Below are 140149 nucleotides of genomic sequence, written 5' to 3' on the forward strand. Positions count from 1 at the left end.
GAAACACTAGAGAAACTGAATAAGGTCAAGAATAAGGCGAGGATGAAGGATGCATAGTACTGCTGCTACTGTTCCAATTGCACTGGAAATATGAGCTAATGCAATTAGAGAAGGAAAAATAATTAAAAGAATAATAATTAGAAAGGGAGGTGAAAAATTATCTCTATATATAGATGATATGATGGAACATGGAAAATCCTGCAGAATTAATGGTAAGACTAATTTAAACAAAATGTAGCTTTCAGGCCGGGCGCAGTGGCTCATGCCTGTAATCCCAGCACTTTGGGAGGCTGAGGCAGGCGGATCACTTGAGGTCAGGAGTTCGACACCAGCCTGGTCAACATGGTGAAACCCCGTCTCTATCAAAAAGATAAAAAATTAGCTGGGCGTGGTGACATGTACCTGTAATCCCAGCTACTCGGGAGGCTGAGGCAGCAGAATCACTTGAACACCGGAGGCAGAGGTTGCAGTGAGCTGAGATCGCACCACTGCACTCCAGCCTGGGCGACAGAGCAAGACTCCATATCAAAAAAAAAAAAAAAAGTAGGCTTCATCTTATAAACATATAACCAGTCAGGATAGGATATAGTGGAAGAGAAAAAGAGAAAAACCTCTATTAACAATAACAATGAAATAGATACTTAGCAATAACGATTTAGGAAATGTTAGAAGTCTTTATGAGAAAAATTTTAAACTCAAAGTAGATGAGCAAATTTAATGACATTCCTTATATCTCTCAACAAAATAAACCTGCTATTTTCCCTTAATTTATAAATGTTATGTAACCTAATATAAATGCCCACAACCTTTTATTAAAACCTTTCATTGCAAAATAATGATAGATCCATAGGAAGTTGCGAAAATGGTAGACAGAGGTTGAGAGTACCCTTAACCCAGTTTTCTCTAATGACTACATTTTTACAGAATATCAAAACCAGGTAAGTAACATTGACACAAAGTGTGTGTGTACCTCTAGGAAGTTTTATGAAGTACAGAGAGGTCGAGAGTATCCTTAACCCAGTTTTAATGTTTGTATGGAATATCTTTTTTTCAGTTTTATTATCAACCTTTTTATATCATTATATTCAAAATTTCTTAGGAAATACTTTTCAAAGTATTTCTTAGGAAATTCTTTTTTTTTTTTTTTGTCACGGTCTCACTCTCTCGCCCAGCCTGGAGTGCAGTGGCACAATCAGATCACTGAAGCCTTGAGCTCCCGGCCTCAAGCAATCCTCCTGCCTCATTCTCCTAAGTAGCTGGGGCTACAGGTGTCTGCCACCACACCCGGCTAAATTTAAAAAAACATTGGCCGGGCGCGGTGGCTCACCCCTGTAATCCCAGCACTTTGGGAGGCTGAGGCGGGCAGATCATGAGGTCAGGAGATCGAGACCATCCTGGCTAACATGGTGAAACCCTGTCTTTACTAAAAAATACAAAAAATTAGCCGGGCGTGTTGGCGGGCTCCTGTAGTCTCAGCTACTTGGGAGGCTGAGGCGGAGCTTGCAGTGAGCCGAGATCGCGCCACTGCACTCCAGCCTGGGCGACAGAACGAGACTCGGTCTCAAAAAAAAAAAAAAAAAAAAAAAAAAAAAAATTTGTAGGGACGAAGTCTTGCTAAGGGAGGAGACCACCCCTCATATTGTCTTATGCCCAATTTCTGCCTCCAAAGAAAGAAAAAGTAAAAACTAAAAGGCAGAAATAAAACCCACAAGCAGACAGCCCGGCATCACACCCTGGGCCTGGTAGTTAAAGATCGACCCCTGACCTAATTGGTTATATTATCTATAGATTACAGACATTGTATAGAAAAGCAGTGTGGAAATCCCTATCCTGTTTTGTTCCCATCTCATTACCGGTGCATGCAGCCCCCAGTCACGTACCCGCTGCTTGCTCAATCAATCAAGACCGTCTCACGCGCACCCCCTTAGAGTTGTGAGCCCTTAAAAGGGACAGGAATTGCTCACTCGGAGAGCTCGGCTCTTGAGACAGGAGTCTTGCCAATGCCCCCCGCCGAATAAACCCCTTCCTTCTTTAACTCGGTGTCTGAGTTTTGTCTGCGGCTTTTCCTGCTACATTGCTATGGTTGCCCAGGTTGGTCTCCAGCTCCTGGGCTCCCTCCTGCCTCAGCGTCCAGTGTGAGCCACTATGCTTGGCTGTTGGTTCTTTTTTTAAAACAAACAAACAAACAAAAACAAACAAAAAAACACCTACTCTGCCAATCTGTCTTTTTATTATTTTATTTCTACTTGATTTCAAAATTTTCATGGATGTGGCAAATTTGTTTGCCTCAGTATCATGAAATTGTAAAGACTAGATTTACAAAAAGATACATATATTAAAAGCAACCAGCGTAGTGGTTATTCTAGACTGTGGAATTATAAGTAATTTCCCCCCTTACATGTTTTATATTTTTCAGTTTTTCTACAGTGAATATATACTGCTTTATATTAAGGAAATGTTTATGTTAAGAATACCCAGTAGGCTACAGTTTCAAGATGGATTTTGTGGCCTGAAAGCTGGGGCTGTTGCCAATATTGTAAGGCCTTTGGCTTCCATTTGCTGTGAGATGTGGTACCAATGGAAGGTTGTGAGCAGAGAAGTGACATTATCTGGCCTATGTTTATAAATACCTGCTTCTTTATTTATTTATTTAGAGATTGAGTCTCCCTCTGTCACCCAGGCTGGAGTGCAGTGGAGCAATCTCAGCTCACTGTAACCTTCACCTCCCAGGTTCAAGTGATTCTCCTGCCTCAGCCTCCCGAGTAGCTGGGATTACAGCCACCTGCCACCATGCCCAGCTAATTTTTGTATTTTTAGTAGAGATGCGGTTTCACCATGTTGGCCCACCTGGTCTTGAACTCTGGACCTCAAGTGATCTACACACCTCAGCCTCCCAAAGTGCTGGGATTACAGGCATGAGCCACTGAGCCCGGCCGTATGCAGTTTTGTTATATGCATAGATTACATAGTGGTCAAGTCAGGGCTTTTAGGGTATCCATTACCCAAATAATGTGCATTGTACCCAATTAGTAATTACCTATCATATGACCCCCTCATACTCCTTCACCCTTCCAAGTCTTCATTGTCTGTCACCCCACTCTCTGTCTTCATGTGTACACATATTTTAGCACCCACTTATGAGTGAGAACAGGTGATATTTGACTTTGTGTGCCTGGCTTGTTTCACTCACCAATCTATCTTTTTATTAGTGTATTTAGACTGTTTGTGTTTAATGTAATTACCTGTATATTAAGTCTTAGGTCTTCCGTAGAATTTTTTTGTTATCTTTGTTTCCTCTGTTCTTTGTTTCTCTGTTTTCTTTTTCCTACTTTCCTTTGGGTTACTAGCACCTTTTTAGAATTCCATTTTGATATGTCTATAGTGATTTAGTGTGTATCTCTTTGTGTAAATTATTTAATAGCTGCTCTACATATTACATTATATTGATATTTCAGTCTACTAGTGTTGACATTTTACCAGTTTGACTGAAGCGTAGAAACCTTACAATTCTTTTAAGTCGTTTTACCCTCTCTCACTTACAATTATCTTAATAATTCTTCTACATACTTCAATAACCATGTTAGACAATGTTAAAATTTTTGCTTGGACAAAGATACTCTCGAAAACTAAACAGAAGAACTGTCTAGTGTATTTATCTACTCTTTCTGTTGTTCTGTGTTCCTCCCTGATGTTCTAAGACTTATCATTTCCTTTCTATTTCAAGAATTTCCTTTAGCCAATTTTTTAATGGTAGGTCTGCTGGTGACAAATTCTTAGTAGTTCTTCATCTGAGATTGCCCTTCCATTTTTGAAGGCTGTTTTCACTGGATAATAGAATTCTCAATTGACAGTGCTATTCTTTCAGCACTTGGAAAATACTGTGTCACTTCCTTCTGGTGTCTGTGATTTCACAGGAGAAATATGCCATCATTTAAAAATTGCTTTTCCCGGCAGGGCGCGGTGGCTCACGCCTGTAATCCCAGCATTTTGGGAGGCCGAGGTGGGCGGATTGTGAGATCAAGAGATTGAGACCATCCTGGCCAACATGGTGAAACCCCGTCTCTACTAAAAATACAAAAATTAGCTGGGCGTGGTGGTGCGTGCCTGTAATCCCAGCTACTCAGGAGGTTGAGGCAGGAGAATGGTGCGAACCCAGGAGGCGGAGCTTGCAGTGAGCGGAGATCGCGCCACTGCAAAGGTCTGCGGCTTCACTCCTGCAGTTAGTGAGACCACGAACCCATCAGAAGGAAGAAACTCCAGGTATATCTGAACATCTGAAGGAACAAACTCCAGACACACCATCTTTAAGAACTGTAACACTCACTGCGAGGGTCCCGGCTTCATTCTTGAAGTCAGCAAGACCAAGAACCCACCAGAAGGAACCAATTCCAGACACGGTACAATCTCAGCTTACTGCAACCTCTGCCTCTTGGGTTCAAGCGATTCTCTTGCCTCAGCTTCCTGAGTAGCTAGGATTACAGGCATGCACCACTGTGCCCAGCTATTTTTTTTTTTTTTTTTTTTGTATTTTTAGTAGAGACGGGATTTCACCATGTTGGCCAGGTTGATCTTGAACTCCTGACCTCAGCTGATCCACCGCCTTGGCCTCCCAAAGTACTGGGATTACAGGCATGAGCCATTGTGCCTGCCCTGGAATCTGATTCTTGCAGAGCAGTTGTTGATTTCACTACACTTGTCAGAAATCTTCTAAGCTGGGAAGGGGGAGGGAAAAAAAAGAATCGTCTAAGCTTCTTTATAGCAAAGGAAATAACAGGGAAGGGACAACCTACAGAATGGGAAAATATTTGCAAACTATGCATCTGACAAAGGATTAGTTACCTATATATAAACTATATAAGAACCTCAAATAACTCAATAGCAAGGAAACAAAATCTGATTAAAAATGGGCAAATGGACTGGGTGCGGCGGCTCACGCCTGTAATCCCAGCACTCTGGGAGGCTGAGGCGGGCGGATCACGAGGTCAGGAGATCAAGACCATCCTGGCTAACACGGTGAAACCCCATCTCTACTAAAAATACAAAAAATTAGCCGGGTGTGGTGGTGGTCGCCTGTAGTTCCAGCTACTCGGGAGGCTGGCGTGAACCAGGAGGCAGAGGTTGCAGTGAGCCGAGATGTGCCACTGCACTCCAGCCTGGGTGACAGAGCGAGACTCCATCTCAAAAAAAAAAAAAAAAAAAAAAAAAAATAGGGCAAATGATCTGAAAAACATTTTCATTTTCTCAAAAGAAGACATACTAATGGCCATCAGGTATATAAGTAAATGCTCAACATCACTAAGCATCAGAGAAATGCAACTGAAACCACAATAAAATAGGTATCATCTCACCTCAGTTAAAATGGCTATTATCAAAAAGACAGAAAATAACAAATTTTGGGGAGGATGTGGAGAAAAGGGAACCCTCTGTACACTGTTGGTGGAAATGTAAATTCGTACAACCATTGTGGAAAACAGTATGGAGGTTCCTCAAAAAATTGAAACTAGAACTACCATATGATCTAGCAATCCCACTGCTGGGTATACACCCAAAAGAAAGCAAATCAATATATTGAAGAGATATCTGCACTCCCATGTTTACTGTAGGACTAGTCACAATAGCCAAGATATGGAATCAATCCAAGTGTCCATCAACAGATGAATGGATAAAAAACGTGCTAGATAAGGCTGGGCACGGTGGCTCACGCCTGTAATCCCACCACTTTGGGAGGCCGAGGAGGGCGGATCATGAGGTCAGGAGATCGAGATCATCCTGGCTAACATGGTGAAACCCTGTCTCTACTAAAAATACAAAAAATTAGCCGGGTGTGGTTGTGGGTGCCTGTAGTCCCAGCTACTCGGGAGGCTGAGGCAGGAGAATGGCATGAACCCGGGAGGCGGAGCTTGCGATGAGCCGAGATCGTGCCACTGCACTCCAGCCTGGGCCACAGAGCGAGACTCCGTCTCAAAAAAAAAAAAAAAATGTGCTAGATATACACAGTGGAATACTATTCAGTCATAAAAAGAATGAAATCCTGTCAGTTGTAGCAACATGGATGAAACCACGTTAAGTGAAATAAGCTAGGCACAGAAAGATACATATCCCACCTTCTCACTCCTATGTGGGAGCTAAAAACCTTGATTTCAGGGAGGTGGAGAGTAGAATGATGACTACCAGAGGCTGGCAAGCAATAGGAGGGAGGGAAGGATGAAAAGAGGTTGGTTATGGGTACAAAGATAGTTAGATAGAGGGAATGATAGCACTGTGCAGTGATAATAGTTAACAATAATTTATTGTATATTTCAAAATAGCTGGAAGATTTGGAATGTTCCCTGTACAAAGAAATAATAAATGTTTGAGGTGATGAATACCTTCATCACCCTGATTTGATCATTGCACATTGTATGCATATATCAAAGTACCACACGTAACACATAAATATGTACAATTAGTATGTATCTATAAAAAGAAACAAAGGAAAAAAGTTGCTGTAAAAACAATGTTGGGATAATTGTCAAAATTTAAATATTGAATATATTATATATGGGAAAGTCGTATGAATATGAAATTATCTGAATTTGGTAATAATTGCACTGGGCTTATGTATGAAAACATCTTTGATCCTATGAGGTTCATATTGAATTATTTAGAGCTGAAGAATGTCGATCTCTTCAATTTACTCTCAAGTAGTCCAGCAAAAGAAAAAAAGTGATTGTGTAAATATATACACATATATACTGTGTACACACACATACACATAGATGTGTGTGTATGAGACAGAAAATTAGTGAAGGAAGGCTCACAGGGTTGTTATAATATTTGTATAACTTTTCTTTATGTTTAACATTTCTTTTCTAAAGTAAAATATTTAATTTTGAATGGTTCTCCATTAAGGCAACAAATTGCCAGAGCCTGGGAAAGGTGACAGATGCCAAGTCATATTCTGTTTGAGTTGCACCCTGAAACCCACGCCAGGAAAATGAAATGTGTTCTGTGACTGCTTCCACTCAACAGCTCCCTCTCCTCCGGAGAATGCGCGTTCCCAAACCAATACTGAGAGGGAGGTTCAATGTTTAATTCATCTTAAAAATTATTTTTTTATACTTGGAAGCATGCAAAATACAGTAAAATTTAAAATAAACATCCTGACAAAACGCACAGACGAAAATAGGCAGGAGAAAGTTGTGGAGAGGGACTGAGCAGAGGTCACATGAAACCATGCGTTTGTAGAGAATGTGTTTTGTAAAGGAGTACTACTTTCTCAGACATTGCTTCTGTTTTCTTTTTTTAAAAAAAATCACTTGCTTGTTTTTTTTTTGAGACAGACTCTCGCTCTGTCGCCAGGCTGGAGAGCAGTGGAGCGATCTCGGTTCACTGCAACCCCCGCCTCCTGGGTTCAAGCGATTCCCTTGTCTCAGCCTCCCGAGTAGCTGGGACTACAGGTGCACACACCTCCATATCCAGCTAATTTTTGTATTTTTAGTAGAGACGAGGTTTCACCATGTTGGCCAGGATGGTCTCAATCTCTTGACCTCACGATCCACCTGCCTCAGCCTCCCAAAGTGCTGGGATTACAGGCGTGAGCCATCGTGCCTGGCCACATCACTTGCCCTTATCCCCTGCAACAAACCCTGTCCTTTCCCCAGGACAAAAATTCTTGTCAGTTTCTATAAATTGTTCCTCATGTTGGGCAAATAGCTTTTTTCTAAATAGCTTTCCATTTTGAGGGGAACTAGATTATCCCGTTAAAGTTAGCCAACATCTTCCTCTTTGACCAGGTTTTTAGACAGAATTTTAAAGTGAGGTAGGTAGGTGTGGCCTTTTGTCTCATACTTCTTTATTTTATTTTTTTTAAAGGGAAAAAGAGTAAGAAATTCAGATGATGAGAATTCCAGGGACACTGACAGTATCCCAAATTGGCAGAAATACTGTGTAAACTACAGAAATTGCTTCTCAGGGCCCACACTTTCTTTTGAAACAAATATTATACAGTTTCATTATAAACTCTTTCGTGTATGATTTTGAGAAGTCTTTCCACCAATGCTTTCAAAAAGCACAATCTGTCTTAATAAAAAACTACTACCTGGTAATATTATTTTACATTTTAAAATTGTGAAACAATATTCAGCCTACAGAAAAGTTGCAAGTATAGTCCAAGGAACTTCCTTCTTGAACTATTTGAGAGTCACTTTTCCACGTGACGTTGCATTTCTCCCAAATCCCCTCCTGTGAAGTTACTACCACCTAATCCTCAGACCCCATTCAAGCTTCACCAGTTGTGCCAATATTGTCCTTTACAGCCAAAGGATCCAGTTTGGGATCTCCTGTTCATCTATGACCTCTTTGGTCTCTGCCAGTCTGGAACCGTTCCTCAAAGCTCTCTTTGATTTTCATGAATCATTTGAAGATGACAGGCCAGCTGATCTGCAGAATGCCCCTCAATTTGGGTTGGTCAGGACCTGCGTCCTGGCGAAGGGGTTCCAGTTACTGACCTTCGACGGGAACAGCACGGAAGTGACGCCGCGCTGGCTCCACCCTGTCCTCTGGTGGCACACAATTCCAGTGTTCCCCGAACTGATGACTTTATTGTACTGAATAGTTACATTAATTACATTCTTTATAGTTATAATGTAATATTACATATGAGACCATGGGGTTCATCTGATTAGGTCCGCCCAATTTAGCCTGCCCTGCTTGCTTTGGGTCACTTGCTTTTGTTATTTTTTTTTTGTGAAGCTGAAGGCTGCACCACTGAGCGCTGTAACTTAACCTTCCCGGCTTCCTTACAGATAACATGTATGTCACTACTGTCGTGATTGTTCAAATTGTTTTTCAGGAACTTGGGGCAGCTCCTGCCTAGTTCAAACCAGTTGAGACCGTGAGCTTTTTTTTTTTCCCTTCTTTTTTCTTTTTTTTTTTTTTTTTTGAGACAGAGTCTCGCTGTCGCCCAGGCTGGAGTGCAGTGGCACAATCTCGGCTCACTGCAGGCTCCGTCCCCCGGGGTTCACGCCATTCTCCTGCCTCAGCCTCCCGAGTAGCTGGGACTACAGGCGCCTGCCATCTCGCCCGGCTAATTTTTTGTATTTTTAGTAAAGATGGGGTTTCACCATGTTAGCCAGGATGGTCTCAATCTCCTGACCTTGTGATCCACCCGCCTCGTACTTCTTTATCTATCTGTGTACACATACTGAAAATCATGGATCCACACTGCTAAGTTCAATTCCAGTTCAACACTAGTGGGCTCATTCTCCCTTTCCTTGTTTGTAACTCCTATCTCTGACAGTTTCAACTCTGGCTCCAATTATCCTTAATACATTCAGTTACCTGGTCATCCGCCTGTATGTAACTAATCTGTCATCTCCACCAGCACCCTGCCCTCCCTGGACACCACACACTGGGCCACTCCAATACCGAGATGTGCCACATCCTCAAATTGCTTGGGCTCTGACACCTGGGCCAGGCTGCACCAGCACCCATTTGTGTCTGACACTGTGCTGGGCAGCCCCACTGTGCTGCCATCCTCCGCAACCTGCTCCAGTCCAGCACCCTGCTTGGGCCACTGTGGAACATACTACACAAACGCCCACTTTGCTTGACACACCTGATGGCCTTAGCACGGAATTGTTCAGGAGGGTACCATGAAGGATGGAAGGAAGAGCCCCATAGAAGTGTAATGGATCCTCACATTATATAGTCCGGCCTCCACCCCAAGGTTCACCCTTGTCCATTCTGCACTGGGGCAGCAACACCAACTACTTTGCTCCACTGACCTACCAAGATTCAGATAGAATCATTGGATTGACTATTAATAGTTTTCTGCTGATAGTTGCTGCAAGCAACTACAGCTTGCTCCTTAGCCTTCTACCGACTTGCTATATTTAGCATATTTTATCAAATTTTGCAACCTCCTCTCCTCATTGCCCTCACTTGAGTTTTTGAGGTTCCTGTTTGTGGACAAGACTTACCAGATGTATGAAGCTGGTTATATAACTGGTCAGTAAATATAATGAGGACGGACCCTGCACTCAGCATCATGTACCTGTGTAAACACCATACTGTGCACAGTCCACCAGCCTTCCAGGGAGAACACGCTGCACTGTGCGCGACACTGCCTCCATTCCAGCAGCAATCTAAGCGGAGTCTGGGCTGACGATGGACGTGTGGATAGCCTGTATGTATGTGTCTGTGCTCATGCTTCTAACACACATCCACCCTATTATGGACACGTTTATACATTTTCATGCCATGGTATTTTGTACCTTACTGCAGACGCTACCAACGCTTCAGTGAGGTCCTGGCAGCTTTGGGTTTTTGGAGGCTCTCTATTTGTCCATTGCTGCGGGGACGGCTTTCAGAAAGAATGATCGCTTTGGGGCAATTGTACTCTGCTTTCCTGCGCAAATTCCAGCGGCTGGAGTTTGAGGCCCCTAGCAGATAACCCTTCTGCCCCTACCCCCATGAGTCTACATACAAGAAATACATCTCTAAAGAGGTAATAAGCCTTTCCGGTGTGCATGTTATAGATCTCTTAACCTTATATATACACAGATCGTCCATCACTTACCGTGATTTCACTTACGGTATTTCGACTTCATGATGAGTTCACTGGGACTTGACCCCATCTTTTTTTTTTTTTTTTTTTTTGAGACGGACTCTTGCTCTTGTCGATCTCTGCTCACTGCAACCTCCGCTTCCTAGGTTCAAGTTATTCTCCTGCCTCAGCCTCCTGAGTAGCTGGGATTAAGCGCCACCACGCCCAGCTAATTTTTGTACTTTTAGTAGAGATGGGGTTTCACTATGTTGGTCAGGCTGGTCTCGAACTCCTGACCTCAGGTGATCCGCCTGCTTCAGCATCCCAAAGTGCTGGGATTACAGGTGTGAGCCACCGCGCCCGGCCTGACCCCTTCTTAAGTGGAGAAATACGTATCTGGATGCCCACAGGGGAGCTCCTAATTACACCACGTGCCGCATCCAAGCCACAGGCCGGTGATGTGAAGACAGCCGATCCAAGAAATACAATAGCATTAAGAAAGAAAAAATGCTGCCATGGATACTACCAAACGCCAAATGACTCTAACACGTATGCTAATTGCAAGGACCTTAAAATCGCAAATAAAAAGGCGCCTGTAGGTCGCGCGCGGTGGCTCACACCTGTAATCCCAGCACTTTAGGCGACCGAGGCGGGCGGATCACCTGAGACCAGCCTGGACAACATGGCGGAACCCCATCGCTACTAAAATACAAAACTTAGCCAGGAGTGGTGGCGCATGCCTGTAATCCCAGCTACTCCGGAGGCTGAGGCAGGAGAATCTCTTGAACCCAGGAGGCGGAGTTTGCAGTGAACCGAGAGAGCGCAACCGCAACCGCACTCCAGCCTGGACGACAGAATGAGACTCCGTCGCCAAAAAAAAAAAAAAAAAAAAAAAAAAAAAAAAAAAAAAAAAAAAGCGAGCACTGGAAGTCTGGAGCAGGTGCGCGGCTGCAACGGCCGCCGCGGGAAGCTCGGGCCGGCAGGGTTTCCCCGCATGCTGGCGCCTGGCTCCCGGCGCGCGCGGAGGCTGCTCTAAGTTTCGCTTTCCATTCAGTGGAAAACGAAAGCTGGGCGGTGTGCCGCGAGCGCGGGGCCAGACGAAGGCGGTCCCGGAGCGGAACTTCAGCCTCAGCTCGGTCCCCGCCTCAGTCCCAGCGTGGAAGTCAGCAGCGGAGGCTGGACGCTTGTGTGGCGCTTGAGGCAAGTTTGGGGCTCATTTTGGAAGTTTTCTTTCTAGCACAGACATCCAACTCTGCTCCTATGCCAGTCAGATAATTAAGGAATTAAGTAATAATTGTGCTCTGCAAATTATGATAGTGATCTGTATTTACTACGTGCATATATTGGGCCAATGAATTTTTTTCTAAGCTAATAGAGTTATTTGGACTTTTGACATGACTTTGTGTTTAATTAAAACAAAAAAAGAAATTGCAGAAATGTTGTAAGCTTGTAAAAAAATTCAAACAATGCAGACAAATGTGTCTCTCAATCTTCCACTCAATATCATTTTTGTTTGTACCTTATCAGAAATATTTCCATGTACAAGTCTTTAAAATCGTTTCGAACTTGCTTTGTCCACTGAGTATATTTTGGACATCTTTTCATGGCAGGACATATAGATATGTTAATAGCATTAAAAATAAAACAAAAAACTGATTCGGCCTGGCATGGTGGCTCACGCCTGTAATCCCAGCACTTTGGGAGATCGAGGAGGGCGGATCATCTGAGGTCAGGAGTTCCAGACCGACATGGAGAAACCCTGTCTCTACTAAAAATACAAAATTAGCCGGGCGTGGTGGCACATGCCTGTAATCCCAGCTACTCGGGAGGCTGAGGCAGGAGAATCGCTTGAACCCGTGAGCGGAGATTGCGGTGAGCCGAGATCGCACCATTGCACTCCAGCCTGGGCGACAGAGCGAAACTGTCTCAAACAAACAAACAAAAAAACCTGATACATAGTAGGGGAAGTACATTGTTTAAACAACGCATGGAGATTTAGTTTGTTTCCAGTTTTTACTGGCACAGATACGGCAATGAATATCATTTTATGTACACATTCATACAAATATATCAGTGGAAAATTCCTAGAAGTGGAATGGCTGGGTCAGTGGGCATTCATATTGAGAAATTGGAAGGATGTTGTCAAACTCTGCAAATCAGAGTATTTTAGTCTTAACCTCTCTTCTTCCCCCCTTTTTCCTTGGAAGAAAGCTAAATTTAGACTTTTAAACACAAAACTCCATTTTGAGACCCCTGAAAATCTGGGTTCAAAGTGTTTGAAAATTAAAGCAGAAGCTTTAATTTGTACTTATTTAGGTATAATTTTTACTTTAAAGTTGTTCCAGACAACAAGGCAAATACTCAAAAGTATTTCATCTGAAGTTTCTTTCTGGTATTGTACAGAGTTGGATGGAGAGTGAATGCAGGTTACTGATGTGTTCGCAGGAACAAAACGGCAGGGAGAGTAACACAGGTGCACGGCTTCATCTTGATTTATCAAAGAACTTGCTTTTGGACTGTTAAAAAATGTGTTGCACAGTTCCGACACTTTTACACAATGATGAGCTTACAAAGGGGAAAATGCTTAACATAAACATGGTTTCAAAGAAGGTAAGTCCTAGGTTTTCCACATGAGCTGTTTTTTTCTGAGAGAGTAGTCCCAAAATTTCCCTATTATGTGGTTTTTCATCCAAAGTGTTGTAATCCGTGTGTTCTAACCCGCATATTACGATTACTCAAGAAATGCAAAATAGGCCGGGCGCGGTGGCTCACGCCTGTAATCCCAGCACTTTGGGAGGCCGAGGTGGGCGGATCACGAGGTCAGGAGATCAAGACCATCCTGGCTAACAGTGTGCAAACCCGTCTACTAAAAATAAAAAATATTAGCTGGGCTTGGTGGTGGGCGCCTGTAGTCCCAGCTACTTGGGAGGCTGAGGCAGGAGAATGGCGTGAACCTGGGAGGCGGAGCTTGCAGTGAGCCAAGATCGGGCCACTGCACTCCAGCCTGGGCGACAGAGGGAGACTCTGTCTCAAAAAAAAAAAAAAAAAAAAAAAAAAAAAGAAAAAAGAAATGCAAAATAATGTGAACACATGATCGAGACTGCGGTCTACAATTGTGATTGCCATGATGGGGTGGGTCGGAAGACACCTAGGCTGCTTGAATCATGTTCCTGGCAGGTTAATTTTGTTCCTTTAGGGCATCTAAATGTTGGAGTTGGCTTTCCTGGCACAGAGTCCAGTTGTGAGTGGAGTATTGGGTGGAGGCCCCACCCTCCCCAGGTTTTCTGCAGCACGTTCCTGGCTCTTCTGGGGCTTCTCTGAGGACCCCGATTGGTCCTGGGGCTACTTTAGTGGTGGGCCTGGGCCAGTTCCTTCCGTTGCTCACCTCTCCCCAAAGCTTAAGGATAACATTTTGGGAAGATCATGAGAGAACGTGAACCAGGAAAAAAAAAATTCAGGTAGGGTGTGAGCTAAGTTAGTTTAGTATTTGGGTTTTTTTGTTTTGTTTTGTTTGAGACGGAGTCTTGCTCTTATTGCCCAGGCTGGAGTGCAGTGGCACTATCTCTGCTCACTGCAACCTCTGCCTCCCGGGTTCAAGCAATTCTCCTGCCTCAGCCTCCCAAGTAGCTGGGATTACAGGCACCTGACACCATGCCCAGCTAATTTTTGTATTTTTAGTAGAGACGGGGTTTTTGCCATGTTGGCCAGGCTGCTCTCAAACTCCTGACCTCGTGATCTGCCCACCTTGGCCTCCCAAAGTGCTGGGATTACAGGAGTGAGCCACCGCGCCTGGCCTGGGGGTCTTTTTTTGAGTCGGGGGTTAAGTTTGAAAATCCCCTTCCTTGGAATCTGCCCACACTGTTTTCTCTGGTGGATGCTTATTGCCCCTGCTAACTTCAGCTGCGGTCTCTCTGCTCACCTTGCCCTCCCCATCCTCCTTAGATCTTTTAAGCTTCACTTTCATTTCCTTGCTGCCCCATCTCCCTGTCTCCCCAGTGTGATCTGCCCTGAAAGGCTGCTGTATTTTCTGTTTCCCTTTGGGACCGAGCCTGCCCAAATGATCTGCTCCATGAGGTTTTACTGCTATATCCTACTGAAGTATCCAGGAGCTCTTGGCGGAGTAGAGGACAACACCCTGGAAAATGCAGCCTGGAACCTCTCTGCTCTCTTTCATCAGCTTTCCCTCAATGAGCTCAAAATCCTCTTTCTTGCTGATGGAATTGTCTGCTGTCATCATTTCAGCTGAGGCCTCCTAGGCTGGGCCTTGTAAGAGGAACAACTGTTTATAACTACTGAAAGTCAATATTTACTACGAAAAAGAGGTTGTTGTTATCCTAGCCATTCAACATGAATTTAAGAATATATTCCAGGCTGGGCGCGGTGGCTCACGCCTGTAATCCCAGCACTTTGGGAGGCCGAGATGGGTGGATCACCTGAGGTCAGGAGTTCAAGACCAGCCTGGCCAACATGGTGAAACCCCGTCTCTACTAAAAATACAAAAATTAGCCATGGGTGGTGGCACACGCCTGTAGTTCCAGCTATTTGGGACACTAAGGCAGGGGAATTGCTTGAACCTGGGAGGCGGAGGTTGCAGTGAGCTGAGATTGTACCACTGCACTCCAGCCTGGGTAAAAAGAGTGAAATTCCGTCTCAAAAAAAAAAAAAAAGAAGGAGACAGGGTCTTGCCCTGTTGCCCAGGCTGGAGTGCCGTGGCACGATCATAACTCACTGTGGCCTCAAACTCCTGGGCTCAACTGATTCTCCTGCCTCAGTCTCCCAAGTAGCTGGGACTACAGGTACATGCCACCATGCATGCCAGCCTAATTTTATTTTTATTTTTAGAAACAGGGTCTTGCTATGTTGCCTAGACTGGTCTTGAACTCCTGGCTTCAAGCTATCCTCTTGCCTCAGCCAACCAAAATGCTGGGATTGCAGGTGTGAGCTGCCATGCCTGGCTTTCTATTCTCTATTTCTAGGAGATACGCTTTTTGAGTTTTCACATGTGAGTGTGAACATGTGGTATTTATCTTTCTGTGCCTAGGTTATTCCACTTAACGTAATGTACTCCAGGCTCATCCGTGTTGATGGGAATTACAGGATTTCATTCTCTTATAATGGCGGAATAACATCCCATTGTGTGTATATAGTCCATATGTTCTTTATCCATTCCTCTTTTGATAGACACTTAGGTTGATTCCGTATCTCGGGTATTATGAGTAGTGCTGCAATAAACATGAGAGTGCAGATATCTCTTCAACATACTGATTCCCTTTCCTTTGGATATATATTCAGCAGTGGCATTACTAGATCATGTGGTATATCTATTTTTGGTTTTTAAGGAATCTCCATACTGTTTTCCATAATGGCTCTACTAATTTACATTCCCACCAATGATTTGGTTCAGTTTATTCCTCACTCTGAGCAGCATGTTAGCTGGACTTAAACCCCGTCCAGCTTGTCTACATCTGGCCCATCACTTGCCAATGCGAAAGGCACTTACTTCTTTGTATCTCAGTTTTCTCATCTGTCAAATGGAAATAAAACAGTAATTAATTCACATGGCTGTGTAAGGATAAATAAGACAGTACATATAAGAGGCTTTCACCTTTTATAAGAAATAGTGCTTAGATGTTACCCATTATTATTATTTTATTTCATCTTATTTATTTATTTAGATACAAGGTCTCATTTGTTGCCCAGGCTGGAGTGCAGTGGCACAATCATAGTTCACAGCAGCCTCAAACTCCTGGCCTCAAGTGATCCTCCTCCTTCACCCTTCTCAGTATTTGGGGCCACAGGCATGCACCACTATGCCCATCTAAATTTTTTTGGTATTTTTTGTAGAGTTTTTTGGGTATTTTTTTGTATGTTACCCGGGCTGGTCTTGAACTCCTGGGCTCAAGTGATCCTCCCACCTCAGCCTCCCAAACTGCTGGGATTACAGGCCTAAGCCACCATGCCAGGCCTCATCTCTATATCTTTAGGGTTAGTCACTTAATTTGTTCATTTGGTGATGTCATGTTTCTCTGATTGATCTTGATCCTTATGGCTGTGTGTCAATGTCTGTGCATTGACATAGGTACCTAAGCCAGTCTTCATTGCCTGGCTCTGTTTGGGCTCGTCTTTCATCAGGAAACCCATACGAAATTAAGGAGAGGCTGATTGGTCAGGACCCTACGCCCATGACTGCTTCAGCTGTTGTAGTGCTAGGGGGTGCTCTGAGCCCAGGATCACTGCGGTTGGAATTCTTTGGCCACTGAGGCTGACACAGCCCTGGGTTATGCCTGAAGGCCATGGCTGCCGAGACTGGCACAGCACTGGGGCACGCCCAGGACCCACAGCCGTGATGGCGTGCCTGCTGCTGCTGAGGTTATTCAGGGCCCAGGGCCACTGTAGTTGTCAGGTGGTGATGTGGGCCAGATCCCCAGTCCCTGTTACTGGGGCTGTGGATTCTCATCTGGCACTAGGGTGGGGTGAGATCTGCCTGTGGGTACTGGTCTAGTATCAGGGTGATGAGGCTCTGCCCAGTACTGGGTTTTACTGTAGTGAGCCTAGTCCTGGTGACAGGTGACAGCCTGCTGGCAGCCCTCACAGCCCTCGCTCGCTCTCGGCGCCTCCTCGGCCTCGGCGCCCACTCTGGCTGCACTTGACGAGCCCTTCGGCCTGCCGCTGCACTGTGGGAGCCCCTTCCTGGGCTGGCCGAGGCTGGAGTCGGCTCCCTCAGCTTGCCGGGAGGTGTGGAGGGAGAGGCGGGGGCGGGAACCGGGGCTGCACGCAGCGCTTGTGGGCCAGCACGAGTTCCAGGTGGGCGTGGGCTCGGCGGGCCCGGCACTCGGAGCGGCTGGCTGGCCGGGCCTGCAAGCCCCGGGCAGTGAGGGGCTTAGCACCTGGGCCAGCAGCTGCTGTGCTCGATTTCTCACTGGGCCTTAGCTGCCTCCTCACAGGGCAGGGCTCCGGACCTGTAGCCCGCCATGCCTGAGCCTCCCACCCCCTCCGTGGGCTCCTGCGCAGCCCAAGCCTCCCCGACTAGCGCCTCCCCGACTAGCGCCGCCCCCTGCTCCATGGTGCCCAGTCCCATTAACCACCCAAGGAGTGCAGGTACACCGCGCGGGACTGGCAGGCAGCTCCACCTGCAGCCCTTGCGCGGGATCCACTGGGTGAAGCCAGCTGGGCTCTTGAGTCTGGTGGGGACTTGGAGAATCTTTATGTCTAGCTAAGGGATTGTAAATACACCAATCAGCACTCTGTATCTAGCTCGAGGTTTGTAAACACACCAATCAGCACCCTGTGTCTAGCTCAGGGTTTGTGAATGCACCAATCAACACTCTGTATCTAGCTACTCTGGTGGGGACTTCGAGAACCTTTGTGTTCACACTCTGTATCTAGCTAATCTAGTGGGGACGTGGAGAAGTTTTGTGTCTAGCTCAGGGATTGTAAACGCACCCATCAGCACCCTGTCAAAACGGACCAATTAGCTCTCTGTAAAACAGACCAATTGGCTCTCTGTAAAATGGACCAATCAGCAGGATGTGGGTGGGGCCAGATAAGAAAATAAAAGCAGGCTACCCGAGGCAGCCGTGGCAACCCGCTCAGGTCCCCTTCTATAGTGTGGTAGCTTTGTTCTTTCGTTCTTTGCAATAAATCTTGCTACTGCTCACTCTTTGGGTCCACCCTGTCTTTATGAGCTGTAACACTCACCGCAAAGGTTTGCAGCTTCACTCCTGAAGCCAGCGAGACCACGAACCCACCGGGCAGGAACGGACAACTCCAGATGCGCCGCCTTAAGAGCTGTAACACTCACCGCGAAGGTCCGCAGCTTCGCTGCTAAGCCAGCGAGACCACGAACCCACCAGAAGGAAGAAACTCCAAACACATCCGAACATCAGAAGGAACAAACTCCGAACACGCCGCCTTTAAGAACTGTAACACTCACCACGAGGGTCTGCGGCGTCATTCTTGAAGTCAGTGAGACCAAGAACCCACCAATTCCGGACACACTGGGTTCCAAGGCAAAGTCCTCCACTTACCTCTTTTTCCCCCAAGCAAACAGAGTCTCTCTTCACACGGCTGTGCTGGGTTGGGGGAGGGTACACGGGTACCCCTATGGCCACTGAGGCTGACACAATATTGGGTCACACCCAGAATCCATGCCAGGAGACCAGCCCAGCACCAGGATGTGCCTAAGGCCCGCGGGTGCTACAGCCTGCCTGTAGCTAAGGTTTATCTGACTGCTGCAGCCGGCCGGCAGTGATGCGGGCCAGAACACGAGGCTGTCCTGCCAGGGCCGCAGGTCCCCTTGGGTGTTGGGCGGGTTGAGAGGCTTCCCCTGTGTGCCAGCCTGGCATCAGGGGCTGAGGGTTCCTGCTTAGTGCTGGCTTTTACTGATGTGGGCCTGGTCCTGGGTTGTAAAGCAAAGTCCTATGCGCGCTTCCCTGTCTTTTCCCAAGAGGGCGCTCCCGGTTAGGATTTGGCAGTCCGCTCTGAGGATGAATGGAAACGCCTGGGACGCAGGGTAGGGGATGTGTAGCCTAGCTGTCATTTCCAGCCTAGAGCTCTATGAGTCAGTCTCCGCAAACATTTATCTCCCTCTGAGACCTGCTCTTTGGCATCAGAACGGATTACAATGAATACACATTCCTCCTTCTCTAATCCCTACCTACCCGTATTGTATTTTCACAGAGATTCCATCGTGCCTGGCCCACATAAGCTCTTCCTGGAAGTGAAGTCGTGCTGTCCTGAACACGGGCCAGGCAGCTGTGGCCTGGGGGTTCTGGAGTGATCACGAATGAGCAAGGTGTTTGGGCTCCTGAGACAAACCTGGCAGTCCATCCTGGCTGCGTCTCCGCAGTCCCCGGCAGATCTTGAAGAAAAGAAGGAAGAAGACAGCAACATGAAGACAGAGCAGCCCAGAGAGCGTCCCAGGGCCTGGGACTACCCTCATGGTCATTAGACACCTCCCATTTTCCTCTTCTTGACTGCATGTAAATGTTCGGCTCACCCCGTCTGCTCCGAAGCAGCAGGGCTTTGTGTTTGATGGCTCCTGGTTTCCTGTGCCTGAGTTTCCGCATCTTTTAGATGGGGATACGGCCTGGGCCATAGTGAAACCCTATCTGTAAAAAAACAAAAACAAGGTCGGGCACAGTGGCTCACGCCTGTAATCCCAGCAGTTTGGGAGGCCGAGGCAAGTGAATCATGAGGTCAGGAGTTTAAGACCACCCTGGCCAAAATGGTGAAACCCCGTCTCTACTAAAAATACAAAAATTAGCCGGGCGCAGTGGCAGGTGCCTGTAATCCCAGCTACTTAGGAGGCTGAGGCAGGACAATTGCTTGAACCTGGGCGGCAGAGGTTCCACTGCACTCCAGCCTGGGTGACAGAGTGAGACTCTGTCTCAAACAAAAAAACAAACAAAAAAATGGGGGTAATAATAGTACCAAGCACGTAGGGTTGTTGGGAGGATTAAATGGGGTCATCTGTGGAAACTGCTTTAAGCCAGTGCTGGGCGTCTAGAGGCACTTAGCATTAGTTCCCATCTTTACTGCTACCTTTTTACGGGTCTGTCTGGAAACAATGTGCTCCTGATAGTCTGGGAACAGAAATCTGTGCTCACCTGCGACCCCAGATTGTTACTTTCTTACTGTCCTATCTCATAAGCCAAAGCCCTTTCCCCAAGAATCCTGAGATTAGTGGTACTTCCTCCCTCTTAAATTGCTTACCTTGTGGGGTCTGCTGAGCCTGAGGTTGGGTTGGAAAAGAGGAGGTTGGTTGCTAGGGGTCAGACAAATGTTACCTTTTGTTTTTCTTGTATTCTTCTAAGTTCCTTCTGCCTTTCAGCCTCTCAGGGTGACACTGGATTAGGCGAGTCTTCCCCAAAGTAACCTTCTGATTTTTCCTGCCTCCCTGTAGTGGGGACTAGGCAGAGACCTCTCCACTGGAGTCTGACCTAGACAAACTGGGGAGTCCCTCTTATCCCTGAGCCCCACAGATGCACATTTGGACTTAGCTCCGTGGAGAACGATTTGAATGAGAGGAAGCCATATTCTCAGTTACGCTTTCTCTAATGTTTCTTTTTCTCTCCCAACAATTGCTCATACTACTCATTTGGCAGTGAGTAATAGATACTTTTGGTGACATCTCACTTTTCCTAATGGACTATATTAAAACTTTTCTTGTTATCAAACTCTTTTTTTTTTTTTTTTTGTGAGATGGAGTTTTGCTGTGTCGCCTAGGCTGGAGTGCAGTGGCACGATCTTGGCTCACTGCAACCTCTGCCTGCCAGGTTCAAGCAGTTCTCCTTCCTCAGCCTCCCGAGTAGCTGGGATTACAGGCATGCACCACCACACCTGGCTAATTTTCGTATTTTTAGTAAATATGAGGTTTCACCATGTAGGCCAGGCTGGTATCGAACTCCTGACCTCAGGTGGTCTTCCCACCTCGGCCTCTCAAAGTGCTGGGATTACAGGTGTGAGCCACTGTGCTTGGCCCTTCTTGTGACAGAGCTTTTTAAAGGTTCATGTTTGATATCTTCTCTCTGATTTGTTTGCAAGCTGAGTGAACACTTTGTACTTGAGAGACTTTACAGGACTTCATGTCCTTAGTAGCTTTAAGAAAAACATTAGATTTTTGTCGACTTCTTTTTTTTTTTTTTTTTGAGACAGAATTCCACTCTTGTTGCCCAGGCGCTGGAGTGCAGTGGCACGATCCTGGCTCACTGCAACCTCCATCTCCTGGGTTCAAGCAATTCTCCTGCCTCAGCCTCCCAAGGAGCTGGGATTACAGGCACCTGTCATGACACCCGGCTGATTTTTGGATTTTTTTTTTTTTTTTTTTTTTTTTTTTTGAGACAGAGGCTTGCTCTGTCGCCCAGGCTGGAGTGCAGTGGCGCGTTCTCAGTTCACTGCAAGCTCCGCCTCCCGGGCTCACATCATTCTCCTCCCTCAGCCTCCCGAGTAGCTGGGACTACAGGCACCCACCACCAGGCCTGGCTGATTTTTTTTGCATTTTTAGTAGAGACAGGGTTTCACCATGTTAGCCAGGATGGTCTCGATCTCCTGACCTCGTGATCTGCCTGCCTCGGCCTCCCAAAGTGCTGGGATTACAGGCGTGAGCCACCGCACCTGACTGATTTTTGGATTTTTTTTGTAGAGACACGGTTTTACCATGTTGGCCAGGCTGGTCTCGAACTGCCGACCTCAGGTGATCCGCCCACCTCGGCCTCCCAAAGCACTGGAATTACAGGCCTGAGCCACCATGCCCAGCCTTGTCAACTTCTTTACCTAGGCCTTGCCCTCAGCATTTTTTTCTCTTCCCCTTATAGGCCTGGTTGGTTTACACAACATTGGACAGACCTGCTGCCTTAATTCCTTGATTCAGGTGTTTGTAATGAATGTGGACTTCACCAGGATATTGAAGAGGTAAGACTGTTCTTCAGGCTGATAAATGCTTGTATTATTTCTTTTTCTTTTTTTTTGAGATGGAGTCTCGCCCTGTCGCCCAGGCTGGAGTGCAGTGGCGCAATCTTGGCTCACTGCAAGCTCTGCCTCCCGGGTTCAAGCGATTCTCCTGCTTCAGCCTCCTGAGTAGCTGGGACTAGCCCGCCACCTCGCCTGGCTAATTTTTTTTTGTATTTTTAATAGAGATGGGGTTTCGCCGTGTTCGCCAGGATGGTCTCGATCTCCTGACCTCGTGATCCGCCCACCTCAGCCTCCCAAAGTGCTGGGATTACAGGCATGAGCCACCGCACCCGGCCTGTATTATTTAATTTTTAATATATTCCGTTATTCACAGTGACTTGGACTTTTTGAGATCTTCTCTCAAAAGCTGGCAGAGGAAAGCTTGGCTTCTGCATATTCTGGCCTGCACATTATTTCTAAAACTTCTTAGGTTGGTCTGGGGTGCGGCTCAGGTATTGGTACTTTTTTTTTTTTTTTTTTTTTTTTGAGATGAAGCCTCGCTCTGTCCCCAGGCTGGAGTGTGATGGTGCAACCTCGGCTCACTGGAACTTCCGCCTCCTGGGTTCATGGGATTCTCCTGCCTCAGCCTCTCGAGTAGCTAGGATTACAGGTGCCCGCCACCACACCTGGCTAATTTTTGTATTTTTAGTAGATACGAGTTTTCACCATGTTGGCCAGGCTGGTCTCGATCTCCTGACCTCAGATGATCTGCCTGCCTCAGCTTCCCAAAGTTCTGGGATTACAGGCGTGAGCTACTGTGCCCGGCCAGGTATTGGTACTTTTTAAAAGCCCTCTTTGGGTGATTTTAAATGCAGCCAGGATTGACAGCAACTAACTTGGTTAAAAGACAGAGTTGGGACTAGACCAAAGTCGGAGGAATAAGTCAGTGGGAGTCCACACCCCTCCTTCCACCAACACTCACATAATGCACTCTCTCCCTCTGTCTCTCTCTCTCACTCCTTTCCTGCCCTGTGCTCTCTCCTTTTTCATTAAATGAATCATTGCCAGACCACACGGACAGCCTTTCATGTTGCCTTTCTTCCCAGGACCTAACCCAGCATGTGCCTCTGCAGTCTGGAGAGCTTTAGGCTGGACATTTTGCTGCTTGCCCGAAATGTGGAGCCAGGACCTCGTGCATCTGCCGTCTGCTCTAGCATTAGTGCTGGGCAGGGTGCAGAGGGGCCAAGGCAGCAGTCGTGCTGATCCCCCTCTCTAGAGGGTCCCCTGTAGAGCAGATTCACTCACATGGTGCTTCTCAACCTTGACCACACATTGAAATAATCTGAGCAACTGAAAAATTCTGATACCTCCCCACCCCCACCCCCACCCCCTGACCCAGAATTCTGGTTTAATTTGTATGGGAGTGGCCTGGATATGAGGATTTAAAATTTCTCCCAAGTGATTCCAGTGTGCACCTAGCTTTGAGAACTACATGTGAGGAGGTTTCTGGCTGTTCTTGTGTGGCAGGATCACGGTGCCCAGGGGAGCTAATGAGCAGAGGAGAAGCGTCCCTTTCCAGATGCTTCTGCTGCTGGAGAAGATGCAGGACAGCCGGCAGAAAGCAGTGCGGCCCCTGGAGCTGGCCTACTGCCTGCAGAAGTACAACGTGCCCTGTAAGATACCCTCCTACTGGGCTCCTGGCTGCTGATCCAAAGGGGGTGGGAAGCTTAGAGAGAGAGTGAAGAGAGGAACTAACGGGCAGTGAAGCAACAAGAAGCAAGTTAGGTAGCCTGGACCCCTCAGATTACAGAGACATTTGTGTAAGAGGCACACATCTTTGGAGGTGCAGAATTGATATTATTTATGGACATTTTACTTCCATATCTACCCTTTTTCTGCCTCTCAGTAGAGTAAGTGAAGGCATCTCCTCCAAGCTTATTCCACCACAGTTAGGGAACTGCAGGAAAACAGAATAAAGGAATAAAAAAGAGAAAACCCTCTACAAAATAATTCACAAATAGGTTAGGTGTTTTTTTTTTTATAGCTATATTGAGATGTGCATCACATGCTGTAAAATTCACCCGTTTAAAAACATACAATTCAAAGGTTTGTAGTGTATTCACAGAGTTGTGCCTCCATCATCACAATCTAATTTCATAACATTTTCATCACCCCCAAAAGAAATCCCACACTTACGGGTTTTCCCTTGTGTATAATACATTGCTTTTCTCTTGCTGCTTTCAGAATTCTTTGTCTTTAACTTTTGAAATTGATTACAATGTGTCTTGATGTGGGTTGCTTTAGATCAGTCTTATTGGTGTACTTTGGGCTTCCTGGATGTGGATTTCGATTTCCTTCCCTGGGTTGGGAAGTTTTCAGTCATTATAGGTATGTGTTGCTTACCAACAGAGATACGTTCTGAAAATGCATCAGAAGGTGAATTTGTCATTGTGTGGACATCATGGAGTGGACTTACACAAACTTAGATGGGACAGCCTACTACACAGCTAGGCTGCATGCTATGGCCACGGTGCTAATGTGGTCTGCCATTGACTGAAATGTTGATCTGCAACTCATGACTGTTATTTCTTTGGATCAGCTTTCTGTCTCTTCTCACTCTCCTTCTGGGACTCTGATAATGCCTATTTTGGTCTGCTTGGTGTCCCCTAACTCTCTTAAGATATCTTCACTCTTTTTCATTCTTTTTCCTTTTTGCTCCTCTGAATGATTTCCAGTGACCTATCTTCTAGTTTGCTAATCCTTTCTTCTGCTTGATTTAGTCTGTTGAGCTTCTCTTTTGAGCTCTTATTTCAGTTACTGTATTCTTCAGCTCTATTATTTCTTTTGAACTTTTTTCTGTCTCTTTGCTGAAATTCTTACTTTGTTCATGCATTGCTGTCCTAGACATGGTAAGCATCTTCATGATCATTATTTTGAATTGTCTGTAAGGTAAGTCACTTATCTTCATTTCACTGGGGGCATTTTCTGGAGATTTATCTTGTTCTTTTGCTTGAAACATATTTCTCTGTTTCTTCATTGTTCTTGATTCTCTGTTATTTTCTGTACTTCAGTTAAGAAAAATACCTCTCCCAGGCTGGGCGCGGTGGCTCATGCCTGTAATCCCAGCACTTTGGGAGGCCGAGGCGGGTGGATCATGAGGTCAGGAGATGGAGACCATCCTGGCTAACACGGTGAAACCCCATCTCTACTAAAAATACAAAAAATTAGCCGGGTGTGGTGGCGGGTGCCTGTAGTCCCAGCTACTCGGGAGGCTGAGGAAGGAGAATGGCATGAACCTGGGAGACGAAGCTTGCAGTGAGCCGAGATCGCACCACTGCACTCCAGCCTGGGCCATAGAGCGAGAATCCATCTCAAAAAAAAAAAAAAAAAAGAAAAAAGAAAAAAAAGAAAAATACCTCTCCCAGTCTTGTCCCACTGGCCTTGTATAAGAGACGAACTTACCAATTAGCCCTGCCAGACACTCGGAGCACCTCTTGACCCTTTGTGTTGTCCAAACTGTCATCTATGTTCTTAGCGGCCCTCAGGAGATTAGAATGTGTCAAGTCCTGTCAGTGCCCCAGACAGGGGAGATAGAAACCAGCCCCTTGAGGTGCAGCTGGAGACGTTGGGGCATTGAATGTGTGTTCTAGTTTATTCTATCCTCAGGGAAAAGCTGGGAGCATGAGTTTATCTGCCAGTTGCTCTGCAAAATGCTGGACAGAGGATCTGTGGCAAGTGCCTGCACTCATGTTTAAACTGCACACTCCTTCATGCATTGTTTTACTCTTTGTCACCCCCAGGGGCCTAGTGAATGCTGGCTCCTCTCTGCTTAGAGACGGACAGGTTAGTTGGAAGCTTGATGCTATCTGTCGAGCAAACCAGTGGGAGCAGCTGTGGAAGTGCTCACCTGCCTGTTCAGGGTCTCAGAGGAGCGCTGGTTCCTGCTCTGTCAGCTCCCAGATGCATGGAAACCCCAGGGCAGCAGCTGCACTGTGCAGACAAACTCCTTCTAGGGAGAAAGTGGGAGCCGGGCCTTTTTGCCTGTTCATGCTGCACTGGGCCTGGGAGGATGTTCTTTGGTCTCATGCCCCTGTGGGACTCACAAATACAGAGCCTTGTCAGCTCCCAAAGCTCGGTGATTGAGGAGCTAGACCTTCATTTGAGAGGGGTAAATGTTGTGTACTCAGTGTGTGAAGTTAGAGACCTGACTTCATCGTAGAGCAGGGGGTGGGAGAAGGCATGGGACTTGCCCACAGGCCTGTCCAGACTCCTGGAAATCTATTGTTTACCTGCCTCATTGGCTCCAGGTGCAGGCCAGTTATTAATAGAAGCCCATCCCTCGGGCAACAGCTAGGAAAGGCCACAGACATACCCTACCAGGGAGAAACTGGGAGCCTGGCATTTCTGCCTGTTTGCTCTGTGCTGAGCACAGGAGCACAGCTGCTGGAAGTGCTCACGTGCCCATTTAAAACTGCCTCTTTGCCCTCTGTGGTCGCAGAGGATTCATAACTGCTGACCCATGTCTGCTCCCAGAGCTAGGTGACCTAGCAGCCAAGCCCTTGAGTGGGAACTGCAAAAGCTGGGGCTGCCTGTGTGTGGTCCAAACCCTCCCCTCTCCAGGAGAAAGCTGGGAGTAGCGATTCCTTCCTCGCAGTAAGGTACTGTGTCTAGGGTGGGGCTTGTGGTGGAGTGTGTCTCAGCTTTTCCAACCCATTGTGATGTGGGTGTTCTCCCCATTGCCCTCTGTGCAGGCCTCTCTCAGCTAGTTTCTGGGTTTCTTTCAGAGGGAGTTGATCTGTGTGTAGATGAGAGTTTTACCATGCGTCCATGGGAGAAGGGAGCACCAGGAGCCTCCTCCTCTACCATCTCACTTATGTCACCCTCTGTGATTCTTTTTATACGTAGTTGAATTTGATTCACTAATATTTTGTTGAGGAATTTTGCATTTATGTTCACGGGAGATACTGGTTTTTAGTTTTTTTTCTTGTAATGTCTGTCTGGTTTTGGTGTTAGGATAATGCTGGCCTCAGGGAATGAGTTAGGAAGTGTTCTCCCTGCTTTTGTCTTCTGGAAGAGGTTGTAGGGAATTGGTATAATTTTTCCCATAAATGTTTGGTAGAACCCATCGTTCACGAGTGAACCCATCTGGGTGTAACTGAGTACTCCCATTTTCTAAGAGATAGTTTCATTAGTTTTCTTATTATTTTCTTTTCACTTCTCCTCTTCCCATCCCTCACCCCTCACTGAGGCCGTGTTTCCTGCTTCCTGTTAGCCCTTTAAAAATGCAAATATCACCTTTCGCCTACCCGTCTCCAGACATTCCCTGCTGGGCAAAAGGAAGAATCTGTAAGTGGAGGTAGGCTGATGGAGGTTTGATTGAGAACAGGGCAAGTTCTTCCAGCTGATCTTTCCTGAGACTTGGCAGTAGATTTGCAGCCCAAAGCATACCCACCAGGGAACTCTCCCTGCCAGGGGGTGGCTTCGAAACTTCCACCCTCTAGGGGTTTGTCTTTCACCCACTAGGAAAGCATGGAGAAAGCATGTCCACTCGGCCACTTTTATAATTTACTTCTGCCCGGAAAGGTGCCAACTCAGCTACTGGGAACTTGATAACTGCCCAGTAGAAAACCGCCATTGCTTACTTATGACAACACACCTTATGAAAATGCCCCTCTCTCCTCCAAAGGAGAAATGGCACATTAAAAGGCAGGATGTGTCTTGCTCCTTCCCCCAAGCTGGCTTCAGAATAAATTCACGTTTGTATATAAAACCTTTTGTATCACATTTTTTTTTGCATCAGAGTTAGTTGAACTCTACACGCGGTGAGCAGCTCATCAGCTTTTCGGCTGCATGGGTGCTGTGTTCAGCTTTCCTTCCATCCTCAGTCTGGAGAACCTCAATCATCCTAGCTCCAGGTTTATGGATGCTTTCTTTTGCCAGCTCTAATCTGCTATTGACCTCCTCTAGTACATTTTTCATTGCAGTTATTGTTCTCCTCAACTCAAGAATTTCTGCTTGGTTCTTTTTTTATAGTTTTTTTCTTTATTGATACTTTTTATTTGGTGAGGCAGCATTTTCATACTTTCTTTTACTTCTTTTGACATGGTTTTCTTTAGTTCTTTGAACATATTATAACAGCTAAAGTCTTTGTTTAGTAAGGCCAACATCTAGGGCTTCTCAGTGAAAGGTTCTACTGATTGCTGTTTTCCCGTGTGCGGCCATACTTTTCTGTTTCATTGTATGTCTTGTCTCTTTTGTTGGAAAATGAACATTTTAGATAACGTAAGGTGGCAACACTGGACATCAGAGATCCCCACAGCAGGGTTTGTTGTTGCTGCTGTTTTATTGTTACTGGGCAGTTCATGATTCTATATTCGCCTTCATCGCTTTCTTGCATGTGGCCTTGTGGTCAGCCAGAGGGGAGGGATCGGAGCCTTCTCAGGTCTTACTTGGGCATGCGCCTGGCCTTCTAGATCCTCAGGAATGTATCAGTGCTTTTCAAAGTCCCTATGGACATCTCATTCCCCAGGCTGAGTGCAGCGGTGACATCACAGCTCACTGTAGCTTCAGCATCCTGGGCTCAAGTGATCCTCCTGCTTCAGCCTCCCAAGTAGCTCTGACTACAGGCGTGCACCACTACTCTCAACTAATTTTTTAAATTTTTTATAGAGATGGAGTCTTGCTATGTTGCCCAGGCTGGTCTCAAACTCCTGAGTTCAAGCGATCCTCCCACCTTGGCCTCCCGAAGTGTTAAGATTATAGGCATGAGCCACTACACCTGGCACTGGAGCTTAAGTTTTAAGAGGCATTCTCAAAAATCAATACCAAACTTACTGTTCGTTTATTGATCACTTCTTCTGTAGAGCCAACTTAGCCTTGCAGTGGGGGGGAGGGCTAGGAAGAGACAAAGTGATGAGTGTTCATGTGTGTCTAAGTACCAGGGCATGAGAAGCGACTCTGAAGGCCTCACTAATTGGCTGTTCCTTTTCTCTGTGGCCAGTGTTTGTCCAACATGATGCTGCCCAACTGTACCTCAAACTCTGGAACCTGATTAAGGACCAGATCACTGATGTGCACTTGGTAAGAACCTAGAACCAGAGCACTCGGAAGCTTAAGATGCTGCTCATTTCACTCATTCAGCTGTTGTTCCTGTAGTGTATAGAGGAATAAAAGAGTTAATCCCCTGTAATCCCAGCACTGTGGGAGGCTGAGGCGGGTGGATCACGAGGTCAGGAGATCGAGACCATCCTGGCTAACACGGTGAAACCCCGTCTCTACTAAAAAATACAAAAAAATGAGCCGGGTGTGGTGGCGGGCGCCTGTAGTCCCAGCTACTCAGGAGGCTGAGGCGGGAGAATGGTGTGAACCCGGGAAGTGGAGCTTGCAGTGAGCCGAGATCGTGAGGATCGCACCGCTGCTCTCCAGCCTGGGTAACAGAGCGAGACTCCGTCTCAAAAAAAAAAAAAAAAAAAAAAGTTAATCCACATAAAACACTTATCACAGTTTCATAGTATTGTTACTGGTATTATTTTGCACCTTTGTGAAGGGCTTCTGTCTCTTGGCTCCACCTTCTGGCAGTTGGCCTGACCTGGCTTATGGTGGTGTTCCCATCTCACCCCTCCGCTCTCCCTCTTGCAGGTGGAGAGGCTGCAGGCCCTGTATATGATCCAGATGAAGGACTCCTTGATTTGCCTTGACTGTGCCATGGAGAGTAGCAGAAACAGCAGCATGCTCACCCTCCCACTTTCTCTTTTTGATGTGAACTCAAAGCCCCTGAAGACACTGGTAAGGGGATTCTCTTGGTATTTGCTGCCCCCATATGTGTTAGTCCATTTTCTGTTGTTATAACTCAATATCTGAGACTAGGTAATTTATTTCTTACAGTTCTGGAGGCTGGGAAGTCAAGGTTGAGGGGCTACACCTGGTGAGGGCCTGCTTGCTGGTGGGGACTCTCAAGAGTCCTGAGGCGAGGCAGTGCAGGGCATCACATGGCGAGGGGGCTGAGCGTGCTAATGTGCCAGCTCAAGTCTCTCTTCCTCTTCGTATGAAGCCACCACTCCCACTCCCAGGATAACACATTAACCCATTAATCCATGCGTGGATTAATTCATTTATGGGGGCTTTGCCCTCATGACGCAATAACCCCCACCCCCCGCCTTTTTTTTGGAGACAGAGTCTTCCTCTGTTGCCCAGGCTGAAGTGCAGTGGCACAATCTCAGCTCACTGCAACCTCCGCCTCTGGTGTTAAGCGATTCTCCTGCCTCAGCATCCCAAGTAGCTGGGATTACAGGTGCCCGCCACCATGCCTGGCTAATTTCTGTATTTTTAGTAGAGATGGGGTTTCACCATGTTGGCCAGGCTGGTCTGAAACTCCTGACTTCAAGTGATCCACCTGCCTCAGCCTCCCTGGGATTACAGGCATAAGCCACCTTGCCCTCCCCAATTATCTCTCGAAGTCCCCACCTTTCCATACAGCCACACTGGGGATTCAGTTTCAACCTGGGTTTTGGGGAGGACAAACCCTCAAACCATCACACCACACAGCACAGTGTGGCCAATTACCCCTTGCCTCTTTGATCACAATCTCTGGCTTCTGAAAAGTCACTCATTTCATTTTCATGGCTCTGGCCAATTTCTCCTTTGTTTTGGCAAAAATGTTTTTCCCTCCTACCTCCACTTCCCTCATATTGCTCCCTTAATAGGAGCCCCCTCCTGTTTTGTTCCTCCAGTCAGTAGGTGCCCTTTGAGATCCTGCCAAGTGGAGCACACCAGGCCAGGCATTAAGGGGGATATGAGGAGAACCAGAAGAAAAGCTGAAACCCTCAGCTGTGAAGTGTGGGGAGGCTGTACCTGATACAGTTTGGGTCTGTGTCCCTGCCCAAAAATCTCCTGTTCAATTGTAATCCCCAGTATTGCAGGTAAAGCCTGGTGGAAGGAGATTGGATCATGGGGGAGGGTTTCTCATGAATGGTTTGGCACCATACCCCATGGTACTGTCTTTGTGACAAGTGAGTTCTCATGAGATCTGGTTGTTTAAAAGTGTGGAGCCAGGCTGGGTGTGGTGACTCACACCCATAATCCCAGCACTTTGGGAGGCTGAGGTGGGTGGATCACCTGAGGTCAGGAGTTTGAGACCAGCCTGGCCAACATAGTGAAACCCTGTCTCTACTAAAAACATAAAAAATTAGCTGGGCGTCGTGGCGCAGCCTGTAGTCCCAGCTACTTAGGAGGCTGAGGCGGGAGAATCGTTTGAACCCGGGAGGCGGAGGTTGCAGTGAGCCGAGATCGCGCCCCTGCACTCCAGCTCCCCACTTGGTCTCTTGCACCTGCTCTTCCCAGGTAAGATGCCTGCTCCTGCTCCCAGAAGCAGATGCTGCCATGCTTCCGGTCAGCCTGCAGAACCATGAGCCAATCAAACTTCTTTTCTTATAAATTACCCAGTCTCAGCTATTGTCTCACAGCAGTGTGAGAACAGACGAATATGGTACTCTAGGTGGGAAGTACCAGCGCTGCTTTTTCCCTGTTCTCTTGGGTGGGACAGGAGGACGCCCTGCACTGCTTCTTCCAGCCCAGGGAGTTATCAAGCAAAAGCAAGTGCTTCTGTGAGAACTGTGGGAAGAAGACCCGTGGAAAACAGGTACTCATTCCCGAAATCAGACTCAGCTGTCCCTCGGTGCCTATGGGGGATTTGTTCCAGGACCCCTGCTTTTACCAAAATCCACACACACTCAAGTCACACCCAGTCGGCCCTGTGGAACCCACGTATAGGAAAGGTCAGTCCCTCATCTATGCGGTTGTGCATCTGGGATACCGTATTTTTGATGAGCATTTGGTTGCAGATGTGGAACTCGTACCTATGGGGGAGGGCAGACTGTATTTGTTTACAACAATTTGTGTATAAGTGGACCCACACAGTACAAACCCGTGCTGTTCAGGGGTCATCTGTCCTTCACTAGTCTGGGGTTGCCCCCCGTGGATTTCCTGATACAATCATCAGAGGCCCTGAGGACACCCCGTGGTGGGTGAGAAAGGGAATCTGGGTCTGGCTAGTATCTGGGACGCTGGGGTTCTGGTATCTAGAGCCCTGGATGTGGCTTCTCATGATCGCATCACTGAGAGGGACTGCAGGAGGGGGCCTTAGAGCAGCTGGCAGGGCGTTTACCTTGGGGCGAGACCAGCTCCCTGGAGCAGACGCGGTGGCTCCCTGGGTCCTGGTACCTGTGCAGAGCCCTGTGCCCTTGTGCCTCTTGTGGGGGGCCACATGGTGGTAGAAGAGCCAAGTTTTGCATTATTCTCAGAGGAGCTCAGCAGATTCAGTGAACAGGAGCCTTGAACTCCGTGATGTCACCCTGCTCCCCTCCTTTTGGGAAGAACGCGTTGCTAGCCCTGACATTTCTCTGACTCTCTCATTCCAAGTGGACTTTATCTCCAGAGCGATTTTGTTTTTTCAGGTCTTGAAGCTGACCCATTTGCCCCAGACCCTGACAATCCACCTCATGCGATTCGCCATCAGGAATTCACAGACGAGAAAGATCTGCCACTCCCTGTACTTCCCCCAGAGCTTGGATTTCAGTCAGGTCCTTCCAATGAAGCCAGAGTCTTGTGATGCCGAGGAGCAGGTGGGATGATCCTGACCTCCTTGCCATCCTGCCTCTCCCCAGATGCCACGTCCTTTCCGTTCTCCCTTCCTTCACCCCCAGTCTGCTAGGAGCCACCTGTTCCTCAGAGACTGTCCCCAGCCTCAAAAGACTTTCTTCTTTCTAAATATTGGATTTGTGTTCACATGCCTCACAGCACTGAGGGACGGAATCCAGAATTCAGTAGGCTCCTTTGGAAATAACGTGGAATACGTAGAAATGCATAGGCAAACATGTCATTGTGGGTTCTTAGTACCAACCAAACTCTCTTCCTCAGATGGCCTGTGCCCACTTTGAGGATAATCATGAAGTAGCCAGTTGACTGGACCACATTTAATCAGAGTAAAGTTTAATTCACTTGTCCTGAGATAATAACCTATTGAGAGATTCTGAGAAAAAAAAGAGACACAAGGCCAGGTGATGTGGCTCATGAGCCTGTGATCCCACACCTCGAAAGGCTGAGGCAGGAGGATTGCTTGAGCCCAGGAGTTTGAGACCAGCTTTGGCAACATAACGAGACCCCGTCTCTCAAAAAAAAAAAAAAAAAAAAAAAAATCAACTGGGTGTGGTAGCACAGACCTTTAGTCCCAGCTACTTGGGAGGCTGAGTGGGAGGATCACTTGAGCCCAGGAGTTTGAGGCTGCAGTGAGCTATGATCTATCATTGTACTCCAGCCTGGGCTACAGCGCAAGACCCTGTCTCTAAAAACAAAACAAGAAAAACTAAAAAAAAAAAAAGGCACAAATAACTTTTTTCGATAGATTTGAAATGCTACATAGCAAATTTTGTATTCCTGTATGTACAGGTCTATTTTTGGAGTGTCTCTTCTGTTTTATTGGTCTGTTTGGCTATTTATGCTTTAGAACCATGACATTTAGAAAATTAAGGCCTGGTAATACGTTACAATAGCTCCTATTATATCATGATTTCTTTACCTACTTAGGCCGTATACATTTCATAGGATTCTCTTTTTCTTTCCTTCTAGTTCTTTTTATTTCTACCTGCAGATTCTGCCTGATGAAGTATATTTAAAATTGTTTTTCACTTAAAAAAGACTTTTTTGGCTGGATGCAGTGGGTCACACCTGTAATCCCAGCTCTTTGGGAGGTCAAGAGGATTGCTGGAGTGAGGAGTGAAGCCCAGCTGGACAACAAAGCAGGACTCCATCTTTGCAGCAACAACAAAAAAGACTTTGTTATGGAACATTACAAATAGATACCAAAGTGTGTAGTGAAGGAAGAGTTAGACAGTGAATCCTCGGCTGTAACAGTTACCAAAACTCATGGCAGTCTTGCTTTTCCTATAACCCACCCTCTTGTTTCACGCAACCCTGTACTGGATTTTTTTGAAGCAAATCCCAGACATCATACTATTTCATTTATAAACACTTCATTATGTATCCCTAAAGAATAAGCACTCAAAAGATAGTCATCTCCATCTCGTAATTCCTTAATAGCATCAAATACCTGGTCAACCTTCAGACTTCCTGACTGTTGTATAATCTATGTGGTTTGTTTGACTCTAGATCCAAACAACGCCTACACTTGCATTTGGTTAAGTTTCTTTCTTTTCTTAAGTTCTAGATTTCCGCTCCTTTTCTTTTCCTTGCAGTTGATTTGGTTGAACATTTTTTTAATATGCCAGCACTGGCTGGTTGGTATCATTTAACGTGTTCCTGTAACCCTTTTATTTCTTGTAAACGAATATTTAGATACAGATATTGCCCTGCATTTTGTAAAGTTCTGCACAAAGTCTGCAAATGGAAATAGGGATAATTTCAGCCTCCACTGTGGGTGACTCAGCTTTGGGTGTGCTGCCCTTGCCCTCTGTCTCCCCTCCCCCTACAAAAGACTTTTTTGGCTGGGTACGGTGGCTCAGGATAGGGTCATTCCTGGGCTTGTGGAGAAGCAGAACTGTGTTCTGATGATCCCCACCCCTCCCAGGGGAAAGTTCTAATCTTGCCTTGGCTTTGGGGGCCTCTCTCGTGACCTCCTGCCTTCCATCTCTCGTGTGCTCTGCCCTGCCAAGCTGCTGAGCCTTCGCAGTTCAGGATCCACACTCAGGAAAGCCCCTCCTGGAGGGCGCCCACTGGCTGTGGGTCGGGACTGTTTTCTAATACTCTAAAGTCCCAGAGTCGGGCCTAGGGTGGGCAGGTATAAATGTGTGAGGCAGTCGTGTTTGTGGTGGTGGGTGAACTGTCTCGTGCCTGTCTCTTTACAGTCTGGAGGGCAGTATGAGCTTTTTGCTGTGATTGCGCATGTGGGAATGGCAGACTCCGGTCATTACTGTGTCTACATCCGGAATGCTGCAGATAGAAAATGGTTCTGCTTCAATGACTCCAATATTTGCTTGGTAAGAAACATCGTCCACAATTGCCTCCTGCCCTGGATTGGCCACGTCTAGCAAATGCTGGGCTCAGGGCTGCATGGGTCTCCGAGATCAAGACACACTGTGGTCCTGCTGTCTGGGTGTGGGGCCTTTGATGAGGGTTCAAGCCTTTTTCGGTCTGAAGTCCCCATGTGGTTTGCACCTCTGTAAAGATTCAATTCACTTCCCTCCACTTCTAAGTTTTTGGTGCTCTAGGCTCATGCTCTGCAGCTTCCTGCCTTGTGGGAAATGTCTAAAGAGCAAGGAGAGTTAGAAATATGTAAGGCCTCTGGGATAAGCATGACCAAGTTTAAACACAGGGACAAGGGTGCTAAAAATACTTCATTGCACAAGACATCCTGCTGCTGTTGCTCCAGGCTCTTGGGAGTTGCTAGGGGTGGGCTTGTCTGGAGGATGAGGGGCACATTATAGCGTCCTGTCCTCTGTGAGTGCTTGTGTCAGCTGGCTGCTTGACCCCATTTGTTTCTGGCTTCCAGGTGTCCTGGGAAGACATCCAGTGTACCTACGGAAATCCTAACTACCACTGGTAAGAAACGGATTTGGGTAGTGGGAGTCTGATGAGCTCACATAGGGTCCTTGGAGGTGCATGAAACGCCCGTGGATTCCCGTTACTAACATGCTAATGGCTCACTGTCCGCCTCATCTCCAACACTCACCCCACCACCCCATGCTTGCCTGACACGTCACACTCCAGGAATATTAAAGAACAGGTAGCTGCCAACCAGCCATGCCCTCCATCTCCCGTCTGCTGTGCACATGCATTTCCTGACCATATTGTCCTCTCCTCGTTTACCATCTAGGCCAACTCCCCACTCATGTGTTCATACTCATGGCTTTTTCCTATCCTGTGAAGCCTCTGCTGATTCAGCCAGATTCGTAGGGGCTTCTTGTATGGTTTTCTTTTTTTTTTTTTTTTTTTTGACAGAGTCTTGCTCTGTTGCCAGGCTGGAGTGCAGTGGCACAGTCTTGGCTCACTGCAACCTCCGCCTCCCAGGTTCAAGCGATTCTCCTGCCTCAGCCTCCTGAGTAGCTGGGACTACAGGTGTGTGCCACCAGGCCCAGCTAATTGTTTTTTGTATTTTTAGTAGAGACGGTGTTTCACCATGTTGGCCAGGATGGTCTCAATCTCTTGACCTCATGATCTGCCTGCCTCAGCCTCCCAAAGTGCTGGGATTACAGGCATGAGCCACCATAACCGGCCTTCTTATATGCTTTTATTGCATTTGAGCATACTTCTTTTACAGCGAAGATCTTTTTTTTTTTTTTTAATTTTATTTTTAGAGATGGAGTCTTGCTTTGTTGCCCAGGCTGGAGCACTGTGGTGTGATCATAGCTCACTGCAGCCTTGAACTCCTGGGCACAGGTGATCCTCCCACTTCAGCCTCCTGAATAGCGGGGACTACAAGCATGCACCACCATGCCTGGCATATTTTTAAAAAATGTTTGTAGAGATGAGGTCTCGCTATGTTGCCAGGCTTGTCTCAAACTACTGGGCTCAAGCCATCCATCCATTTCAGCCTCCCAAAGTGCTTGGATTATAGGCATGAGCACCGCGCCTGGCCATCGCACTGTTTTTTTGTTTGTTTGTTTGCTTGTTTTTTTGAGATGGAGTCTTGCTCTGTCGCCCAGGCTGGAGAGCAGTAGCGGGATCTCAGCTCATTGCAAGCTCCGCCTCGTGGGTTCACGCCATTCTCCTGCCTCAGCCTCCTGAGTAGCTAGGACTACAGGCACCCGCCACCACGCCTGGCTAATTTTTTGTATTTTTAGTAGAGACGGGGTTTCACCATGTTAGCCAGGATGGTCTCTATCTCCTGACCTAGTGATCTGGCTGCCTTAGCCTCCCAAAGTGCTGGGATTACAGGCGTGAGCCAATAAATATTTTTATAATCATTAACTACCAAGGAGAAGCTGGAGAGAAAAAAGGTGGATGAAGTTAAAGCAGAGACACTTTGTAAGTTTCTTGGCTGAGCTTTGAGACTGTGTATCAGAGATGCTATTTGAGGTGATTTTCAGCTACAGAGATAGGCCTGGTCATTTGGAAAATAACGGATTAGGTGAAGCTTGTGTTTGAAATCCTCCTTCTACTCTCTTGTTTATTCTGAGCATCCATCTTAGACACCCAATCTTTGTCACTTTGAGGTTGTCATTGATTTCCCTGTTATTGAGATTAGAGGTTGGCAGACTTTCTCTGTAAAGGGCTGGAGAGAAAGTACTTCAGACTCTGTGGTCTGTACAGTGTCTGTTGCAACCACTTAACTCTGCCCTATACAGCAAAAGCAACTGTAGACAGTACATGGGTGCATGAGCATGGCTGGGGTCCAGTTACACTTACTTGCAAAAAGGGGCTTGGAGACTGGGTGTGATCTCACACCTTTAATCCCAGCACTTTGGGAGGCCGAGGCAGGAGGATCCCTTTAAGCCAGGAGTTCAAGACCAGCCTGGGCAACAAAGCAAGACTCTATCTCTACAAAAAATTAAAAATTATTATAGCTAGGCATGGTGGTACACACCCGTAGTCTTAGCTACTCAGGAAGCTAAAACTGAGGCAGGAGGGTCAGTTGAGCCCAGGAGCACGAGGCGGTGGTGAGCTATTATTGTGCCACTGCGCTCCAGCCTGGTGACAGAGCAAGAACCGGTCTCATCAAAAAATAAACAAAAGGCTGGGCACGGTGGCTCACGCCTGTAATCCCTGCACTTTGGGAGACTGAGGCGGGCAGATCATGAGGTCAGGAGATTGAGACCATCTGGCTAACGTGGTGAAACCCTGTCTCTACTAAAAATACAAAAAGTTAGCTGGGCGTGGTGGCGAGCGCCTATAATCCCAGCTTCTCAGGAGGCTGAGGAGGGAGAATCGTTTGAACCTGAGAGGCAGAGGTTGCAGTGAGCCAAGATTGTGCCACTGCACTCTAGCCTGGGCTACAGGGCAAGACTCCATTAAAAAAAAAAAAAAAACCAACCAAACAAAACATAATGCATATTCTTTCTCATAAATGGGAGCTAAACATGGGGACCCATTGACTTAAAGATGGCAACAACTGGGAACTGCTGGATGGGGAGGGAGGCGAGGGGTGAAAGACTAACTGTTGGGGAGTATGCTCATATCCACGTGACAAACCTGCACATGTGCCCGCTGAATCTAAAATAAAAGTTGAAAGTAGATTTAAAAAAACCCAAGAGGACTGGATTTGGCTTGTGTGCCCATAGCTTGTTAACCTCCGCTTTAGATATTAACTAATAGAAACGTAGTGCTTATCTTCCCAGGCCACCTATTTTGTTCCTCTCCGAGGTGATGGATAGATGAAGGCTTAATCCAGCCGCCTGGAAGTTGGCTGACACTTGTCCTGTCATGGATTAATGAAGCATTGTTTTCTGATGAAGATTTCATGCCGCTGTGCTGATGTGTCTTCTCTTCTCTCTAGGCAGGAAACCGCATATCTTCTGGTTTACATGAAGATGGAGTGCTAACGGATATGCCCAAAACCTTCAGAGATTGACACGCTGTCATTTTCCATTTCCGTTCCTGGATCTACGGAGTCTTCTAAGAGATTTTGCAATGAGGAGAAGCATTGTTTTCAAACTATATAACTGAGCCTTATTTATAATTAGGGATATTATCAAAATATTTAACAACGAGGCCCCTCAGGTCCTGATCAGTCAGAATGGATGCTTTCACCAGCGGACCCGGCCACGTGGCTGCTCAGTCCTGGGTGCTCGCTGCTGTGCAAGACATTCGCCCTTTAGTTAGGAGCCTGTGGGAACTTCAGGGGCTCCCAGTGGGGAGAGCAGTGGCAGTGGGAGGCATCTGGGGGCCAAAGGCCAGTGGCAGGGGGTATTTCAGTATTATACAACTGCTGTGATCAGACTTGTATACTGGCTGAATATCAGTGCTGTTTGTAATTGTTCACTTTGAGAGCTGACATTAATTCCATATAAATCAAGTGTTTTGTAACTGCTATTCATTTATTCAGCAAATATTTATTGATCATCTCTTCTCCGTAAGATAGTGTGATAAACACAATCGTGGATAAAATTATTTTCCACAAAAGGACTTTGCAGTTTTAATGGGGGACAGTAGGGCTTGTGCTGTAGGAATTCAAAGGCAAGGGAAGTCACTTCTGTTGTGGGGCCCTAGGAGGAGCGTCTGGGCTGGAAAGGGTTAGGGTGGAGGTCCCCGACAGGGGCAGCGTACACAGTGGACTGGCTGCAAAAGGCCGTGCTCAGCATTCAGACAGCATCACACACTCAGCTTTTCTCTACCAGGGAGGCGGGCGGGGAAGGATAGCGATGGGAAGGCAGGTGGAGCTCAGAATGTGGAGGGGATCCAGCAAGGCTTGGAAGTTTGCACCTGATCCAGTGGGTGGTGAGGAGCCCCTGAAGGGGCGAGGAGGAGAGGAGCACTCAGCTGTGTTCTGCTTACACTGATCTGCCGCTGGGCTTAGAGACAAATGTGGTGGGAATGGAAAGCCATGCACAGTCACTAGCACCTCTGGGGGGAGAATGGATGTGGCTGGTGAGAGAACAGGGGCCCAGGGAGAGTCTGGCACCAACCTGGGAGGGGAGCCCGGTGGGTGTGAGCACCCCCACTTTACAGATGAAGTGATGGAGACATTCAGATGTTTAACCCCTTGTTCAAGATTCCATACTTGATAAATGGCAGATCAAACTCCCAACATAAAATGTGGGTCATTTCTTTATTATTTTATTTGTATTGGCTAACAATGATCAGCCATGCAAGAATAAATGATTGTTGTAAAATCTTCAAACAATGTAGATATGTAGAGAATCCCTTCCTTGGAGCGTGACCTTGTCAGACAGGTGTAGATGAGCATCCGGTGGCAGCCGTAAAAACTGCCAGAGACTGGGTTGCTTATAACAGAAACGCATGGTCTCCCAGAAGCCCACATTCAAGGCGTCCAAAGGCCTGGCTCCTGGAGGCTCTGGAGGAGAGCCTGTTCCCTGTCTCTCAGCTTCTGCCGGTTGCCAGCAATTGTTGCCGTTCATTCACTCCAGCCACTGCCTCCATCTGCACACAGCAAAACAGCATATCCTGATGTGCTCAGCCTTATAGCCAATATTTTAAAATATCCGGAACACACAGGACTGTGGGAGTGGCTGTTGGAGAAATTTTCATGAAGGAAGAAAGATTACAACTAAGTTATAAAATGCTAGTTTTGTTTGTTTGTTTTGTCTTGGAGGTAAAAGTGGGAGTAAAAATAGGGAGTTTGGTGTAAGGTGGGAAAAGCAAAGGAACCCCTCATGGATGGGCTGAAGGATGTGATGGGAGAACAGTGAGAAGTACGTTTGGGGAAGCAATTGGAAATAGTAGCTAAGCTTAGTCACAATCTATCAAAAGGGACTTGTGGAAGAATTAATGTGTGACTAGGAACAGGGAGGTTATGGGCTTGTCAGCTTGACAGTGGGCACTCAGTTCCACTAACGAATGATGCCCGTGTGGACAGACAGAATGATGGACAGACAGAATGATGGGCAGACAGAATGATGGGCAGGCAGATGAATGCGTGGGTTTTACGCGAAACAGGTCCGCTTGGTTGCTGACAAGATACTGTTTTAAAAGTTCCATTTTGCCATACTTCTAATAGCTTTTCATTAGCTAAATTTAGCCACATGTAAAATCACTAAGGCAGACTTCCAGAGTTCCCACATGAAAATCAAATGTAAACCAGGAATGACCTACTTCAACACCATCATCGGAAGTCAGAAGTTGAGCTCTTTTTTGGTGTTTAAAGCCTGCATAATATTCGCTGTATTATTATTCAGTGTATTACTATTTCCTTCGTGATGGAAATTTGGTTTATCCCAATTTTCTATTCTATCAAAACACCGCTACATAGAAAATCCCCATGCGCATATTTCTCCTAATTGTGGAAATATTTTACATAAAAGACTCTAGACATGGGATGAAATTCCCAGGTTATTGGAATTTTAAAGTAGATAGGTACTCCCACATTGCCCTCTTACAAATTATATGAATTCGTAAACTTCCAACTGTCACGGAGTTGCCCATTTTGAGAAATCTCTGCCAAAAGGACCCAAACAATGCTGATGACAATGATTAGGATAACAAGTACACTGGGAAGACAACAAAATGATTTAGATCTTAGACAAGTCATTCTAGGTGTCTCCACTGTTTCAGTTCTCACGTTCATTCTTGTGTTTTTTCGTTTTACCAAATAAAAAAGCTCTCTGACATCACATGAATCCACGCTATGCTTAATGAGTATTGGTTAGTAAAATGCCTATGGCTAGTCATCTTCATCTATGCAATTAAATATTAATTCATCAAACACTTCAAATGTAAACAATAATTAGTAAACAAAAAGTACATAATACCTCAATTAGAAAAAAATCACTCCATTAAAAAGACATTTGTGTGATAAAAGAGATTGCCATTTTTGTATTTTTCTACGAGGTTAAAGAAAACTAAGTCAGCTTATACAAGTGAATTTTAAAAGACTTTAGGGCAGGCGTGGTGGCTCACGCCTGTAATCCCAGCACTTTGGGAGGCCGAGGAGGGCAGATCACCTGAGGTCAGGAGTTCGAGACCAGCCTGACCAACATGGTGAAATCTCATTTCTACTAAAAATACAAAAAAATTAGCCCAGTGTGGTGGCACGTGCCTATAATCTCAGCTATTTGGGAGGCTGAGACAGGAGAATAGTTTGAACCTGGGAGGTGGAGGTTGCAGTGAACCAAGATCATGCCATTGCACTCCAGCTTGGGCAACAAAAGCAAAACTCCATCTCAAAAATAAATAAATAAATAAACAAATAAACAAATAAATAAAAGCCTTTAACCCAGAATGCTGAGTAAATTGGCCAAAAATGCTAACCTATGCATTTCAATACTATAGGATTCACATAGGTAGAAATAACCAGATGAAATACTTCCGGTATTTCACCTTCCCAACCCACACGAGCCAGTGTTTCTTCTGTGAATAACAAAAACAGCAGAATTTACTTGCCTGTCCATAAGAGGTTACCACTTCTGTGTGTTCCCCTGAAACAGGTGGTGGCTGGGTGAGAAGGGGGACAACACTAGGGCAGGAGATGGGGGCTCCAGTATCATGGGCGAGCTTCCTAAACCTCTGCAACTTTCAGCCCCTAAATGGGATGAGCCATGGGAAGTTTTAGCACAATGCCCAGAACAAAGTAAGGATTTGACACATGATGCCTCTCTCTGCATTGTTCTGTCATCAGCCACCGCATCCTGCACCTCCAAGTCCACTGGGCTCTGGCTGTTTCCATCACATGGAGAATGACCCAGAGCTTCGCCTCCAGCCACCCTCCTGGCCCTGCTGCTTCTCACTCTGCCACTGGCTCCTCAAGGACCAGCCTGGGTGTCCTCAGACATACCACACACTTCACTGTGGGAGTCACGCAGCCCTCACTGCTCCTTCCCCAGGGACTTTCCTCCTCAGGAGGGCTCTGCGAGCACCTGGATGAAGGGCCCTCTCATCCCTCATCCTCCCTTAATTTTTGTCGCAGTTCTCCTTCTTTCCACTCAGTGCAGCACACACTGATTGATCCTCCATCTTCCCCACAAAGACAAGAATAGCACGAGCAGTATAGAGTAGATTCCAATGATAGAAAAAATAGTCAATGATTTCTCATTTCCATTGATCATCAATGAAGAAAATGTATGCCAAAGGTCACGTACCTCCCATGGGACTGCTGCATCCTCAGCCTCCTGAATTTCAGCCCAGCACCTTCCTCCCCAGCACAGCAACAGGTCAGCCCTTACCAGCAACCCTCTCTTATTGCCTTTGTGCAGAGCCAGGACCAGGGCCAGGGGAGGCCTTGGGATTGTCCCTCCCCAACAATCTACGAAACAATCCTTTACGTCACCAACAAAGCACAGCCTTATAAATTGGTGGTCAGTCCCTCCCAACACCTCTATCACTATAAAGCTGGCAGGCAACCCTCCAAGGTTGGCCTTCCCAGGCCCTCCCAGGCACTGCACCTCTAGGTGACGGAGCGTGTCCTTACCTTGAGGCCTGGGTGCCCAGTCTATCCTGTCCAATGAGCGAGCTGTGGAGAAGGGGGGATTCCAGGTTAAGTGGAGACTAGCAGGGCTCTTGCTTTTATGTTGCCCTGTTGGGAAGGCTGTTAAAGAAACATAAAGTGCTAAGCAGTGAAGATAGACCATGTTTTAATTATTTAAACCAATACATTCCACAGATGGAATAATAAGAAATGCTACAACCAAGCTAACCGAATCCATCAGCATATCAAAAAGATCATCCACCATGATCAAGTGGGTTTCATACCAGGGATGCAGGGATAGTTTAACATATGCAAGTCAATAAATGTGATACATCACATAAATAAAACTGAAAACAAAAATCACATGATAATCTGAATGGATGCAGAAAAAGCATTTGACAAAATCCAGCACTTCTTTATGATTAAAACCATTCATCAAAATCAGCATAGAACGGACATACCTTAAGATAATAAAAGCTATCTATGACAAACCCACAGCCAACATTATTCTGAATGGGGGAAAAGTTGAAAGCATTCCCCCTGAGGACCGGAACAAGACAAAGATGCCCACATTCACCACTTCTACTCAACATAGTGCTGTTCACTACAGCATTGGTTATAAGAGCAAGACTGGAAACAGAACAAATGGATACCCATAGCGGGGTGCTTAAGTAATTTTGGGAATAGTCATAGGGTGCAGTACTTTATAGCTCTGAAACAATACAATGGATTTACATTTGAAATGTGGAATGATAACTAAGGTGCATTGCCCAGTGATATATGCAGAGGGGCAGAGGACTTTGTGTAAACACGATCACGCATCAGCATGCATTCCAGGTGCATGTTTCTATTTGCACATAGATTGCAGGGATGATATGCAAACAAAAGTGTTGACTTGGTGTTTGGAAGTTCAGAGTGGAAGGGAAACTTCCTTGCTAACCTTTTATGATATTTAGAGTTTCTAAACGTGAGTATGTAATACATTTAGAAATCTTAGTTAATAAGAAAAGCCTCTGTTCCTGGCCTCCTGCTGGCACATGTCAGGTGGACATGGGGCTGTCATGCTAATGTGTGCAAACTGAAGAAAAATCCATGAATAGGAGTCTGCTTTTTTCATCATACAAATAATTATTAATAGAAACAGTATGATAACCGCTCATTGATATATCATGCATATTCTATTAGATAATAATAAATTTCTGACATTTGAACTATATTTACACATAGAAATTGAAATATATGGATGAAATATTGTGGCTTATATAGGCAATTGTTTTATTGGCATTTTACAAACTGATCATCATTCCTCATGGCACGGGTCTGTGTGATATTAAGTAGCTTGTTATGCTTGGGAAAGGCAGTGATGACCACAAGAATAACTTCAACTACTAAAGTACAATGGAGATTTCAATAATGTTTTGTTTAATATTTAAATATTTCATTGTGCTCCCAGGTTTTTTCTCACCCTAATAGCTCTCACCCATATCATGTGGGTCCCATTAATACAGATACCTCCGAATGCACCACTCTTCCATTATATCCAGTCAATTGCTGGTTACCTTGGGCCTACAACTGGGGGAAGGCAGGGGCTGCTGGCCACCTCCTCATCTACAGTAAGAGTCAATGAGCAGTTAAGTGGATACCGAAACCATTTATCCTGCTGGGGTGAGAAACAAATGGTTTCTTTCAATAGGGTAGTAAAATCAAGGCCCATCTCAATTCCAGATGCAGATTCTCACAAAGGTGAGTAATTCCTGATTCTCACAAAGGTGTGTAATGTCATCCATGGCCCATTGCAGAGGAACACAGGTGTTGTCAGATTGCCAGGGTCCGATCCCGCCTCCTCACTCACCCCGGGAGCTCCCTTTAAGCCAGGAGTCAACAGTGAGGATGGAAACATAAGTGCTTTTTAAAGTCCTACAAGTTCAGAGGCCGACTGTCAATTTCTCCTGCACCCCTGGGCACACACCAGGAGAACTTTGTCTCCAGGTTGAAGTAAGTGCCTGTGAGAGAGTTGTGTCCCTCAGATTCTGTTTGCCACAGGTGACACTCGATGCGACCCCAAACCTCTCCTGCACAATCCCAAGGGGTGCTGACTAATCCAACCCAAAGGCTGTGATGTTTGGCAGAGGCAGAAAAGAAAAGGCCAGGTGTGGCCGGGTGCGGTGGCTCACGCTTGTAATCCCAGCACTTTGGGAGGCTGAGGCGGGCGGATCACGAGGTCAGGAGATCGAGACCATCCTGGCTAACACGGTGAAACCCTGTCTCTACTAAAAATACAAAAAATTAGCCGGGCGTGGTGGCGGGCGCCTGTAGACCCAGCTACTCGGAGAGGCTGAGGCACGAGAATGGCGTGAACCCGGGAGGCGGAGCTTGCAGTGAGCCGAGATTGTGCCACTGCACTCCAGCCTGGGCGACAGAGCGAGACTCTGTCTCAAAAAAAAAAAAAAAAAAAGAAAAGGCCAGGTGTTCTGGGAAAGATCACCTTCAAATAACAGCACTCTCATAGCCCAGAGAGACAGTTCTTACTATTATGCCAATAAACCCGGAAAAGACCAAATCCAATTTGATACATATTTCCTTTTTTCTTTTTGATTTCATGCCCCCTCCCTCAACCTCCCAAGCAGCATGGATACCCCGAAGGCCCCTGGGAACTCTCTCCCATTGAATCTTACGTGGAAAGTAGTTACCTACCTACAAATCCCCATCATCGGATATGCTCTCCAAAAACAGATCTTTAAAACACAAACATCAGGATAAGTCATTAGAGAGGCCCATCCACTCCTCCCACCCCAGCTGAAGCCATGGTGCTTCACACAGGATCCCCTGGTGTTTCCTCTGGTTCACAGACATCCCTACAGCCTCTCTGGACATTGTTTTATACTTGCAAAATCATTTGCTCTCACCAGACCCCAAATCCTCCTTCCCAAAAGGAGCCCAGAATCAGGTTTCTGTACCCTAGAGACAGCGTTTTTTCCTCAGGAAGTGGGTTATTTCGGGGTACGTACCACTCTCCAGTGTTGATGGCTCCTGCAATTATAGAAAAGAAAACATTAGGAGGGTGAAATGATGCCATGCACGTCACACAGATCTGATAGTCTTTCAACAACTTGAGAAAATAAGAAGGGGTATAGTGATTGAGTCAAAGGTCGAAGTCCCCCAAAACTAGCACAGAGGACACCTGTGGAAAAGACAAGACCTTTTCCCACAGAATTTATCTTTAAAGTGTACTTAGATTGGCAGTTTCATAACTCTTAATCCACGGGGGAAAACTGCTGTGGAGGGAAACACCTCTGCATTGCAGTGGATCGTGGATGCTGCCATCTACCACGCCCCAGTGTGCCCGGCATGGGTTGGTGAGAGGGTGCCAATCAATAGCACCACACCAAGGGAATTGCAGATGTCATAAATAATCCACACTGGCAGATGTTCATGTCTACATTTGATTAAATTGCAGATGACATCGATAATGCACATTGGCAGACGTTCATGTCTACATCTGATTGGAAAGAAGCCAGGAAAGTAACATTTCTGTTCAAGACAAAGAAAAGTGTCTTACGTTGGCAGCAGCATCTTTTTTACAGATGTCTTGTACAGTGTCCTCATTAGCGATGTCATATACAGCATCCTTATTAGTGATGTCGTATACAGCGTCCTCATTAGTGATGTCTTGTAGTTTCCTCATCAGCGAATTTGTATACAGCATCCTCATTAGCGATGTTGTATACAATGTCCTCATTAGCGATGTCATATACAGCATCCTTATTAGTGATGTCGTATACAGCGTCCTCATTAGTGATGTCTTGTAGTTTCCTCATCAGCGAATTTGTATACAGCATCCTCATTAGTGATGTTGTATATAGCGTCCTCATTAGCGATGTTGTATACAGTGACTTCATTAGTGATGTCGTATACAGCATCCTCATTATCAATGTCATGTACAGCGTCCTCATGGGGAGCTAGAAGAACACAGAGTAAAGGTCAGCGCCCTTGGTGGTGGAGACTGTGAATCATCCAGGGAGCTTGCTTGCTGTGGTGCATGGAAGTGGCTGATCACAGCATGGGCCAAGCTGATGCTGGGCCATCCTCCCAGGTGGACCTGCACTAGTGAAGCTAAGGGACAGGACTCAGAACACTTTCTGCAGTGGGAATCAGTTTCCAGGTTCAGGTATGCATTATCCGGGGAAGTGGGGAAATATAAAAAAAATAGAAATTGACAAATTCATGAAAAGCCTTCCATGAGTGCAAGTGTGATTTTTTTAACCACTTTACATTCAGTATGCATTCACACATACAAAATATTTTTACAAGAAATCAGAAATTTTAATTTTTGTCAGTTATATGTAACTTAACTGCCAACATAAAGATTCTATCTCATTTACTTTGTGGTCTCGAGAAAATCTAGCACGTAGTAAGTAGACCAAAATGTTTATTAAATGAAAACACAGAGCAGAGATGGGGGGCTGGTAGGCAGACTGGGTTGCACCTGATTACCTGGATGATAATAAACTGCACAAAACCTCGGTCAGATTAATATTGAAACTGCCTTTTGCTTGGGCTCGTTTCCCTTGTGGAAGAAGGATGACCAAGAAGATGAACAGGAAAGAAATGAGAAACAGAGGCCCTTGCTTAGTAGCTAAAGGCCACCTTCTGTAACATGCAATAGTCTACAAGTGGCCTTGAACTCTGCCGTGATTCAGTGACAGAGTTCCCTCATGTCTTCTACCCAGGTTGAAGTCCAGCAAAATTGCGACTGTCTTCTTTACAACTTGCAAGACCATGCTGCTTCTGCATTTGCCGGTTGTATGTAGGAGATTCACACTTGTTTTAAAGCAACATTTTGTTTCAGTTGGGCTGGTGGCCATACACTGCACTAGCCAGTCAATAGTGAGATGGCTCCTCATGGAGGAGGCTTGGCTTGAGGCTGAGGGTCTTTAACCCACATGCACAAGAGAGTTGCCACAAGGGGATGGAAGCCAGGCTAATAACCAAGTGCGCCACAGAGTTCCTATCTGTCCCTCCTCACCATTTTCAGCTGGCAGGATTTGAGCATTTTAGGGCTTGGGAAGATAGTATTACTAAATCTACTAAAATACATCACCCATCCTTATAGACTTCAGCCAGTTGCTGAGCAAATTAACTTCACAACTGAAGTGGGCCACACTGGCCTGCGTGGTCCCCCACTCCTCTTAGAATTTGTGAGTGTGGGGCCTACTGGAGGGTGGGAGGTGGGAGGAGGGGGAGGATCAGGAAAAATAACTGATATTAGGCTCAATATATGGGTGATGCAATAATCTGTACAACAAACTCTCATGACACACATTTACATATGTAGCAAACCTGCACATCCTGCACATGTACCCCTGAACTTAAAAGTTAAAAAAAAAAAAAAAGGATCTGTGAGCTGCCCCAAACACCTGGGGATCTCTGTGCTTTTGACACACTGATGACTATGCCGGTCCGTGGGGAGATGTGCCTATAACTGCCCTGGGTTGTGTGACCACGGAGGCCACTTTATGATGATGGGCAGTGTCCGGGACCTCTTAGGCTCGGTGCTTTAGGGCTTATACGTGAATGCTGGACTCCCTGTGTGGTGCTGAACACCCCATGACTAAGTGCATGTCAGCGTCAGCACTGGCCCACACTCCTGGGTTCGTTTTTTCACTTTTTCATTCAGGAACTCGGGAGCTGGGGCCACTCCCTTGGCCCTTCAGGTTCTCCACCTGAGCAGTGGGGATAATAAGCCAGAGCCAGGGATGGCTCTGGTGAGGGTGGAGGAGTCACTGTACAGAGAGAGTAGAGCGGGGGTGGATTTTATTGTTAGAAGTGGACAGTGGCGATTGGACTGTATAAATGGGAAATCTCTCCTGAGAAAACACACAGCCTCACCTGTACAGAAACACACACATTCACACCACACGATGCAGCCGCACACAAGACACCACCAATCCTCAAGCACCCAACTCAGCACCACCCAAAAGGGAGCGCAGCTGCTTCCTCAAAATTTGGCCATAATTTTTCCCCGGGGAATTCAGGTTTTAAAAAAACACTTCCACTATACTTACTCCTATCACAACCCCAGGATCAGGGTGGCTCTTCACATTGAAACCAGGCAAGGATGCCACACATTTCTTGGCATCCAGATTGCTTTCTTGGTGAGTAATTCCAGAATACTTACTACAGCCAAACCTCAGAGGGGCTGCCTGCACCACCTGCACTCATAAAACAAAGCTTTATGAGGGGTACGTCTTGTTGTGGATTGTTTGCACAAGGCTCTGTTTCTCTCAATGAATATTGAAAACTTGATCAGAAAGTGTAGTCAACTTCAAGGCCCCCCAAAAAAGGGTAGGATACACACTGGAAAAGACATCAGCTTCTGGATGGTGGATCTCTCAGGTCCACGTAGGTTGGCAAGTGCAAAATACTGAATCCAAGGAGAAGACATTGCTTCCAAGGACAAGGACCCCAAGGATACAGTCTACAACCTGAAGCCATCATAGCTAAATGCCATTTTGGATTACATATCAGTTGCTAAGAGTCACTTCTTCCACCCCCTCAGAAAACTGCATTTAATACCTGTAATGGACATTGTCATTTTTTCACATATAAATCAGTTGAAAAAGAAAGATGCCAAGAAAGGAACATTTCTATTTCAGAGAAAGCAAGGCAACCTTACCCTCGCGTTGACCGGCGTCTCTCCATCTCCTCTATCCTTGTGAACTAGAGACTCCTCAGAGGCTAGGAGGACACAGAGCAATGGTTAGGCATAGATGCTTTTGTTCATGAGTTATTCAGGGAGCTCTGCTTAATGTGGACAACAGGACAGTGTGTGCAGATGTGTTTCATTAAAAGCACAGCTTGAGCTCCTGCTAGAAAATCTTCCTTCATGGAAAGATAGGCAAGAATGAGGAGATAAGGAGCAAGAAATAGAGTCCCTGGCATTTTGCTGATGGCAACTTAAGGCAACGGGAATGAGTCAGTCTACAAATGGTACTGAAGCACATGTTGTAGTTTGATGAGAGTCCCACTGCTCACACTGTGAGGCTTGAAACCCAGCTAAATGGTTTTCTAAATCCTGTAAAAACAATATTAGCTTGTAGGATTTATGTCCCAAGACTACTTTTACCTCTGAGGATCCACAGTGCCTGTCACTGCAGTTACGTGTTTTAGCATTTTGCATTTGAATAAAAGCAAAGTTTAATAGACAGATTGGATTCAATTCTAGGCAAAACGGTGTATTGTATTTATTCACTAATCCTTTGTTATAATTGCTGATGGGAGAATTAGAAATACTGAAATTATATCCTTTAAAATTAATTAAAGCATAATTACTAATCACACAATATTTTTTCATCCAGACCTCCTTTTCTTTGTCATGCATGCATATTAATTGAGGATGGAGAATATCTACGCTTGTTCAGGCCAGCCAACATAGGACAGTTTACTTCAAGAGAGGAGACATGGGTTGAATGCTGGTATGTTTTAACTCTGCAGCACAAACAGTTGCAACAAGTGTGGTGAACTAATCACCAAATGGCCTTTTGCTGCCTTATTTGTCATTGTGCCTTACGTGTAGCTTGCAGGATTTGATTATGCCTATGTTTTGTGGTGATCATACTTTCAACTATTCCTAAAATACTGCTTCAGTCTTACCTGTTTGGGGTCAACTGCTGAGGATTTCATACAAATTAATGAAGTGTGTGAATCTAAAGTTCTACACAAAGGGGGAAATATTTGCAAATCATTTATCTTGTAAGAGACTAAAATTTAGAATATATTTTAAATATATTTAAGATATATTCAAAAATCTACAACAACAAACTAACTAAATAAAAGTCAGACAACTCTTTAAAAATGGGCAAAAGACTTGAACATATATTTCCCTAAAGAAGACACAGCCACAGATAGTAGCACAGGAAAAGCTGCTCAGTATCATTAGTCATTAGGGAAATGCAAATGAAAAACACAAGCAGACACCAATATACACCTACTAGGATGATTTAAAGGAAAATAAGTGTGAACAAGGATGTAAAGAAATTATAACCCTGATACATTGACAGTAGAAATGGATAAAGTTGCAGCCACTGTGCAAAACAGTCTGCAGTGACTCAGAAGGTTAAATATAGAACTTCCGTTGGACCCAGGAACTCTACTCTTAGGTACCCCAAAGAATAGAGAACAGAAATCAAAGAGATATTTGTATACTAATGTTCATAGCATCACTTTTCACAGGAGCCAAAAGGTGGAAATAATCCAGCCATCAATGAACAAATGAATGTAATAAAAGCAAGGTGATCTACATGCAATACTACATCATCCATCTGTAAAAAACGAACATAATTTTGATAGATGATACAACATGGGTGGACACTGAGAACATTAAGCTTAGTGAAATAAGCCAGACACAAAAGGAATATATTGTATAATTGTACTTATATGAAGTGCCTAGAATAGTCAAATTCATACAAGAGAAAGTGGGATAGGAATCACCATGGGCTGGAAATAGGGGCAAGACGCTATATTCCTTATTGTGGACAAGATTTTGTAAGAAATCATCAAAATTGTGGGTGTAGATAGTGGTGTTTTTTATGCAACACTGTGAATATATTGAATGCCACTGAGTGCACACTTTGGTTAAAAGGTTCAAATGATAAATATTGTGGTATATCTATTTCCCCACAATAGAAAACATGCACAGCCAAGCCCAGATGCCAGTCTTGTTAGCTGCCTTCCTTTACCTTCAAGAGTCGGCTGAAGCTTGTCCAATCTTTCAAGGTTGCTGAAGACTGTATGATGGAAGTCGTCTGCATTGGGAAAGAAATTAATGGAGAGAGGAGAAAACTTGAGAATCCACACTACTCACTCTGCAGGGCCAAGAACTCTGTCTCCCGTGCATTGCTGATCCATCTCAATATTTCCTGTGACCACCTCCCTTTTCAACTGAAGACTTTGCACCTGAGGTGTGCCACTGTGCCCGGCCCCTTTATTATTTCTTATTGGTCAGGTCTAGTGGTAATAAACTCCTTCAGCTTTTATTTATCTGGGAATGTCTTAATTTCTCCTTCACTTTTGAAGGACAGTTTTGTCAAATATAGTATTCTCAGTTGGCAGGCTTTACTCTTTCAGTGCTTTCAATGTATCATCCCACCACTTTCTGGCCTGCAGGGTTTCTGCTGAAATATCCACTGATAATCTTCTAGAGGCTCCCTTGCACATGAGAAGTCACTTTTCTCTTGCTGCTTTCAAGATTCTCTCTATATTTACTACCACTAAATTCTACACTTAAAAATGGTATAATCTGTTATGTATATTTTGCCACAATAAAAAAATTGGAAAGAGGTACCATAGAAGAGTATATTACATGCACCACAGGCTGGAAAACATTTTCAGAGATTAGGCTATTCTCCGGAACTCACATATCTAGTTCCAGTAAACACTGATTGATTTAAACAAATATCAATGAACAAAGTATTACATGCACCACATGCAGCTAAACAGTGTTTCACTGAGATAACACTAGTACCTAGACCTGATAAACTATCTAAACAGGCATCACTGAAAACTATACTACAGAAAACACAGAATGCTAACCACAGTATTTCCAAGAGTCTACGCTACACCTAGGCAATCTTGCACCTATCTCTGTTAAACACAGGGTTTGAACTTGGAACAACAAAGAATGTAGTACCTGCACCACATACTTCTTAAAACAGGGTTTTGGCTGGGTGTGGTGGCTCACGCCTATAATTCCAGCACTTTGGGAGGCTGAAGCAGGCAGATCACCTGAGGTCAGGAGCTCGAGACTAGCCTGGCCAACATGGTGAAACCCCGTCTCTACTAAAAATACAAAAATTAGCTGGGTGTGGTGGCAGACGCCTGTAATCCCAGCTACTCAGGAGGCTGAAGCAGGAGAATTGCTTGAACCTGGGAGGCAGAGGTTGCAGTGATCCGAGACCACACCACTGCACTCCAGCCTGGGTGACAAGAGCAAAACTCCATCTCAAAAACAAACAAACAAAAAAAAAAAAAAAAAAAAACCTTTCATAGGGAAAACACTATGCTAAGTCACTCACAAACCTATTTCTAATAAACACAGATAGTGAACATGCATTAAAGAAGGCTATCTTAGATGAACCACACCCTGCTAAACACATCGATTCTCAAAGATAATGCGAGGCTGGCTCACTCACTCATGGTAGACCTGTTAAACTTAACATTTAAATATGTATCACAGAAGATGGTAGTACCTGAACCTCATGCTTCTAATGCAATGCTTCACCGAGGTAGCATTATTCTCAATCACTCATGCATCTGCCTCACTTCAATACGGAGCAAATATGTATCAGTGAACAATGTGCCACATGCGCTATACATGGCCAAACACAGTGGCTCATGCAGTTAACACAAGGTGTGGTCATTCACTGACAGAACGGGAATGAGGAATGTGTCCCACTCTCTCAGCTGTTGTATTATATCATGCAAGGTGCAGTGACTAAGTTCATTCAAGAACCCAGCTCTCTTAAACACAGAAATTAAACACATAGATGGGACACAGCACACAGTGTGATTTGTGTCTGCATCTCCCTCATGCATGTTGTATATTTCATACAATGTAGGTACAAAATGTGACTTTGGTCTTCACCCCCATCGGCTATCATCTATCACAGGTTACATAGTGACATAATACAACTCAGTTCTGCATCCCCCTCTGCTATCATATGGTATCATGTGTGACAGTGTGACCCGAGGTAATGACTATCCCCTCTCCCCTGCTGTATGGTGTCATAAGTGACATTTGTGACTCACATACACTGTGAATCAGGCCTACAACCCTTCTGTCAGTTGTTGTATGATACTGTATGTGCCATAGTGACATAATGCAACTGAGGTCTGGGCTCCTTGATGTCATATAATATCATAAGTGACATGGTGTGAACAGGGCTGCCTCTCCCTCTTGGGTTATCACTGGCTATCATATAGGACATAGTGATACAAAGTGACAAGTGTGTGTCCCCCTCAAGTGTTATATATCACATGACATAGAGTAAGGTGAGCCTGAGTCCCTCTCTTGGCTGCCTTAGATTATTTTATTTTTTTGAGATAGTCTCACTCTGACCCCAAGGCTGGAGTGCAGTGGTGCAATCTCAGCTCACTGCAACCTCTGCCTCCTGGGTTCAAGCAATTCTCCTGCCTCAGGCTCCTGAGTAGCGGGGACCACAGGCATGCACCACCTCACCCAGTTAATTTTGTATTTTTAGTTACACAGTGACAAATGTGACTGAGGTCTGCCTGCGCTCTCAGCTGATGCTGGCACCTTTATTGCCTAGGCGTTAAATGCTTCTCAGGTCTGCATCCTATCTCCCGTCACACACTCTCATATACTACGTAGGATGAGGACACAGCTGACATACTTAGTCACTGCACCTTGTATGATATAATACAACAGCTGAGAGTGGGACACATTCCTCATTCCCATTCTGTCAGTGTAACATAGCATATAGCAGCTGAGAATGGGGTACATCCCTGACTCACATGATGTCACAATGTCACATACGATATCATAAGTCATCCAGTGGGCCAGGCACAGTGGCTCACACCTATAATCCCCACACTTTGGGAGTCAGAGGTGGGTAGATCGCTTGAGCTCAGGAGTTCAAGACCAGCCTGGGCAACATGGTGAAACCCTGTTTCCACTAAAAATACAAAAATTAGCCAGGGGTGGTGGTGTGTGTCTGCATTCCCAGCTACTCAGGAGGCTGAGGTGGGAGGATGGCTTGAGCTGAGGAAGCAGAGGCTGTAGTGAGCCGAGATTGTGCTACTGCACTCCAGCCTGGGCAACAAAGCTAGACCCTGCCTCAAAAATAAAAAATTAAAATAAGTCATCCAGTGATACAATGTGACTCACATCTGCAGGCCATCTCTTGGCTGCCATATGGTATTGTCAACCTGAAATAACAAGTTTCAGGAAATATGGTTAAATGTAGAGTTTATTTGAGCACAAACCTTGACGGCAGCCACCCAGGAACACAGATTCCAAAGAATGGAATTCAGTGCTCCAAAGTGGAGAAGTTTTGGGGCTCGTTTACATAAATAAGGTTTGGGAAGCTTAGCAGGGTTTCAACATATTCCCTCAAGGCTAGCATGCAGTTACAGTAATCCGATTAGTCAAGGCAGTATTCCTTCTGAGAAAGGCATATTTAACATTCCACAATGAAGATGTAAAAGGCATGGGGTCTTTGGTACCATCTCGTCTGAGTTAGGTACAGGACAATAAAGGACACAGTTAATCTATGACAAAGATCAGTGACTAGAAGGGGAGGCCTGGTTTCTGGTTTCTCCTGGTCATTTACAGAACATGAACAATGAGGAAGAGAGAATTTATGATCTAAGAAGCTGAAGTTGCAACTACCCGCTTACGTGGCTCAGATCAGTCACATCTCTCTCAAGGCTCAAAGTGTCTGGGGGGGTCCCAGCAGCTTTTACATTTTATCTACTTTCACAATAGCATATGTTATAAAGCAGCATAATGTGTCTCAGGTCTGTGTCCCTAGTTTTGGCTATCTGTGATGCCACATATCACATAGTGTCATAATTGAGTCCGGCTCCTGTGTGTGATTTGTTAGTCCTGACCACAGGCAATAACAAAGGCTTTACTCGGCAGGGCTGACGGGAGAAAACCCCCTCCCAGACCAGGCTTGGTGCACAGCCAGTGCACGGCAGGCCCAGGCCGAGCACAAAGGCCACACGCACGGCCTGTTGGATGGTTTCTAGGCTTGTTGGCTGAATTGCGACGCAAAAGTGGCTGCCTTTTAAAAGATCTTATGTAATGCGCTGAGCAAGGTCTCTGGGTGAGGCGTGAGCTGCCGCCAATACTTGAGCAAGCAAATCAGAATTGGAGTATCGGTGCCTCCTCTTCGTTCACTGGAGGTTTCTCTCTAGTGAGCTCAGAGATTGTTCATCAACCCCCATGGTCCTGTGATGGTTGATTTTGTGTTGACCATCGTGGCTGGGCCACAGCGTGCCCAGATTGCACACTGTTCCACATGTGTCCATGAGGGCATTTCCAGGTGCATTTAGCATGTGAGCCAGTGGGTAAAGCAGACCGCCCTCTCCAGTGTGACAGGCATCACCCAATCCACTGAGGGCCTGAGTGGAACAAAGGCTGGGGAAGGAGAATTCACTTCCCTTTTCCCTCCCTCACTACTGGAGCTGGACACCTCATCTCATCTCATTTTCTCCTGCCCTCAGACTGGCATTTCCACATCCACTCCCCTGGTTCTCAGGCCTGGGGAGCGAAGAGTGAAGGTGTTGGATGGACAGACACCAGTCAGAGCAGCACAGGCCTCAGGAGGGCTCTAGGGCCTCCAGGCCTCTGATCCTATCCGGCAAACACCAAGGGAGACGGGGATCTTTATTTTTATTTACTTTTTTTTTGATGGAGTTTCACTCTTGTCATCCAGGCTGGAGTTCAATGGCACGATCTCGGCTCACTGCAACCTCTGCCTCCTGGGTTCAAGCGATTCTCCTGCCTCAGTCTCCCAAGTAGCTGGGATTACAGGCACCCGCCACCACGCCTGGCTAATTTTTGTATTTTTAGTAGAGACAGGGCTTCACCATGTTGGCCAGGCTGGTCTCAAACTCCTAACCTCAGTGGATCCACCCGCCTTGGCCTCCCAAAGTGTTGGGATTACAGGCGTGAGCCACCGCGCCTGGCTGAGATGGGGATCTTTAAATGCGTGGTCCTTCTGTGACCTGGGAGGGAGAGAACCTCCATTGTGGGCAGATGACTGATCTCTTTGGGAATACCCTGGTGTCACAGCCAGGCCCACAGGGTCCTCCAGCCTAGTCTGGAGTTTCCACTGTGGTCCTTTTCTCTGCCTTACAAGAAGGGCATTTACCTTGGCCTGGGTCTACTCTTCCACACCAGGAGCTTGTTGCCAGGAACTGAAGAGTTTCCCAAAGGCTGACTGTGGGGCCAAGAGAAGATTGCGTGTTCCCCAACAGCCTGGAGGTGCTGATGGAACAAGCTCATCAATCTGACCCTCACGACTGTGATGGGTTCAATTTTGTCTTCCTTCCAATTCATATGTTGAAGTCCTGACCTCCAGTTATCTCAGGAGGTGACTGTATTTGGAGATAGGCCATTTACAGAAGTAATTAAGTTAAATGACCTCATGGTCATTGGGGCGAACCCTAATCCCACTCTATAACTGGTGTCTGTATCAGAAGAAATTTGGAAACAGACTGTTAAATCAAGTTTAGTCTAAAACTACCTCCTTACATATTTTAAGTTCAGCCTAAAGGTTTCTCTGCACATTGTAAACTATAACCTAAATGGAACCGTAAACAGACTCTAGCCTACCTTTGTGCCAATCACTGAGTTTTGGCCAATTAAATGTGGCCAACTGTTCAAACTGTTGAAATAAGGCAAACGCCGAGCCGTAACCAAGCCGGTTGTTTCTGTCCCTCGCTTCTGTTTTCTGTAGGTCACTCTCCTTTTTCTGTGCATAAATCTTTCACTACGTGCCTGCACTGGAGTCTCTGAGCCTACTCTGGCTTGGGAGGCTGCCAACTCACAAATTGTTCTTTGCTCAAACTCTTCTAAATGTAATTTGGCTGAAATTTTTCTTTTAACAAGACACACAGAGGGAAGACATTGTGAAGACACAGGGAGACGTCAGCCATCAACAAGCTAAGGAGAGTCCTAGAACAGATCCTTCCCTTACAGCCTTCAGAAGGCACTGTGAGCCCAGAAGTATGAGACAGATCTCAAACCAGTTAGAAAGTCCATTTTGCCAAGGTTAAGGATACACCTATGACACAGCCTCAGGAGGTCCTGATGACACATGGCCAACATGGTCAGGGTACAGCTTGCTTTTATACTTTTTAGGGGAGAAATGAGACATCAAGTAGTACAGATCAGATTTACAATCGGCTTGGTCTGGAAGGGCGGAGCAACTCAAAGCAGGGGACTTTGGGGTCATATGTAGATTTAAAGGTTTTCTGATTGGCAATTGGTTGAAAGAGTTAAGTTATTATCTAAAGACATGGAATCAATAGAAAGGAATGTCTGGGTTACGATGATAAAGGATTATGGAGAGCAAAGTTTTATGCAGATGAAGCCTCCAGGTAGCAGGCTTCAGAGAGAGTAGATTATAAATGTTTCTGATCAGACTTAAGGTCTATATTGATGTTAATGCTGGTCAGCTTTTCCTTAATTCCAAAAGGGAGGAGACATGTCCAACCTCTGCTTCTCGTCACTGCCTGAACTAGCTTTTCAGGCTAACTCTGGAATGCCCTTGGCCAAGAGAAGGGGTCTTAGAATTTTATTTTTGGTTTACAGAACCAACCCTACCAACAACTTGATCTCAGCCCTCTGGCCATGAGAACTGTAAGAAAACACATTCCTGTTGTTGGCCTCCGTCTGTGGTCCTTTGTTATGGCAGCCCACAGACACACACACACAGTGACATCTCATCATCTGGGCAGGCCTGTTTTCCATTCTAAACCCAGGCTGGGGTTACAGTGGCCTGGGAAGATACAGCTGTCCCTCATATTGTCCATGGCGCTAAGCAGATGAGGAAACAAATCTGGGCAGGCCAGGGTTCCCTTGTGGAGTGAAGACCCTTTGCACAAGTCCCGGTGGGTCTTTGCAAGTTTTTCCTCATGCTCACATCACTGGCACAGTGGTCATGGCCTGGCCGGCTTGGGACATGGGGGTGGCCATTGGGCACTTGAGTGACATTCACTCCTCATCCTGCATGTGCCAGAGGACCAGCCCCCTGGAGGCTCACTGGGCTTTTGCCCAAGCCCGTCAGCAACATTCCTTCTCTCATTGGCTCTAGGTGCAGACCGCAGAACGTGCATGTATTACTGACTGCCCATGGGGTCTAAGGAGAATTCTAGCCATGTTCACACCCCCCAGTCAGAAGGAAGCAATCTCACTTTCCCAGTGGCGCAGAGGACGAGCAGCAACTGTGGACTGCTTTCCTGAGCTTTTTGGGTCTTCTCTGCATTATCTCTAACTAGCCATCAGTGTGACTCATTGGGGGTGTCTGGCACAACAAAGATCCCTTGGCCCCTCATCACCAAACACTTCAGCAACCAGGCCATGCCACCACCAGGGCTCTGCTTCCGACCTAGCTGGTTGGCCTGCAGGGTCTCACCTGTCGTTTTTCCAAAGAGCACTATAACTGGGTCAATCTCCAGGAGAGGAGATGAAAGGTCCAACAGCATGGATCTCTCTGGAGCATGCAGGGCAAAGCCCCGTGGCACGTGGCCTCTTTTCTGCAAAACAAACACACCTGCTTTTGCAGGAGTTGCAGCTTTGGCATGAGGAACCTCAAGTTCTTTACTTTGTAATAGACAGAGAAGGCCGGGCATGGTGGTGTGCGCCTGTAATCCCAGCTACTCAGGAGGCTGAGGCAGGAGAATCACTTGAACCCGGAAGCAGAGGTTGCAGTGAAACGAGGTTGCGCCACCGCACTCCAGCCTGGGCAACAGAGAGAGCCTCCATCTCAAATCAAAAACAAACAAAAAAAAAGACAAGAAAAAAAAAAAGACAGAGGTTGCTCTCTGACTGCCTGAGGGATTCAGGGCTGAGTCCACCAACATTGTTTCATGAAACTCTACTCGGCTGGCCAGTGGAGGCGTCATGTATACAGTCAGCACTCCACACATCCTCACTTCCTGAGCATCTACAGTGCAAACCAACACACCCATCACACTCACACAACAGCACATGCCGCACGTCAACCCGAGCTTCTCTCACAGGTTGCTTTCATCTCTTTTTCTCTCTTCACTGCAAGTTTTTTGCCCAAATTCAATTAGACACTTTTTTTTACAGAAACAGAAAGCAGAGTTTTAACTAGGCACCACTATAGCAGTGGCTGTTGACCGTCGTCTCCTGGCTGGAACCAGGGAATCCTGTGGGTGAGGGAGAAGCAACGCAGCAGCAGGCATGCCTTCTCGAGCCCTGGCTGACTCACTCTGGGGTGGATGGATGGATGGATGAATGGATTTATTTACTTATTATTTGGTTCTCATTCTGTCGCCCAGGCTGGAGTGCAGTGGTGTGATCTCGGCTCACTGAAGCCTGGACCTCCTGGGCTCAAGTGATCCCACCTCAGCCTCCCAAGTAGCTGGGACTTCAGGCACATGCCATTACGCCAGCTAATTTTTTGAATTTTTTGTAGAGACAGGCTCTTGCCCTTTTGCCCAGGCTGGTCTTGAACTCCTGGCCTCAAGCCATCTGCCCACCTTGGCCTCCCAAAGTGCTGGGATTACAGGTGTGAGTCACCGCACTCAGCCCACTCGGTTGTGAGTGGCCATTTGCTTTGACTCAGCAAACACTTCTGATGGTAACAAAGCACCAACTGGGTGGCTGGTTTCAATCCTACTTTTGCCACCCAACACCGCAACATTTTATCAACCTGGAGCAAATGCTCTCGGGTCCTGAGGAGCTGGCCACACAGCCCATTTTGCTGGTGAGACAGTGGGAGGTCCCGCCCTCCTCCCATCCCACACCACTTAGGCAAGAGCTGTGCCCAGGAAATGTCATCCGTAACTGGTCCACACAGACCCTGTCTTCTTAAAGGGTGCTGTGCCTCCACCAGACCCCATGGGCAATACGTTGTCAAGCACACGCAAGACACGCCAAGGCCAAGGGCTGACTGATTTGACAGTAAAGACACAATGAGCCCCTCTCATTCAGAGCTTATTACTCAGAGTGAAAATAAGAGAAACCTGAGGTGGCAGCTCCCTGCCGTCCTGGTGCCACACGCTAAAAAGGACAGCACCGAAACAAAAGGGGTCAGAAAGCATGCGTTGCGGGACACCCACTGTGGAGGAGCCCCTTGAGACTGCAGCTGGGCGGCGTCCTCATCTGCAGCTCTGTTGTGAGGGCCGGGGGCAGGGAGCCTCACCCTCACCAGGGCCAGTGAGGCAGGCAGTGAGGAACAGTCTCGGGAGACAGAGGGAGTGAGGGGTGGCCTGGGTGCGGCCTGATGTTCTGGGAGGAGCAGGCTTAGGTCAGCTGCTGTGTGCACCTCTGCGTGGCCTATGGGGATCCTGCAATGGCTCAAGGCCCACGGCAGAGCTGTTTCTCCGCCCACACAATGGACACACAACCTGACACACGAAAATTCACAGAGAAACACAGAAAGGCACATGTGACACTCAAAGACACACACAAAAGCCACGCAGCAAAGCCTTTTGCCACACATGCACACACACACATACACACAGGCTCCCATCCCTTCAAACCACAGACTTGGTGTTTGCCCAGACACACCTGTGTCAGAAATAGGGGACCTGCAGCTCCCCAACACACACCAGTCACTCCACATTAACCCAAGGTGTCACCAGCCAGCCTGGAGGACTTGGGAGGCTAAGTGGAGGTGGACAGTGGCCACAGAGCAAAGGCCTTCGGTGGATACCACCTGATGTAAAGAGCCATGGGGCCCAATGCGTGCACACACACAGGACACGCATGTCTGCGCACCAGCTCCCCCATTCCTACACACACATCACCCATCCCTAGGGTTCTGGGGGATGAGACCCCTCCCTGAAGACCCACAGGAGTCCTCACGCCTGAGTGACCCACTGCTCATGTCCATGCAAAAGAAAAGGAACTTTTTATCTGAGGAATGCGAGCCCCCTTTAATTATCTGGTCCAGAGAGGCACTGGAATGAAACAGCAGTCACATGTCACTCCCACTTGAGCTAAAGACCTCTTGAAGCCAATTGCTCTGTGGGTTCCAGACTGACGCCAAGTAGACATAAAAACCAGCCGCTGGACACCATAACTCTTACCCTGTAGTCTAACACTGTATAGCCAGTCACGAAGGTTCTATCTGGAAAGCAGTCAGAATTCCTGCTGACTTCGTATCGGCCCACTCCTTGTCCCCTTCCATCTTTAAAAACTTGCTTGTAATAAGGCTGAATGAAGCACTCCCAGGGCAACTTGGTGTGTCCTGGGCAGCTCTCTCAGCCTTGGCCCAGACAAACTATATGAACTGTGGTTCAGTTTGTTTCTTTAGGTTGACATCCACATTAGCGGAGCAGTGTTGCTGGGCTGGGGAAGCTGGTTCAGCTCAGACGTTGCACCAAGGGTTGGAGAAGGGGCCTTCCTGCATCAGCACCGGGACAAGGCAGAGGAGCAGGTGTCCAAACCCAGGCCTGGCCTGCTCCTGCTGTGGCTCACAGCCCCCACCCCACCTGGCAGACCCCGGAGCTGGCGACAGTGTTGCCCAGCTGGCCACAGCACGTATCATTGTCACGTGGGGCTGCCCTATATCGCCCCCAGTCTTCACACAGACACCCTTCATGGACTAGGGGACTGAGGGCAGGGACACTGGTGAAACAGGCAGGCGTCTTCACCCAGCTGCTCATCCCACTCACGACCTCCGGGGGAGGTGACAGTGACCAAGCCCAGCCCCAGCTGGCTCCTGGTCACTCGCTGCAGGCTTAGCTCCCACAATCTTGAGTCCCACCTCCAGCTCCTGCCATTCCGAGGGAACTGGAGGCCAGGGTGCCCGGCGCATGACCAGCTCTGGGTTGTGGACAGCCCTCCACAGCAGTGGCCTGAGCCCTTGTTGTCATTACTCACTTTATTCGCTCCTGGTTTCTGTCTGGAAGGAATCACAAAGACATGGCGTGCAGGGGAGCCAATCCTGCCAGGCACTGAGGAAACAGATCCTGGAGAAAACCAGAGACTTTGCTGGCACTTCAGGGGGACCCCAGTTGGCTCAACGCCCCCTCTCCCCCGTAGCCAACTGCTAATCAATGTTCTCTCTGGAAACCAGTCATAATTCCTAACCTGGTCAAAGCAGGGTCATCTCACACAGCCCAGCCACCCCGCAGGCAGCTAGAGTGCCTGGTGAAATGCAAGTCTGATCGTGTCTGTGTCCCCAAGCCCTTCCGTGCCCCCTGCTGCTCTTTGGACAAGCCCCCAGCAGCCTCTGTAATGCACAGCCCCCGCCCTTGTCTCCTGTGCTGGCTTCCGCCGCCTGGCCACACCGGTCCTCTCGCCCATCCACCTGACCCAACTCTGGCAGGGCCTCTGCAGGAGCCATTCATTCCTCCACCCGAACCCCTCCTATTAAAGCCTGTTCTTAGCCCGTTCAGCCTCAGCCACCAGAAGCTCCCCAGCCCCGGCCCAGCAGCTGGCCTGGGGAGCGGGGAGAGCGCAGTCTGGGCTCGCGGTTCGGGCTGGGGGCCGGGCACCCCGGGGCGACCCCGGCAGGCCCAGATGGGGACTCCGGCGCCAACTGTCCTGGCCCAGAGGCTCTAGGGTGGTCTTGTCTGTCTCACCCCGGGGGCAGAGAGGACGCAGACAGACCCCAGCGCCACTGCTCGGCCGCGGATGGTGCCTTAGACCCAGGTCCTGTGGGCTCTGTCCCGAGATCCCTCCCTCTGGGAAGGCCGGTGACCGGGACAGTCCACCTCGCAGGCGCGCCAGCGCGGAGCCCGGACCTCAGCCCGCAATGACTCAACAAGGGCCGGTGGGATTCTCCATGGTCCTGCGATATCCAGGCGACGGAGTCTCGCCTCTAAGGTGGCCCGGGGAGCAGGAAGGTGCGAGCCTGGGCTGAGCGAAACCCTCCTTGCAGTCACCGCGGAAGGGCTGGGCGCGCCTCCTTCTGAATGACTCAAGGTGCGGGGCGCGTGGTGGGCCGGGGAAGGCGCTAGGCGCGCCGCGCTCGGGACTGTCGTAAGAGGGGCGGGGCGCGCTGCGCCCGGGACTGTCGTAAAAGGGGCAGGACGCGCCGCGCTCGGGATGACGTGAGCTGGTGGCGCTCGTCGCTGCAGCCGGCGGCTAGCGGGCATCCACGCCATGGAACGCTACGCGGGCGCCTTGGAGGAGGTGGCGGACGGTGCCCGGCAGCAGGAGCGACACTACCAGCTGCTGTCGGCGCTACAGAGCCTGGTGAAGGAGTTGCCCAGGTACGCGGGCGGGGCGGGCGGCGCCCTGCCGAGGCCGCGTCGTGTCCCGTCGGGGCTCACCGCGCCCCCCTACCCCGCAGCTCATTCCAGCAGCGCCTGTCCTACACCACGCTCAGCGACCTGGCCCTGGCGCTTCTAGACGGCACCGTGTTCGAAATCGTGCAGGGGCTACTGGAGATCCAGCATCTCACCGAAAAGAGCCTGTACAACCAGCGCCTGCGCCTACAGAACGAGCACCGAGGTGCGCGGGGGCAGCGGGAGGAGGTGCCGCCGCCTCGGGGTCGGCGCCTCCCGGCAGCTCTTGGTATCTGTGCAGCTCGGCTCCTATCTTGGGAGTGTTCGGAAGAGGTCCCTAAGATTAACAAAATCAAGGGCGCAGAGACTGAGACAGCGCCTTTTTGGTGACCAATGTGTCCAACGAGTTTTGTTTTCAGTTGCGCAGCCCACCCCCTTCTTAGCCGAAACTCGCTGTTCGGGCTTCCCTGTGCCCCACCCCCTTCCAGGCCTGATGGCCCTAGGCCTCCGTGCTTGGTTGGCCGTCAGGCTGACTCTGGTGGTAGATCTGACTGCGTTGCCCTCCGGTAATTGGAGTTCTGTTGACAGCTGTGCGGCGCCCTTCAGGGTCAGTTGCCTCTCAGGCCTCGCAGGGCCTCTCATTCCAGTTGCACATCAAATTCCTAAGCACACGTCCTGGCTAACACGGTGAAACCCCATCTCTACTAAAAATAGAAAAAAAATTAGCCGGGCGTGGTGGCGGGTGCCTGTAGTCCCAGCTACTTGGGAGGCTGAGGCAGGAGAATGGCATGAACCTGGGAGGCGAAGCTTGCAGTGAGCCGAGATCGCGCCATTGCACTCCAGCCTGGGTGACAGAGTGAGACTCCGTCCCCCGAAAAAAAAAAAAAAGAAAAACAAAAACAAATTCCTAAGCACTGTCTGTCTCCCGTGGCGCCCTCCCAAACCGGAAGAGCTTCCCACTTGAGCTGCATGCTTCCTGGGCTTGGGAGCCCTTTCCTGCAAATTACATAGGGCAGGTCCCCCTGCACCATCAGATTTCCACCTTTGCTGTTTTATTTTTCCCAAACTTCTTATTTTAAAAGTTCAAACATTTGGAAAAACTGAAAAGATAGTGTAGTGCATACTCTTGTGCTCTCCACCGAAAGTTCAGTAGTTAACATTTTGCTGTAGTTCTTGATACCCCAAAATACATACATGCGACAGCATAGCATTCACCAAGAGTCTTCAGCATTCCTGGAGACCAGGATTTTCAACCCAGCCATGTTGACATTTGTGGCTGGGTAGGTCTTTATGGTGAGATGCTGTCTTGCGCATTGCAGGATGGCAGGGGTACCCTCCCTAGTCCTGAAAACCAAGAATGCCTCCAGACAACCTGGGGGGTGGGATCAGCCTTGGCCTTGGATTGGGAGCAAGTTCTCTAGAACAAGAGCAGTCTCCTACACAGCTGCAGAAGGTAGCCCCCTGAGAAATTAACTGTTCCAGGTGTCTCCTGACTTTCAGTGCACGGCCACATCATGGTACCTAACTTGTGGCAAATTGTTGCTTTATAAGTAAGGATCCAGTCCAAGTTCATGTGCTACAATTGGTTACTTTGGTCTCTGCTTTTGAAACAGTCCCCAACATTTATTGTGGCATTGACTTTTTATAGAGTCTAATTCTATAATTAGAATGCCCTGCTCTGGATCTATCAGAGGAAATGCTTCCTCATGCATTTAATGTGCTTCTCCACTCTCTGGGTTTCCTGTACACTGGACTGCTGGTAGGAGCCTGATTAGAGGCAGGTTTAATGTGGCAAAAATTCCTCCTAGCGGTGCAAGGCCCCCTTCCCCAGAAGGCAGGCAGTGTCCATCTGCTCCAGGATTGGTGTGTGTCTATCAAGAATGGATGTTGGATTTTGACAGATCCCTTTTTGGCAGCTCTTGAGATGATCTCGTGGTGAATCATTTTCTATTACAGTGAATTACAATTACTTGAATTCCATCCTACTTGGTCGTGCTGTAGTATCCTTTTTATGTACGCTGGATTTGATTTGCTAAAATCTTGTCAAGAATTTTTTTGTCTATGTTCATGACAAAATGTGGTCTATAGTTTTCATGTAATATCTGGTTTGGGTATCAGCGTTTTTGCCAGCCTTATAGGATGAGTTTCGAAGTGTTCTCTTCAGTTTTCCAGAAGAGTTTGTGTAGAATTGGCATTACTTCTTCCCCTAAATGTCTGGGCGATTGTCTTTTTAAAAATTTTTATTGAGCTGTAAGATGCATGCAGTTTACTAATCCCAAGTGCATGGCTCATTATTCCTTAATGCTCACACTGTGCCATGTGTGGCCAGTGGGGGCGCTCCAGGCTCCTTTAGATGCCGCCCCATCATTCTGAGAGCACTTCCTTGCTTTCTGGTTCAGGTATGTGTTCAGGCTCATCTTTTTTTGTTTTCTCCCTGTCTCAGTCCTGGAATCGGCCATTTTTCCACAGAGCCATAGTTCCTTCTAGCAGGATGAGGAGTTTCAGTAACTGCCTGGGCCCAATGCTGTTTGTGCTTCAGAAGGTTTGGGCCAGGCTCTGGTTCCACCAGCAGCAGGCATGCCTGCATTGACTTTCTGCTTCTCCTGCTTATTTGGCAGGGGTGACTGGCTGCTCCTGCCTCCTTTGTGTTCCCTGGTCATGTCTAAGGCCAGGCCCCTTCTGCCCAGGCAGCCGGCGTGGCTTTCTTCTTGCCTTTTGGCTGCCTCCCTAGTGGAATCTGGTAGTGGACCTGACACTTGTAGCAATGTTTGATCAGTAGAGTAAAGGAGATGACATTTCTCTGCTTCCCTGTGTTATGGAGCTGTCTTGAGGGGAGCTTTTGGTAAATACCATCGTCGAGGTGTGTACAGAATGCCAAGAAACAGGAGATCGGGGAAGGCTGTAGGCACAGCCAGAGCCAGGCTACCTGCAGGGGAGCCTCAGGGGCCCTGGAGTTCCCTGGAGACTTGCCACCAGAGAAGAGCTGCAACATCAGGGCTCTTCTCAGTAACAGAGTGTTGGGTTTCACGTTTTGTTGTGGCCAGGGACCCCTCCTTCCTGGGGAACTGTAGCCATTTGGCACTTTAATGCACTGGCGCCAGCTGCAGGGTGCTGCATGTTCCATTTTGCCATGATGGTTTATATCCCATGATCGCTTCCTCTGTACACTCCCTTCAGACTAGACAGTTTGCACATCTGTGTTTGTGCACAGTTTAGCAGGGACCGTGGAGCTTTGCTTGGTGGCCAAGGGTGAGCCCCTCAAAGCCACACAGACTCCCTGGCCCAGAGCCTCACAGGCTTGTGGCACCCCAGGTTCATCCCAAACTTGGGCGTCCCAGGTCTGCCCACCCTTCTCCCTCTGGCGCTGTGCAGTGGGGCTGGGAGCTGCAAATGGGGGAGGGGGCTGCCCACCCTGAAGGGCGGCACCGAGGGTGGAGGGGCCAACCACACCCCTGGTAGGCAGAGGCCCCACGCTCAGGGTCGGTGACCCCGCTCCTCCTGCTTCTTTCCCATGCCTTTGCCTGAGGTGGTCTCTGACACTTGAATAGATGTTCCATGGCCTGTGGCCGTGGGGGCCCTGAAGCCCTCAGACCGCAGCCTCCCTCCCACCCGCCTCCTCCAGGTGTCCTGGGTCTGGGGCTGCAGCTTTGGCCCCACCTGGCCAGTCTTCCCCACCCCACCCTCTTCCAGTGCCCTGCACCTTCTGGAGTCCTCTGGAGACTTGCCACCGGATGAGGGCCCGGCCCTGGGTGACAGTGGGGTGGGAGGATGGAGGAGGCTGGCGTCCTCCCCAGTGCAGACACCCCTTTGGCCTGGCTGCTCTGCCGGGCTGGTAAGGCAGGTGTCCATGGGTGAGGGCTGCTGCCGAGTCCCACCGTCTGCTGACGGGCTCTCATCCCTCCCAGTGCTCAGGCAGGCGCTGCGGCAGAAGCACCAGGAAGCCCAGCAGGCCTGCCGGCCCCACAACCTGCCTGTGCTTCAGGCGGCTCAGCAGCGAGAACTAGAGGTACTGGGGGCGCAGGCAGGGTGGCCGGCCCAGCTCTCCTGTGGGCACCACCTGGCTCTGCTGACTGGGCTGAGCTGAAGGGGTGTGGGGGGCTCAGGTGTGGGTGGCTATCCTGGGCCTGAGTGGGACACTGGAGGCCTAGTGAGTCCCACCAGGTGGCTTCTCCCTGAAGGTGCCAGGTGTGCTGGGGCTGGGTGGAGGGTGAAGGCCCATTGGTGCTCCCCCGGAGTCCATTAGTGCTCCTCGTGGGTTGGGGTCTCCGCAGAGCAGGTGGCCTCAGGGGGTACAAAGGTAATGGTAGGGTGATGGGGCCAGCCAGGAGGGACCCATCCTTCTCCCAGGGAGCATAGGGACAAGCAGAGACTGGCATGTAACCAACAAGCCATGGGGCAGGGTGTGCCTGTGGAGATGTGTGTGTGGTCCCAAGGCAGCCCCAAGTCAGGGCATTCGTGGAAGCCCCTTGGGGCCCCCTTCAGGGGTTCACATGGCCGAGGAGAGGCCTGGGTGTGGTGAGGATGCATCGGTGGTGTCAGAGCTGGTGCTGTTGGGGATGGCAGCAGGAGCATGTGTTTGAGCTGCCCTCACCTCCCCCACCGCCCCTGGCCCCATGGCAGGCGGTGGAGCACCGGATCCATGAGGAGCAGCGGGCGATGGACCGGAAGATTGTCCTGGAGCTGGACCGGAAGGTGGCTGACCAGCAGAGCACACTGGAGAAGGCGGGGGTGGCTGGCTTCTATGTGACCACCAACCCACAGGTCAGCACCTGGGCCTGCTCTGCCCTAGCCCGAGTGCCCCTGGGCCCCATTCCATCTGGGGTTTTACTGCTGGTCCCTGGGGAGCCAGGCTCAGGGTATAGGGGGTGAAGTGGAAGGATTGAGGCTCTGGAAAGGATTTCTGTGCCATTCCCAGCACGGAGGCCAGGCCCATTCCCTACAGGAGGGTGAGCCAGCCAACCATGGGCACTGCCCACCCTCCCCAGGCCTGCTGTGCCCCACAGAGCCCTCTTCTGCTCCCCTCCTGCATGCCATTCCAAGTGGCCCTGCTCAGGGCAGAGGCTCAGATTCCGCCCTGTCCTGGCAGGCCATGACCAGGCTTCACAGGATGGTCGCCCCATGGGCTCACTGCCTGGCACCCTTGGGCCAGGGTGAAAAGGGCCCGGGGGTCACTCTGGCCTTTATGGGGCCCGTCTATATCCCAGGAGCTGATGCTGCAGATGAACCTGCTGGAACTCATCCGGAAGCTGCAGCAGAGGGGCTGCCGGGCAGGGAAGGCAGCCCTGGGACTGGGAGGTCCCTGGCAGCCGCCTGCTGCCCAGTGTGACCAGAAAGGCAGCCCTGTCCCACCATAGCCACAGGCAGCAGAAGTCTGGGCAGAGTTCATCTTCTTGACCTTTGGCCACTGCCTTCCCAGCTGCCCACAGGGGTCCCCCTGCTGAGGAGAGGCCGGGTGGACCCCGGCTGCCTGTCATCCTTCGTCTGGGACTTGCTGCCAAACGCTAGGATAGTCTCATAAAGGGGAGGCCGGCCCAGCCTCCCGCTGTCTGCTTCAGGGCCAGGCAGAGAGTGAGGCTGGGGGTTCTCACACCTTACTCCACGGGGCACATCCCAACCTGCACTGGGACCCACCCGAGAGCTTGTTTTGGTCTCAGCCGCTCCCTTGGCAGCTGCAGCCCCCATGCAGAAGAGGCTCCCAGGCCCAAGCTCTGTGTGACCCAGAGAAATAAAGATGCCTCAGTGTGGCCCACATGTGGCTTGTGTGATAGCTGCAGGTTCTGCCATAACCAGGGACCTGGTAGGGCCCCCACCTCTGTTGCAGCAGAGGCCTCTGCCTGGGGGCCCCTTCCTGGGCTGTGTGCCCAGCCTACCACCCTTCCCCCTGCATGGAGACTGGGACCCTCCAGCCTTTCCTGCCCCAGCCCTGGTCCCAGGATGCTGTCACTGCCATCTGCACGGGGCCCCCATCCAAGCCCCAGGGCATGAGGACCACATCCAGCCTGCTTGGTGGGGCTGGGGGCTGGAGAGTGTGGGAGAAGGCCCGGGGTGCAAGTATGCGCCTGCCGCAGCCTGGTCAGTGTCCCGTGGGAACCACTAGGAGGAGCCTGATGCAGGTTACTGGGGTAGAGGACTCAGGGTGGCAAGAATGGCCTGAGGAGGAGCCCCAGGGGGAGGCGTGCCAGGCCCGCCTGGGGAGCTTGGCCTCTGCATCTGCATGAGTCCCCTCCGTGCTGGGGTGGGCCCATGGGCCCTGCTGGGTCCTTGTGGAGTCGGTTGGGGGTGTCCAGCACCCTGGGTGCCCAGGTCTGCGCAGGGCCTGGCCTCCAGGAACAGATGATGCTGGAAGCCAGAGTCTGGGGTGAGACTTCTCTGACCCTGTCTGAGCCACTCCCTCTTTGTTGCCCAGAGCTGACCCTGTGTGAGGGCAAATGGCTCTCAGCTGCAGGAACAGTGGTTTATTGACCAGGCAGGCCTCCCCAGCCCGGCCACTGCTCCCCGAGGGGCTCGGGCTCTGTGGGCTGGCCCTGGCAGAAAGCGGACAATCCTCTAGGTCCAAGGACATGGGGGTCACAAAGGTGGGGGCCTTGGGCCCACACATCCGAGGAGAGTTCCCAACAGTTCCCAGCGGCTGTCCCAGGCAGATATCAGGTTCGGCCCACACCTGAGTGCCCCCACCATTGGCAGGGCTGGGAGGCACCTGACCCCACCTCCAGCAGCTCTGCAAGTGTGGGGTGAAAAAAGATGAATCTGTGTGAGGATGGGGTTGGCTGCAGCTGTGGTGATGGCCTGTGGGGGGGTGGGGCTGGGCTGGTGGGTGCTAGGTAGGGCGATGGAAGAGGCTGCAAGTTCGGAGCCGCCGCAGGAGCTCCAGCCACATCAGCTGCCGTTCCCGATGGGCGCCCTTCATGAGGCTGCTGTTCTCCAGGGCACGGCGGGACAAGTAGGGCAGTACCTCCATCACGGGGCCGTAGGGCACGTACTTATACACGGGGTAGCCGGCCTGGCCTGCATGGGGGCAGATAAGCCATGAGGCCCAGGCCCAGCACCGCACCCCATCGCACCAGGGAGGGCCCCACTTACCGAGCGGGAAGCTGATCTGGTCACACATGCCTAGCAGCTGTCCAAAGTACACCTGGTGGTCAGCAGGATGCAGGCCCAGCTCCTCCATCCTGTGCAGGTAAAGCCAGGAGCTGAGGGCCAATTCCAGGACACTGTCCCCAGTGCAGGGATACAGGGCTCCTGTCCCAGCTCTGAGCCTGTCCTGCCACCCCAGGTGCCCCATCTACACACTCTCCAGACTTCATCCCCTGCAAGGTGGGGCTGGGGTATGGGCTCTACCTGGCCCTGCCCCAGTGAGGCCTCTTCCCAGCAGGACTCTGCTGGGCTGCCCTACTCTTCTCCCTGGGGAGGCCTCAGCCCTTAGCCAACAAGGCCCCCCTCCCACTTTCCCTCCCCTCCCGCTTTCCCTCCCCTCTCCTCTCTCACCTCTCCTCTACCCCCCTTCTTAGAGGTACAGCCCTTCCTGGGGCCCTGACCCACCCAGCAGCCTGCCCCACAGGGCAGAGAAGCTCCTCGGCTCTCCTGCCATCCCTTCCTCAAGCCCCTCCAGGGTTCTGTGGTATGACTGGTCTCCGGCCCTTGCCCTCATCCTCTGTGGGCTGCTCCCCTGCCCCATCCTCACAGCTGCTGTGTCCCACACAGCTGCCACCAGCCCCCGTGTCCTCGGAAGGCGGCTGCTCTGAATTGAGATGTGTTGGCAAATGTCAAATACACACGGGATTTAGGAGACTTTCTAGAAAAATAATGCACAATGCTGCATTGCTTTTCTAAAAGCAACTTGAATACAATTTGAAGTAATATTTTGTATATTTTGGGTTAATTAAAATGTATTCTTGAAATCCATTTTATCTTTTAACGTAACTACCAAAAAAAATTTAATTACAGATGTGGCTTGCATTATATATCTATTAGCACTGCTCAGATATTGGGGTGGGGCCCTCAACTCTGTCCTGTCTTCACACCACCCCTTACAGGGTCTTACAAAGATTCTCAGGGTTTGAAATACCCATGCAGTGACAGTTCTCAAGTTTCATCTCCAGCTTACTATATCCAGGTATCCTGACTTAGCTGGTCTGCACAGCACTGGGGCCCCCACCCTGGGGCGAGTTCCGCCTGCTGCTCACGCATCACCCGGGTGACTGGCGGGGCCTGTACTGTGCTTCCCACTCCCTCCCCGAGGGCCTCACCTCCCCTGTTCTCCACCTGCCCCAGCCCTGGCTCCCAGAGTACCCATCAGCCAGAGGCCCTTTCCCTCCATCCCTGGGCTGGGCTCCAGTGTCGGGACCACCCAGTCTAAAGCAGGCACCCATCTCTGCCACATCACCCTGGCCTCCATCTTGTGTCTTCCTCAACCCCAGGACATGAACCCGAGAGCCGGGCTGCCACTGCTGGCTGCCCCCTCCCCTGCTGGTGTGCACAGCCTCTGCCACGTGACTGCGGCTCCTCCCAGCGCAGGACAGTGGCTCATTCCACCTGGCATCTGGGCATGGCCTCGTGAGGCACTTTGGCCAACAGGGAGGTACCAAAGGTGACACAAGCAGAGGCTTGCCCTCTCCAGGCCTTCTGGAAGCCTGAGCCCACCACGTGCCAAAGCCTGGCCTGTGGGACGCTGGACCCGGGATGCAGTCTCCTTTACTGCCCCAGCCGTGAATGAGCTCATTAGGCCCCAACGGCCACAGATCACAGACACAGGAGGGACACAGGCACAGCCAGTGGCAGAAGCATCAGCTGAGCCAGCCCCCCCGGCCTACACAACATGCCACTATTCCAGCCTCTAAGTTTGGGGCTGGTTTGTTCCTTGGCCAAAGCCAACTCGGGTTGTTTGAGGGTGGGTGGTGTGGCAGTCTGGGCCCAGCATAGGACAGAGCAGCTGCCATAGTCTAGAACCACTTCCCTGGGGAGGGGACCCCAGCTCCGCAGAGCTCCCCAGCCACCCACAGCAGGGGCACAGAGCTGAAGCCTGCAGGGGTCCAGCCTCTCAGGCAGGGATGTGAGCGTGGTATTGGGGGAGCCTGGCACAGAGCCCTTGGGGCCAAGAGGAGAGAGCCTGGCTGCCACTCAGGGGAGGAGGAAGCTGTGTCCAGTGGGGAAGCCACTGCCACAGCAAGATAGTAGGGACAGACAGGTGCCGGGGGGAAGCTGGAGAGAGGAAGCCCTGCTGAGGGCAGGCTGTCCTTTTGGAGTTGGATGGTGATGTGTCTAGTCAGGCTATGAGTCCACCAGCATTGAGAGTCCACCCAGAGGCTGGGAGTCCTGATTACAAGCTGAGAGGACCCCCCACCATCTCCCGAGTGCTGGGCACTGCTGGCCACAAGGCCCGTGTGTGTGGAGAAAGTGAGTCTGTCCCATCACCAACACATCTATGACAATTAGCAGAGGGTCAGGGCACAAAAATGGGTGTGCTGCAATTTCAGGCCATGAAAAGGCAGCAACATCGTGAACAAAGGCCGAATGTGGACATCACTGAATGATTTCAGAGCCGTGAGTCAGCTCCCTGAGCAGCACCAGGACGTGTCCTGTTGGCTGCAGCCCCGGCCCCAAGCCTGGCCCTGTGGCTTCACAGCTCCTTGGGGAGCCCCCTCGTGCCACCAGCCCTGGATCTGGGGCACCCTGCCCTGCTGAGGAGTGGAGCCCCTGCTCAGCTCCTAGGAAGGCGAGAGCCAGCAAGGCCACTGCCCAGGCCCCCCAGGGTTCTAGGGGGTCCCATCCCTGGGAAGGCGGAATCTGGGAGGGGAGGGCAAGCTAGGACCCCATTGTGTGCATAGCTTGGGCTAAGGCATGAGATAAGACCAGGGTGACAGTACAGGAGTATCCAAGAACTGACTTCACCTAACTTCTGCATTTGACTTGTTAGAATTCTACCGAAGTTGTGCTCCATGGGACAAATGTTTAAAGAGAAAACAAACCGTTACATTCCAGATGTAGTTAAAATGTGAAGGGAACTGTTTATAAATGAGGTGGTGCTGTGGAGGCCTCCTGAGGGACTGGGTTCCCACACTGCATTTGTACCTTTCAGGACCCATCCGAATCCCCTAATGAAATTTAGTTTTTTAATTGTGAAGTTTAATAAGTCAGATATTAATTTTTAAAAGTCTGGGTACAGTGGCTGATGCTTGTAATCCTAGCACTTTGGGAGGCCAAGAAGGGAGGATCACTTGAGGCCAGGAGTTTGAGACCAGCGTGGTCAACATGGTGAAACCCTGTCTCTGCTAAAAATACAAAACATTAGCCAAGCGTGGTGGCACATGCCTGTAATCCCAGCTACTTGGGAGGCTGAGGCATGAAGAATTGCTTGAACTTGGGAAGTGGAGGTTGCAGTGAGCTGAGACCATGCCACTGCACTCCAGCATAGGTGACAGAGTGAGATTCTATCTCAAAAAAAAAAAAAGTTAATTTTAAAAACCAACCTAACTGCAAAGAGCCGTTGTGCTCTCACAGTCCAACGTCCAGAACTCCAGCGCCTGGGCCTGCGGCACTGAAGCTGCCCTCCAGCTCATTTCACCAGCCTTTCCCCACAAATGCCCAACTGCACCCAGCAGGTCGCTCTGCCCACCCTGAGCTCTGCGCTGCTGCCACCTCTCCCCAACCAGAGGAGACAACGGCTTGGGTTGGGGTTTTGGTGCAGGGCGGGGCGCACCTACCTGCGTAGTGCGAAGCGCACTGTGTCCTCATTGTGGGAGGCCACCATCACCTTGGCCTTGGCGTTGTGCTTCATCTCCTCCAGCACGTAGTCCAGGCACCTGTGGAGAGCGCCATGTGAGCCCAGTTCCAGGCCTGTGGCCACCTGCACCTCTCATTACCAGCTGCACAGAGAGGAGGCCGAGGGCAGACCCAGAGCCATGCAGTGAACTGGCTCTTTCCAAGGGTATCCACAGGATCAGGAGGAACAGGAGCAGCATCTGCCCCTCCCAGCACCTCATGAAAAAGAAAGACTAGCAACCAAGAAAAAGCGATGTCTGGGACCAGACAATTCACACAGAACCAGCTGGGGCACAGCGTCCCTGCATCAGACATGCTGTGACTCTGGGGACCAGCCCAAACATGCTCATGAGCCTCATGATAGACACAGCTTTGCTTCTGGGGAGGGATCGTACAGTGCACTCCTGGCCCTGCAAGGAAATAAAAGGGAAGCAGGTCCCTGTAGGGCACCGTGGGGGTGGGCATCCCGGTGCACCAGGAAGCCCGAGTAGTACGGCTCCTGCAGCGAGGACACTCAGCAGGCTTGACCACACGCACATTCTCTCTGACCCAGCAATTCCATTTCCAGCAACCTAGGACAGCTGCATCCTCAGACACAAAACCCGATGGCCCGTGTGTACCACAGAGGGTGACGGTATGTCCAGTGAGTCTGTTATAATAACCAGACTGAAAACCCATAAGATCAAAGATGCTGGACACATAGCTCCGGACACCCCATGCTGGCTGTTAATAGTACCACTCTGCAAGCCCACACAAGGGGACCCAGATGGAATGCGAAATGAAAAACACATTGGGCAGAGGACACGCTACAACGCAAACAACAATGGCAGAGATGTGTGCGCTGTGGCACGACATGCACAGCGGCTGCAGGAGGGGAGCTGGAGCCAACCAGGAGACACTTGGGGTCTCTTTGAATTTGCAGCACACACACATGCCTCTAAGAGGAAAAGCCCATAGTTGGCCAGCCTGTGCTACATGAAAAGATCACGAAGAAACTAGAGCGGTGAAAGCAGGTGCAGAACAGCTGATGGGCAATCCCACTGTGTGAACTGAAAAGCAAACAGGCTGAGCCTGCGGCGGGGAGGACCGGGGGCTCGTGCACATCTCTGGATCTATGTGTCTCCAGGAGCCGGCTCAGGGAACTGTGGCCAATTTTGCTTTAATAGGCTTTTCTATATTTATAAAAGAATAACATTAATGTTTTTGAAAAAGTAACACATGACACAAAAGCAGAGGAAATATCAGTTTTGGCCTCAGGACACACGTGGCTGCCACTCAGGCTGGGGGCTTCTGGCCCCAGCAGGATGGGATGGGGTCAGCCCCAGCAGCCTCTCCAAGTCTCTCCCTCATGCCCAGTTTCTTGGCGCCCTGCCCTGGGAAGATGGAGGGGCGGGAGAGTGTGCACCTGTGGTACATGGCGTTGGTGGCCTCATACGTGGGGTTGAGGGGGTCCTCATAGCCGATCTCTGCCGCACGGGCTCGCTCCTGGGCCAGGTATGCGCCCCGCACCAGCTTGGCCCCAAAACACCAGCCCTCACGGCGAGCCAGCTCCACGTCCAGGGTCACATTGTCATAGGCATCCTGTGGGGCCAGGGCCAAAAGTCACAGGGAGCCTGGGCAAGCCCAAGTGACAGCAGGATGGGGCCTTCCTGGGCCCAGGTGCAGTCACCAGGGCTGGGCAGCAGCTGTCTGGGGAGGTGCAGCTCAGGGCACCTGGAGCAGCTGTGGGTGAGGATGGGCCTCCAACCTCTGTCCCCAAGGAGCAATGGCAGTGGGGACGTCTGCAGCTTCCTGTGTGGCCTGTGGATGGCCCTGTGGGTGCAGCCCAGGCGCCAGCAGCCATCATGTGCTCCAGACTCCCAGGCTGACTCCCAGACCGACAGGGAGGGGTGCGTACTGCATGCTCCTGCCTGGACCCCTCCCCATGGCACCCTGTGTCCTCTGGGCACTTGGCTCACCCCTGAGCGCTCTGGACCTGCTAACATCCCTGAGCAGTTTGGGGCCCACAGGCTAGGGTGGGCTCCCTGAATACATGTGACATCCCGGGTGAGTCTTTCTGGGGAGGGCCCAAAGCTTTCAGGAGGTTCTTAGGGGCGCTGAACTGAAAACACGCTGGAGGAAATGGTCGTGTGACGCCTTCCAAGTGGACCCTCATAAAGATCGTTGTCTTCCTCCTGCTCCTTAGACACTCTTGGCTGGTTCCGAGAACCAGAGGAGAGGCTGCGGGCAGCGGGCCTTTCTTGCTACTCCGAGGCAGTCACCCTGGCCTCGGCCTCCTCTGCAGGCCTGGCTGTGGCCACCACCTAAGGGGCTCTTTCCTGGACCCTGGGGCCCGCTGGGTGAGCTGTGCTGCAGAAGACCCCAACAACCCCTTGGGGGCACGGCCCACTCCCTTCTCCATCCCATGAGCTCCCTGGTGGGTGCTGAGTATGAAACCAGGCAAATGCCAGGGAGCTCAGATGAGAGGAGCCCCTCCTGTGGGGTCTCCAAGCCCCAAGGCAGGCGGGAGGGGCTGAGCGGGGGCTTGCCTTGAGGTAGCACTGGTATGTGTTGAAGATGAGCGGCTTCTCCACATTGAACTTGCGCTGCATCTCCAGCGTCAGGCGGCTGATGGCCGGCTGGAAGTAGGTCTGCTCGGCATCCACCATCAGCCGCACGCCCATCTCTGTGGCTTTCTGAGAGGTGCAGGGGGTAGGGGAGTGGGAGCAACTATTGCTGAAGTGAGGCAGGTGCCCTCTTCTGCACGAGTCCCAGGTCCCCAAGGCCCGAGCCCTCTGCCCGAGCGGGACAGCTCACCTTGGCCAGGACATCCATCCGCTGTAGCATCCTCGTCATCTGTAGCTCCTCCTCCTCAGTGAACCGGGACAGCAGGGGCTCCAGCTGTCCTGTCTGGGGGTGCAGCACGCGGTCAGGCCGCAGCGAGGGCTGGAAAGTGCCACCGTGAGGCCCAGGCTAAACCTCTCTCAGTGTTCCCAGCCCACAGGAACCCTCTCATGCAGGGCCGGGAGGGAGGGCCACCTGGACACAGCAGCACAGTGCCCCGGAACCTCCAACGCAGCCAGTGCACTGCCCTACGCGGGGCCTGGGGGTACCATGAGGGAGCTCAGTGCCCATGTCAGTGGGCCCCAGGCTCAGTCCTGGCCTGCACCCTGAAGTGTGTACTCTAACAGCCTCCCCAGTTCTCACAGAGGCCCCACCATTGTGGGGCCAGTTTAGGTTGTGGTTTCAAGCAGTCTGCCAGGTCCTGGGCCCCCCTCCCACAGGCACATGAGTCTCATTCCTCTCCCCGCTGTATACAGGCTGGCCTGGTGACATGCTTCTAACAAACAACTTGGCAGAAAAGACACCGTGTGACCTCTGAGGCGAGGCAGGAAAAGGTCACCCAGCTTCTGCCTGGCTCTCACGTCTCAGGGGACACTGGCCCTTAGAGCCCAGCTGCCATGTTGGGAAAAAGCCCAAGCCACAGCCAGCACCAACTCCCAGACATGTGAGTGGGCGCCTCGCCCAGGTCCCAGCGCCACCACTGTGTGAGTACAGCTACCCAGGAGACCCCAAGGGAGAACTGCCTAGCTGAGCCCTGTCAACCCCAGAACCATGAGGCAGAAGCAGAGTGGCTGCTGCCGTTTCAGGCCTCTGAAGTTTGGGGTGACCTGATGCACAAGACAGATGACTTGGGGAAGGCCCCCAGACCCCCTCTCCTTGTGGTGTCTTAAGGCTCCACGTGGGTCTCTGTCCCACCAAGCATTCTGTGGACACTAGTGGGTTTGTCTTCTTCTCCCTGGACCACAGGGGGTCTGTGGGGCCATAGTGTGCAGTGATCTTGGTCATGTTAAGTTCCCAGGGTGGGCAACAAGAGACACACATGGCAGGCTGAATTCCCTTCTTAGCCCAGTGCCCTGCTGAGCTGGGCCTCACTGAGGAGCGGAGGTGTTACCTGTGTGTTGGGGACCACCAGGTGCTTGGAGAGCTTGGTCCGGCTGTCGATGAGGCTGCTCCAGTCCAGCAGGTCCACGGTGCTGAGGGAGGAGGCGCATCAGCAGAGTGGGCAACCCCACCTGTGGGTGCTAGGGTCGGGTGGGGGATCCAGGCCCAAACCTGTCCGTTCACCAACCACCACAAGACCCACCTTGGTGTTCAGTTTTAAAAGACAGAGGAAATGTAAATATTGTTCTCTGTTTAAAAATTTAAAACCAGTGGCTCAAACTTGTAATCCCAGCACTTCGGGAGGCTACAGCGGGCAGGTCACTTGAGCCCAGGGGTTTGAAACCAGCCTGGGCAACATGGTGAGACCTGGTCTCTATAAAAAATAAATTAAAAAAATGTAAAACCAAAACGCAAACAGTCCTGTGTCTGGGCAGCTCTGAAAACACTGAGTACCCTAGGGCTGTCTTGGGCTTGTGGAGGGGCTGAGCACAGGCAGCCAGGCAGGAGGCAGACACAGCTCTGGGGGGCCAGGGAGGACACAGTGGGCAAGGCTGGCAGTGTGTGAGGGGATGGCTCACTACTGCACCACCCCAGTCACCTCCCCACTTCAACTGGAGGCTCCCCAAGGATGGGGCGTGGGGCTCTGATCCTTCACCTGCCAGCATGGACTCCAGGGAGGGCTGAGAGTGCCACCTTTGCTCTGGACCCAGATAATTCTATAAAGAGCCCTCTGTGGGGTCTGTGCTGGCCCTATGTCTACCCTGCCCAGCCCAGTCCCAGCCTCAGGGACTCCTGAGGCCATCAAGTCCTGCTGTGTGAAAAGCAGTTCCTTCAGCACTGTCATCCCAAGGCCCACCCTCTCAGGCAGGGCAGCCAGGACTGGGAGACACCGCTGGGGCTTGGCTGGAACCATGGCTGATGCTCATGTCCTCTCAGCCTGGGGGCTGCTCTCACCCAGACACTCCCAGGGTCTCCGCCGTGAACCAGTCCTCAATCTCAGCCCTGGATGCGATGCCCATCTTTGCAATACTTTCCTTGAGAAGTGAGAAGGCCTGGATCAGCCCCATTCACTCACATTTTTTCCTTCCCCCAACCCATTGGCCTCTGGTGCTGTTTCTGGTTTTATTACATCGTTAGGAAGAACAGGATCCATTTCTGGTTTGTTTCTACTGCATAGACAGGTCTATTCCCACCCCGCTGCTGATGCACGCCCACACCCTGCAGGGCTGGGACCCCAGCCTCCCGCCAGCATCTCCCCTCTTTGTTCAGAGTCCCTCCGACCTCCTCCTCCATGCCAGGCCAACCCCAGCAGCTGCGGGGTGAGCCACATGCCCTGGATGAGTTCCCAAAACCACCTCAGACCACTGCCCACCATGCCCCCCCTGCACCCCCACGGTGCCCGCCCCTGCACAAGCCACGGGAGTGGGGAAGGGGAGGGCTGCCCCACCTGCAGCACCGCCACCTCCAGCTTGGTGTCCATGGCAGCCAGGCCTGCCTGCCCTTGCTCCACAGCCATTTGGTGAAAGAAGCACCTCCACTTGGCCAGCACCTCTGACAACTGCAGCTGCAAACGCAGGCCTGAATGCCATCTGCACACGCCCCTGCCCGCCCCAGTCCCACACACAGCCCCTGTGGCCAGCTCAGGCCTCTAAGGCATGGGCACCTGTGCTTTCAGTGGATGCCCACAGCTGCCCTGAGGACTCGCACAGCACCAGACTCTGCAGGTGGAAGGTTCTAGCACTTACCAGAAACTGGGGTCTCCCCAGTGCCGTGAGCTTAATGGCTATGAAGCCGTCATCGCTGACTCTACCTGTCAGAAGCCACAGGAAAAGCTGTGATGGCCCTGAGAGGTGCGTGGAGGCAGTGCAGGGTGGGACAGGGAGGGCCGGGGCCTGGCCAGCCCACAGCAAGGCTCCTGACCCCACTCCACCCCGCCCATGAAGTCCTCGCACATGGCGCTCTGGAGGCCCTGTGGAGATGGGAGGGGGCTCCGTGGCGGGGTTTGTGTTTCCATGCAGGTGTGGGACAGCAGTGGGCACAGGAGCTGCCTGTCCCCTGCCGAGCAGCCCCCACAGGCTCCCTGCCTTGGTTTCCTCCCCTGTGCCACCAGCACCATAGGCTGCTCACACGTGGGTCACAGGACCCAGAAACACCGAGTGTGGCTAAGACAGAGACATTCCAGCGAGGCCCCCTTGCTCAGGCCTCTGCCCCAGAGCCAGGATTTCCCAGGAACCTCTGATGCAAGCGCAGGCTCCTGCCCCCGTGCAGCCAGCCCGCAGTCCCACCCTATCCTCCAGGCCAGCCCTCCTGCAGCATTCTTGCCCCTGACACTTCTTTCCAAGCAACAACCAGAAATGTTCCTTTAAAGTGAAAGCAGATCTTACCATCTCATCTTGTTTAACGTCACCCCAATGCAGGGCCTTCCCCTTCCATCTGCCCTGGGAGAACAGGCAATGGACGAGGAGAAGATGCCCCTCACCCTGATGGCCCAGCATTCAGCTGGCCACTCTGACTCCCAGCCCCCGTCAGGAGGTGGCTTCCAAGCACTGCTCAGAAGGGCCAGGTGCAGTGATATGTGCCTGTAATCCCAGCACTTTGGGAGGCCAGAGTGGAAGGTTCGCTTGCGCCCAGGAGTTTGAGACCAGCCTGGGCAACATGGTGAAACACCATCTCTACAAAAAATTTGAAAATTAGCTGGGTGTGGTAGTGTGCGCCTGTAATCCCAGCACTTTGGGAGGCCAAGGTAGGGGGATCACTTGAGCCCAGGAGGAGTTCCAGGGCAACATAGTGAGACCTCATTTTTTTTTTTTTTTTTTTTTTTTGAGATGGAGTCTCGCTCTGTCACCCAGGCTGGAGTGCAGTGGCGTGATCTTGGCTCACTGCAACTTCTGCCTCCCAGATTCAAGCGATTCTCCTATCTCAGCCTCCCAAGTAGCTGGGATTACAAGCGCCTGCTGCCACGCCCGGCTAATTTTTGTTTTAGTAGAGACGGGGTTTCACCATGTTGCCCAGGCTGGTCTTGAACTGAGCTCAGGCAATCCACCAGCCTTGGCCTCCGAAATTGCTGGGATTAGAGGTGTGAGCCACTGCGCCTGGCTGTAAGACCTCCTCTTTACAAAAATTAAAAAAAAAAAAACAAAAAAAAAACTTGGCCACGTGTGGCAGCGTGCACTTGTAGACCCAGCTACTCCAGAGGCTGAGGAGGGAGGATGGCTTGAGCCCAGGAAGTCTAGGCTGCAGTGAGCTATGATCACACCACTGCACTCCAGCCTGAGTGACAGGGCAAGACCTAGTCTCATTTGAAACAAACAAACAAAAACATAAACAGGCCTGGGACCCACTGCCCCTGACGGAGGGCTGCTGGGGCCAGCATGGGGCTGTGCAGGGTTGGGTGTTTCTGACACTGAAGGACACTGGGCCTTGGTGACCTCTGGCTTCTCTAGCCCTGGAAGCACCTGCTCCCCCGACCTCTGGCCCCCAGAGGCTGTGTCAGGGAGGGATTCCTGGACAGAAGATGCGGCACCAGCTCCCTGAATGGAACCTCCACCCTGGGCTAAGTGTGGCTCGGCAGCTGACATGGACCAACTTCCTGCAGCTCGTGGTCCTGGCCCCGAGCCAGGGAGAAGGGTGGGGGGCATGAGGCGGGATCAGGGAACAGGGAGCTGGGGCAGGAGAGGAGATGCCTTCTGGGAGGCAGTGGGTCCCCTCAGGAAGGGGCTGAACAGTGAGGGACCCAAGTGTGACCAGAACCCAGCCCTCTGGCTCCTGCCCCAGCTTGGCATTCACCCACCAGCACCTCCATGACCCCAGGGGTCCGCTCAGGCTGGGACATGGCAGGGGTATAGCCAGCAAAGAGGGGGCCGGCCCCACCTGAGGCTTCGATGCAGCGCAAGAATGTCTCCATGTGGCTGTCGCACTTGGCCTCATTGGCGTAGAAGTAGGTGCGGGCACTAATGACACCATTCCTTCGGTCCCCAAAGGCCCGGTGGGCCTGGTATTGCTTGTCCCGCTTATTCGTGCCTGGAATGGCGAACGCACGGCCTGAGCACAGCTCCAAACACCCACCCCCAGCACCCACACACCAATGCCCCAGGGCCCCTGCCCTCAGGAGGGCTCCAAGCGTAGTGGCCTTGCCAGCCTGGCCCTGGCACTGCGCTGCCCCATGGTTCCCATCCCCAAGCCCACCCTCCTGTCTACACCGCGTCTCTTCCACCTGGAGTGCTGCATCCCCCTGGCTAGGCCTCCTCATGAGGCCAGGACGGCAGTCTCCTTAACAAAGGCCTGGGTCCACGAGGAGGCCATGAAAAAGGAGCAGGGCGTCTCTTTCCCCAGACGCTTTCGAGTATGTCAGAGCCCAGAGCCACAGGGCAGGTGCCCTGGACATGGGGAGGAGCCCGGGCTCTGACATCACCCCAAGGCCCACTTGTGCCCCAGCCTAGGCTCTCCTGAGCCACCATGGGGTGTGCAGAGTGGGGAGGGCGTCTGTTCCCACGTGGCGGCCTCTCACTCACCACTGCCATCCCTCTCCACAGCTGAGGTGCAGGACCTGTGGGAAGGAGGGGGAGGGCAAAGGTCAGGGTCACACCACCTGAGCCTCAGGTGACAGGCAAGTTCCCAGTGAGGCTGCACGGAAGTCCCCACCACAACCCTGGTGGAGGGTAGATTCCAAGGTGCAGCCCCAGCCCCACCCCTAGCCTGGGATGGAACACTTGGGCCTGGGAGGGACAGCAGTTTATGGGGCTGCTGTGTCCCAAGGGCTCAGGAAGCCTGGGGCTCCTTGTGGGTGGAGAAATCAGAACCCTATAACCATATGCCTGAGCTCTCAGAACAGCCCAGGGCTTGCAGCAGGTTCTCAAATAAAGGTAGTTACCTGGTTCCAAAGACAGTCAGTCAGGGCTGAGAGGAATGGAGGCGGGAAGGCACCAGCACACAGAGGTCCCCAAATCCCCAGGGAGGCCCCCTTACTCAGGCCTCCTCCCCAGAGCCAGGGTCTCCCAGGCAGCTCTGATGCAAGCACAGGCTCCTGCCCCCGCGCAGCCAGCCCTGCAGTCCTGCCCTGTCCTCCAGGCCGGCCCTCCTGCAGCATTTTCTTGCCCCTGACACTTCTTTTCCAAGCAACAACCAGAAATAATTCCTTTAAAGTGAAAGCAGATCTTACCAACTCATCTTGTTTCACGCCACCCCACCCCAGGTTCCCATCATTTCCCAGTAATGCCCAAAGTCCTGGGCCCCTGGCTTGGGCACCTCCAGACCAGTGAGGCCAGGATGTAGTCTGTCCCCCGCTAGGCTGGCCACACTCTGCTCAGCCAAGCCCCTGTCCTTCCTACAGGTGCCTCTCCATCTCCACCTGGCCAGCACCCCCATTCCCCCTGGCCCCTCCCTTCTCTAGGGTACCCGGCTCCCCTCCCCCACCAGCCCTGCACCCCTGCCAGAGCCTCTTCTTCCTCCTCCCCACGGCCACAATCTGATTCTGGCACTTGGTTTCGGTGCTGTGTCATCCAGGCTAGCAAGAGCTGCTGCGGCTGTTAAGTCTACTGTGACAAAGCGATCATGGTCTCCCTGGCCCCTGGAGCAGCTCTGTGGGTCATCTGACTTTATATTCAAAGCCTGATTAAGTCAGTGACCATGGAGAGAGCTCTGCTGCATGACCAACAGCATCCAGAGCCTTCCTGAAGCTCCCCAGAGGCACTCGGACCCTCAGGGGCAGCTCTGCCCACACTCACAGGAAAGGAGAGAGTCCCCCTCAGGTGCTGGGAAGGGGAAAGGCAGAGCAGTGGTCAGTGATACGCATCCCAGAGGCCTCCGTGTCAAGGGGCCTCAGCTGCCCACTTTCCACCTGGCTGCTCAAGGAGCAAGCCCTGGGCCAGGAGCCCCTGCCAGGAAGCTTTCCCTTCCACCCACTCCCGGGAAGCCCCACGTGGGCCAGGGACTCCACAAATGCTGCCAGGGCCCCTGAGGCTGCAGCCCAGGGATGGGAGCTGGCAGGCAGATATGCTCTGGCCGCCTTATGCTGACACAGAGATGTGACAGAGGAGGGTGGAATGTCACCATGTGACTAGGGAACAGGCAGGCAGCACGTGACCCCCTGCCTGAAACAGGGAGCTCCTGGGACCCTGGCTTGGGCACCTCAAGACCAGTCATGAGGTCAGCCCCAGGACCTTCACGCCGAGGCTTGGGTACAGCCAGGAAAAGCCATGTCCAAGGGAGACTCACTGTCTATGTTAAGGCTGGGGCGGCAGCCAGGGCCCTGCCCAGGGCAGAAACCCTCATGGCAAGTAATAGCAGACAGTGGGGACGGGGCCTCAGGGGCCTCCATGATCCTGAAGAGAAGGTTCCATCCTGAAACCGCACAGCCCACAGTTTGGATAACACAGGACTTAACCACACAGGTGTCTGCCTGTGAGGCAGCCCACCTTCATGAAACAGGATCATTATCTGACAGGTCCCCAGGCAGATGAGTTCCCGCTCAGCATTCCCACAGCTGTTGTGTTCATCCTCCGAGGTGGGCCTGGCAGGAGAGGCTGGGGAAGCCAGGGCCGCTCCCTCTCCTGCTCTGACACACTCAGGGGCAGAACACCGTAGGCTACCGCTGTTTCTCTCCGTGAACCTCCAGAGCACAGACCAGGCTGACACAGCCAAGCAGAGTGGCCAAGATGACCACACAGCACGTGCAGTGGCAAGAGGGGCAGCCGGGTCTCAGAGTGGACAGCTATGCAGCAAGGACAGGGCCACACTCTCCAACAGGCATCATGGATAAGTCACAAGGGGACACAAATGGTGGTTCCCAGGCAGGTCAGGGGTCCTGTTTCCACTGGAGGGGAGGAAGAACGCACCCTGAGAGCAGCTGATTCAGAACTGCTGGTGCCACACAGGAAATCTGGCTTTCGCCACCTGGGACGTTGCCACGTCGTGGCTCAAGGCACCACAGGGAAGAGGGGGGCACGTGGCACTGGCAGCCGTGGGGTGTTAGAGGAGGAAGGGTGAACTGGTGGATGTGGGACCCTGATCAGGGTGGGGACCACATCCCAATGCCTCCTTAAAGCTGGACCCACCTCGTGCTCCCCCAGCCCCACCCCTCATCATGCCCAGGGCATAGTCTGTTGAAGGGCACATGATCGCACACATGGGCACGGCCCGGGACACAGAGGAGGGAAGAGCGACAAGGGGACATGGGGCAGAGGAGGACAAGCACAAGTCCCCAGGGGGTCTTCAGAGAAGGCAGGAAGACCCTGACCACCCACGCAGCCTCTACCGAGCTCAGCTCTGGGTGGCTGTCCCTGGGGACGTGATGCCTGTTTGAAACAAGCAGAGTATGGGGGTCCATGCCCCGCCCTTGTCCAACTCTCCCCTGGAGGGAAGCCTGGCAAGCCCCTTTCTACCTGTACTCCCCTCCCCAGCTCCCCAACCCCCTTCCTCCCCAGCCCCTTGCTCAGGACACACACTGCACACATATCCCAAGTGAGCTGCCCCAGCCTGGAGACCAAGGCCCAGACCCCGCCTCCAGCCAGCCCTGGGCCTGCACAGCCAGACCAATGCCCCTATCCACCCCCTAGGTGTTCCCTCACAGCCCAATCATCAGGAAGATGCCTTGGCCCCTTCCCCATCCCCAAGCCCTCAGCCTGCTTGGGGGATCCCTGGGACTCCTCTCCTGGGGTCGGGTGGGGCCCTAGCCTCTGGGAAACATGGTCTCACCCCTCCTCTGGGTGGACACTGCCCTCCTTTTCTCTTTCTTTCTTGGGAGCACTGCTGGGACTCACTTCGCCATGCACTCAGATGCCTCCATCCTCCCTGGACCTCTCACGGTTAGGCCAGCACCACTTGCCATGGCCTTAATTTGGGGCGGTGGCCTCAGCGTCTCTCCCCAGAGTAGAGCCCATGGCCCTTGTGACAGGAGGGTAGGTTAGGAAGGCAGATCTCTAAGCAGTTCCCTGCACTAGGGTCTGCATGACTGGTCACTCGTAGCCAGGCAGGCCATGCTGCAGCGTGGACATCAGACCAGTGCCTGCAGACCCAGCCCTACCCCCATGGCTCAGGCCCCTCTGAAAGCACAGAGCAGCTGAGCTGGGTAGGTGTCCTCACCATGCACCCCTGTGAGGACAGGAGGGAACCCCATTCACTTCCCAGAGCTGCAGCAGGGCCCCTGCAGACAGCAGCCACCAGCAGCAAGAGAGGTGCGGCCCTCGCAGGGCAAGGGACTCAGGCTCCTTAGGACACAGGTGCCCAGCCCCCTGGCAGAGTACAGGCCAGTCCACCTCCAGACACTCAGCCTGCAGGGCAGGGAGGAAGCCAGGCAGGACCACCCTGGGAAAGGAGTCTTTTCATACCAGAGGTGCCTGAGAGGAAAATCCCATTGTGAAACCAAGTCCCCACCCAGACTCCTTCTGAGAACACACAGGCCATTGGTTATTCAACAGGCAGCTCAGCAAAGGCTGCAGCCAAGAGCTCAGGCAGCTGCGAGGCCCACAGGGCCTGCTAGGAACACAGTGGGGTGTTGGGGCTAGAGTACCCCACCTTCAAAACAACCAATCGCAAGGCAGGGGCTGGGCTCCCCTGGCCAATCCTCTCCAGGCAGCTGGCAGCCAACATGCTGAGACAAGCCTCAGACATTCCGTTCCCAGGGCTGGAGGCCTCATGTGACTGCCTTTCCCTCCCCTTCCCAGGCCAGCCACCATGGGAGCGGCAGGAACAATCACCAAGGCCTGACAAGGTCCACAGAGGGACTGTCCCAAGCCTTATGTGGGTCAAGCCCGGCTGCTGTCAGGGTGCAGGGGACCCAAATACATAGGAAGACATAGGGAGATCCCATCTTTACAAAAAAAAAATTAAAACTTAGCCAGGTATGGTGGTGCATGCCTGTGGTCCCAGCTACTTAGGGGGCTCAGACGTGAGGATCACTTGAGCCCGGAAGGTTGGCTACAGTGAACCATGGCACCACTGCACTCCAGCCTGGGCGACAGAGCAAGACCCTACTTTAAAAAAACCGGTTGAAAGAAATCAAAACAAGAATAATATTTTGTGACACAAGAAAACTATATGAAATTCCAATTACTGTGGCCCTACCGAGGCAGAGTGAAGCCGTTGTGGCGGGGAGGTTCTGGTCCAAGACTGAGAGTCTGTGCTACCTGGCTGTTTACGCAAACATTTCCTAACCCGATGGAGGAGGCTCTGCTACAGCCTCTCTTCTGCAGGGATTCCTGACCCGCAGGCAGGTCCCATTGCCCGACCCTTGCCTGGCCTCAGCCTGCCCTGCAGGTGTGGAACCTCCCAGGCCTGGCCCCTGCCCCAGTGTCAGTGGAGAATCAAATTGAAGCCAGGAGCGGTGTGGCAGGCTGGCCTGGAGTCAGCTCCTGGAGGTCACTAACCTGATACAGAGCCCCTTCCCTGGGCAGTGAGTGTGCAGTTGGTACCACCCTGACGCGCCCTCCTGGGCATCAGGACAGAACAACAAGACCATGTTTCCCTCCACTTCCTGGAGCAGTCCCTGGCTCATGGGAGATCCAGGCAAGACCAACCATTCTTCGCAGAGTGCTTGGTTCATGTGCTGGTGCCTGTGCCCCTCCAGGCGGTGGGCTAGATAGGGCCAAGGGCCATTCTGTGCTCGGCCTCCTCAGGCCTCACGCACACCAGGCCTCCCATGAAAGCCCAGAGCTGTCATCCACATGAAGCAAAAATGCAAGAACTCCAGGCAGAACCCAGGAGGGTCATCGGTAGTTGGGCTGACCAAGCTCTCCTAGCCTTGGCCTCCGCCCAGCTGAGGCTGAAGCCCAGCAGCTGGACACGTCCCACCTGCTCCCACTGGGTGCTCCGGGGTCATGATCAGAACGCCCGCAGACACCGGGCAGCCTTACTCCATCTCCTTGTGCTCTGCCTCCTCAGGGCTCAGGTCCTCCTCCACTCCATAGTCCAGGATGGCGCCGACACCGAAGGCCCTGTTGCGCTGAAGCAGGGGCTGGATGGACTCCTGATCCTCGCCGGCTACAAAATGCCCATAGAAGGTCATCTTCATGAGCTTGTTGAATAGTCTCTGCCCTAGAAGTTTCCTGGAAACATACAGCAGCTGAAAGGCAAAGGGAAGCCGCTGTCCTGGGCTGCCCGAACTCTCCTTCCCCAGCAGGGCACCGCTGCTCATCCCCGACCACAACACTTCACCCCAGCCATGCGGCCTTGATATGGTCTCTTGGCGACCGGGCTTTCAGTGTCAATTTCACGGTGAAGACCAGCTAAAGCCGCTTGCTTCTCCACTCTGTCCATCACTCCAGTTCCCATCCAGGGCAGAGAGACCACAGGAGGTGCCACCTGCTTGGCCTCAGGACACTGTTCCCGCCTGGACTCTGCCCCGTCAGGGCCCCACCCATGAGTCACTCCAGAGGCACACAGTGGGTGCCTGACCACTGCTTGGTGGATAAAAAGGAGAGTGGCTGGCCTCCCTGGGGACAACAGTGGGCATTTCGAGACCATCCTCTGTATCCACACCTTGGCAGTTCTGCTGGGGAAGAGGAGGATCTAACTTGACTTTCTAGTACTTGAGTGTCCAGATTTTTCAATGTTTTGTTCCCTCTTATCCCAAGTCCCTTAAACAGTGTGACTGGCATGAGGCCAGCCCCGAATGGATGCTAAATAACAAACGTGTGAAACTCAGGCTGAGTCTGCGCCCAGCTGGAGGGAGGCATGCCCTGGCGACAAGGACAATGAGCTAGGTGACAGTCCACAGGGGCCTGTGAGATGACTCCCACCCCATGACCCATGGGCTCTGCAGGGTCATCTGGGGCTGACCAACCACTCTGATGGACGCTGCCCGGGAACTGTCCGTCTCCTCCAATCATATTTCACCACATCGCTCATTCAGATGTCCCAAGCTGCCATGCACCAAGCACCTTTTATAGACTGGAAACAACCAAAGGAAACTGACCAGGATCTCACATCCTGGTGGTAAAGGAACCCCAAAGGGGAAGGAGGGACTCTGCCTATGACTCAGGACAGGGGGATGGGGCAGTGCCTGCAGGGTGGGGCAGGAGTGTTTACTAACCCAGATCCAGGAGTGGGGCTTGCCAAGGCGGGGAGATGGCATGGAGAACTGTGGGAGCTCCAGCACAGGGGACAGCCAGGGCAGGAAGGACAGGGACAACGAGAGGCTACTGGGAGAGGAGGGCCGAGTGTGATGCTCAGAAGCACACCTCCGCGCCGTGTCTGCTGCCCCTGCCGACTCAGCCCCAACACAGGAAGAGCCTGGGATTTCTCAAACCCGGTGGATACTAGAACTCCTTTTTTGTGGGGAGCATCTCTTGAGGCCATAGTTTCAGGAACAACTTCTAGTCTAAGCAAAAGCATTAGTGAGTCAAACACTTATACCCAAGCCAGCCCTGAGCACCCACACGCCTGCCGACAGGCAGACACGGCCCCACAGCCTTACCCTCAACATTGGTGCCCCATGGAGATGCCTCCTGACCATCACCCCTGGGCACGCCATGGGGCAGCCCCAAGGACCAGGGTTTCCCAGGCACTCACCCCTGCCTTCCTGCAGCCTCCGAGCAGAATCTGACTTTACTGCATTTTGTTCTTTTATAAAGAGGATTAGAAACTGGAAAATGAACATGCTGACATGTTCTCCGTCTCCCACTGAGCCTGAGCCAGGCCTCATTCCTGCCGGCAGCACCCAGGGATAGTTGGGAGAACGGGATGGGTCTGAAACATATCAAAGATCACCCAAGTGGCAGGCGGGGCAGAACTGGGGACCTGAAAACAATCACTGGGCTCATCCACATCCGCTCTGAGAGAATCATCAGAAACACAACAGGAGGGAGGGTGGGCAACGTGTCGACTGCACGACTGCCGCACAGGGCCATGCAGTCTCTCTCTACCTAACTACTCGCCTCTGCACAGCCAGCACTAAATGAAGGGGTGGAAGCCCAGGCTGCACTGACTCCAGGGATGCTTATTCACAAAGATGGGGGGCTGACGGACTGGGCCCGGGCTGAGGCTGGAAGCTCCCTGCACAGGGCTGCAGAAGCCCACAGGCAGGGCTGGCAAGTTTTTTATTTATTTATTTTTAGAGGCAGGGTCTCACTCCTGGGCTTCAGCGACACTCCTATCTCAGCTTCCAGAGTAGTTGGGACTACAGGCATGCACCACCACACTCAGCTAACTTTTTTTTTTTTTTTTGAGGCAGAGTTTTGCTCTTGTTGCCCAGACTAGAGTGCAGTAGCACAATCTCGGCTCACTGCAACCTCCACCTCCCAGGTTCAAGCGATTCTCCCACCTCAGCCTCCCAAGTGGCAGAGATTACAGGTGCACACCACCATGCCTGGCTAATTTTTATATTTTTAGTAGAGATGGGGTTTCTCCGTGTTGGCCAGGCGGGTCTCGAACTCCTGACTTCAGGTGATCCACCCGCCTCGGCCACCCAAAGTGCTGGGATTACAGGCGTGAGCCAACGCCTGGCCCCAGCTAACTTTTAAAAATATTTTGTAGAGACAGGGGTTCACGATGTTGCCCAGGCTGGTCTTGAACTCCTGGCCTTAAGTGATCCTCCTGCCTTGACCTCCTGAAGTGCTAGAATGACAGGCATGAGCCACCATGCCCAGCCTAGGGCTGGTAATTTTGAAGCTGACTCCAGAGCAAAGCAACCACTTTAACACCATCCTGGTGGCACTGATGCCCCCGCATGGCACTACCTGAGACCAGGGCAGCCCCACATCTTCTTCAGGTGAGGAGATCCTTCAAGGATTTAGAAACCTGCACCAGTAACACATACACTTGTACCCCTGTGAAAGACTCAACTGGATGTGTGCAGAGTAACACTGGTAGAGCCGGTTCTCTCCCCACCTCCGACTCAGGGAACCACTGTCACCACGAGTCCTGTCCCTTCTGTGAGGGCACACACCCAACCTCAGTGCTGTTGTCATGGAAATCCTGGGACTTTCCTAAACCCTCCTCAAAAAGTCCAGCTTTCAGCAAGTGCGGGCCCCAATGCTGTCCCCATCCAAGGCAGCAGCTCAAAGATCAACTACTGCAACCTGACACACCTGTGGCAGATGTGATGGCCTCATTGCACGGGCGCCTCACAGACCTGTGCTGACTCAGCAGAAGGAATCTCCTCACAGCCCAGAGGGTGAGGGAAGGAACACCCTCTGGCGTGCTCACAGGACCAGGTTCTAGTGAGCAGCTCACAAGCCCAGGACCTGGCCTCTGCCTTCTTCCAGTGCTGAGGCTGCCGACACCCATGGGACCACTAGCAAGACAACAGTACAGACCCCACCGAGGGGCTTCCCAGGGCACAGGCAGGACCCTAGGGGAGCCTGGGACAGGTCGCCTCTGGATGCCCTGCCTTTTCCAGGTACCCACAGCACTATCCCTGAGCCCTGGCACTTGCCTCAAGAAGGCATCCAAGGGACAGCGGAGCTGACAGTTTCCTCCCACAATCACGGAACAGCACCTGGCATTCCCCGCAGCGGACTGGGCACCAAACCCCACACCCTGCTCTGCTGGATTCTCTGTGCAACAACTGATCTTGAATCTAGACAAGAAAGCTTAGGGCAGTGCCGACAGAAACCTGACTTGGTGCCTTTCTAGTCCCCTCCCCATCCTGGCCACTCTTAGGGCTGTACCTACAGAAACCTGACCTGGTGCGTTCCTAGCCCCCGCTCCATCCCGGCCACACTTAGGGCTGTGCCTAGAGAAAACTAACCTGGTGCCTTCCTAGCTCCCTCCCCACCCCGGCCACACTTAGGACTGTGCCTAGAGAAACTTGACCTGGTGCCTTCCTAGTCCCCGCTCCATCCTGGCCACAAGGTGGGCATGGCTTCTGCACGACTGGCCCCAGCTGCCACCTAGGATGCCCGTCCTTGCCCTGTGGCTGGCCACTCCCTCCCCTGGCATTCCTGCCTTGCTGCCTCCTCCTCCTATTGCAGCACCACCAGCACTGGCTGCTCTTTTGGGATGCCCCTTAGATGTCGGCACTGCCGAAAGCCTCCACATCACCGTCCCCCCCCTTGCCAGTTCCTCTACCTGGGATGTCCCTTTCTCACCTTCCTGTACCCTTTGTCTGGGCTCTCCATGGCAACAGCTTGACCTTAAGGCATCCTTGTGTGCACAAGCACAGCAATGGCCTCTCAGAGGCCACCATCTGTCCAGTTCAGCTCCTTCCTCCACCATCCTCCACACTCCCGCCACCACTGGTCCTAGGCTGACCGTGACGCTCCTCATGGGATTTGGGCCAACAGCACCTGACTCTGATTTCGTGGACCCCTGCCCTCACCTCGCACCCGCCGAGGCCTCACCTAAGCTCAAGTGTGGCTGGGTGCTTCTCATCTCACACCACCCCCCGCCTTCCCCAACCTCCTGGTGAGGCCAGGGGTGCAGCCCCCGACCTCTGTACAGTCTCACCTGAGAAATCGGCGCCAACAAACGGAACCTTGCAAACTCTTCCCAGGGCCACCTGGAGATAACCGTCATCTCTAGTACCCCTAGGCTGATGCAGCTAAAACAGTGTTCTGCTTGTTGACCCCCCCCCCACCAAAAGCCCTCACACTTTTTAAAGTTACCATGGGTGAGTTCAAAGCTGGGCGTTTGAGGGGCTTCCCATTTTCCCCCAACAGTGTGCTCAGAGTGGCCGTGTCTGGGAAGCAGCTGGGTCCTGGGGACTGAACTCTGGGGTCCCAGGCTATGAGCCCTACACCAGGCTTCTCTTGTGTTAACATGAAGAATACTCCATTTTAAATTCCAAGTGATAATTCTGTATTCCCACAAGTGGTATATATCGTAAATATTAAAACGACCATTGTTTTTAGTTGGTAGACATCGACAAATAGGAAAATTTGCGAGATCCGAGGGGGACTGCAGGAAACGCCTCCCTTCCTGGCTTCCCTTGCTCCAGGAGATGCTTGGGAGGCACCCGGTTCACGCCAGGAAGCTCCGTAAAGACTCCCGGGACCGGCAGAAGCCCCGCGCCCCCGCCTGCACCCCGCGCACCTGCTCGTGGCGCTCCAGCAGCGCGGGCCAGGCGCATAAGCGCAGCACCAGCAGGCTGCGCGCCAGCTCCCAGGTTCGCCGGCTCCGGTAAGCCTCCTGCGCGTTGCCGAAGTCTACGGCGGGCACCGGCGGCCGCACTGCCGTGGCCGACCCACCTCCCGGCACGGCCGCTGGGCCCGCGGCGGGCTGCTCGCGGGAGGCCGGCGCCGTGGACAGCGGGACGAAGCGGGGAATGTACGGGCGCAGGACGGGCAGGACGCGCTTCAGAGCCATGGCGGGACGCCGGTACCCGCCCGGGCCGCTTAAGTATTCGCTGTTGGTCCCGCCCCGCCCCGCCCCGCCCCGCCCGGTCCCGGAGGCCTCACCCGACATTCCTGACAAATGTCAGACAAGGGCTTGGACTTCGGGAGCACCCTGGCACTTCAGCTACATGTGGGGACCCTCTGCCGGCAGGGCTGAGGCCAAGGCCCACTGGCTTCCCAAAGCCTCTGCTTCTGCTCTCCGTGAAGACAGCAACAGAGTGAGACCCTGTCTCAAAACAAAACAAAACAAAAATTATGTATTTTCAGATAGCTTGAAGGAGAATATTGAGTGTTTGTAATGCAAAGAAATGATAAATGTTTGAGATGATAGGTATGCTAATTACCCTCATCTGATCACTATACATTACATGTACAGAAACATCACTACGTACCCCACAAATATGTATAATTATTATGTGTCAACTAAAAAATAAAAATAGCCGGGTGTGGTGGCTCACGCCTGTATCTCAGCACTTTGGGAAGCCGAGGCAGGAGGATCTTTTGAGCCCAGGAGTGCCAGAGCAGTCTGGGCAACATAGTAAGACCTCGTCTCTACAAAATAATACAAAATTAACCAGGCATGGTGTTGCGTGTCTGTAATCCCAGCTACTCAGGAGACTGAGGTGAGGGGATTGCTTGAGCCCAGGAGGTTGAAGCTGCAGTGAGCTATGATTGTGCCACTGAACTCCAGCCTGGGCAATGGAGGGAGACCCTGCCTCAAAAATAAAAGTGAATTTCTTTTTTTTGAGATGGAGTCTTGCTCTGTCACCCAGGCTGGGGTGCAGTGGCATGATCTCGGCTCACTGCAAGCTCTGCCTCCCGGGTTCATGCCATTCTCCCACCTCAGCCTCCCGAGTAGCTGGGACTACAGGCGCCTGCCACGCCTGGCTAATTTTTGATGTTTTTAGTAGAGATGGGGTTTCACCGTGTTAGCCAGGATGGTCTTGATCTCCCGACCTCGTGATCCCCCCGCCTCGGCCTCCCAGAGTGCTGGGATTACAGGCGTGAGCCACCGCACCCAGCGAATTTTTTTTTTTTAAAGAAAGATTCCAGACACAAACAGCCACAAGTTGTATTGTTCAGTTTATATGATGAGCTCAGAATAGACAAACCGACAGAGACAGAAGTCACACGAAGGCAAGCCCATAGTGTAGCTTGGTGAGTGTGGCACTGGTGAGGGCCTGGAGGTGGAGGACGGGAGGAGTGGGAGGGGCTGTTAGGGCCCACGGAGTTTCTTTGGGGTTTGGAAATACTCTGGGGCTAGAGAGTGGTGATGATTGCTCAACCTTGTGTATAGACTAAAAAACCATTCAATATCTCAATATCTCAATAAAGCTGTTATTTTTTTTTAAAAAAAGCAAAGTTCTAGCCTTTGCTTCAAGGAAGCCTGTGGCCCTGCATAGAGGCGAAGGTGGGCAGGGGCTGCCAGGGGCAGGGCTGCAGACAGGGCAGGGGGAGAGGCGAGGGGTGCAGGGATCACAGAGATCACCACTCACGTCCAGACCATAGCAGGGCAGGCCAAGTGCCGGGTGCCCAGGCCCATGGGAGAACCCACCTGTGAGGGCACTTGTGGGAACAAGGCTGGCCTGAAAGTCACTGGCTCCGTGTGATGATTAGTGAAACAACTGAGTTTCACAGGAGCTCTGTAAATCCTAGGAAGCAAGTCTTATGCTCAGCTGGGGACTCTTGGCAGGTGGCTACCCTGAGCCAGCTGATGGCTTTTTTTTTTTTTTTAAAGAGACATGGTCTCTCTCTGTTGCCCAAGCTGAAGTGCAGTGGTGTGATCACAGCTCACTGTGGCCTTGAACTCCTGGTGTCTCACATGTCCATGTGAAGAGACCACCAAACAGGCTTTGTGTGAGCAACAAAGCTGTTTATCTCACCTGGGTGCAGGTGGGCTGAGTCCAAAAAAGGAGTCAGCAAAGGGTGGTGGGATTATCATTAGTTCTTAAAGGTTTGGGGATAGGCAGTGGAGTTAAGAGCAATGTTCTGGGGGCAGGGAGTGGATCTCACAAAGTACCTTCTCAAGGGTGGGGAGAATTACAAAGAACCTTCTTAAGGGTGGGGGAGATTACAAAGTACATTGATCAGTTAGGGTGGGGCAGAAACAAATTACAATGGTGGAATGTCATCAGTTAAGGGTATTTTCACTTCTTCTGTGGATCTTCAGTTACTTAAGCCCATCTGGATGTATCCATGCAGGTCACAAGGGATATGATGGTTAGCTTGGGCTCAGAGGCCTGACACCTGGGCTCAAGTGATCCCCCTGCCTCAGCCTCCCAAGTAGCTGGGACTACAGGCTGGACTGCACCTAGCTAATTTTTAAAAAATATTTTTTTGTGGAGACGGTCTGGCTGTGTTACCCAGGCTGATCTGAAACTCCTGGGCTCAAGCAATCCTCCTACCTTGGCCTCTCAAAGTGCTGGGATTCAGGCATGAGCCACTGTGCCCAGTTGTGGATTATTTTGAAAGAATGATGCCCCACCAGGGCCAGGGGATCCAGGTGGGAGTTGGCGGTGGGGGGTCCTCAGGGAGATCGGCTGGATGGGAGGTGAGTGCCGGGGACAGAGGGGTGGGCTCTGTTCTCCAGCTCAGGAGACAGGCAGATCTGAGAGGGCCAGACTTAGGCATGTGGTGGGGGGCCCAGCTGCTGGGCGCCCCCGAGGTTGGGCCGGTCACCAGGGCCTGCCACTCCCAAGGAGGAAGCAGACAAGAAACAGAACTTCAAGGGTAGAGAGGCCGCTGTGTTGCCTGTCTGGGCCCCTGGGGACATGCAGTCAGCCGAGCTCAGTACTCCTTCCGTTCCCCGACTTGCACTCATTCCCAGCGAGATAATTGTTTCTCCTCAGCCATGAGCATGACACTGGAGCTCTGGCAAAGTCAGGTTTTTTGTTTTGTTTTGTTTTGTTTTGTTTTGTTTTGTTTTGTTTTGTCATGTGCCTCTCACCTGTATTCCTGAAATATTTTCTTCTGTGCTGGAACCATGGCTCCCTGCCTTCATTCTGATTTGTTGCATTTTTCTGCTTGCCCTGTAGCCACTTTTACTGATATATTTGCCCTGTCTGCAGGCAAAGGAATTCATTCACATTTGTTTAATTTGGGGCTTGTTCTTACTTTATCAGCCTACACCAAACCTGGGCTGCTGGGTATATGAATTCCCTCATCGGTATGTTATCCCCTTATGCACTCCATGCTGCCGTTCACAGATCCTACTTGAGTTCTATTTAGCTATGTCATTTTATTCATTTTTTTCAAAGCTAGTAAAATGTGATTGCATTTCCTGAAGTTAAGATTGTCTGCTAGATCCCAGAACACGCCACTCTTTATGTGAATGCAATCACACTTCGCCCCTTTATATAATCAATTTCAATGCATGTATGAGGAAAGGTAGTTAGATCCTCCCACCCCTGCTAGATTGTTTCCTGCTGAGACCAGCTCAGTCGGGGAGACCCTAACCCAGCGGCGCTAGAAGAATTAAAGACACACACAGAAATATAGAGTGTGGAGTAGGAAATCAGGGGTCTCACAGCCTTCAGAGCTGAGAGCCTCAAACAGAGATTTACCCACATATTTATTGACAGCAAGCCAGTGATAAACATTGTTTCTTTCTTTTTTTCTTTTCTTTTTTTTTTTTTTTTTTTGAGATGGAGTCGCGCTCTGTTGCCCAGGCTGGAGTGCAGTGGCACAATCTCCGCTTACTTCAAGCTCCGCCTCCCGGGTTCACACCATTCTCCTGCCTCAGCCTCCCAAGTGGCTGGGACTACAGGTGCCCACCACCGCACTCGGCTAATTTTTTGTATTTTTAGTAGAGACGGGGTTTCACCGTGTTAGCCAGGATGGTCTCGATCTCCTGACCTTGTGATCCGCCTGCCTCTGCCTCCCAAAGTGTTGGGATTACAGGTGTGAGCCACTGCACCTGGCGTGTTTTTATCCATTTTAATGGGTTACTAGCTGCTAATCTGTCTGCAGCTCCTTCAAGCACTCTAGTTCCTGGCATTAAGGTCAGATGTGCCTGGGATGCTTTAAATATTTGTTCTTTTAATTTTGCAAATACAAAGACAAGTTTGTAGAGTGCCCTTCTAGATGCTTTTTTATTCTTTCCCAAATTTCGATCTTATTAAGAACTGTTAATAGTTTCCACAAATCCTTATGTGAAGCTCCTAGAGCGGGTCATATCATTTGAGGTTGAGGTGCCACTATACCGCCATGGTTGCAGATAATGGGAACTTTTGCCGTACTTCTTATCATTTCTATCATCTGACCATTTGTTCAGACCAGCTGAACATAGTGTGGCCATGGCATGCAGACTGAGACGTGCAATTCAAGCTAAACATCCCCTTAGGGGACCAATCAATAATGATCCCATAGGAATCACTGCACAGCACCTCTGCCTGTTCTGCAATGCAATCTTCCTAAACAAGTACGTTCATTATTTCTGGCCAGGTTCTATTTTGTTTACAAATAGGTTTTTGAGGGCAGTATGCCTCAATTATAGGAGCAGATTTATTATCGTAAATACTGAGATCAGAAAGCATGTGTAATATGTCATAGAGTGATTACATTCAGGCATTATTGCCAGCCAAGATTGATAATATACCCCATAAGTGTAACTGTTCTCTGTGTCAGCCCTTGTTGAAGGAATACTCCTGGCAGTGGTGATAACCGCTATCGTAACTACCAGTAAATTACTCATTGTGACTGGTTGTCCCTCTTTCCTCAGGTTTTCTTCTGCCATCTGTGACAGCTTCTTGATCTGTCCCCAGGTGGGTGGCTGTGTTCGACGGGTGTTGCTTGTGACAGTTGGGGTCCTCCTCCGCGTCAGCCTCAACATGGCTGCAACCAGGGGGTCCTCGGGATCCTCCAGAATCTCTTTCTTGGCATCTGGCTCATGATAAGGGTTTCAGGTGTCTTGATGGCATCCAAATCGGCTGTTGATTCGGTCCTGGAGAAACACAAGCATAACCTCTACCCCAAGTTATTATTTTACCTATTTCCCAACTTTTTGTTATCAGATCTGTACACCAAACCAATTGTTCTGCTTCTGTCTTTGCATCTGGTTTCTGTAGATGCTGTTCAGCTGCTGATAACACCTGGCCTTTGGGCAGGCTCAAAAAATTTAAAGTTAATAATGCTAGATTCAGTTGTGTATGGGCTGTTCCGTAATCCCAATTTCTCCCCCTTTTTTGTTTTTGTCATCAGTTGTTTATCTTTGTGAAATAGTAACTGAGCATTTTTAATTAACTGTGTGGAATGAACCACATATGAAGGATCAGAAATCACATTAATAGGCATATCAAAAACAGTCAATACCTCAATTACAGCTACAAGCTGCGCTTTTTGAGCTGAAGCGTAAGGCATCTGGAAAACTTTACTTTTTGAGCCAGAATAAGAAGCTTTACCATTACTAGACCCATCTGTAAGACAATGAAAACGCTTAGCAGGCTGCAGGTTGTTTACCGCTGGCAACCTCCACTTCTCACTTCTTTGCCATGGACACCCCCATGCCCCTGTCTTCCTCCAGCAGCACAGGAATCCCCAAGGGCCCCATCAGTCCCAGCTCCTGAACCAGAGGTCTCAAACTGCAGGCTCTGCTGGAGGTCCAGGCATGGGGGGTATCAGGGGCTCCCACCAGCCCCCTCCCAGTTGTCAGAATGTCAGCAACCTGTGCCTTCCAGCAGGCACTCCAAGGTGAGTTCCCTTGGGTGGAGGACAGGGACAGACGGTGCTGTGCACATCACAGCTGAAGGCTCGGGCTCTCCTCCTGTCCCAGAGCCCTTCAGGGACTTCAGGCCTCACGCGGAGCCTGTTTCCTTGGCTGGTGTAGGAGGTGTTTCAGCCCCAGGTCTCAGCCAGCCGTCGCCCAGCGACACGGTCAGAGCTGGGCCTGCCTGGTTCCCTGGGCTGGCACTCTGAGTCCAAGGTGGCACGATTGGGCAGTGACCCCTCCCTGAGCCCCCAACCTCTGACATTCTAGATATTGGCCTGAGCCGTGGCTTCTGAAAAGGAAAACCTGGAAATTCCTTCAATGTCCACCATAGGTGATGATGGGCTCAGAGCACCATGGGATGTGCCCAAATGATGAGCCCCTCCCTGCATGTCAGTAACAGGGACACACATCTCTGATGTGAGGGGAGGGAAGAGTCTGAGTGTGTGAAGCTGTCTGTCCACACAGGCCACACGTGGATGGGGGGCAAGGACACAGAACAGAGGAAGACAGGAGGACTCTCATCTTACGTGGCAGTGTTTTTGCATCAACCGCTCTTGTATAAGAGAGGTCTTTACAAAGTAATAGTTTGTATTACTTTTGCAAAGTAATAACGCCTTGAGTTAACCCCACAGTTTATCTTGTAATGTGGAACAGTCAGGGCCAATTGAAGATAAGCAGCCCCCTGGGGCTGACCCATAGCAGGGGCTGCTGGAGCCAGGCCCTTAGGGGAATTTGAGATTTCTTTAGCCAGGCCTGGGGGGCACCGGCAGGAAGCGCCTCCAGAGCTGTTCACGGCCTTTGTCTCCCCTCTGGGAGGGTACTGAGTGGAGTCAGGTGAGGGGCCCGTGCTCGCCCACCAGGATTGTTCCAAACACAGGCAGCCGGGCTCCCTGGCAAGCTCCCTGGTGCCCTGTGAGCAGCTCTGACGTCGGTGGACAGTGTTCCCAGTGAGTCTACCGTCAGTCCTTGTGCTCAGCATTGATTTTCCTTCTGCGGTCAAGCTAGGCTGTGTTGTTGGTACTCACTGTACCTCCAGGTGCTGAGCAAGCTGACCTTGGCCTCCCTGGCCCCATGGCTGCATGAGGCTAATGTCCCCCTGTGCATCCCGCCCCAGTGCCCCCGCCAACAATAGGGCACAGAGGGGCTGGCCCGTGGCTTTCTTGAAACGGTGCATTTCATTTCTGATTACAAAACCAAGGCGTGCTTTGGTAGACAGTGTGGTGGATATGGGGAAGGATAAAAAGGACATCAACCTATTCTGACATTCCAGCACCCAGGGCAGGGACCCAGAGGGGAGATTTGGGCGTATTTCTCTCCATTGTCTTCTCTGCAGGCATGACACAGGTGTGCACACACACATCCAGTCCACTGACGTGTACACAGCATGAACACGTGTGGGACACTTGCCCTGCTCCGCAGTGTGTGTGAGGCATGTGCACATCCACTGCCCTCTGTGGAAGGCGTGTTCACACCTGTGCACATACCTGAGGCCACTCTATCACTGCAGGCCCCTGTGCATTTCCTGGGAGGCATGTTCCCATTTCATTAAGAATTCTCAGCTGGGCGCGGTGGCTCCCACCTGTAATCCCAGCACTTTGGGAGGCCGAGGCAGGTGGATCACGAGGTCAGGAGATCGAGACCATCCTGGCCAATATGGTGAAACCCCATCTCTACTAAAAATACAAAAATTAGCTGGGCGTGGGGGCATATGCCTTTAATCCCAGCTACTCAGGAGGCTGAGGCAGGAGAATTGCTTGAACCAGGGAGTTGGAGGTTGCAGTGAGCTGAGATCACACACTCCAGCCTGGTGACAGAGTGAGACTCCATCTCAAAAAAAAAAAAAAAATCTATTCGTGATGGATCTACTCCAGGCCCTGCCTTGCCATCACCAGCCACACAGCAACTCACAGCCAGTGCTCTCCTCACAGGGGTCTGAATGGCAAGGAGTGAGGCCTAGGATGACCCAGGACAAGCAGCAGCAACAGGGTGAGTTCCCAGGATACTGGACAGGCTGTGTGCAGCTGCCAGTTCTCAGCAGGTGCAGAGATCCCAGGGAAAGCCATGAGATGACTTCTGCACTTGTCCTGCCAGCAACCTGCAGGGGTGGGTGGGATCAAGAGTGACAGCAACCACAGGTACCCAGACATCCCCCCAAAAGAGCAAGGGGGGCTCTGGGTGATGTCCTGGAGGGGCAGGAGCGAGGAGGGAGGCCTGGGGCACCGAGGGTGTCTCATCACATAGGCTCTGTCCCAGCCACAGTGCTGTCTCTCCCTGAGCCCTGCATAGCCTCCTGCCCACAGGTGAAGACCCAGCCTCAGCTCCCTGCATGCAGCAGGCCCACCCATCCATCCATCTGTTCACACCAGGAAGCCCAGAGGCAGGTGGACGGCCTCTGTCCTGGCAGTGCAACGTTGCTGAAAGCATCCTCCAAGAGTCACCCAGCCCCACAGACACTGATGGAGGACAGCAATGGCGCTTCCTGACAGTGACCACCATTCACTGAGCACTCAGCAGGGGTGGGTGTCAGGGTCAGCCTCCACCATGTCACTGTGGGAACATCCCCCAGGACCTGCTAATCCATTTTATACATCAGGAGGAAAGCCAGGGAGCATGGCACACTCTCCAGCTACGGTGGGGCCAGCACACTGTCCAGCCACCTTGGGCCAGTGAAACGGAAAAAGTTCCCTTGTCGCCCTTGCAGGGTGTGTGAGAAGGGGAGTGGCGTGCTTCTTCAGTGCTCCGCTGCCCAAACCTCCAGGGGAGCTTACAGACGGGCAGGCTGTGGGGCTCCGACCCCGCAGCAGTGTCTAGGGGTGAATGTTGACAGCTGAAGCCCCAGTGGGCATGTGTTACGGGGGCTCTTTTAGTTTGTCGTCTGTAGGGTGGCTTGTGTTAGTCAGAGGGCTTTCTGGATCCTGGGGTTCTTGCCTTGTGTACCAGAAGAGTCAGATCACATGTGGACTTGGAGAATGAGTGCAAGGTTTTATTGAGGGGAGGGGGCTTCCAGCAGATAGGGGAAGCCAGAAAGGGGTGGAGTGGGAAGGTTTTCCCCTGGGGTGGGGCTGCTGTGCACCCAGACTCTCCTCCAACTGCCCCAGCCAAACTCCGTGTGGTTCTGCCAGTCGGTGGCCTGCCAGCATGCTGGTGCCTATCAGTGCGTTCATCTCGATGTCCAGCCGCCCATGTGTGTCTCCGCTGATGTGCTCCTCTCCACGTCCAGCTGCCTCTGTCTGCTAAGGTCTCGGGGGGGTTTCTAAGCACAGGATGGGGGCGTGGCAGGCCAGGGTGGTTGTGAGAAATGCAACATTTGGGTAGGAAGTGCCTGTTCTCACCTAGGTCCGTGGGGTTGGAGCCCCAGTCAGGGACCACGCCCTCCTCTACCCAGCACTTCCCTTCCCCGCTTCCATATCATTTAAATGGACCACATTTTCCCTTCCCAGCACTTGCTTTCCATATCAACAGCACATTCTCAGCCACTGTGGGGTCAGCACACTCTCCAGCTACGTGGGGCAGCAGCGGCTGGGCTCCATCTCAGGTCTGCACCAGACCCTCATTCTTAAACCCCTGCGTCTCGGCCTGCACATGTCCCAGCTTCCTCAAGTCTTGACTCCCAATGTCCCAGCCTCCTTGAGGTCTCAGTCTCCCTGTTCCAGGCCTCAGCCTCTCCTGAGTCCCTGCCTAGCTCAGTTCCTACCTCCCACATCCCCTCCCCAGGTCTCTGCTACCATGGCCCACCCAGCTGCACCCCCGCCCCATGCGTCTCCTGGGACCCAGGAGGCCACTCATGGGCTAAGCCTGGTGGCATCCGCGTGTAAACCTTGCTCTGAGCACACGCTCATCGCTGTGGCTGCTGACTTTCACTGTGCATATTAAATGCCATTAAGATGGATGGGATTGTTTTTCAGTGTCCAGAGGACTGCAGCACATGGAGAAACAGCCGCCCTGCAGGGCCTCTCCCCGAGCTCTGGCGGGTGAGCCCTTGGTGGGAGGGGCTGGGGAGCAGGGACCCATTTAGTGTGTGGTTGGGGGAGAAGGTAGGAGGCAGGTGGGACCCTCGCCGGAGCCTCTCCTGAGATGCCCTAAGGGCTGGGAATGGGAGCTACTTGGTGGGAGAACCCAGCGGGGATTTCCTATCCCTGGGCTGTGGCCATGCCGAGGACCCTCTTGCTGTTGCCTCTCACAAGGCCACTCGGCCCCTGCTCACTGTGCGACCTTACACAGCAGCTCAGCCTCTCTGAGCCCCTCTGTCATCTTTAGCCACTGCCCACCAGAGTCCCCTGGGAGCCGCTGGCCGAGGCAAGGCTGGGCAGGGGGCTGACATAGGCTCTCACGCCTTCAGATGCCCTCAAATGGGATTCAACCCCGTCTTGGCTCCTGAGACCTCCCAGCCTGGGCTCTGAGGGTCTGTCCAGACCTGCAGGTAGATGGCTGGGCCTGCAGGGACAGAGGCGGCCGGCGGAGGGCAGCAGAGGGCCGCAGAACTGAGTGGTCGGCACTCACCAGGCCGGGATGTGTCCACCCTGCAGGCAGACAGCCCTGCCTCTGCCCTGGGCCTTGTCTCACCCCAGGACACCCCAGGCCCCGGCTCAGCTGCAGCAGGGAGGCCAGGCCTCACCCCTCTCCCTCCTGACGCCTGCCCAGCCACTGGCTTGGGCCACTGCCCTCTGGGCCTCTCCTGCCACCCACCCCAGCACTGGGCCCCCAGATGCCCCTGCTTCCCTCCCAAAGGTCCCTCCTGGACACCATCCTGGCCCAGTCAGGATGCCAGCACAGGATCTCCCCAAAACACTCCGGGCCCTGGAGGACAGGGTGAGGCTCCAGCACCTTCCAGGTGGCACTCATGATGAACAATCCCAGGGGTCACGCACCCTGGACCCATCTCCCCCAACACAGAGACCCCAACACAGGCCCTCAGCCATGAGTATGGACACACAAGGCTCCCGGGGTATGGGCAGAGGGTTGACACTGGCTCAGAGCGTGGGCACCATGGCACAGGGCGAGACAGAGACTCAGCCCCCAGGGTAGCGGCCAGTGCTGACCTCGGGCTGGGCCAGGGCCTGGCCACGCTGAACCAGGTCTGAGCATCCTCAGGGGCCAGCCTATCCCTGTGGGGTCCCCACAAAGGAGGCCATGGGCTGGGCCCACCTCGAGCTCAGCATCTTGAGGGCCACAGAGCCTCGTGGCCCAGGCCACTAGTGGTCCCTTTGTGTTCTCTGGTGACAGGAAGCCCTCGTTCCCATCAGCCCAGTCTGTCAGCTCCCTCTGCCCCAGGGTGAGGCCTCTATGGTGAGGCCCATGGTCCTGGCTCCAACCTAGCACTCCTCGGGACCCGCTCCCATGCCCGGCTCCCTGCCAGACCCACACACCCAACCCGGCTAACACCAGCCCCACCCCGTCCTCCACTCTCCTTCACTGGTCCCCTCTCCGTCCTCCTCCCACCCACTCTTGAGAAACCTCCTGCACATGAGCACCTGTCCATCCCCACACCTGCTCACCAGGCCTGGCTGGGCCTGACCCTCTCCCGAACTGAGGGCTGCAGCCTGGTCAGCTCGGCTCATCAGCACAGACTTGTTTCTGTCACAACAGCTGGTGAGGACTGAGCAGACAATGGGCTAGCCAGGTCTCCACGGCCTGCCCCGGGCACCGTGATGTTCCAGGGTGGTGCAATGAGGGAGGAGGTCCAGGTGGCTGACAGCTGGCTGAGGCAGAATGCGGTGATTGGCGCTGCCCAGAGGGGAGGTGGGCCCCTGGGCTGAGGGAGCCCCAAGGAACAGAGCTGAACCCACCACTAACAAAAGATGGGCCAGGGCCAGAGCCAACACCATATGCCACAGCACGCAGAACAAAGGCCACATGCCCTGTCCTCAGCTGGCCATGTGTCCCCTCCAGGCCTGTCCTGGCTTCCTGACCGCCTCATCTCCACTGTCCCTGGTAGCCGCCCTCACTGTACCCTTCTCCATGCTGCCCTCTGAATGAAGTCACCATGTCCGAGGGGACATGGATGACTCCAGTTGGCATGGCCTTGCCCATCCCTTGGGGCTGCAGCACAGTGGCCACCCTCTCCTCACTGCTGGGAATGTTCTGGAGCTGAGTTGGTGCAGGGAGGGTGAAGAGGCCCCGAGCCCTCCACACACCCACCCCTGGCAGCAGTTAGCAGAGGCTGGGGAGAGAAGGGTGTGAGCTCTTGCAGACATGGCACCCCAGGGTATCCTGTGCCAGGGGACACTTTGGCCATGAAGGGACTGTCTGGGCATGGCAAGCTCTGGGGGGCATCAAGGGTGCCCTGACAGCACTTGTAGGGGAGCAGGGTCCCAGTCTCAGCACAGTCCAGTCAGACGGGCCTGGCCTGAGTTCCAACTGCCTCTCCCAGCTGTTTGACCCCAAACATCATGGTTTTCTGGCCTCTGGAATGGAGCTGGGGAGGGATGAAAGCATTACCGAGGGTGGAAGAGGAACCACAAAGTCCTGTGGAAGGGCATGGCAGCTGTGAGCCTTTCATTCTGAGTATCTGAGACCCCAGGAGGGGCTGGGCGCTCGTCTGGGCTGAAGTCTCACAGTGAGGGGCGGCGGTCACAGCCAGGATGCGCCATTCATTGCCATTGAGGAGGTCTGGGAAGAGAGGTGGTTTGGGGGACACCATCTGGGGTCCCTGGGCCGGAGGGTCCCGTCTTTGGAATGGAGGGGCCGGGGACCATTCCAGAACAGTGTCCAGGAAAGAAGGGGCTCTAAGCGGGCCGTCCAGCCCCCTCCTGCTGTGTGGGGCTCTGTGCTGAGTGCATGACCCCCCAGCCCCCGGCCTGTTTGATGGCTTCTCCCCTCCCCTCTCTGCTGCCTGGTCCCCTGGAGCTCTCCCTTCCCCACCATGGGGCTGAGTTAAAGAAAAAACTGATTCCAGCAGATGAGGGGAGGAACAGCCCTGCTGGAGGCAAGGTGGGCGTGGGGGGAGTTTGTCTCCCCCGATGCGCAGGCAGTGGCTGGAGGAGCGTCTTCAGAGGTGGAGGATGAAAACTCAGACTCTGGAGATGGCCGTGCCCTGTTTTTCGGTGTGAGGCAGCGACGGCGAGACTGAGATCCTGGTGTCGTGGGCACCTGAGCTCTAGCTCCCCTCGGCGAGCGCTCGTCCCTTCGTGCCTAGGCGAGAGCCGGCTCTTCCCCGGGAGATGCGTTTGTCCCAGGCTCGGGGGCTCAGTGGGAGTTCATGCTGCGCTGGAGGCTCTTGGCCACCGCTCTAATCGCCTTGTGCTGCCGCAGCGCCAGCTCCGTCGCCAGCGGTGAGCCTCCCGATTCCCCCCCTTGCCCCTGGCGGCGGCGATGACCGGGGAGAAGATCCGCTCACTGCGGAGGGACCACAAGCCCAGCAAAGAAGAAGGGGACCTGCTGGAGCCCGGGGATGAGGAAGCGGCGGCTGCCCTCGGCGGCACCTTTACCAGAAGCAGGATTGGCAAGGGCGGCAAAGCTTGTCATAAGATCTTCAGTAACCATCACCACCGGCTCCAGCTGAAGGCAGCTCCGGCCTCCTCCAATCCCCCCGGCGCCCCGGCTCTGCCGCTGCACAATTCCTCCGTGACTGCCACCTCCCAGTCCCCGGCCCTTCTGGCCGGCACCAACCCCGTTGCTGTCGTCGCGGATGGAGGCAGTTGCCCCGCACACTACCCGGTGCACGAGTGCGTCTTCAAGGGGGATGTGAGGAGACTCTCCTCTCTCATCCGCACGCACAATATCGGACAGAAAGATAATCACGGAAATACTCCTTTACACCTTGCTGTGATGTTAGGAAATAAAGAATGTGCCCATTTACTTTTGGCTCACAATGCTCCAGTCAAGGTGAAAAATGCTCAGGGATGGAGCCCTCTGGCGGAAGCCATCAGCTATGGAGATAGACAGATGATTACAGCTCTTTTGAGGAAGCTTAAGCAGCAATCCAGGGAAAGTGTTGAAGAAAAACGACCTCGATTATTAAAAGCCCTGAAAGAGCTAGGTGACTTTTATCTAGAACTTCACTGGGATTTTCAAAGCTGGGTGCCTTTACTTTCCCGAATTCTGCCTTCCGATGCATGTAAAATATACAAACAAGGTATCAATATCAGGCTTGACACAACTCTCATAGACTTTACTGACATGAAGTGCCAACGAGGGGATCTAAGCTTCATTTTCAATGGGGATGCGGCGCCCTCTGAATCTTTTGTAGTATTAGACAATGAACAAAAAGTTTATCAGCGAATACATCATGAGGAATCAGAGATGGAAACAGAAGAAGAGGTTGATATTTTAATGAGCAGTGATATTTACTCTGCAACTTTATCAACAAAATCAATTTCTTTCACGCGTGCCCAGACAGGATGGCTTTTTCGGGAAGATAAAACAGAAAGAGTAGGAAACTTTTTGGCAGACTTTTATCTGGTGAATGGACTTGTTTTAGAATCAAGGAAAAGAAGAGAACATCTCAGTGAAGAGGATATTCTTTGAAATAAGGCCATCATGGAGAGTTTGAGTAAAGGTGGAAACATAATGGAACAGAATTTTGAGCCGATTCGAAGACAGTCTCTTACACCTCCTCCTCAGAACACTATTACATGGGAAGAATATATATCTGCTGAAAATGGAAAAGCTCCTCATCTGGGTAGAGAATTGGTGTGCAAAGAGAGTAAGAAAACGTTTAAAGCTACGATAGCCATGAGCCAGGAATTTCCCTTAGGGATAGAGTTGTTATTGAATGTTTTAGAAGTAATAGCTCCCTTCAAGCACTTTAACAAGCTTAGAGAATTTGTTCAGATGAAGCTTCCTCCAGGCTTTCCTGTAAAATTAGATATACCTGTGTTTCCCACAATCACAGCCACTGTGACTTTTCAGGAGTTTCGATACGATGAATTTGATGGCTCCATCTTTACTACACCTGATGACTACAAGGAAGACCCAAGCCGTTTTCCTGATCTTTAACTGACGTGGAAAAGGATGCCGTCTAACCAAGGAAAGAAAATTCAGAGACCCTAGAAGTGGATCCAAATAGAAGGGACAAATGCTCTCAGTGAAGAAAAGGGAATTGCACATTGAATCGACACATCAGTAATATGATACAGTGAAATGGGCCTCTACTAAGAATTTCAGCGAGTTTTCTGATGTGCCATTTTTGGTCTTTTTAAAAATATACATATTATAATTGTAATAGTTTGACACATTAATGACCCTAAGACCTTCGTATGTAAAGCAGCTCTGAGTGCTGTGATTTGTTTTTAAAAATTTTTACACTTCTTGTTGAAATATATATGCATATAAATATATCTATATCTATATCTAAAACACTCCTGGACCATTAACGTAAATTAAATGTCTTAAGAGATATGGAGCCCCTTTAAACTTGTCATCTTTATGCAAGGTGACATTTATAAATATTCCTTCGAGCTTTGTTTTCATAAAATGTAAACTATGTAACATTATGTATAGTTCAGTAATTTGAATGTTTGTTCAATATAATGAACTAGAAGGAATGCAATTTTCTGTAGATGAATGAACCAAATGGTAACCATTAAACAATTGCATTTATATGTTGCAATACATTTCAGAAGGAGCGTTCACTCTGCAGGGAATAAGGTACCTCCTTTAGCACCTTAGTGCAATTCATTGTGGTGCTATTTGTTTTTACCTGAATGTTTGTTACTAATCTTCCTTTCATAGAACCTCTATTTTTTTTTTCTAAACTCGAGTTTGAGTCCTTGTTACGTTCATCATAAGGTAATGGTTAGCATGTTTAAAGTATTCCTCTTCCAAATCTCAGCACTTTAAAAAAATTCCAAATTTTTAAACTTGCTTCCTAATAAGTGCACATCAGTCTGATTATTTTGTTTTTAGTAGAATATGGATGCATTGGTGTCAGTTTTAAAAAACAATACACATATTTTAGACAACCCTACATATTTAATCACTTCAAAATAAGATAAAAACATTTTATATGCTAACAGAATATATTTGTTACAAGTTAAGGTCCAGAAGTATACACAAGATTGATTACTCCTATTTTTTTTTTAAATCAAGGAAAATATTGATTTCATTGTCTCCAAAGTGATAAAAACATGTATTACTCATTTTTGCACTTAAAATTTTTCTTATTTATTCCAAGATGGTTTGAAGGTCCAAGTATGAAAATAAATTAGGGGGATTAATGTATAACAGTTATAAAGTATCATGTATTAAAGAGCTTTCTTAGATCGATGTTTTTAAAATGTATCCTGATAAATGTCTTAAGAATGCATCTGTCAAGTTTTTTAGACTGACCAGTAGCTTAAAACTTTTTCCAGGATTTTAGGTACTTTGAAAGGAGTTTAGAGACCCTTACTGAAAATATGACTTAAGAATCCAAAGCATAAACCGTAAGAAAAATTTTAAATAAACATCTTCAAAGCCGCATCTTCCATACTGATACATGCATTGCATATGTTGACATTAAATACATTTTATAATGAAGAAAAATAATCATAGTTAAAAACTGAAAGACCTAATTACTACCTTACATGGACCTATTGAATTTTGGGGGAACGTGTTAGTAAACCCGGACTAGCTTTGTTGAATAGAAGTTGATCCCTGTTATTTAGGAAATGGGTAGATCAAATGACTTAGAGACTGAGTTATCCTATCAGTGGTTACGTGGGGTTGGAGACACTGAAAGGCAGTGATCACTGTTGCTTCTAGGCTCCCTTACTTTGTAGGAATATGGTATACTTTCAGGAATATGCTATATATGTTTTCATAAGTACAGACACCTTAGGGAGGAAAAAAACGTGGGTAATTGAAGCTTGTGGTTGATTAATTTCCTAACAGCACAGCTATGAATATTTTGCTGGGGTACACTGGAGGTAGGAAGACTACTGGAAATTTTTGCACTTGAATTTTGTCTTTAAAGCTTTTTTCTTTAAAGAATGGTAGAAACAGATTATCCATTCCAAAATGTCTTTTCTCTGATCACAAAGAGCAAACAAATGTCAATCTCTCTTATGATGGTGAAAAAAAGGAATTAATCGATGCAAATAAACTTTTCACAGTAAAAAAAAAAAAAAAAAAAAAGAAAAGAAAACTCAGACTCTGGCCTGTGGGTCCCAGCTCTAGGCTTCCCAACCCCCAGGCTCCCCAAAAGGTCTGTAGTGTCCTGGGCACCCAGGCCCCGATCTTGGGGGAAGGGGGCACAGTGCCTCCCACAAGCGGCTCGGCCCAGCCTCAGGGCTCCTCACGCACACCCAGGGCCTCTGGAGTGGGCATCTCCTGCACCCTCCGCTTCCCTCAGCTCAAAACAAGGGCAGGTTCGAAAGGTGCGTGCAGCTCATCGTACACACGGGTTTGGAATTTCCAACGCGGTGCCTCCAATTTCATAAAATATTGCCCCACTTTAGACATTCTCAAGGAAAGGAAATGGGGGCTGCGAGGGACCAGGGCCTGTGGAGGGTGGGGCTGGGGGAAGCAGCCATGGGACCCTTTCCCCGCTCCTTTCATTCTGGCTCAGATATTTTTAGATGAAATAAAATCTCTGATTCAGTGGTAGTTTCTGCACTGCCCCCAGGGTCTGGGGTCAGAATTCCCCCGCTGGGGCACAATAGGTGCCATTTCCCATATTTGGGGGTTCAGGGAACAGGGTGTGAGCCATGAGGGGAGGGGCTTGGGAAGGTGGGGATGGGCCACTGGAGGCTGTAGGCCGGCATCCTGGTGTGGCAGCCTCCACCACGGCAGGCAGGTCATTTGATGCCCAAGGCCCAGGGTCCCCTGTCCAAGGTGAGGAGCCGTGGCTGGGTCTCTGGGGAGGCCAGGCTGCCTGCAGTGGACTGGCTGTACCCTGGAGCCCCGCGCTAATGCCCATCCTCAGATGCTCCCAGCTCCGGCTTGCCTCAGGGCCTTGGCACTGGTGGCCCCTCCCGGTCTCCTGTCCTGTCTTCAGAGCCTATGGCAGCAGCCCCACGTGATTTCCAGCTCTGCAGTCTGCTTTGGGCTGCGTTTCCTCACTGCAGGCCCAGCTGGCTCTCAGCATGGTATCTGCCTGGGTGCCCACATCACAGAGACTGGGGTATGGAGGATGGCAGGCTCCCAGGGGACCCTCTGGGCCGCTCTCCAGGTTGGGTGCATGCTGGACGCTCACTCCATTCTGCCCTCCATTTGCCCATGCTCCGTCCACCCAGCCGGGCCCGGAGGGTCAGGGATGTGTGGGTGGGTGCTGCACAGAGGCCCTGGCTATGGGTCAGAGGGCCCAGCCTCAAGACTGCGGCCTGGCCTGAGCGTGGGCGCAGCCTGGCTCCCCGACTCTCCCTCCCCATAAATAAAAGATTCCCTTCCTCCTTCCAGCTTGCGCAGCCGCCGCCTGCTCGCCGGCCCGGCCCTTTGTGCCCACGCGTTGCCATGGAGGTGGGCGATTCAAAGGCCTGGCACTTCAAGGCTTCCCTCCTCTCCTGGCGGGCCGGGGCGGGGGTAGCCGGGATGGCTGCCCGAGCCCCAGTGGGTGCCGCCTCCTCTCTCCGACCAACAAAATGCCAGATCCTGCCAGGGCTAGGGCACCCACCAACTCTCACTCTGGTGTGAGCCGAGGCGGGCTGATCACGAGCCCAGGAGATCGAGACCATCCTGGCTAAGACAGTGAAACCCCGTCTCTACTAAAAATACAAAAAATTAGCCGGGTGTGGTGACGGGCGCCTGTAGTCCCAGCTACTGCAGAGGCTGAGGCAGGAGAATGGCGTGAACCTGGTAGGCGGAGCTTGCGGTGAGCCGAGATCAGGCCACTGGAATCCAGCCTGGGCGACAGAGGGAGACTCCGTCTCAAAAAAAAAAAAAAAAAAGAGTCTGGCTGTGTTGCCCAGGCTGGAGTGCAGTGGCGTGATTTCGACGCATCACAATCCCTGCCCCGCCCCCGGGTTCAAGTGATTCTCCTGTCTCAGCCGCCCGAGTAGCTGGTACTACAGGCGGGTGCCACCATGTCTGACTAAATTTGTATTTTTACTAGAGACGAGGTTTCACTATGTTGGCCAGGCTGGTCTCCAACTACTGATCTCCTGATCGCCCGCCCCGACCTCCCAAAATGCTGGGATGCGTGAGCCGCCACGCCTAGCCACTATTTTTTCTTTCTTTCGTGTGTGTGTGTGTGTGTGTGTGTGTGTGAGATGAAGTTTCGCTCTTGTTGCCGAGGTTGGAGTGCAATGGTGCGATCTCAGCTCACTGTAATCCCCGCCTCAGCAGGAGAGCAGGCATCTTCAGTGATCCACTGGCGGATCTGCAGCCATTGTGCGCGCCAGGTCTTCCCATGCCTTTTGTGCGCGCGCCTCTCCTTCCAGTACCTACCCCGCGAGCGTCCCCCAGCCTCCCGCCATTGCCAGCAGGTGCTGAGATCGCGCCATTGCACCCCAGCCTGGGGGACAAGAGCGAAACTCCATCTCAAAAAAAAAAAGATGAAAATTTTGGAAAAATATGGAAGAAACCAAATGGATTTCTAGCTCAACTAAATCGTAATTATTGAGTTTCTGTTTTTTGCAAGGAACCATATATTTCATGTCCACAATCAGGGCCACAGTCCCAGCTCTCAAGTGTGGGTGTTTCCTAAGCAAACTGAAGAACACAGGCATAAAAGTGCATTAAATTAATAAATCTTTTTCTCTCTGTCTCTTATTTATTTATTTATTTTGAGACGGAGGTTCGCACTGTCACCCAGGCTGGAGTGCAGTAGCGAGATCTCAGGTCACTGCAAGCTCTGCCTCCGGAGTTCACGCCATTCTCCTGCCTCAGCCCCTGGAGTAGCTGGGGCTACAGGCGCCCGCCACCACGCCCGGCTCATTTTTTGTAGTTTTAGTAGAGACGGGGTTTCGCTATGTTGGCCAGGCAGGTCTCCAACTCCTGACCTCGTGATCGGCCCGCCTCTGCCTTCCAAAGTGCCACCGCGCCCGGCCTTTTTTTTTAAGACAGAGACTCGGCCGGGCGCGGTGGTTCACGCCTTTAATCCCAGCACTTTGGTAGGCCGAGGCGGGCTGATCACGAGGTCAGGAGATCTAGACCATCCTGGCTAACACGGTGAAACCCCGTCTCTACTAAAAATACAAAAAATTAGCTGGGTGTGGTGGCGGGTGCCTGTAGTCCCAGCTACTCCCCAGGCTGAGGCAGGAGAATGGCGTGAACCTGGTAGGCGGAGTTTGCGGTGAGCCCAGATCAGGCCACTGGAATCCAGCCTGGGCGACAGAGGGAGACTCCGTCTCAAAAAAAAAAAAAAAAAGACAGAGTCTAGCTCTGTTGTCCAGGCTGGAGTGCAGTGGCACGATCTCGACGCATCACAATCCCTGCCCCGCCCCCAGGTTCAAGTGATTCTCCTGTCTCAGCCGCCCGAGTAGCTGGTACTACAGGAGCGTGCCACCATGTCTGACTAAATTTGTATTTTTACTAGAGACGGGGTTTCACTATGTTGGCCAGGCTGGTCTCCAACTACTGATCTCCTGATCCGCCCGCCCCGACCTCCCAAAGTGCTGGGATGCGTGAGCCCCCACGCCTAGCCACTACTTTTTCTTTCTTTCGTGTGTGTGTGTGTGTGTGTGTGTGACGAAGTTTTGCTCTTGTTGCCGAGGTTGGAGTGCAATGGTGCGATCTCAGCTCACTGTATCCCCGCCTCAGCGGGAGAGCAGGCATCTTCAGTGATCCACTGGCGAATCTGCAGCCATTGTGCGCGCCAGGTCTTCCCATGCCTTTTGTGCGCGCGCCTCTCCTTCCAGTACCTATCCCGCGAGCGTCCCCCAGCCTCCCGCCATTGCCAGCAGGGGCTGAGATCGCGCCATTGCACTCCAGCCTGGGGAACAAGAGCGAAACTCCATCTCAAAAAAAAAAAGATGAAAATTTTGGAAAAATATGGAAGAAACCAAATGGATTTCTAGCTCAACTAAATCGTAATTATTGAGTTTCTGTTTTTTGCAAGGAACCATATATTTCATGTCCACAATCAGGGCCACAGTCCCAGCTCTCAAGTGTGGGTGTTTCCTAAGCAAATTGAAGAACACAGGCATAAAAGTGAATTAAATTAATAAACCATTTTCTCTCTGTCTCTCTCTCTGTCTTTTTTATTTTATTTATTTATTTATTAATTTATTTATTTATTTATTTATTTTTTGAGACGGAGGTTCGCACTGTCACCCAGGCTGGAGTGCAGTGGCGAGATCTCGGGTCACTGCAAGTTCCGCCTCCCGAGCTCACGCCATTCTCCTGCCTCAGCCTCCGGAGTAGCTGGGAGTACAGGCCAGGCTGGTCTCCAACTCCTGATCTCGTGATCCGTCCGCCCCGACCTTCCAAAGTGCTAGGATTATAGGTATAGGACACCACGCCGGGTACTCTTTTTTTTCTTTTTCTTTTTTTTCTTTTGAGACGGAGTTTTGCTCTTGTTGCCCAGGCTGGAGTGCAATGGTGCGATCTCAGCTCACTGCAATCTCCACCTCAGCAGGACAGCAGGAATCTTCAGTGATCCACGGACAGATCTGCAGCCATTGTGGGCACCTGTTCTTCCCGCGACCTTTGTGCCCGGGTCTCTCCTTCCACTACCTCTTCCATGCGCCCCCGCCCCCACGCCCGCGGCCGTCGTTTCCGGCAGGTATCTTGCACGGGTACCTTGCAGCGCTAATTAATCCGTTAAGGTCGCTCTGTCACTCGCGCCATTCTGTGCACGCGCACCCACTGCCTCAGCTTTAAAAGATGCATTGCCCGGCAAACTTGCCGCGCTAATCCGTTAAGGTCGCTCCGCCACTCGCGCCGGTTCTTTGCACGCGCAGCCACTCCCTCGGGTTTAAAAGGCGCGTTGCCCGGCAACAGAAGAAACTGCTGGCTTAGCGGTTGGCCGAATTGGCAGCTCGACGTGGACGCTCAGCGCCCAGCTCTCGAGAGTTCAAAAACGACGGTTCCCCACTGCTCCCAGGAGCGGTTACCTGGGCACTCTGTGCCCCTCATTCCTGTCCGGGCCCAGGCCGAGGACCTGCCAGTAGGGCTCAGTTGCCTGGAGCCCGTTCAGCCCATCCCCCAGTTCACTTTGCTTGTGGGATCTCCCCGTTGCTCCTGCCCCTCGACTGAGTGGCAGGCCATCCTACAAGCACCCAGACACTTGGCATCAGTGCTATCCAGACAACTGTAAGAAGGTTTTCCGTGATCCTGCGAGCTCTGTGTTCATTCCTGGTGATCCTGCCTTCGGTTTCATGGCACAGGTACCACAGCAAGCCAGTACTGTGTGCTCCAAGTTCCAGGGCATCCTCCAGCTCAGCCACTGCACTGAGCACAAGGACTCTCTGTGGGGCCCAGGAGCAGGAAGTCACCCCTTTGGGGCCCGCAACACCTGGCTGTCCCCACACTTGTGTCCAGGGAAGGTAGTGTTGAGGGCCCTCAAGGAGAGCGGGGCAGGGATGCCTGAGCAGGACAAGGACCCTAGAGTCCAAGAGAGTCCTGATTATCAGAGAAGAGTCCCCGAGGTCACCGGGGATGCACGCTCTGAATTTAGGCCCCTGCGGGACAATGGAGGCCTCTCTCCCTTTGTGCCCAGGCCCGGGCCTCTGCAGAGAGACCTCCATGCCCAGAGGTCAGAAGTCACATATCACGAGAGATCCCAGACCTCCTGGACGAGCTCGGGCACCAAACGCAATGCCATCTCGAGCTCCTACAGCTCCATGGGAGGCTTCCCGTGGCTAAAGCGGAGGAGGGGGTCAGCCTCATCCCACTGCCAGCTGACCATCAGGTCCTCAAAGACAGCGAGTGAGGACAGGCCTCAGGCTGTCTCTTCGGGTCACACCCGGTATGAAAAGGCAGCAGATATAGCACCAGGGCAGACACTCGCCACCAGGAATGGCTCCCCCAGATCCCAGGCGTCTAGGCCCCGTAGACGCAAGTTTCCCCTGCGGCCACGCAGGCGAGGGGAGCCCCTGATGCTGCCGCCTCCCTTAGAGCTGGGGTTCCGGGTCACTGCTGAAGACCTGGACCGGGAGAAGGAGGCTGCGTTCGAGCGCATCAACAGTGTACTGCGGGGCGAGCCCAAGGCCATCTGGGACTGCAGACCCTCATGGCCTGCCCACACTTTGTCCTCACTTGCAACAGGGGCTTCTGGTCTGCCTGCTGTCTCTAAAGCACCCAGTATGGATGCACAGCAGGAGAGACACAAGTCCCAAGACTGCCTGGGCCCAGTGGCCCCCCTAACATCTGCTGCAGAGGTCCCCTCCACAGCTCCTGTGTCTGGGAGGAAGCGCAGACCATCAGCCTCCCTGTTCTCCTCCTCACATCCCCTTCTTGCCACCTCTTCCCACTCCCGGGACTCAGCCCAGGTCACCTCGCTGATTCCTGTCCCCTTCCTAGCTGCAAGCATGGATGTGGGCATGAGAAGCCCAAGGCCTGGCACTTCTGGAGCCAGTTCTAGCCCTCCAGCCACACCCATGGAAATTGACAGTACAGAGGTGGGCCCAGGTCTGCATTCTGGAGCCAGTTCTAGCCCTCCAGCCACACCCATGGAAATTGACAGTACAGAGGTGGGCCCAGGTCTGCATTCTGTCAGAAGAAACCCTTTAAAGAGAAAGGCCCGATGGTAATAGGGCACGGGGGGGTGGGGCCTGAACACCAGGGGGCCCCCAAGGCAGCACACTTCCATGGTGACCACAGGACCTGGCACGGGGAGCAACTCTGTTGGGTGGCACTTTTGTCTTTACTTTCCATCACATCCCTGGGGGACCATTTAAGCCGACGCCCGCAATTGCAAGTCCGGGATCCAGTGCCACTGCAAACAAGGCAGGCTTCACGTGCAAGTCTGGACCGGCTTCTGACCCTAGCAACCCCACTTCCCGCGTGGGCACAGCAAGGAGGAACCTGGCCTCTAAGGCTCCCTCATGTGCTGTCAGGAGTTCTGCTGGACACAGGTCCAGTGGGCCATCCTCCAGCTCATCCTTCTCCATGTGGGGCTTTTGAGCCCGTCAGAAATTCCTTGCTTACAGTGAGATCCAGAAGAGTTTTCTCTAGGTTTCCTTCCAAGATTTTTGTACTTTCGTATCTTAACATTCACATTTAAGTCTTGAATCTATCTTGAAGTGATTTGTCTATATGCTGAGAGATAAGGGTCCAGTTTCATTCTTCTGCATGTGGCCATCCAGCCCTCCTAGTACCATTCATTGAAGAGGGTGTCCTTTCCCCAGTGTGTGTTTCTGTCGGCTCTGTCAAAGATCAATTGGCTGTGAATATGTGTCTGTCTTTCTGGGTTCTCTCATCTGTCCCACTGATCTAAGTGTCTAGTTTTATGCTAGGATTATACTATTTTGGATACTATGCACTTGTCAAAAATTTTGTAGTTCTAATTTGCAGTGAAATGGGATGCCTCTAGTTTTGTTGTTTTTGCTGAGCATGACTTTGGGTCTTTGAGCTCTTTTTTGGTTCCTTTTTATGAATTGTAGGACTTTCCAATTCTGTGAGTGATGACATTGGTATTTTGGTAGGGGTTGTATTGAATCTCTAGACTGCTTCGGGCAGTATGGTCAATTTAATGCTGTGAATTCCTTCCATGAGCATGAAATGATTGTCCATTTCTTTCTGTCCTCTTAAATATATTCATCAGTGTTTTGTAGTTTTCCTTGTAGAAATCTTTCACCTCCTTGGGAAATTTCTTCTGTGGCATACATTTTTCCATGTTGTTGCTATTGTAAATGGGATTGCCTTCTTAATTTCTTTCCCAACCAGACCATTATTGGTGTATAGAAATGCTGCTGATTTTGTTGTTGTTGTTGTTGATTCTGTATTCTGCAAATGACTGTATTAATTTATTTATCAGGTCTAGGGGTTTTCTGGTGGAGCCTTTACATGTTTCTAGATCCAAGATCACATCTTCATCAGATAAGAAGAATTCGATGTCCTCTTTTCCAGTGTGGATGCCTTTTATTGTCTTCTCTTCCCTGATTGTGTGATATCAAATAGGAGTGGTGAGAATGGGCATCCTCCTCTTGTTCCTGTTTACAGAGGAAATGCTTTCAACTTTTCCCCATTCTGTAGTAGGTTAGCTATGGCTTTGTCGTATCAGCTTTTATTTTATTTTCAGGTATGTTGTTTTGTTTGTTTGTGTTTTTTGAGACAGAGTCTTGCTCTTGCCGCCCAGGCTGGAGTGCAATGATGTGATCTTGGCTCACTGCTACCTCCGCCTCCTGGGTTCAAGCGATTCTCCTGCCTCAGCCTCCTGAGTAGCTGGGATACCTGGCGCATGCCACCACGCCTGGCTAGTTTTCATACTTTTAAGTAGAGATGGGGTTTCACCACGTTGGCCAGGCTGGTCTCCAACTCCTGACATCCGGTGATCCACCCACCTCAGCTTCCCAAAGGCTGGGATTACACTCGTGAGCCACTGCACCCAGGCCTGACATTTTCAGGTATGTTTCTTCTATACCTACTTTATTTGTTCCTTGTTTCAAGACATGGTCTCGCTGTGTCTTTCATGTTGGAATACAGTGGCACGATCATAGCTGCAGCTTTGAACTCCTGAGCTGAAGCCACTTCAGCCTTCTGAGCAGCTGAGACTAGCAGTGCATGTCACCAGAGCTGGCTAGTTTTTGTTTGTAGAGATCTATGTTCCTCAGGTTGGCCTTGAACTGTTGATCTCAATTGATCCTCCCAGCTCAGCCTCCCAAAAGCACTGGGTCGACAAGCATGAGCCACTGCCTGGCCCAGAGTCACATTTTAACATCACATCCTCATTGCTGGGCTCAAGTTTTGGCAGTGACTGAAAACTCTAAGGGAGAGTTTCTGGTCAGGCCCGGCCCATTCTGTGCATAGGAGGGGAATGGAAAAATGGCCAGTGGATGGTTCTTTTGGAGAACTGGCCAGACAAGCACTGAGATGCCGTTTCCTGGAATACAGGGCCGTGCCACGTCCAGCCCAACTGCCAGGTCCAGGGCCCTCGGCACCATCTAGTTTGGGAGCTCATTCAGAAGTGGCCTCATTTGCCCAAAGCAGCTGGTCTCCCTTCCAATCTGGTCCCATTTGAGAGATGCAACTGGGCCCTGTCTTCCAGGAAACCATTTCAGTGCGTGTGTGTCTTTGTCCCCGCGCTGGCTGGCCTCTCTGTACCGTGAGAACTTGGGTTATGCAAGGCTCAGCCTGTCAGCTGAGCATCATGAAGCAGCTCTCTTCTGTTCCATTGAGGCCAACCAGGCTCCAACACCCCTGCCCCGGGTCTGACCATTCTCCCCCTCACCCAGAAGTGACCTTCAACCCGATCCTGCTCCCTGTCTTCTGGCAGCTGCTCTGGGGAAGGGCATTTTGGCCTCAAGGGCTTAGCGTTTCATTTTCTGTTTTCTGTTTATCTTTCCAGAGCTGTCTGGGATAGCCCATGTGTTAGTCCCTGTACTGCTTCTTCAGAAGGCAATCAGGGCTTTCTTTCAGGGGTGGGTATAAAAGTTCTTGTGGCCAGGCGCGGTGGCTCACGCCTGTAATCCCAGCACTTTGGGAGGCTGAGGCGGGTGGATCACGAGGTCAGGAGATCGAGACTATCCTGGATAACATGGTGAAACCCCATCTCTACTAAAAATACAAAAAAATTAGCTGGGTGTGGTGGCGGGCGCCTGTAGTCCCAGCTATTCGGGAGGCTGAGGCAGGAGAATGGCATAAACCCGGGAGGCAGAGCTTGCAGTGAGCCGAGATCGCACCACTGCACTCCAGCCTGGGTGACAGAGCAAGACTCCATCTCAAAAAAAAAAAAGAAAACAAAACAAAAAAAAGTTCTTGTGACATTTGTGTGTGAAATCAGCCTTCACTCCATGGATAGGACCAGCACGCTTCCGCAGCACGACTCTGCAATCTTACTACATTTATTTTTTTATTTTGTATTTTATTTATTTATTCCTTTTGAGACAGAGTCTCACTCTGTCACCCAGGCTGAAGTGCAGTGGCGAGATCTCGGCTGACTGCAACCTCCACCTCCTGGGTTCAAGTAATTCTCCTGCCTCAGCCTCCTGAGTAGCTGGGACTACAGGCACATGTCACAACTCCCAGCTAATTTTTGTATTTTTAGTATTTTAGATGGGGTTTCGCTATATGGGTCAGGCTGGTCTTGAACTCCTGACCTCAGGTGATAGACCTGTCTTAGCCTCCCAAAGTGCTAGGATTACAGGTGTACATTTATTTATTTCTTTGAGACAGAATCTTGCTCTGTATTTATTAATTTATTTATTTCAGATGGAGTCTTGCTCCATTGCCCAGGCTAGAGTGCAGTGGTGCAATCTCAGCTCACTGCAACCTCTGCCTTCCAGGTTGAAGTGGTTGTCCTGCCTCAGTGTCCGAAGTAGCTGGGATTACAGGTGCCTGCCACCACGCCTGGCTAATTTTCGTATTTTTAGTAGAGACAGTGTTTCACCGTCTTGGCCAGGTTGGTCTCGGACTCCTGACCTCAAGGACCACCTGCCTTGGCCCCCAAAGTGTTGGGATTACAGGCCTAAGGCACTGTGCTTGGCCATATTTATTTATTTAATTATTTAGAGACAAGGTTTTGCTCTGTCACCCAGGCTGGAGTGCAGTGGCGCCATCTCAGCTCACTGCAGCCTCCGCCTCGGAGGTTTAAGCGATTCTAATGCCTCAGCCTCCTGAGTAACTGGGACTACAGGTACGCACCACCACACAGGGATAATTTTTTCTATTTTTTTGTAGAGACACAGTTTCACCACGTTGGCCAGGCTGGTCTTGAACTCCTGACCTTAGGTGATCTGACAGCCTCGTCCTCTCAAACTACTGGGGTTACAGGCATGAGCCACCACACCCAGCCTCTCACTACATTTAAATGATGCAGTGGCTCACAACTGTAATCCTAGCACTTTGGGAGGCCAAGGCAGGTGGTTCACCTGAGGTCAGGAGTTCGACACGAGCCTGGCCAACATGGGGAAACCCCGTCTCTAGTAAAAATACAAAAATTAGTCAGGCGTGGTTGTACAAGCCTGTAGTCCCAGCTATTTGGAAGGCTGAGGCAGAAGAATCACTTTAACCAGGAGGCAGAGGTTGCAGTGAGCCAATTTCATGCCACTGCTCTCCAGCTTGAGCAACAGAGTGAGACACTGTCTCAAAAAAAGAAAAAAATATGATGCCGGGGCGTCTCGGCCTGAATACCTGCACGAGCACAGTCATGTCCAGGCCAGGGCTGCCGGTCGAGGTCCAGCCCCATCTCTTCCAGCAGAAAGGGAGCAAGCTTACGGGGCGGCTGGGAGACAAGATCCCAGGATCTCAGCCTCTGCTCATGGGTCAGCTCTGAGATCCCGAGTGCGCTGGGGGTGCTCTGTGCGCATTGGTTTCCCCAGCTTTCAAGTAAAGGGATTGGATGAGGGAGTCTTGTCGAGGTGGAATGATCTCAGATTTGGGACAGCAGTGAATGATCCCGCTCCCTGGGCCATGCCAGTGGCCCGGCCTCGGCTGAACACAGCCCCAACACTCTGGAATGGGGATGAGGGGGCAGTCAGCTCTTGCTCCTAGTAAGAGAGATGCAATAGGGCTCTGTGGCTGAGCTGGGTGCCTTGCCTCACACCTGTAATCCCAACCTTTGAGAGGCCGAGGCGGGATTGCTTGAGGCCAGGAATTTTGAGAATAGCCTGGACAACATAGCCAGACCCCATGTCTACAAAATAAGAATAAAACAGGTGCAATGGCACCCAGCTATAGTCCAAGCTACTTGGCAGGCTGAGGCAGCAGAGTCCCTTGAGTCCGGGGATTGGAGGCTGCATTGAGCTATAATCGCACCACTGCACTCCAGCTTGGGTGACAACGTGGGACCCTGTCTCTGAAAGAAAAAACAAATCGGCCTGTGAGCATGGGTTTGATTTTCAAACAGGACCTGGAGGGTAGGGACAGACAGTGCTGTCACCCTTAGGTGCTGAACACTCAGAAATGGGCCAGCAGCAGCCCTTTCCTCCCCTGCAGACACCAGATTGTGCAGAACAGCACGTGGCACTGGTAGCTCTTGCAGTGAGGGCAGAACCCAGTGTGAACCCTTCTTGTGTGGGAGGGGCTGCGGAGGCCTGCGGAGAGGCCAGGGTGGAGGCTCGTCCCCTTGTCCAGCCCTTGGTGTGGTCTCCACCAGGTCCCCAGCCCACCAGTGCAGGGCACCCGTGAGCCTGCTGCTGCCACGGGCCCTGTCTCTCTCTACCCAGGACGTCCCCACACCCTCGCAGTGTCAGGGAAATGATCATGGTGGTGGTGACACTCCGCAGGCAGGGCTGCTGAGAGAAGCTGAGAAGGGTCACACCGCAGGCAGGGGCCCGTGTGACAAGCCCCTCTCACCCCGAGAGGGCTGACCAGGCCGCTCACGAGCAGAGCCACATCCCGGGAGTCCGAGAAAGGTCCTGGCTAGGCTCAGCCACCTCACTGGCCACGGGCAGCCCTTGTCATGTGAGCCTTGATCTCCTGGGGAGGCTCAGGCTGACGGCTGATGTGGGCATTGCCGAGGGCAACCTGTGGCCCAGTGGATGTGGCCGGGTCTCCTCAAGTTGCATTCATTGAAGCAGGACCCAGGGTCCATGCCCATCTCCAGCCCAGGGCAGCGCCCCTGTAAGCTGGGTGAGCTACTGAAGCCAAGGCGGGAGGCAGCTGACAACACCCAAGGCCCATGCGGGGTGGTGGAAAGGCTGGACTCAGCAGCAACACCAAATCCCGGGCCAGGCAGAAACCACCCAAGACTGAGGGGCTCGTGCCAGAGCGGTGGCCACAGGTAAGAACCCGGGACCAGGCTGTGTGTGGCGGGAATCCTCCATGTCCCAGGGCTCAGCACAGCAAAGGAAGACCAGCCGGGTCACCCTGGTAGCCATCTGTCCCTGTCCCACCTGCAGAGTCAGAACAGCCTCTCCCCAGTGGGGATCATCTCTCTCTGCCAAAGCAACAGCGGTCCCTGCCCCAACCAGACTACCCGACTCAGTGGAGTTACGGATGCTGCTCCAGCATCCTAACACTGCCCAGCTGGCGCCTGCCTGTGCTCACCCACACCCCCCAGGCCGGCCTTCCCTGCAGCCTGGGCTTGGCCACCGTGGCCTGATTGAGCACTGAGGCCTCCTGGGCACCCAGCCCCATCACTGCACCTGCCACTTCCAGCCCCACCCCACTGGCTCAGGGCTTCTTCCCAGCGGCGCTCATGAAATCAACATGCACGCAAGTCGTCTCAGGAAACTTTTTAATGAAAGTGTCGGCAGTTCTTTCCCCCACGGTGGTGTGTAGGTGGCTGAGCTCAGATTGCAGCTGCTAAGACACCAGCCACTTACCGAGAGAAAGCCAGGCTGCTTCAAACCCAGGGCCCGAGGCAAAAAAGCATCACTTCTGTTCGGGGAGTCTGGAAGCCATGCCTTGTGGGAGGTCACACTGGCATCTAGGCCTTTGCCTGCATTGCAGAAGGAGAGCCGGGTCCCCCTCCTGGAGAACGCCGTGTTCCCCAGCCCCGCACCGGCTTTGCCACCACACAGGCTTTCGAGCCAGGAGGCGGGTAAGACGTAGCTGTAGACCCAAAGCAACCATCAGCCCTGGGGCCCTGCGGGAGAGGAGCACTTTTAGAACATGGAAAAGTGTGGTCATCCCATCATTAGACAGCACACATCCTACATAAATAAAAAGTCGTAAGAGGAAGGAGGTTGGAGAGGGAACAAAAATTGGCCAGAGATTGATAGACTGGTTTCCAATTTCAAGGTAACAGATGCACATCATGAGACCAGAGGAGACCGAGACAAGGCTGGATTTGGCTTTTCTAAGCAACATGTGTTCCTGCGCAGGGCTGGATGGTCGCTGAGACAGAGATGGAAGCCAGGACAGGGGAGGCCACCGGGCCCAGATAGGTACAGAGAGCAGAGGCTCCTGTTCTGTCCTCGCCACCCACGAGGGTGACACTGCTTGTAAATGGTGGCTGTGCTCTCCCAGCACAAAAAAAGCACAACTAAATCCACACTGCACACAGAGGCAGACAGAAAGCCTTCAAGTGGCTCTGTTTTCTGCTCCCTGAATCACCAGGTCCACAAGCAGAGGGGAGTGTCAGGCACATGGCCCCACTGTCAGGCTCCCCAGTCCTCAGGGCTCCACACACACCCCCCCGAGCCTCTCCCGAGGTGGCCTCAGGGGGGGGGGGGGGGGGGGGGGGGGGGGGGGGGGGGGGGGGGGGGGTCACAACGAGCCAGAGACCTCTCCCGAGGTGGTCACATGGAGCACCTGGGGCTTGTGTCCCTGCACAGCCCAGGCTCGTCATCATCCTCAGTCTCACAGTTCTGGCCCCCAGTGAGGACCCTGTGAGGGGCGCTGGTGTGGGGTATGAGCCACCTGAACGCCTTTTCTCTACCTCACACGGGTCAGCAGCACGCGCAAACAGCAGCAGGAGGAGCCGCGGAGCAGCCGCTCATGGGCAGAGCTGCCCTTGGACAACTCCTGCCACCACCCCCTCCCCAGAGGAGCCCAAGGCAGGGGAGGCTCGGCGTGGAATGAAACAGGGGAGTGACGGACACAAAGAGGTGGGAAGTGGGAGGCCCCAGCCCCACCAAGTACGCAGAGACCCGCTCGTCGTCCTGGACACCACAGGGGCACCTGCAGGCTGGGAGAGCAGGGCCTCTGTGCATGGGCCTGGGAGGCAGACCTGCCCTAAGGGTGATGCGGAGGCTACAGGTGCTGCACGTGCCAGCGCCCACTCTAGACATCAGCCTCCAGGTTGACTAAGGGTCAGGCTATGTTCGAACCCATGTTCGACTGGGCCAGGACCCGTGGCTAGAGCACCTGGGCACCCTCCTTCAGCCCTGGTCGGCAGGAAGGACAGCAGACTTTAGGACCCCACAGCATGGCAGTGCTGACTATTTCAGCCTCTTGGTCTCCTTGAGGAATAAGGACGGGAGCCCTCTGGGGATGGGCGAGGGCTTCCAGGACAGGCTCGGTTCTGGTCCCCTGCTTTCTGAGGTTGGGTTAAAATGCCGACCATGGCAGAGGGGGCACAGCTCGGGTTCCCACACCTCACTTTTCACAGCCTCCAAGGGCAGCAGTGCACGTGGAGGAGACGTCTCCATGAGGCCAAGGCCTCCAGTGCTCACCGATGCCCTCTGTGAAGTTGGGGTAGAACTCGTCAGTGAAGAGGGGCTCCAGCAGCTCACGGAAGTACAGCTTCAGCGTGCCCGCGATGGCGTTCACGTCCATCTCGCTCCTCATCACCGACACGTCCTTGTTATCTGGAAAGAGCACGGAAATGCTGCGGCCTCCTTGAGGATCCCGAGTGAGTCACCCGCATCCCTGCCTTGGCTAAAGCACCGTCCCTGCCACACTGACCATAGTGCAGTTCCTTCCCGGGCTTTGAGCAGCTCATCTGACTCCTCCCAAGAGCTGTGCATGGTTCTGTGTCTGCAGAGTTGATGGGGGTGCGTGGGCATTCCCATTCCTCTCCCCTGCTTGGCCCCATGTGATGGCCAGGAGGAGGCCAGTGTGGCAGGACACAGTGCCTGCGTGGGGAATGGGTGGCTCTGCCCTGTATATAGCAACCACCCCTGCACCAGTGCCTTCTGATAGCAGGAAGGCCATGGGAGAATCTGATTGGTTTCAGTGTTTGGACCCAATTGGCCATTGGTGCTTACATCCTCACCACAGGCCAGGTCCATTCTGGGCCCCCAGAGGGAGCTGAAACTACCACAGGGCCCTCCCAGGGATGCTGGGCATTCTAGGGATCCTGGTCAGGGTGGGTGGTGTGTGCCCCAAAGAAGGGTCTGCAGGCACACAATCCTGTTGCTTTGAAGATGCTGGGAAGGACCTCTGGGGTCTCAGTGCCCTCCCCTGGCATTTGGGCAGCTCCAGTCTTTCACAGCCTCTGAGGGTTGGTGAGATGGAGGCAGAGATGTTAAAGCCCCGGTCTGAGCTGGGTCCCATCAGTGCCTTCTGCCCTCGCATCCTCAACAGGGCAGTGGACAGACTGCACTGAGTCCTGGGCTTCCACCTCCTGTCCACCCCCAAGGCAGGAAGGCCAAGGCCCTGAGGAAGCCCCTGGTGCACCCCAGCAAGCAGCATCTGTAGCTAGGATGGTTTAAAAACTGGCCTCTACAGAAGCTCCTTCTACAACTCTTGTCTTCTCTTTCTTAAAAATAATATAACAGTAAATGAAGAAAAGACACAGAGAAGGATGTGACATGCCCTGGCCATGGAGCGCTCTGAGATCTCATCGTGGACACGGCCGCCCACACCTCCATCCCATCCTGCGCAGGCCGACACTCACTGACGCCGAAAGCTGCCTTCAGTGCCTGGATGTCCGTGGCAACTCTGGATACGCGATAGATGCCCACCTCCTCCATGCCGCAGCGCTCAATCTCCTCCACACACTGGCACACGATGTAGGGCACCTTGGACGTCTCTCTCCTGCAGGAGGAGGGAATGTTCTCAGTGTCCTGACAGCCCTGCTTGGGCCACAGCACAGGAGACCTGCCCCCTATCTGCACACCCGGAGGTGGGGTGAGGACGGTGACGAAGGTGCCCAGGTCTGGGGCTGCACACAGAGCCTTGTGCATGCCTGTCCTCCCTCTGCAAGCTCGGTCCTCATTGCAAGTACTTTCTCAGGACTTTTCTAAGAGGCTGAAGCAGCCAGACCCTCTGCAAGTCACATATGATCTTTGTGGGATGGTCAGGAGGCCTAAGTCAAGTCAGCACAGCAAGGGCATCTGAAAGATTCCAGATCTGGGGTTAGCAACCTGTGCTCCCAGCTGGGAGATCAGGCCCGGTGTTGGTGCTGCCATCCACGTGGTGTGTGAGAGGAGAATCCCCTGACCCCTGCCCCGCGCCCAGGCCTAAATAAACATCCCACGAATAAAGGGTGGCCTCAGCACCAGTGCCCCAAGTCCTGCGATGCTAAGTGCGTTTCTCCTCTGAGTCTTAGCAATGAACAATTCCAATACCTCCACACAGGACACTAGAGTAAGAATACTTCAAAGTCAGAACACAGTGCTGTGCAGAGGCCTTTAGTTCTGTTTTGCAACTGGATTTAGCAGCACATCAAAGCAGCTTCTCAAGCCACCCTCATTAGCCGTGGTTATTTGGAGGGGCTGCTGATGGAGTCCTCGATGCTCATGCCCAGAGCCCTCCAGAGTGCTACCAAGTGGCTGCCATGCAGTTGGGGGTGGGGAGTGGTGTTTAGACACAGAAGGAGTCCAGGGTATGACTGATGGAGGCCCTGGCCCACGTGACCAGCAAGGTCCGGGGCCCAGCCAGATTCCATCCTGGGGAAGCAAATGAATTCTCTAAGAAGTGATGTGTGCCTGCAAGAACTGCTCTCAAAGCAACAACAGGCTTCTCTTGGCAACTGACTCATGACAAAAGGGCGGGGGTTAGTTACAACCATTCAACAGGAACCTGGGACCGTGACAAATTCCAAGCAAGGCCAGAAAACCCTGCATTTGGGCAGTTCCTGGAGCCAGCCTACTGCTTCCAAGCAAGGCAGCAAAGACATTCCTGAGCTGGTTTGGAGGAAACACAGGAGGTAGCTGAACACACCAAGTGTTCCCTGGGGCCTGACCTCACCGTGCAGCGGCCACGCACAGAGAGGAGAGACCCACACATGCTCTTTTCTGCAGAAACAGCTGAAGGGACAGGCGCCCTCAGTGCGTGAGCCCAAGCCCCTCTGCACTCACTTGGTGACCACAGCAATCTTGACTCCGAAGACCCGTCTGTTTTCGGGACGGCATCCTCTTCAAGCTGACTCCCTACTGGTGAACTTGACCAAGGGCTTTACTTCAATCTATAGTGGGGAGAAGGGGCACAGTCCTCTAATGCTCCTGGTCCTCATAGCCCAAGGTCCCAAGGGCCCCTAGAGGACTCACCAAATATTTCTACCCACAAGGCACGCAAAGGTCTCAGGATGAGGTGAGACTGCCCCTCGGGGAAGCCCCTAGTCTACTTCAGAAAGAGCAAGGATTTTGAATGCCCACCTCGGCCTCCCAAAGTGCTGGGATTACAGGTGTGAGCCATAGTGCCTGGCCTTTCTTGGAGTCTTATACCATTAGGAGGCATCCAAGGATTGGAAAGAAATTTTTATGCAAAATCTGAGGCTTACCCCGATTTGCCTGTCTCTGTTCCTGGATTTTCCCTTTCAACTTAGAAACACTCTGGAGGCCCCAAACTCTAACCTCTGTGTCATCAGCCCATGAAGACTACTGCTTTCTTCCTGAGATCTATTTCTCTGTGCAAGTTTTGAATTTTTATTGGCAAGAGAGTTTGTCTGATACAAACTACTTTGTGATTACTGAAACAGGTTTTTGTTTGTTTGTTTGAGACAGGGTCTTGCTCTGTTCCCCAGGCTGGAGTGCAGTGGCACAATCATGGCTCACCACAGCCTCGACTCCCGGGTTCAAGCCATCCTCCCGCCTCAGTCCCTCAGTAGCTGAGATTACAGGCACACAACACCATGCCTGGTTAATTTTGTATTTTTAGTACAGACGGGGTTTCTCCATGTTGCCCAGGCTGGTCTCAAGCTCCTGAGCTCAGGCAATCCATCCACCTCATTCTCCCAAAGTGTTGGGATTAGAGGCGTGAGCCACCACGCCAGGGCTGGAACAGTTATTTAAAATATTTTTCAGGCAGGATGCTGTGGCTCACGCCTGTAATCCCAGTACTTTGGGAAGCCAAGGCGGACAGATCCCTTGAACTCATCAGGAGTTTGACACCAGCCTGGCTAACATGGCGAAACCCCGTCTCTACAAAAAATAACAAAAGTAGCTGGGCATGGTGGCACGCCCCTATGGTCCCAGCTACTCTGGAGGCTGGGGTGGGAAGATCACTTGAGCCAAGGAGGGCAAGGTTGCAGTGAGCTAAGGTCGCACCACTGCACTCAAGCGTGAGTGACAGAGTGAGACTCCATCTCAAAAAACCCCACACGCCTGGCGTGGTGGCTCATGCCTGTAATCCCAGCACTTTGGGAGGCCAGGTGGGCGGATCACGAGGTCAGGAGTTCGAGACCGCCTGGCCAACATGGTGAAACCCCATCGCTACTAAAAACACAAAAATTAGCTGAGTGTGGTGGCGCGTGCCTGTAATCTCAGCTACTCAGGAGGCTGAGGCAGGAGAACTGCTTGAACCAGGACCCGGGAGGCGAGGTTGCGGTGAGCCGAGATCACGCCTTTGCAGTCCAGCCTGGGCAGCAAGAGTGAAACTCTGTCTAAAAAAAAACCCACACAAAAATAAAATCTTCCACTTTAAAAATGCTTTTTGTTGATTAAAGTAGGCTGGGCATGGTGGCTTAAGCCTGTAATCCTAATTACTCAGGAGGCTGAGGTGGGAGGATCATTTGAACCCAGGAGGTTGAGGCTGCAGTGATCTGCGATGGCGCCACTGTACTCTAGCCTGGGTGACATAGTGAGACCCTGTTTCAAAAAAAAAGAAAGAAAAAGGTTAAAACGGTAAATTTTGTTATGTATTTACCACAATAAATAGAATGGGAGTAGAGGCTGAGAGGCTGTTGAATTAGGTACTGTGAAACACTGCAAGGAAGCAAAAATAGCAAAATATTGGCCGGCAAAAGACTGAATGGGCTCCATCCTTTCAGCCTGCAGGGGCTGAGGCCCCCCATGGCCCCCTGGGTTAAGGTTTCAGCATCGACCATGAGATGCCATTTGTTCTTTTCCATTTGAAGAACACGTCAAATCGGGCTGTTAAATGGAGAAACAGAGGGGATAGTCACCCCTTCGCTCAATCCTTGAAGTCCCTGTTTTGATTTATTTTGGGTCATATTAATGATTTTAATGGCTTGGGCAGGTCCTCAGGGTCTCGTCTGCCGAGACCAACAGTAAGGGACAAAGTGTGGGTTTTATTCCAATTGGAGCATCCGTCCCAGTGATGGAAATTCAAGAGCAGAAACACCTGAGACCACTGGAATATTCTGCAAAGCTATTGCACCAGTGATCAGGCTAAGGCGGACTTGTTTGCCTTCTATCTTATGCCCCAGGGAACAGAGAGAGTTCCTCCTTTACATTTAGTGGGGTCTCTGGGGAAACAGTGTCAATTAAGGCCATAAAAGTTTGCTTAGTGCATGGGAACCAATGGACTCCCAAGTTTGTGAGAGCAATGTCCTCTGTAGTGGCGAGGGTCAAGGAGTATGCTGTGTCCCTAGCAAGGCTGGAGTGGTCATGGGTGCTCTATTTTGGAGGATGTGATGTGGGCTCACATCTTGAGGATTTGGGTTTGGATTCTCTGTATAAGTTGTTTTAGAAGCGCCTGGACCTCTTTGGGGTCTTACTGTAAATCTGATTATCGGGGAAGCCCAGGTTGCAAAGTTGCCAATCCCAGGGTTGGGGGGTGGCCATGGAAGTTCTGAAATGGGGGTCTTTTCCTTGCCAGTAGGATTTGGTGCTTTGGGATGAGCAGACGGGGTCCTGGAATCAATCATTCCAGGCCATCAGGGCCTCTGTAGGACTAGTCACATGAGGCCGGGCATGGTTGTTCATACCTATAATCCCAGAACTTTGGGAGGCCAAGGTGGGAGATTGCTTGAGGCGAGGAGTTCAAGTCCATTCTGGGCAACACAAGGAGACCTCATTTCTACAAAACTAAAAACAAATACCCAGACATGGTGGAGTGTGTCTGTAGTCCCAGCTACTCAGAAGGCTGAGGCAGGATCACTTGAGCCCACAAGTTCGAGGCTGCAGTGAGCTGTGACTGCGGCACCACACTCCAGCCTGGGTGACAGACGGAGATCCTGTCTCTAAAAAAAACAATAAAACAAAAGTGTAATCACTTGACTAGTTAGGGGAGCGCCACCATGCCTAATTTTTTTTTTATTTTATTTTCAGTAGAGACAAGGTCTCACTATGTTGCCCGAGATGGTCTTGAACTCCGGGACTCAAGCAATCCTCCCTCCTTGGCCTCCCAAAGTTCTGGGATTACAGGTGTGAGCCAGTGCGCCCAGCCTGGAAACAAAAAAATGAATCTCTGTAACTGAAGTCCCAAATAGGAAACGCTGAGCTTTTGGGGATACTTAATTTTTTCATCTCCTAAAATTTAAAGTGGCAAATGAGGATGGTCATGGTGGCTCTGGCCTGTAATCTCAGCAATTTGGGAGGCCAAAGTCAGGAGTTCGAAACCAGCCTGGTCAACATGGTGAAACCCCCGTCTCTACTAAAAGTATAAAAATTAGCTGGGTGTGGTGGCGCTTGCCTGTGATCCTAGCTACTCAGGAGGCTGAGGCAGGTGAATCACTTGAACCTAGGAGGCGGAGCCTGCAGTGAGCTGAGATCGTGTCACTGCACTCCAGCTTGGGCAACAGAGTGAGACTCCATCTCGAAACATAAATAAATAAAGTGGCAAATGAGAGAGGAAGCAGGTTTTGGAAGTGCGTAGATGCCTCAAAGGTCAGCATTTGATCTTACTGCCTACGAGTTCCCAGTAAAAGCAGAACATGTGAAAGGACTCTGAGGCACAAAAATACAGTTGGATAGTCCTGGGCAGGCAAGAGGAAAGTTGAGTAAATGTGTGTCTAAAATGTGCATTTCTAGGCTGGGCACAGTGGCTTACACATATAATCCTAGCACTTTAGGAGACTGAGGCAGGAGAATCACTCGAGCCCAGGAGTATCACTCGAGCCCAGGAGTGCGAGATCAGTTTGGGCAACATAGTGAGACCCTGTCTCTACAGAAATAAAAATTAGCTGTGGTGATGAGTACCTGTAGTCCTAACTACTCAGGATGCTGAGGCAGGAAAATCACTTGAGCCCAGGAGGTGGAGGCTGCAGTGAGCTGTGATTGCACCATTGTTGCCCTCCAACCTGGGCAACAGAGCAAGACCTGTTTCTAAAATAATAAAAAAAAATAATAAAATGTACATTTCTAACTTCATTTCAAAGTTAAGGCCAGGTGCAGTGGCTCATGCCTGTAATCCCAGCATTTGGGAGGCTGAGGCAAGGGGATCACTTGAGCCCAGGAATTCGAGACCAGCCTGTACAAAATAGTGAAACCTTGTCTCTAAATTAAAATAAAAGTAAACAAAGTCAAACATTTTTTAAAAAATCAGAACAGAAACGTTTAACTGCGTACTTCTAGGCCCAACAGAGTAGGGGTTAGCACAGGCACAACCAGGTTGCATATCCATATACAATCTGCCCTGGCAGGAAGGACAACCTTTTCTTCCAGGCTTAACCACTCTAGGAGACCCAGATTATTTTAAATTATAGCGTCAACAATTTAAAGCAGGTTTTACTGTAAGGCACAATCTCAATAATTAATAGGGCAATATAATAAATACATAAAAGCTCAGACTTTTATGTCTCAGAAAACAAGACTCTTGAATGGGCCTGGAAGTTTTTCCATGTCCCCCAAAGTACTCTCAGTTGCATCCTTCGGAACCTTACAACACATACACATATACCTCCCTCATCCTTTTGTGAAGAGTGTATTCATCACTAGATTAAGAGGATTTGGATAAAATTTATAAATGTACAAACTTTGCTACCAACGACTCACATATTTACTTTCCTAGCTCATCAGTTTACGTCCTAGAAAAACTCCAGATCCACATTAACCAGCTGTTTCCTATTTTTCATTTTATGATGCTGTTTCCACTTTCACCTGCAAAGTGAGTAATAGTAATACCTATTACAGTAATTTAAGTAACACCATTTAGAGTAATTTCGTCTTTAGTACTGTATTTATACTACTAAGAAAGCCGCCGACGATTCAAGCTGCACTCACTGGTGAAACCCTATGCTATATATGTAATTAATTTATTTCCTAAATTCTTACCTCCCTCCACCCCCTCCATTGGAAAATAAACTCTAAAGAATGCAAAAGTTGTTGTGTGTTTTTGTTCAATACTTAAGAGCAGTGCCTGGCACCTAACAGTCAATATCTGCGAACTTTGACGAATGAATGGTATATTTATATTATGCAATATTACTATGAAGCCATGAAACACAGTGAGTTAGAGTGGTACCAGCTAATTTAATGGAATTTCCAGAAGTATGAAGTTAAGAAAACAAGAAGAAAAGTGTCAAAAATATGATCCCACCTTCTTTTTCTTCCCTGAAACAGAGGCTTGCTCTGATGCCCAGGCTACAGTATAGTGCTGCCATCATGGCTCACTGCAACCTCAAACTGCTGGGCTCAGGGAATCCTTCCACCTCAGCCTCCCATGTAGCTGGGACTATAGGTGTGTGCCACAAAATGCCCAGCTAATTTATTTTAAATTATTTTTTGTAGAGACAGGGTCTCCCTATGTTGCCCAGGCTGGTCTCAAACTACTGGGCTCAAGTGATCCTCCCACCTCAGCTTCCCAAAGTGTTGGGATTACAGGTGTGACCCACTGTTCCCAGCCTAATCCCATTTTTTAAAAAGTACACCCCAAAATCCATACACTGGTGAGGAAGTGGAGAACATGGAATCCTCATACACAGAATGTAAAATGGTAGAGCTCTGGAAAACATTTTAGCAGTTTCTCAAAATGTTTAACATAGCTACTACACGACCCAGCGATTCAACTCCTACATATATACCTAAGGTAACTGAAAGGGTTATGTCCACACAAAAATTTGCAGAGGAACTTGTATACACTTGTTCACAGTAGCATTATTCACGATAGCCCAAAGTGGCAAAAACGCAAATGTTCATCAACTGATGAACAAATAAGGTATGAACTATCATTCAGACATATAAGAAATGAAGTACTAATACATGCTACAACAGGGATAGACCTTGATAACATTTTGCTAAATGAAAAAAGCCAAACAAAAGGTCACATGTTGTATGATTCCATTTACATAAAATACCTAGAATAGGCAAATCCATAGAGACACAAAGATCAGTGACTGCCCAGAGCCAGAGGGAGTGGTGAATGTGAAATGACTACTAATGAGTACAGACTTCTTTTTGAGGTATTGAACATATTATGGAATCAGATAGTGGTGATCAATGCATAACTTTGTGAATATACCAAAAACCACTTGAAAGGTACATTTTAAAAGCCTGAACTTTAAGGTATGTAAATTTTATCTCCATAAACCTGTTATTTTGTTAACATATGCTTATTTGCAAATGAATACATGGATAATGAGGAATAATATGAAAGGTTAATGACAACCTTGGTGATAGGGTACAGACTGGGAGAGGAAGGTAAGTGTTGAGGTAGAAGAAGACAAAAACTAAAAGACGGAAACAATAATCCAGGGCCAGAGGCCATGAGTTAGGAGATGGAGCAAGACTAAGTGTACAAAGAAATGAGCATAAATCACAAAAATGAGGGAACTAGGGTTGAAAAATCCAGCAAGTAGTTTGTAATGGGGGAGACGAAGCAAACCTAAGTAACTGCAAGGATTCAACGGAGTCTGCAGAAAATGCAGAAGGGAGAGAAAAACAATGAAAAAATGGATCAGAAGATTTAAAATTGGCTCTACCCCACCAAAGTTTTAAAAAGCACGCAAGAAGAAAATTCAATTGCTCCTGGGCAAGAATTCTTGGGCCCAGTGGGGTAGAACCAAATCATGATAAGGAGACACCAGTGTTTTGTAAGCAAGAGAATATATTAAGCAGAGAAAAGCAGCATTTATCGGGAGAAAAGGTCTCACTGTGATTGTTCTGGAATAAAGTAGCCCCATCAGACTGCCTCAGGAACTCATGGTGGAAGAGGTGCCACTGGAAAATGGCTTAGTCGGGATCTTCCCCAAGAACACTAGAAGAGACAGAGAAAGAATAAGAATAGCTTTAAATTTTAGCAGATACTTCTTTTTCTTGCTTAATTAAAATAAATCTTATTGACCTAATATTTTTGAGACTGGGCTCTTGCAATGCTGCCCAAGCTGAACTCAAACTCCTAGGCTCAAGAGATTCTCCCACTTCAGCCTCCTGAAAAGCTGGCACTACAGGTGCGCACCACTGGGCCCAGTATAATGGCTATTTCTTGACAAATCTTGACAATGCCACCAGTATGTTTTTCTTTAGAGACAGAGTCTCGCTTTGTAGCCCAGGCTGGAGAACAGTGGTGTGATCCTAGCTCACTGCAGCCTCAAACACCTGGACTCAGGAGATCCCCCTGCCTCAGCCTCTCAAGTAGCTGAGACTACAGGTGCGCACTACCACACCTGGCTGATTTTATTTTATTTTTTTATTATACTTTAAGTTCTAGGGCACATACACCTGGCTAATTATAAAATGTTTATTTGTACAGACAGGGTCTCGTTATGTTGCCCAGGCTGGTCTCGAACTCTCGGCCTCAAGCAATCCTCTCCTCTTCACCTCCCAAAGCCCTGAAATATGCCCACATCCAGCCTGCCACCAGTTTCTTTGCATACTTCTTTCCTAGGCTTGACCAAGACCTTTACTTTCTTTTGTGTACAGCTCAGCATTAAAAAAAAAAGTTTAGGCTGGGCACAATGGGGCACGCCTGTAATCCCAACACTTAGGGTGGCCAAGGCGGGAGGTTTGCTTGAACCCAGGAGTTCCACACCAGCCTAGGCAAGATGGCAAGACCACGTCTCTCCAAAACAATTTTTGTAAAATTAGCCAGGTGTGCTGGCGCGGGCCTGCAGTCTCAGCTAGTGAGAAGACTAAGGCAAGAGGAACTCTTAAACCCAGGAGTTCAAGGCTACGGTGAGCTGTGATCACCACTCCAGCCTGGGTGATAGGGTGAGACCCAGTCTCTGAAAACAATTAAAAATAAAAAAAGTTGAATAATGAGTCTTCTTTTTAGAGACAATGTATTTTTCCTCTTTAACTTTTTGTTTTCCTTAGGCTATATGCACAACAGACAAAGTTGAAATTTAATCTTAATCTCTTAAACCCTTACTGTCCAAACACATCAAACTCAAAAAAAAAAAAAAAAAAAAAGGTGAAAGGTGTACAAGAGAAAAAAGGGAAGTAATCTGTGCCAAATGTACATTCCTTCCACAATTTGGGACAAAAATGATGCCTACCTGGTCTCTGGGTGCCAAAATAAGACATTAGAGACACTCCCCTCCTTCAAGAAATAAAACTGGAATCAGACACTAAGATACAATTAAACAGACTTTGAAAGTCGGTATGCTCTACTGGGAGGTGTCTCACAGCTGGCAGGGTCAAGTGCAACTAGAATAAAAGCTCCTAAGGGCAGAAACTAAGTGGCTCACTTCCTCTGTAACACTACCGTGCCCAGCACTGTACCAGCACCCCAGCAGAGTCAACAACTTTCAGTCAAGCCACACACTTACGGTCTCATCATCCAGTGGAGGCCGCAGACGAGACACAGTGTGCCAAATCCCAAATGCACAGGGTGCCAGATAAGTCTGCAGGAGGCAGGAGGACTAGGGAAGCCTTCCAGGCAAGGTGATCCCTGAGCTGAGTTGTTTTTCTTTTGAGTTTGGAACATTAATTTAATCGGAGCAAAACAAGGGACATGAAAAGGGCAAGGAAATAAGAAAATGAGCTGAGTTTTGAAGGCAATGATCAGATGAAGTGAGAGAAGAATATTCCAGCAGAGGGAGACAAGGAGACTGCAGAGGTTTCAAGGGGCCGAGAGCTGTTCGGTGCAGCTCAGTGAAGCACCTAAACAGAGGTGGGGTAGGAGAACAGGGGTCAAAGCCCAGTATTGAAGTGTTGTGGATACCAAGCTAAGGAGACCTTATTACGAAGGTAGTGGGGCCGTTGAAGGGTTTAAATGGGAGAGTGATTGTGAACAGATTAATAGTTTGGAAAGATACAGGCAGAAGTAAACCTCTGGATTTAACCAAAAAATAAAGGACAGAACCACAATGAAGATGTTGGAAAAGATCAGGAAAAACACGGTTAAAAGATATTCACTCTTTTCTCTTATTTACAGATTTCCTTTACGGAATTACCAAATTATTCTTTGAAAATAGAAAACTCAGAAGTGGCTGAGAGCAGTCAGTCAGTCTTCAGAATGTAAAAACTACTATTCTGAAGAAGTAGATATTACATTATTAATTTCATTTCAAGATGCTTTAAAAACGAGCCTTTTGATACACACTGCATGTTTTAAGAGTATGTCACAGTAACTCTAAATCTTATTTGAGATTAACAGAAGAAGAGCACTATAAATTTTAAAGGCTTCACAGACAGGGATCATCTGTTATGTTCACTTTGGAACAGATCATAATTGTCCCTCCCCCTCAACATACCCAAAATACATTGTTTAAGGCTACTTTCTTAATGGTCATGTTATTTCACAGCAAAAGACTGAGGTCACAATGATTTCTGAGCTGACAGAAAACCCCATGGGGGTTCTTTACCTCGCAGCTAGTCTATTCAGTACTAACAATTCCAACCACCAGAAAGAATTTCCCTGCCTAGGCTTATTTTGTTGGCACACCACAACACAAAAAAATCTCCTGGGGCCGGGTGAGGTGGCCAGTGCCTGTGATCCCAGCACTTTGGGAGGCCAAGGCAGGCGGATCACCTGAGGTCGGGAGTTCCAGACCAGCCTGACCAACATGGAGAAACCCTGTCTCTACTACAAATACAAAATCAGCCAGGGGTGGTGGCACATGCCTGTAATCCCAGCTACTTGGGAGGCGGAGGCAGGAGAATCGCTTGAATCCGGGAGGCGGAGGTTGCGGTGAGCCGAGATCATGCCAATAGACTCCAGCCTGGGCAACAAGAGCGAAACTCTGTCTCAAAACAAAATATCTCCTGACATTTTATATCTAATAAGAAAAGATTTAACAATGATCAGAATAGGAACATCTTTAATATCAGGCAAATTTAACAGCTTTCTCAGTGGATTTCTCAGTAGACTGTGACAAATGACCTTGAAATAAACTCATATTCGCTCTTAAGAAATATTCTATATTTGAATCTTCTTAACAGCAAAAGCCCCAGGAACTTTTTCCTCAACTCCCTAACAACAGCAGCAAAACAAGAGATTCTCGGCTCTCTTTATTTTTAAAAATCACAATAACTACCCTTGTATTTACTATTTACGTTTACCATATATCACCATTTACTATCACCATCATTTCATAAAAGACGCTTTATTTTAACACCAAGAAAGCAGAACTTTTTTAAAGAAAGGATAGTCCTTCAATCGAATAAACTGAATTATATAAAAGACTCCCAATATTGTCCTTTTTTTCTTATTTCTGTTCCCTTACTGAGCTGAGCAGTTTGCATAATACCACACACAGGTTAGTCATGTGATTTAAATATGTATACGATAGTAGTTTTGATACTATCACTTAAGTCATATGAAATATCAGATGCACTGTGTGTCAAGTCAGTTATAGAGAACCACTGCTTCAGAGAAATCGCATCTGAGGAGGAAACACCGCAGATACACCCCCTAAAAGTTCACCTTTGAAACAGAAATTTTGATACAAACTTCGCTTTAACTACAACTGTAATTGTAATTATTACACTTATTCTCCACTCACTAGATACTGTACTTGACACTCACGTTATTTGGTTGGCTACCAACGGGCATCAGTGATAAAGCTTTCCTATGGCACAACATTCACTTTCTTACTGAAAATGTCAAGAAAACCCCTACACACCTGCAAACATTAGGAAGCATTCTCCAGCTATCTAAAAAGCCACACTGAGTCGGCTAAGCGACTCTGTGTGGTGTACACTAAATCAAAGGAGAAAAGGTGTTTTTATGGAGGAAAAAAATACTGGACCAGCCATTTATTCATAGAAACAATTTTACCCACAACAATACTTGTCCTTTCACTATATACCCTTCTATATTGGTTTGGTTATTTTATAACATACTTGTATATTGTAATGGCTGTTTTTTGTTTGTTTTTTTGAGACAGAGTCTCATTCTGTGGCCCAGGCCCAGGACAGCAGTGGCGAGACCTCGGTTCACTGCACCCTCCGCCTCCTAAGCAATTCTCCTGCCTCGGCCTCCCGAGCCGCTGGGATCACAAGCGTGTGCCACCACGCCCGGGGCTAATTTTTATATTTTTTGTAGAGACGGGGTTTCACTACTTTGGCCAGGCTGGTATCAAACTCCTGACCTCAGGTGATCCGCCCGCCTCGGCCTCCCAAACTACTGAGATTACAGGCATCAGCCAGGGCGCTCGGCCTTACTATGTCTGGTTTTTGTTTTTTTGAGACGGAGCCTGGCTCTGTCGCCCAGGCTGGAGTACAGTGGCGCGAACTTGGCTCACTGCAACCTGATGCAACTAACCACGTCTCAAGAAGAAAGGACGATCCGTCGGCCTGGGGCGCCGGCCACAGCAGAAGCAGCACCAGCAGCAGGCCTGGGGTCCACCGCCCGTTGGCCCCTGCTCCTCCGCGCTGCGCCCTCCGGGCCACTAAACAACGCTGTCCCCGCCCCAGGAAAGGGACCCGGGCCATGGGGCGGCAGCCCCAGCCTCTCCCGGAACGCCGGAAAGGCAAGCACGAGGGTCGCACCCGGCCTGTCTGCACACAGACAAGCCGCAAGCGGGGTCCCAGAACCAGCTGAACCCCAACACCAAGGGACGCAAGCCCGTGGGTCTCGGCGGCGAAGCCTGCGGGTTGTCCCAGGAGCCCCGAAGCCCAGAACGAGGACGGCGCGGGAAGGGAAAGGCGCAGGCGCGGGACACACTGGAGGGGCCCAGGAGCAGGGACGGCGCAGGCGCTGGGCCTGCCGGGGTCTGCGGGGACGCCCGGGCGCGGTCGTGCGGGCGGCGCTGAGGCGATAAACCAACCCGCCAGCGAAGACTG

General features: G+C 50.7%; 5 protein-coding genes, 1 long non-coding RNA gene and 2 pseudogenes across 14 annotated transcripts; 4 read left to right on the forward strand and 4 right to left on the reverse strand.

Moving 5' to 3' along the window:
• Positions 1 to 19207: 19207 nt before the first annotated feature.
• On the forward strand, positions 19208 to 38989 carry USP18 (ubiquitin specific peptidase 18). Its single transcript, XM_030815794.1, has 10 exons — positions 19208 to 19470; positions 21844 to 21940; positions 23447 to 23592; positions 28920 to 28999; positions 29558 to 29704; positions 31461 to 31556; positions 32371 to 32538; positions 34777 to 34908; positions 35421 to 35470; positions 38364 to 38989. Exons 1-10 carry the CDS (start codon positions 19314 to 19316, stop codon positions 38407 to 38409), a joined length of 1119 nt encoding a protein of 372 aa, XP_030671654.1. The 5' UTR covers positions 19208 to 19313; the 3' UTR covers positions 38410 to 38989.
• Positions 38990 to 39621: 632 nt separating this feature from the next.
• LOC115835967 lies at positions 39622 to 46732 on the reverse strand. Of its 6 annotated transcripts, XR_004030949.1 has the most exons (7): positions 46679 to 46732; positions 46507 to 46599; positions 45956 to 45977; positions 45642 to 45682; positions 42951 to 42992; positions 42622 to 42785; positions 39622 to 40056 (listed from the first exon to the last, which is right to left on the reverse strand). It is a non-coding gene; the product is annotated as an uncharacterized LOC115835967 (long non-coding RNA). The 6 variants fall into 6 exon arrangements; XR_004030950.1 differs by lacking the exon at positions 42622 to 42785 and having other exon boundaries at positions 39622 to 39967; XR_004030951.1 differs by lacking the exon at positions 46679 to 46732 and having other exon boundaries at positions 39622 to 39967; positions 46507 to 46616.
• A 1779-nt stretch (positions 46733 to 48511) lies between these two features.
• On the reverse strand, positions 48512 to 63015 carry LOC101176022. Of its 2 annotated transcripts, XR_004030948.1 has the most exons (5): positions 61761 to 63015; positions 59114 to 59234; positions 51686 to 51751; positions 49624 to 49667; positions 49130 to 49159 (listed from the first exon to the last, which is right to left on the reverse strand). XR_004030948.1 is itself a non-coding variant. In XM_030815793.1 (4 exons), exons 1-4 carry the CDS (start codon positions 59328 to 59330, stop codon positions 48986 to 48988), a joined length of 519 nt encoding a protein of 172 aa, XP_030671653.1. In that variant the 5' UTR covers positions 59331 to 59370; the 3' UTR covers positions 48512 to 48985. The 2 variants fall into 2 exon arrangements, 1 of the variants encoding a protein (XP_030671653.1); XM_030815793.1 differs by lacking the exon at positions 61761 to 63015 and having other exon boundaries at positions 48512 to 49159; positions 49624 to 49685; positions 59114 to 59370.
• Positions 63016 to 63637: 622 nt separating this feature from the next.
• On the forward strand, positions 63638 to 69659 carry DGCR6 (DiGeorge syndrome critical region gene 6). The gene is made up of 5 exons (XM_030815797.1): positions 63638 to 63893; positions 63974 to 64134; positions 67814 to 67914; positions 68529 to 68669; positions 69113 to 69659. Exons 1-5 carry the CDS (start codon positions 63784 to 63786, stop codon positions 69260 to 69262), a joined length of 663 nt encoding a protein of 220 aa, XP_030671657.1. The 5' UTR covers positions 63638 to 63783; the 3' UTR covers positions 69263 to 69659.
• A 682-nt stretch (positions 69660 to 70341) lies between these two features.
• Positions 70342 to 93864, reverse strand: PRODH (proline dehydrogenase 1). Of its 2 annotated transcripts, XM_030815795.1 has the most exons (14): positions 93558 to 93864; positions 88439 to 88647; positions 83102 to 83136; positions 82461 to 82610; positions 80336 to 80400; positions 80038 to 80154; positions 79545 to 79624; positions 78601 to 78682; positions 77463 to 77555; positions 77195 to 77341; positions 76072 to 76247; positions 74609 to 74707; positions 70989 to 71077; positions 70342 to 70913 (listed from the first exon to the last, which is right to left on the reverse strand). In XM_030815795.1, exons 1-14 carry the CDS (start codon positions 93828 to 93830, stop codon positions 70726 to 70728), a joined length of 1803 nt encoding a protein of 600 aa, XP_030671655.1. In that variant the 5' UTR covers positions 93831 to 93864; the 3' UTR covers positions 70342 to 70725. The 2 variants fall into 2 exon arrangements, with proteins under 2 accessions (XP_030671655.1, XP_030671656.1); XM_030815796.1 differs by lacking the exons at positions 88439 to 88647; positions 93558 to 93864 and adding an exon at positions 87953 to 88414.
• A 12728-nt stretch (positions 93865 to 106592) lies between these two features.
• LOC100583679 lies at positions 106593 to 109773 on the forward strand (annotated as a pseudogene). The gene has a single exon (XR_004030955.1). The product of XR_004030955.1 is annotated as an ankyrin repeat domain-containing protein 13C pseudogene (transcript).
• A 5971-nt stretch (positions 109774 to 115744) lies between these two features.
• LOC115835838 (putative POM121-like protein 1) lies at positions 115745 to 119840 on the forward strand. The gene is made up of 2 exons (XM_030815157.1): positions 115745 to 117068; positions 119803 to 119840. The coding sequence occupies exons 1-2, from the start codon at positions 115745 to 115747 to the stop codon at positions 119838 to 119840; spliced, it is 1362 nt and encodes a 453-aa protein (XP_030671017.1).
• A 3999-nt stretch (positions 119841 to 123839) lies between these two features.
• Positions 123840 to 140149, reverse strand: part of LOC115835972 — a 16424-nt pseudogene continuing 114 nt past the window's right edge.

Source organism: Nomascus leucogenys, chromosome 7b, assembly GCF_006542625.1.
Source record: "Nomascus leucogenys isolate Asia chromosome 7b, Asia_NLE_v1, whole genome shotgun sequence".
In the NCBI taxonomy this organism is placed as follows: Eukaryota; Metazoa; Chordata; class Mammalia; order Primates; family Hylobatidae; genus Nomascus; species Nomascus leucogenys.

Coding starts and splice junctions, on each gene's coding strand:
- USP18 (XM_030815794.1), top strand. CDS start 19,314: ATGAGCAAGGTGTTTGGGCTCCTGAGACAAACCTGGCAGTCCATCCTG. Junction 21,941..23,446: donor TTCACCAGGATATTGAAGAG/GTAAGACTGTTC, acceptor CTTGTGTGGCAG/GATCACGGTGCCCAGGGGAG. Junction 31,557..32,370: donor AGAAGACCCGTGGAAAACAG/GTACTCATTCCC, acceptor TTGTTTTTTCAG/GTCTTGAAGCTGACCCATTT.
- LOC101176022 (XM_030815793.1), bottom strand. CDS start 59,330: ATGCCCGGCCTTCTCTGTCTATTACAAAGTAAAGAACTTGAGGTTCCT. Junction 49,686..51,685: donor GCTTCAGCCGACTCTTGAAG/GTAAAGGAAGGC, acceptor GTGTCCTCCTAG/CCTCTGAGGAGTCTCTAGTT. Junction 49,160..49,623: donor AGACGCCGGTCAACGCGAGG/GTAAGGTTGCCT, acceptor TTATGAGTGCAG/GTGGTGCAGGCAGCCCCTCT.
- DGCR6 (XM_030815797.1), top strand. CDS start 63,784: ATGGAACGCTACGCGGGCGCCTTGGAGGAGGTGGCGGACGGTGCCCGG. Junction 64,135..67,813: donor CCTACAGAACGAGCACCGAG/GTGCGCGGGGGC, acceptor CATCCCTCCCAG/TGCTCAGGCAGGCGCTGCGG. Junction 68,670..69,112: donor ATGTGACCACCAACCCACAG/GTCAGCACCTGG, acceptor TCTATATCCCAG/GAGCTGATGCTGCAGATGAA.
- PRODH (XM_030815795.1), bottom strand. CDS start 93,830: ATGGCTCTGAAGCGCGTCCTGCCCGTCCTGCGCCCGTACATTCCCCGC. Junction 80,401..82,460: donor GCGCTGCATCGAAGCCTCAG/GTGGGGCCGGCC, acceptor GGCTTCTGACAG/GTAGAGTCAGCGATGACGGC. Junction 76,248..77,194: donor CATACCAGTGCTACCTCAAG/GCAAGCCCCCGC, acceptor CTGGCCCCACAG/GATGCCTATGACAATGTGAC.
- LOC115835838 (XM_030815157.1), top strand. CDS start 115,745: ATGGCACAGGTACCACAGCAAGCCAGTACTGTGTGCTCCAAGTTCCAG. Junction 117,069..119,802: donor CAGTACAGAGGTGGGCCCAG/GTCTGCATTCTG, acceptor GTCTTCTGGCAG/CTGCTCTGGGGAAGGGCATT.